The 133,921-nt window shown below is 48.2% G+C and overlaps 1 protein-coding gene, 4 long non-coding RNA genes and 2 pseudogenes across 5 annotated transcripts; 5 read left to right on the plus strand and 2 right to left on the minus strand.

The window, feature by feature from the left end:
- The first annotated feature begins 1,914 nt into the window (after positions 1–1,914).
- On the plus strand, positions 1,915–21,890 carry LOC111933795 (septin-2). Its single transcript, XM_086859241.1, has 13 exons — positions 1,915–2,157; positions 3,030–3,062; positions 4,206–4,326; positions 8,374–8,460; positions 9,619–9,742; positions 12,979–13,113; positions 13,352–13,469; positions 14,745–14,846; positions 15,140–15,285; positions 15,946–16,029; positions 17,730–17,787; positions 18,787–18,899; positions 19,303–21,890. The coding sequence occupies exons 3-12, from the start codon at positions 4,317–4,319 to the stop codon at positions 18,889–18,891; spliced, it is 969 nt and encodes a 322-aa protein (XP_086715367.1). The 5' UTR covers positions 1,915–2,157; positions 3,030–3,062; positions 4,206–4,316; the 3' UTR covers positions 18,892–18,899; positions 19,303–21,890.
- A 21,604-nt stretch (positions 21,891–43,494) lies between these two features.
- LOC147649657 (uncharacterized) lies at positions 43,495–45,074 on the minus strand (annotated as a pseudogene).
- A 3,670-nt stretch (positions 45,075–48,744) lies between these two features.
- Positions 48,745–50,242, minus strand: LOC147649658 (uncharacterized; annotated as a pseudogene).
- Positions 50,243–58,761: 8,519 nt separating this feature from the next.
- Positions 58,762–63,113, plus strand: LOC147649659 (uncharacterized). Its single transcript, XR_015278525.1, has 5 exons — positions 58,762–59,097; positions 59,192–59,425; positions 59,718–62,237; positions 62,332–62,565; positions 62,858–63,113. It is a non-coding gene; the product is annotated as an uncharacterized LOC147649659 (long non-coding RNA).
- Positions 63,114–77,764: 14,651 nt separating this feature from the next.
- LOC147649660 (uncharacterized) lies at positions 77,765–88,236 on the plus strand. Its single transcript, XR_015278485.1, has 9 exons — positions 77,765–77,937; positions 78,032–78,265; positions 78,558–81,077; positions 81,172–81,405; positions 81,698–84,217; positions 84,312–84,545; positions 84,838–87,357; positions 87,452–87,685; positions 87,978–88,236. It is a non-coding gene; the product is annotated as an uncharacterized LOC147649660 (long non-coding RNA).
- Positions 88,237–95,459: 7,223 nt separating this feature from the next.
- LOC147649661 (uncharacterized) lies at positions 95,460–100,793 on the plus strand. Its single transcript, XR_015278470.1, has 5 exons — positions 95,460–96,777; positions 96,872–97,105; positions 97,398–99,917; positions 100,012–100,245; positions 100,538–100,793. It is a non-coding gene; the product is annotated as an uncharacterized LOC147649661 (long non-coding RNA).
- A 5,056-nt stretch (positions 100,794–105,849) lies between these two features.
- Positions 105,850–119,085, plus strand: LOC147649662 (uncharacterized). Its single transcript, XR_015278469.1, has 9 exons — positions 105,850–106,197; positions 106,292–106,525; positions 106,818–109,337; positions 109,432–112,477; positions 112,572–112,805; positions 113,098–115,617; positions 115,712–115,945; positions 116,238–118,757; positions 118,852–119,085. It is a non-coding gene; the product is annotated as an uncharacterized LOC147649662 (long non-coding RNA).
- The last annotated feature ends 14,836 nt before the right edge of the window (positions 119,086–133,921 follow it).

Here is a 133,921-nt window from a genome sequence, read left to right on the forward strand (position 1 = left end):
CCTCGACTCTCCTGGGCACACCTGGGCCACCCTGGGCACACCTAAGCACACCTGGGCAGACATGGGCACTCCTCAGACCACCTTGGCTCCCGTGGGAGCATCTGGGCACACCTGGGCTCCCATGGGCCAATTTGGGCACATCTGGGCACTGCTGGGCACACCTGGGACCACCTTGACACCCCTGGGCATATCTGGGCACATCCTGGCACTGCTGGGCGCAACTGGGACCACCTTGGCCCCCCTGGCCAAATCCCAGCACATCTAGGCCCACATGAGCTCACCTGAGCACAACCAAACACACATGGGCATACCTGGGCACACATGCGTGCACCTCAGACCACCTTGGCACCCTTGGGCATATCTGGGCACATCTGCGCACTGCTGAGCACACCTTGGACCACCTTAGCACCCCTGGCCACAGCTCAGCACATCTGGGCCCACATGATCTCACCTGAGCACACCCAAACAAACGTGGGCATACCTGGGCACACATGGCTGCACCTCAGACCACCTTGGCACCCCTGGCCATATCTGGGAACATCTTGGCTCACATGGGCATATCTGGGCACTCCTGGACACACCTGGGCTCTCCTCGGCACTCCTTAGCACACCTGGGAATTCCTCAGCACACTTGGGTCTCCCTTGGCACCCCTCGGCCTGTCTGGGCACATCTTGGCTTACATGGGATCATCTGGGTATACCCAGGCACACCTGAGCACACCTAGGCTTTCCTGGGCACACCTGGGCCACCCTGGGCACACCTGGGCTCACATGGGCTCATCTGGGCACGCTTGGGCTCAGCTGGACTCACCTGGTCTCCACTGGGCACTCCTAGCTGTGCCTGTGCATACCAGGGCACACATGGGCACACCTCATACCACATTGACACACCTGGGCATATCTGGGCACATCTTGGCTCACATGGGCCCATCTGGGAACATCTGACTACACCTGGGCGCACCGAAGCACACATGGGCATACCAGGGCATATCTGGGCACACATGGGCACACCTCATACCACATTGACACACCTGGCAATATCTGGGCACATCTGGATTTGCATGGGGACATCTGGGCACACCCAAGCACACCTGGGCACACCTGGCCTCTCCTGCACACACCTGGGTCACTCTGGGCACACCTAAGCACACCTGGGCAGACATGGGCACTCCTCAGACCACCATGGCACCCCTGGGCATATCTGGGCACATCTGGGCACTGCTGGTCACACCTGGGACTACCTTGGCACCCCTGGGCATCTCTGGGCACATCTTGGCTCACTTGGGCATATCTGGATGCACTTGGACACACCTCGGCACACATGAGGCTTCATGGGCACACCTGGGCATAGCTGGGCACACATGAGAACACACGGGTAAATCTCGACACACCTGAGCATATCTTCTACATCTGGGCATGCCTAGGCACACATGGGCACTCCTCAGACCACCTTGGGTCTCCTGGCCATATCTGGGCACTCCTGGGCACATCTGGTCTCACATGGGCACTGCTGGGCACCACTGGGCACTGCTGGTCACACCTGGGACCACCTTGGCACCCATGCGCCTATCTGGGCACATCTTGGCTCACATGGAGTCATCTGGATACACTTGGGCATACTTGGGCACAGCTGGGCTCACTCGGGCACTGCTGGGCATGACTGGGCACTGCTGGGCACAACTGGGACCACCTTGTCAGCCATGCGCCTATCTGGGCACATCTTGGCTCACATGAGCTCATCTGGATACACTTGGGCATACCTGGGCACAGCTGGGCTCACATGGGCCAATCTGGGCACACCTGGAAACTGCACGGCACCACTGGCACCGTCTTGGCACCCCTGCACCTATCTGGGCATAACTTGGCTCTCGTCAGCTCATCTGGATACACTTGGGCATACCTGGGCACAGCATTGTGCCCACACCCACATTGAAACAACTTTATCTTGTGCCTGACACAGGAAGTTTGGCTTCTGCTGTCTAACGCTGGGACAATTTGTTTTGACTCCAAGATGTCTCTGCTGGGAGGAACAGACTGAGGGGTGCTGCTCACTGAAGCAGTTTGGTGTAATTTCACACAAAGCTGAACTTGCTGACAAAATCTGCATGGAAGATGGAAAGAATTGAGTCATGATAATTTCAAATCTGTAGAATTAAGGTACGAGTGAGCTAGGTAAGAGGTGACTGTGAGCTTTGGGAGTGGGAACAGGTTCCTTGTGCTAAGAGGGTGAGCCAGGGGAGGGACTAGAAAGGGGAATTGAGCTCTTATCACTTGCAGATACAGCATACGCTGTCATTTTTATGTTGCCACAGTAAATCACAATCTTTTGAAATCATGCATGTTAGTGGTTGGTGAGTCTTTGTTACGAGACATTTTTGCATAGAAATGTTAGATAAGAAATATTTTAAAAAATTTTTTTTTGTGCCTGACTTTTATATTTCACATGCAGCTAGCTACATATGGAAATTTTATATTGGTAAACAGAAGGTAGAATAGCTGAGTTTGCAAGCATCTCGATAAAAGAAGAAGGGAAAAAGTTTCATTTTGAAGCTCTTAGCTCTTTACAAAACACTTGAGCATGGGTGGAAATGTTGAGGAGAAAGAGGCTTGAAAAAAAATAATACATGAGTTAAGGGGTTTTTTTGGCTTTGAAGAAACTGTTTCCTCTAAAGGGCAAAGTGTTTTTTAGCAAGGTGTTTGGTTTGGTTAGTTTCTGGAAAGGATGTGAACTTTCAAGGCTTCAGAAAGGTTTGTCATGTATCTGGTGTCTTCAGCTCCCCACATTCATATTGCTTGAATTTATTGTCTGACTGTGTTTATAGGAGCAACAGTAGCTGAAAATTCTGCCCCTTGTTAGTACAGAGGAATCAAATACTCTGTGAAGAAGTTGACACTGTTTCAGAATGTGGCATCCAATCAGGGATGCTCCTTTTTCAGTTTAGTGTGCAGCAGCAGATATTACAGTGGTTTGTGGGTGACTTTTCCTCATACAATGTTTAATAAGCTGAAAAACATTACTATTTTTTCAGATTTTTTCCTGTCCTTACCTGAAAATGTCCAAGGTAAGAATAACGTTTCTGTCTTTCAATGTAACAATGTGGAACACATTTTTTGTTTTTAAATATTAATCTTCAATGACAAATTGTGCAACTTGCTTCTGTTTGATGGTGAAGGGTATTCTAAATTTACTGTCTATAGGAGACATGATATTGAAAGATGAGTGATGTAAAACATAGATTAAAGTAGTTTCATGCAAGTATAAATCTCTGCAGTTAACTAACACTTTTGGAAGGATTAAATTTTGGTCAGAGTTGTGTAAAATCTCCCTGGTGCATCTTCATTGAAACTTCTTTTCTGCGATTCTGTTTAGAGCAGGCATCATTTAAGAAAATGGTTTAGATTTCTTTTCTTTCTTTACTAATAGAATCAACTGGCTTTCCAATAAAATCCTTCATTTTCATTTCCAATAAAATCATTCATTTCATTTAAAATATTGTAACCTAAAACATTATTGTCATGCCGGGATTCATTTAATTCTCGGTCCCGAGCATTGGATATGATGGGTAAAACATCCATTTTGGCTTATTGGAGTGAAATGAATGCTAAAGGGGGCTTGAGTAATGTGTTTGAAGAGGGAAGTAAGACATGTAAAGATTTCTCTGCTATATCTGTAGCAATGAGCGTTCTAAACCTTATTGAAAATGTAAATTCCCCTTCCCCACACTTGAAGACAGCTCTCTGAAGAGTACTTCCAGCAGCTGGCTGTCACTTCACAAGTTGCTCAGGGATTTTCTTTGGATGTGCTAAAAATGGATTGGAAATGGTAATCTCTTTATTCAAGTCCATAGAATACGATGTTATTTTAACTGTTTGTGAAAACTGTTCAAAAAGTGATTAGTACCCACAATTCATACTTTGTCATACTTTGATAAATAATTATTTGGGATTTTATTTCTGTTTTACTTAAGGTGATCTTGTCTGGATAACTGAACAAGCGAAGCTTTGTTTTTTAAGCTCTAGGTCAATGTACTTGTTCTGCATTTCTTTGTGAAACTGTTGAGTAGTGGGAACCTCTGAGTAGTTTCCTCTCTGTCACATAGCTTCAAACCTTTCGAGCTAAGTGAGGAAATCAGTTATACAAACTAGTAAGTCTTGAGTGGTTGCTTACTATGTCTTATTTTATTTTTATTTTATTTCATTTTTAGCAACAGCCTGCTCAGTTTACCAATCCAGAAACTCCCGGCTATGTTGGATTTGCAAACCTTCCCAATCAGGTTCACTGAAAGTCTGTGAAAAAGGGGTTTGAATTTACTCTTATGGTGGTTGGTAAGGAAGTTTTATAAAGGAAGTTTTATAGTTTTTCTCATAATTAGTACTTGCTTACAGGGAATTTGAAGTTAAAATGAATGTTACTTGTGCTATTCTTAGGCTTCAGCTTGCAGCAGAAATTTTCCTGTACTGTTGCATTTGACTTTCTTTTATATTTCGTTCATTCTTCCAGCAGTTGTTTACCAGATTACAAACCATACTTGAATATATTAATAAGTTTGTGGGTGAAGAAATTTTATTGTGCACTTCAGCAGTCTTTCCTTCCTTCCTTTCTTCTCCCCTGTCTTACAGGATTCCAGCACTCCATTTAAAATGTAGTTTAAAATTGGTTTTGCATTTGAATGCAGTCTTAGTTCAGTTGTGTGTTTTGATTAAGAGACCAGTATTAAGGAGACCATTCTATTTAAAATGTTGCTTACACTTCTTTAGTTCAAAAGAATCTGAACTCCAGTCTTTTCAACCCTTCCAAAGACTCTTGTAAAAGAGTGAGAATTGGACCAGTTGGTTTTGATGTGAGGTATTACTTCTTTCTTTGATTATATGTTAGCAGGTGTAATCTAAAGTGTTATTCTATTTGATAATTCATGGGGAGTCTGTGTAGGTGTCTGGAATGGAAAGAAAAGTCTAGTGTCTGCAGAGGAAATACCTTGATCCTTTGAGAAATCTTTTAAGTGGACTCCCAAATCAGGCTTGGGTGTCTTCTCTGTCTCTCTGTGAGCAATAAATTGTGAGTTTTGGAGTTTGTAATTCTTGCTTTTAAAGAGGCTTTCTCAAAAAGTGAATGATAGAATAAGGCTCTTCATTACCTGGCACCACAAGACATAAATCCCATTTGTGTGCTAGATTTGCCTAAGAGAAATCTTAGGATTTCTCTTAGGCAAATAAAGAAGAGAGATCACAGTGAGAACAAGCAGGAGAGGTGAGATAGTGCATAATAGGAGGTGTTTAACTTCCTAATTGTTTTGGATTTCAGTAGTTACAGGGAGAGTCTATCCTCAAAGCTTTCATTAGTTTTGCCAAATGACAGCCCTAGCACTGATTATGTCCTACTTCTGTATTTTGTTCTTCAGTGTTGTACAGTTTGCCCTTATTTTTGTCTTCCTAGAATTTTATTATGGTTTTTTACTGTATCTTTCATTGGATTTGATTTGGATGATACCATAAAGGATATCTCATAAAATCTAAGAGGAAAACCAAACTATAAGTAGCTGCTTCAAATTACGCTGTCAACTTTAACTCCTCAGAATTTACTATTCAGTGATTATTGGTGTAAATAAACACACTCATGGTGAGAGACTTCTCCAGGGTCAGGCTGTTCAGGTATAAGCAGTTTATCATTTAGGTAGAGGGTGGAAGAGATCTGTTTATGCTGCCAGCCACAGCGTAAACATGCTCAGAGAGGGAGAGAGAGAGTGGAGAGACGGGTTGGAGAGCATGAGGGCTGAAGGTAATTAAGGGGGTAGAGAGAGAGGGGCAAGGGGGGGTGTAAGAGCAGGGAGTAAGAGAGGAAGTTAATAGAGGGGAAGAGAGCAAGTTAAGAGAGCAGAGGAAGTTAAGAGAGGAGTGGGTAAGAGCAGAGTGGAGAAGTTAAGAGACGAGCTTAAGAGAGAGTAAGAGATGAGTGAGTCAGAGGGTAGGAGCAGGTAAAAGACAGTAAGTTAAGAGAGCGAAGTTCTTTTTAGAATACATTGTATCTTCTTCTATAGTGAATATTCTAATTCCTAGTGACTAATCAGTATACTACACACATCCTATAGAATTTACATGTAGCCTTTAAGAACTACCACATTACCATACAGTGTTACATTTTAAACTCTAAAAGCTACTTTTCAAATTCTTCTCTTGCTGCTTGACCTTTGCATTCGCTATCTGCAGAAGGGTATTGTTTCATCAACAGGGATTCTCTTTCAGCTGGCTAGTCTATTGTTCTTTGCTTATATAGTAACTAACACTCAGTATCCTATAGCTTAAAGCTAGTTTTCAATTTTATTTTGATCCTAGGTTTCATATTTTCAGAATCTTTTGCTAAATAATCATATTCATAAGATTTCCTTGTTTCATCTTCCCCAACAAGTGATCCCAAAAGTGTGAACAGTTTTGAGAAATAAAAGGTGTGCTTTCTTTTCTTTTTTTTTTTCTTTTTAGCTGTAGCTAAACTTAACTTCCAGATCTCTTTGAATTTTAATTGTAAATAGTGCCACATAAAACAATTCTGGAAGAAAGCAATGCAAAATTATATAGACCAACAGTTGTTTCTAGCCTCGTGTAAAATAGAAATAGAGGGGAAATGACATGGTGTAAGAGTAACAGAAAGGCAATTAATCCACCCATGTTGGAGTAAAGTGGAACTTTATGGTTGCTGCCTGCCAGTATTTTAAGAGATAAATGAAAACTACTGGAAGAGGACACGGAAAAAAATAATTTCATTGAAAATTTGGAGTAGTATTTTAAGATACACTAGCAGGGGGAAGCAGCTGATGTAAGATAAAATAAACTGTGCTTTAAATTGTTGATTATTTCAACAGTTTGTAATGTGAATTCATTCTCTTCAAATATGCACAGAGTTTATGTTCTCTCATGGGCTGTGTCACAGTGCCTGTTTTGAACTATCATTCTTCATTAAGTTGCCATCCTTCTTCATTTCTGAGCAGGATAATACTTTAAAAGCTGCCTGTGCTGACAGAATCCTAATCAATGATTTTGCTTTTTCACACAGCTTTTGGTTATGGGTTTTTTTCCTGCTATTGTTTACTGTGGTATCTGAAAATATGAGCTGGAGTTTATAAGAATTTGGTTGCTTGGCTGTGTTGCTCCCAAATAAATCTCAGTCACTTATATTTATTTTTATGTTCATTCTCATTATTAAGTTATGACTTAATCTAAATTGTTGTTTCAGTTGAGTCATTAAACTGCTGTAGCCAATATAATCATTGACAGTGACTATGGAAGCTGATTTGGTTTATGTGTAATATTTACTCATACTGAAACCGTGGAATGTGGTACTGGATGAAATCAAACTTTTTTGGTTTTGCTGAAATGATTCCATGTGACTGTTGAGTTATTCTGGGTGCATGCCATCTTCACTGGTGAAGGCTGCACTGGCACAATCTGATATTGAAAGCTGCATTTTATAGGGCATTAAAAACTGGCAGCTCCTAATCAAATCTTCATTTTAAAACAATTTCCATCCTTTTATTTTCTTTTGTTCAGATGTTTTTGTCATATTTGTATTGCAGAATAGTCTGTGTTGCTCAGAGATTCTGTGGTCCATCATTTTTTGACATCTAATTTTTTAATTTAATTCTATCAACACCTGAAATAAAACTAAAATTCTAGAAAAAGATCTCTTCAGTGAACTTAACTACTGAGCATTTCAAGTTGCAGCTCTTTTTTATGCTATGAACATTTGTTCTGATTAAAATCTTGATCTTTAAGTGATTAGCTGACCTCTGAATTTTCCTCATGGCCATCAGTATCTCTGGAACAAAAATATATTTACAGTACAATTTGGTGATCTCCAAGTTCATCAGTATAAAATAATTGCTCAGTGACCATACTACTCTTGCTTTGAGTTCTTGTTTGCCATATTGGCATAAAAACCAGAAATGAATCCCACTTGATGCCTGCCTGTACAGAAGGTCAGTAATGCGTTTTTCATTGTTTAAATCGATGATAAAGCCTTGACTGGATCAAGGATTTCTCACTGGATATATTTCACATTCTGGAGCCATAACAGAAAACCATGTCTTAAAAAAAAAGGAGACATGAAATGGGAAATCTTAAGTATAAATGGGTCACAACTCCACTTGACTAGAAGCATTAATTACACATCATCTGTGAAAGCTCTGGGAAAGTGCATTACAAAGCCAAGATCTAAAAAATTTTTTCAACCTTTTTGTGCAAACTTAGCTAATCCAAAATAAAAATTTGTAGATTTTTAATTTGAAAGAAATATGAAAAAAATATGTAGTCACATAATACCATCAGGTACTCTTGAAATTATTTATGTAAATATGTTGAATTTATCTTTATATTGAATCACAGGTGAATCTGGATTAGGAAAATCTACATTAATAAACAGCCTCTTCCTGACAGATCTCTACCCAGAAAGGATAATCCCAGGAGCTGCTGGTAAATACATCTTTATTCAATGGTTTTTGGACTAGAATGCTTTTATCTTTGAATTTTAGTAACAGCCAGCAGTGATTTCTAGCTGTAATAGTTTCTAAGGTATTTCTTGACACTTGAGCTGTTTGATAAAACCATTTTCCCCCTCACCCAGGATGTCTCTTGGGTCTTTGTTGTTTAGTCCTTGGCTGTATTCATATTAACACCTAGAAGTTTGTTCCCTTCTTTTGCTTAAAAACAGTCATTGTGTCACAGTGAAATAAACAATCGACTAAAACAATCAGAGAATTTATTCAGTTTTTAATTTGTTGCAATTATAAACATATGAATTGTTTATACCTGCTTGCACCTTGATTCATTTGCTTTGGATTGATATTTAGTGGATGAGAATTTCACTTCCTGTTCTTCTTCATTTCCTTGTCCTATTTTTAATCTGTTAACCAAGGTATGCAATAATCCAACAAAAGAGAATATTGTAATAAAATAAAAGATGCATTTTTTCTCTTTTTGCTACCAGTTGAATGACTTGCTTTAATGGTTTTATCATGTTTGCGGATGATTACTTATAACTTCTAACCCTAGGAAAAAAATCCATTACATATAATTTTGTACTGTTCTCCAGTTACCTATGGTTTTGTCTTGTCACCCTGAAAAACTAAACCTTCTGATCTTGTTTTCATAGTTTTAGTTACTTTCCCAGGAAAGTAACTATAAACATAAGTTGTTTACACTTTCCTTCTAAGAAACGTTCCTTGATGGATGTTTCACATGACCAGTGTGATTGGGAAGGTGGCAATTTAGTTATCCAATCCTTGGTCATAGTCAAGAATCTATAAATACTGGAGTCAGAAAATTACTTCTTTTTCCTGTCACACCACTGAGACGTGTTTGTGTGAATCATTCTGTGTCCGTTAGCGATGTTGTCTTGGTCCCTTTTGCCATAATTTCTACATTATTTTTAAGAAAAGTATGAAATCTCATACAATCCTCTAATAACAGCTAAAGAATTTATTTCTGAGTCTTTTTGTTATCAGGCCTTAGAATGTAATCGACAGAATAATATTTATGATGTTCTATCTGCCAATTCATCTTTGGAGCTTATCTCAGAATGACATGGTCTTGCAAATTGGATTCTGAAAGATGGAGTTTGTTGTCTTTCAGATAAGATTGAACGCACTGTGCAGATTGAAGCCTCAACAGTTGAAATTGAAGAGAGGGGCGTGAAACTGCGCCTGACAGTTGTGGATACTCCAGGATATGGAGATGCCATCAATTGTCGAGACTGGTATGTGCACAGAGAATACCTCTTGATTTATCTGTGGAGACTGACATAGATTTCTTATCTGTCCTGTGGGGGTGGAAATACGGTGTGTGTCTGTGAAACGCTGAATTTGAGGTGGGATTTTTTGTTTTCTAATTCTGAGGAAGTTTAATTTTAGTGTTATGAATTAATTCCAGTACATGTGAAGAGGCATCAATAACTTTGACACAACTTGAAATAAATTTTGTGGCACTTTTTTTTTTCTTCTTTAACTTCCATTTTGCTTGAAAGAGCTTTAAGTGAACAGTGACCTTGACTCTTAATAATACTCTGAGAAAGTAAATCACCTACTCTTCAGTGCAAAAATCCACCCCTAGATCTTGTCCACATTCACTTGAGCATTCTCAGATTCTGTGGCTAATTTTTAAGTGCTTTTCATCATCTTAGATTTTGTTTGTTTGCTTGGGTTTGTTTTGGTTTTTTTAAAATTTACATTGTAGTAAATACTGAGAAGTAATCAGTGGCAATCAGTTTTCAGTGGTATTCCCTTTTCCCACATCTCTCAAGCCCCTGAACCTCAAGGTAACCTCTGGCTTTCCCCAGAGCTTTGGAAATCAATGCCTCCTGATAAAGTGAAAATCATGTTCAAGACCAAGTGTCCTGTCCTGGTGAGCCCAAGAGCTACTACATGAACAATCTCCTGTTTCATTTGTTCAAAACTTTGTTGTTGCTCAGAACTTCACCTGAAATAATTGTTCTTCTGGGTCACGATAGGCCTTACAATCTGAATGTACTCTGGAATATGCACGTTACAAAAACCCACAGCACTGGGAAAACCTGAGCTTCATTGCTTCTGGTCACTGGGGACAGAGCTGATGTTTTGTTGACCACATCCACTGGAGTCTGACAATGCCTATTTTGCTATTTTACTCCTAAAACCAGAATTTCCCAGGCAGGTCCCTTGACCTTACTTTGTTTTATGGCAAAACCAGCCTTCAGGAAGATCTGGATTTTCTCTCCTTGCTCAAAAACTTCCTCTGCCATGTTTCCCCACACGTTGATGTCATAAATGTACTGCAAGTGTTCTGAAGCCTTACACTTCAGAAGTAACATTGGCCCTTCTGCTCTGAGTACTTGCCCACTGGAAACTGGAGCTGTGTTTATGCTTGAAGAATTTCCTGTGGTGGTTGCACTTCCTTCTCAACTCCTGTACCCATGCTGCTGAGGCAGTGGTGGGTTTTCCATCCCACTTCCTTATGTCTTTTCTCTGGTCATGCAGGTAAAACCACAGGTTATGTCGTGTATATCCTGTCTCTTGAGGATGCTGGTGTTTGCTCACAATAGCAGAGTCTGGCCCGTACTGGTGGAGTATAGAATATTTCCTCTCTAGTTTGCTCAAGTTTTTCAAATCTGTTCTTAATCTTGGACAGTCTTTTCACAGCTGAGGTGCAGGTTAGTAAGGAAAAACCCCTGATATTCATGTTGCCAGAGATGGGTCACCTGAAACTCTGTTTGCTCTCCTTCTTTCATTGGCAACAAAGCCAATGAGTTGATGTACAGAAGTGGTGCACTCTGTACAAACTTCTGCCACGTGGATTGTGTACAGTGGACCTCATTTGGATCTACAGGGGACTGATGGTTATTTGGACCCCTATAGATTGCCTCCAGTACAGCTACTTCTGTCGGTACTGGATACCTTCTTCCATGGCCTTCCACCTGCCTGGTCACCATTAGATGATCCTTGAGAGAATACCTTTCCCTCACTTTTGACAGAAGTTGCCACCAGAGCTGAGGGTTTCTGTCTTCTTCCCAATCCCCTTGTCAATGCCTATATCCCAGGACAGGGATCCCAGTTGCTTGGCTTCCCTATGGTCTGGTTCTATATGGGTGGGCCACAATATCCTGGTACCAGAGCAGCCAGGTTGCCAGGATCTCCCCCAAACGGCAGCTGAAATCCATTCACATAGCTTGCAGCTCACCAGCAACTCTGGTTGAAGATTATCTCTGGTCCTGCCTCTTTCTCCTGCTGTGAGGGCCCTGCTTCCCCTTCATCCTTTGCTAAGCAAACTGATTTGGTCTTGGGTTTCTTCCATGTAGGGGCAGCTGTTCATGGCACAGGTTGTGGCAGTGGTTCAGCTGCAGTTGGAATGGCCATGGTGCCTGTTTCTCTGCTTTCCTCCTCCTTGCCTGAGGGTGCTGTCTAGTGATGAGCAGTGTCGAGTAAATAAAAGCCAGGGCTCAGCACACTGCAATAAGTTGCTCCTCTTTGGAGTTTCCCCCTCCTGTTAATCTGGGCCAGAACCAGGACACTAGAGGACAAAAAGTTGGGTATGAGCAGGCAGTCTCTGGAAGCCATTAGTATCCCAAGCTGCATCAAAAGCAGTGTGGGGGAGAGAGTTCTGCCCTACTCCTGTTCTCCTGTGAGACCTACATCCAGTTCTGGGGGTCTAGGACAAGACAGACATGGAACTATTGGAGCAGGTGCAGAAGAGGATCATGGAAATGATCCAAGGGCTAGAACAGCAGTAAGGAGAGGCTAGGAGAGTTAGGATTCCATCTGAAAAAGGGAAGAGAAGACTCCAAGGAGACCTGACTGAGGCCTTCAAATAGGCTCGCAGGAAACATGGAAAGACACTTAATACCAGGCCCTGTAGTAGCAGAGCAAGGGGCAATGGTTTGAAACTGAGAGTAGATGTAGGTGTAGCAGAGACTTTTTTACAGTGATGGTGTTGAGGCCCCTGGCATAGGTTGCCCAGAGAAGCTGTGGCTGCCCCATACCTGAAAGTGTTCTAGGCCAGACTGACGAGCTTAGAGCATCTTAGACTAATGGAAGGTGTCCCTGCCCAGTATCTTGGAAATAGGTGATCGTTAAAGGTCTCTTCCAATGCAAATCATTTATGATTTTAGATCATTTTGGAACAAGAACCTTAAAATGTCTTGCAAATGTGTGGTTAATGTTAATCACTATATAAACATTAACCCAAGAGAAATTTGTTGTAGAATTGAGGTTGAGTTATGTATATTTTATCTTACTATATATATGCATAAAATATGCATAGTAGTTTGTTATTCTAGAATTCAGTTAAATTTTTAAGATATGTGCTCTTCTATTTTCCCCGTTCTATAGAATCAGTAAATAAATTTTTGTCCGTCATAAGACTGGACCATCAACAGGGTATCTTAGTGGTTTAATATTACCTTTGAGAGTCCTAAAATAGTGGAACATTTGGTGATTCCTCAAATCCATGTTTATTTTACAGTTTTAAGACCATAATCTCTTACATTGATGAGCAGTTTGAGCGATACCTGCATGATGAGAGTGGATTGAACAGAAGGCATATCATAGATAATCGAGTTCATTGCTGTTTCTATTTCATTTCACCATTTGGTCATGGGTAGGTGTTTCTGTCTTTTTTTTTTTTTCTTTTTTTTCCCCCGTTATTTTATTTTAGAGAATTGGTTTGTGCCTGTTGACTTAAATTTTCAGAATCAGGTTGCCACTACTTGAGCAACTGCTATAACTGCTGACATTAATTGGCTGTGTTCTTTCTCTCTGTGTAAAGATAGATATTTATGTTGGAGTGAAAATAAATTGGTAATTTAGAGTAAAAATTTTCTGTATCTTAATTTTAGCCTTAAGCCTCTGGATGTTGAGTTTATGAAGGCCATACAAAACAAAGTAAATATTGTACCAGTGATTGCAAAAGCTGATACACTTTCTCTGAAAGAGCGAGAGAGACTAAAGAAAAGGGTGAGTGATTTCCTGGCTTGCAGAAATGTGTTGTGCTTTGGCTATGGCAATATGGTGGCTGTAGAGAGGCATTCTCATTAACCTTACTCTGTCCTAGCTGAGAAAAATGTAATCTCATGCACAGTGTAGCATCACTTAATATGTAGTTTGATGTCTTGTAAATTATTTTATGATGTATTTAACTGAGAAATTATCCTTAGAGTGTTGTTTGCAAAATAGCAATCTGGCTACATTTACAATTAGATTATGAGTGAATTTTGAAACTTTGGAAAAATATTTAAATACATTTTCTGATGATAATTGCTCTGTTACTTGTTTCATCAGTCCCAAAGCAGATACAGTATCTGCATATAGAATGTGTATATGTGTATTTGGTTTTTTTACCTGGACAGAATTCTAATGGTTAAAAAATGGGATTTTCAGAGATGTTTCTGATTTTGAAGTTGTTTTAATTCCCCTATGTCACTCCTTCTAAAGCATTCCACTTCTGTCTTCCAAAGGCAAGACTTTTTAACACATTCAGTTGTGCATTTGCTGGGAGGAGGTGGGATTCAACAAACCGTCATGAGCTAATATCAGCTATGAAGTTTAGAAAGAAGTGTTAGAATTAACTTGTCAGAGGCATGCTCCAGTCTTAGCTCTTGCATTGAAAACTTTATGATTTTTGTCAGTTATTCTGAAAATGCTTGTAACTCTCTTACCTGATCAGGGATAAAAATAGAGACTTTATATATAGAGTACTCTAATAGGTATGTTTAGAGTGCTAGAATTCTGCAGAAATAAAGATTTTTCTTTTTTAAAGAGCAAAATTTGGGGTCTGTAGCAAATGGATTCCTGCTGCAGATACCATTACTGTCATGAAGAAAAAAGTATTTCTTGTGTCTATATCTCAGTTTTCCAAACACTCCCACCTCTACCCCCAAGTAGTAATTCAGAGATAAGAGCAAGGAGATCCAGCTGTAGAAAATAAGTATGACTTGTGAGTCAATGCTTTTATTATTACAAAAAAAACCTGCAAAGATTTATCAAAACACAGTTTCCACAAAGGACAAAGTTTTTGTGAACACTGTTGTTTGTTTGTAAGTCTGTGCCAAGTAGCTTTTGTCTATCATGAAGAAATACGGCATTTAAAACCAAATGCTGATTGAGTGATTTGGATCAGTAAGATAAATCCAGATTTCTTTATAGTCTGTGTATTAAGTAATTTTATGCTAGGATTTAAAAGTACTGATTCTACATGTACATTATATTGATTTCTTTTATTGCATATCTCAGATTCTGGATGAAATAGAAGAGCATGGCATCAAGATTTATCACCTGCCTGATGCTGAATCAGATGAGGATGAAGATTTTAAAGAGCAGACCAGACTCCTGAAGGTGTGACTGGTTTAATAGGTTATATACATGGATAATATATTGTATTTTTTCAGATCACTCAGATGGCTTTAGAACAAAGCCTACAATGCAACCTAGAGTGAGTCACTGTCTCTGTCCAGGCTTCCCTAGCCTGGAAGATGGTTGCAGCAATTACTTTTATTTATTTTACACCTTTAATTTAAAAGAGTTATGAACTTATTACCATAATATGCATTGCTGAGCAGAAAAAGAGTTGTTCTTGGAGTTGTTTGTCCTGGCTCATTATAAGTAACTTTTGCACTTTTGGCTTTCAGGCCAGCATTGTATTTTGCGTAGTGGGGTCCAATCAGCTCATTGAAGCAAAAGGTAAAAAAGTTAGAGGTCGTCTCTACCCTTGGGGTGTAGTTGAAGTGGAGAATCCAGAGCATAATGACTTCCTGAAGCTGAGGACCATGCTAATGTAAGTTAGAAAATTCCAATTAAATAGTTGTTTAGAAAACAATCACCAAGATAATCAAGCACTACACTGGGGGCTTGCAGCAGTTGTGTAATCCCTGGGCACATTCAGAATTTGTGTGGGGAAGGCCATGAGCAGTCTTGACCTAGCTGAGCTAGGCCTAGTCAGGGGTTGGACCACACAGGAGTTGGACTATGCAGGACCCATAGGTTCTCTCCGATCTGAATTACTCAGTGAAAATAATGATTTGTCTGATTCTTTTGTCCAATATAGTGTTGCATTGTTTCTCATATCCCCTGGAATATAAAACAGGTTGTTCTTATTTCAGTGTATCTATAAGTAGATACACTTGCAAGGGAGCAGACTTGAAAAGCTGGTTGTTTTGGTTGGTTTTTTTCCTGGTCTTTGTTACTCTGTTTTGCCTCCTCAGCTTCATCAAAGGCCTCGCCCAGGACTAGAGTTTCTGCCAGGGCAGTCTCAGGGCTGGGTCATCTGTGTCCTTTATTGCACCAATTTAACTGAAATTAGATTTTAAATTATGTATGCTAAGTGGGCATGCATGCTGAGGACATTGATCCAAGACAGTGCCGAATGTGAGAGTTGCTTAAGCAAACTGATGTGACACAAAGATGTTTTATTTTTAAATTACTTTTCTTACTCCAGCACCCATATGCAAGACCTTCAGGAGGTAACCCAGGATCTTCACTATGCGAACTTCCGCTCTGAGAGGCTCAAACGAGGCAACAGGTTGTCATCTCATGGTTACAAGCTGCTTCTCCCTCTTCTGAATTTGTATTTTGCTCTCTCTGTGTCTACCATTTCATTGCTAGGATTTGGTAGACCAAGGGCAGCTCTGTAACTCCAGTCAATAGGATTCTACTGACCAGTTTACAAAGAGTGTAACAAAAAATATTTGGTAAATCTGAAGAGACAGTTGTGGAGTCAGGGAGTTGTGGGAATAGATCTGTGCTTTTGTCTGAGGCTTCAACAAAGTTGGATTGGAATGTTGAAGGTATTAAAGTAGGACAGATGCCTGTGATAAATGTCTTAAAAATATGAAAATTAGATCAGAGCGGATATCTTAAAAAGAGTGTGGGGTTTTTTTTCAGAATTAACAGCTGGAATATTTGGATTGGGCCTTTAAAAAGAGATGATTGGATTTTTTTGCAATGCTTTATTAAACATGACATGCATAAATAGTAGCAGTCAAAGGGTAATGGCTGTTAGCCCTGTTTTGAGCTGGGCTGGAGAGGGCATAGCTTTTCTGAAAAGAGAACTGGGCAAAACACCCCATTTTTAAGTACAATAGCAAGGTCTGTAAAGATGAGTTGCTGAGTTGTTGTGGGAAACTCTGTTCCCTGGTTTAGTGTTCCAGCTGCATCTCTTCTTATAGCCACTAGAGGGTTCCAAATTGCACATTTTGGGGGCTTTAGGGCATTTTGCAAGTTTCCCCATCTTGCTGTTAACAGAGATTTTGTCACATGTCTAGTCAGTTTTCAGCAAAAGGTGTTTTCCTTTTGCAGTTTCATGCCTGTAGCATTGACCTACAGGCAAGATAAAATGCTCTTCTCTCCTGACTTTAAATCCTGCTTTCTGAAATTCAAGGTAAAAGTCCCCAAACTTCCCAAGTTCTGGAACCTCTTATCCAACAGGTGTGTACAAAGGCCTTAGACGTAATGTGACTTAAGGTCATCCAATTCTTAGAGGATTTCAAGTTGCTGTTAAATTTGGTATGTGAAACTAAAACATCTTTTTGTATCTTTTCTAGTTCAGTGGCCCATATATCTTTGCTTTCACATTTCTGAAGTGGTGCTAGAATGTAGTTAGGTTTACTGTAAGGGAGGGTAGATTTTATATGAATTTATTTCAAGAAGCTTGCACTTCTGCTACCAGGAGTGCTTGACAATAGATGCTTGTTGACTGTACTCACTAAGGATCTCAGAGGTTTTAAAGCGCAGCAGATTTTTTTACAATGTATTTCTCTGTTAACTTTTAAACAAACACCAGTTTGTTTGCTTTGCATGTTTGATGGCACTTGCTTGATTAGATCCATTTGTAGATCTTCCCTGTTGTGACATGGAGTAGGAGAAAGGCATTAGCAAAGTGGTAGGAAATCTTGAATAAAGCCAGGTGGGAGGCAGTGGCTTCTCCCAAGTAACAAGTGATGTGATAACAGGAAATGGTCTCAAGTTGCACCAGGGAGGTTTAGATTGAATATTAGGAGAAATTTCTTCACAGAAAGAGTGTTTGAGCACTGACATGGGCTGCCCAAGGGCAGTGCTGGGGCTGCCATCCCTAGAAGTGTTCAAACTGCTTGTGGATGTGGCACTGGAGGACATGGTTTAGTGGTGAACACAATGCTTAATCAATGCTTGGACTCAGCAATCTTAGGCGGTTTTTCCAACCTTAATGATTTTATCTTTCTAAAAAAATTAATATTATTTTAGGAAAATAGAAGATGAAGAAGTAAATAAAGACAAGATTTTGCTTGAGAAGGAAGCAGAAGTAAGATGACAGAACTTTATATTCTTGGGGGAGTTTTTGTTCTTTTGTTGCTACTTTAGAGCAAATATGTATATGATCTTGGTAATTCAAGGTAAATTTCCTTGGGAAAGGAAATCCAGTTATATGCCAATATAAAGTTACTTAAGAAAATAAGAAAACAGAATGAGAAGAGGTGAGAGGAGACTCAGGATAGGATAGGGATTTTTTGGAACAAGTGGAGTCTCGTAAAACATGACTCCACTGTAGTGATCAGCAATGGATGTAAAACACACTGTGTGGGCAAGGAGAACCATCCTTATGGGAGTAAGGGTTCTGCAGTTAATAACTGCAGATTGGGACAAAGTCAGTTCAACTCTGCAGCAAAAGTGGGAATGAGGTAGAAATGGTCAGAAATAAATTAAATGGAAATTCTCATTCAGCCACTATGACAAATTCATAATGCGTGGCTCTAATGCTGCTTTTGTTCCTCAGACCTATAAAGGTTATAGATAGGCAAGACTAGAAAAAGTGCAATGAAATTATGCTTGTGTCTCAGTGGATGGTTTGCCTGTAATACTTTTTTCCACCTAGTCATACCTAGCAAGGGAGTTGGGGAATAATCCTGACAATTTTTTTTATGACAGATACAGGAGTAGTTTGGAGGGACATTATCAGGCTGCTTTTTTTCTGATAAACTTTAGTAAGTGTAAATGCTTGTTCAGTACTTCAGAACCATAATTTTTATACATTTAACATCAGAGAATTCCATTTAGGGACCCTCAGAAGTCCCATCCCACAGTACAATAGTAAAGCCTATTTATTTCATTCAGTAAATGCCAGCCTCTTCAGTGATGAAATGCAATAAAAGAAGATGCCATAACCTGAGATCATTATCTGTCAGATAAAGAAAATGCAGATATGTGATCCCTCTAATAAAAATAAATATTAGAGTAGTGACAGTGAAGAATTATATTCTGAAGTGAGATTAAGCTACAGAATTCATCTGTGCTGCTTTTCCAGCTCCGTCGCATGCAGGAGATGATTGCAAGAATGCAGGCCCAGATGCAGATGCAGATGCAAAGTGGAGAAGGTGACAGCACTGCAGTTCATGGGCACCATGTGTAAAGTCTTGGGTAAGATGCTTAAATAGACACTTAAAGGGCTTCTCCTTTAGCTGCTCTCTAATGTGCTTGGTATTAAGGAGTTTTGGAAAAAGGTTTACACATGGTGTTCCATAGGTTTCAGTTTTAATTTTAATTTATGAGGATTAACTGCTGTTTGCAAAGTTAAATGGCTTGCAGTCAAATTAAACAATGTGGTGGTGTGTGTGTGTATATATGAAAAATTTTCAGAAAGGTGATACAATATATACTGCTAAGAATGATGGAAGAAGTCTTTGAAATAATTTCAACAGGTATCTTAATCTCATGATGAAGTCATTGCTTCCTTGTGACTCATAAAATGTCTGCAGTTCTTTCAGGTTTCTTAATGTGGGAAGTGCTGATCTGAAATGGTATTTTCCTGTCTTGTTTTTAGATTATTTTATCCCCTGACTCGCAGGAGACCTTCTGGAGCTGGATTGCAGTGGTGGAGGCAGAAAGGATGCCTCCATGTGGTCTGGAGCTTGCTGTAGAGTTTAATGTGGGACTGTTTTGTGGTAACATCTTGTGAGATGTATTTCATAACATGTAGTGAGTTGGTGTTTTTATATATTATACACATTTGACTTTTGTTTTCTTTAGTCCTTCTTATCTTTTAAATTTCCTATTAGGGATACAAAATAGTCATTGAAAATTTTCTAGCCTGATAAGCATTAGATAATAATATTTTTTTAATATACCTTATTAGCTCACTGCTTTTAACTTTGTATTCTATTAAGAAATAAAAAGCTGTCAGTGATTCCTTGTTCAGTGCCAGTCACCTCATTAAGCTTGCACCCCTGCAAGGTTAATTTTATAAATATAGCAGTGTTTACATGTGTGTGGAGACCAGCAGCCCTTTCTGCTCACAGCAGAGGATTTCCTTGGCCTCTGCAAAATATCAAATGAAAATTAAAGCATGCCTTGTGTCTTAGTGAAAGAAAGAAGAGGAAATGCCTCTGTGAGAGGCACACTGTACATGGCAGGCATTGTTTATTTTAGATTTAACCTTGAGGGATCTTTTACTCTATTGCAGCTAATTTTGAATAGTTTCTTGTAGGCCATCACAAATTACTCCTGCTATTTTCTGGCATTATTGTAGCCAAATAAACTTGAATAAGGCTGATTTTATTGAATGAGGTAAACTCCAAAGAGTAGTTTTCTATGCATAGATGTTTCCTATATTCAAATTATAAGAAATTCTATAATTTCTAGTAAGTATTTCCATACTATTCTTAGGGCATTGAAAAGTGTTACATGTAGTAAATATATATATATGTATTGACACACTTCTCTTTTAAAAAGTGACCTGTTCCTGACAGGATCAATGTGAACTGTGTTTTAAGTTCTTTCTCCAGAACAGAGTCAGCAGTATTACTTCAGGAATGACTGGTTTATTTTATTAGGACAAGGTCACTTTCTTAATCCTGGTAGCAAAGGAGACTGTTTTTTGCTTGGCTGGACTGGTCCTGCAGATCATGCCTCATGTTGTGTTTGTATCAAATAATAAATGCAGCACACAGCTGCCCAAGTGGTGTCTGACAGGGCAAGCAGTGACACACCCTGGGTTGTCTGCTGCTCCTGATAAAGCCAGCAATCAGATTTCTTCATCTGATCTATCACAAAACATCCTTATCTGAGCAGCTAATAAACAGATAGGTAGAATTGCAACTTCTTTTGGCTCTTTGAGCTCAGGTGCTGCTGTGACTTTTATAATTTTGTTAATATTTCTTTGAAAAAAACAATAGAATTTCTACAGCTAATGTATAATTCCAGTGGTACTTCACTAGCTAAATTAAATATTAACCTGTTAATCAACTGAAATTTTTACCTGCCTGAAACTACTGTCTTATTTGAATTTTTTTCAAAATGTGAAGTAAAACCCTGCATTGTAGCCTTTGCTGAGGAGCTCCAGCTCTTTCCAAAAGCATGTACAATCAAAGTTTGCCACGACTCATTTGACCTTCCCTAACTTTGACAAAAGTAAAAATGAGAACCTTTTTGTATGCACAGAAGAGTTAAATCCCGTTTTGTCAAATCTCTACATATAAAACTTGGATGGAAGAACATGTGCTTCTAAATCCTTGAGATGCTTTTTCAAAAGAAAGTATAGGACCAAAGTAATGTAGCAGAGCTGTGAGAGAACATCCCCCAACACCTTATTTATTTCTATTACCATGAGCCTGTACTTGAAGAAAAACTGTGAAATGTAAAATGTCTACACAGGGGCCTGGTTGTACTTGTCACTCATGCTGTGTATATTGGGTTGATAGGGTTTTTTCCTGTATTTTTAGCATGGGAACAAGAACAGATTGTCCATTTGATTAGTGCTGTTGATCACCATCTGTGAAATTATTTCAGGCAATGTGTGATTCTTTGGAATATTTACATATCTATTAAAATATTTGATTAAGATAAAGCATTTCATGTGATTCTTAAGCAAAAATTAGTTGATCTAAAAATTCAGCAGGAGAAACATTTTTGTATGCTGTTTTGGTATTTAATGGAAAAAAACAAGTTTATGGCACTGGCCATTTTTGCTGCAATACTCACGACAGGTAATTAATTACTGATTCTTTCCCAAGCCTTTGGGGCAACTCTTCATAGTGTGCCTGATGTCTCTGAAGGTCTATTTCCCCTTCACTTTTCTTGGTATGGTCTTGAAATTTATGGTTTTGTGCTAAGGCATGAAAAGCCAAGACTGCTTTTCTCAAAAAAGCTGCTGGTAAAAGGAAGACATGAGTAACCAGAAAGACCTGGGGACAAAAGGTAGATTCTGTTTGGTGGCTTGCTGAACTGGCCACAGGTTTGTTTTTTTTTTTCTGTTACTGTGTTGTGAAGGTTTTAATTTTAGGGGTAAAAGTACTTTTGAATTTTCAGAGCTTTATAGTTGATAGCAAAAATTTCTTGTTCTTGGTACAAAAACCTATTATAATCTATGTACTACAATTAGCCAAAACTGTAATAAAAATTGCTAAAAAGCTATTTTGTGTTTATTATGCTTCATTATTATATTCAATATTAATTTGTGGTAATATGTTTGAAAATTTGGTAATATGTTCCAGCCAGGACAGGATTAATTTTTGCAGCAGCCAAAAGGACAGGGTTGGTGTGGCAGTGAATGGGATTAGGCTCCATGGGTAAGCATTTTTCCATGTGAAGAACTCTCTTTTGTATAATTTCTGTTATTTAACATGGTTGCTGTTTACCGGTCCTTTTCATATCTCATTGCTGTTTCCAGTAAATTGTTCTTACAACATTTTGTGCTTCCAGTTCTCCTCTCCATCCTGATGCAGAAAAGAGAGAGAGGAAGAGGGAGTGAGTGATTGGCAGCCTGGTTTGAAGTTTCCGTGGGAACAGCTAAATTGGGGAATACCATTCCTAAACCAGGACTGCCTTAATTCAGCCCCAGTGTGGGGGCACAAAGGGGTGAGATAAGCACAGATCTGCCCAGAGCAGGTTAGAAACAGGTTTGAGCCAAGCATTTTCTATATTTGGTCACAATGTTACTTGGTCTGTTCATGTGGGTGTGGACCCTAGCTGTATATATTGCCATACATGCTCCTTATGGGGAGTTTTTTCAGAGCAAGGAGAGCAATCAGGATTGTTGCTGTTTTGTGGGACACCAGTTTATGACATGATAACACTGAGGGCAGTGAGGGCCTCTTGATGAGTATTCAGTATTGCTATCCAGGGAGAACAGGAAAGGATGATTTTCCCCAGCTTTTCACCCCTTCTTCCTCCCTCAGGCCTGTTACAAGAGCTTTTGAGAGTTTTGAATTCCCTTTGTAAGTGAAGGAAAGCGTGTTCTTGTTGCTGTCTGCCAGGCCTACTCAGTGGGCTCCATACCATGTTGAGAGTTGGGACAGATTTCTAGGGAGGTCATTCAGAGATTTGCTCCCAAGGGTGAATAGACATGCAAAACACAGGAGAAAATGGGCCAAGTTTTGGGGAAATTCTCTGATGTTTAGAAGTTCACCTCTAAAGTACAGGACCCTGTGTCATGATCCACAAGGTGGGATTCGTGATGTGGTTCTTTTAGCCGGTCTTAGAGTACAAAAGATTATCAGCAAACCAAGGACTTAAACAAGAAAACACACTTTATTGAGTGCTCATCAGCACTAATATGCGATAGAGGGAAAAGAGGAGAAAGCAAAGCATAAGGAAAAGAGAGTAAGGGGATTATAGCTACCAACGTCGAAGTCCACTCAGCCGTCCAACGACGCAGAGTCTTCTGTCCGTTGGGGAGATCTGAAAGGAAGGTAAGTTTGGGGTATAATTTTATAGTCTTTTGCAAAGCGAGGGGCGCAGGGCCAAAACCAGATGAGATTGATGATCATTGTGATGAATTCCATTGTGCGGGGGGCAGGTGTAGGGTACAGAGAGATCCATGTCTTGCAAGTCATTGCTCACCAGCAGGAACGAGGGCAGTGTTGTGGAAAACCCATTGTGCAGAGTACCACACACAAGCCTCTGCTCACCAGCAGGAACGAGAGCCGTGAATTATGGAAAACTGTGGCGGAGGAGCCCGCCCAGCCAGAGATCCTGGCTGTCCCCTGGGGACAAGATACTTCTCTGTAAGAGAGACACAATGTATCGCTCCCAGGGGTCTTTGAGTTAGATATGTTAAACTGTTGTGGTGTTCCCCCCTGCTGTCCCACCCCGATACATGTAACTCAGGCTCCCCCCGCCCCTCTCCTTTCCTATAAATATCCCAGGTTTTCCCCTGTTCGGCGGATTAGCTGTTGCTGGCTCCCTTCACCAAAGCTCTGCCTGAATAAAGGTTTGTGCTTAGCGGAACGCTAGACCAGCTTTCTCGTCCCTTCTTCCCGTGTCATCTGCCCGCCGCCGCTGAGCTGAGCTGGAATCACTCGCCTGCCTGAAGCCGCTCACACGCGCTTTGGCCCAGCCCTTTTCAGGGCTGCTTCTCTAGAGAAGTCGCGGTGCTCCGGGCTTTCCGTTGCCGCGGCAGAAAGCCTGTTGCGCAGGTTATCACGCACAAGCCTCAGCTCATCAGCAGGAACGGGCAGTGTACCGTGCAACCACCTGCAAACAATCACTTAGCAAACATCCGTCTCAGCTAGGCCCAAATCCCCAAACCAAGTCCCTTGTGATATTCAGGGACTTGGGATAGTTGTGAGACAGCTGAGGGAATCTTCGGACAGTCTCTTACAAAGCCCCATTAATATTGGGGTTCAGGCACCCCAAAACCCCTCCCAGCAGGGCTTGGTTAACCATGTTGTCCTAAGAACTGCGCCAGGAGTAATAGAGGGGTGCAAGTACCGTAATGCCTCTAATAGCTGCGCCTCCCACAATGGCCACCTTGGGCGTTACCCGTTGCTGCTGCTGCCTACCATAACGCTCCTGATAGCGGTGCACTGCCGTCACCCTCCTAGAAGAAGTGCACACCGGCTATGATCAATACCAGCTCAATACCCTAACCCTCGTCACTGCAGCGCACAGCATAACTGAGCACATCTGGGCACACCTCAACACACCTGGGCACAACTGAGGACACACCTCAGCACACCTGGGCACCCTCGGCCCCTCCAGTGACACCCCTCCTCTCGTCCAGAAGCCACAGAGCCAGGGCAAGGAGAAGAAGCCAGGGCTACCCCCAAATCTTCCTGGCATCTGCAACATGAGGATCAAGCCATAGCCCTGCCCCTTTTTGTAAGCTCTGACACCCCGCCCTTAGCCACGCCCTTCCAAAGCAGCTCCTGAGGGCGGCGAGGACAGAGACAAGCTTTGGCTCCGCCCATTGTTGTAAGCCACGCCCACCCACCACTAGCCACGCCCCCCCGGAGCAGCTCCAGAGCCAGGTGAGGAGAGAGACAAGCGCTGGCCCTGCCACTTTTTGTAATCCCCGCTCACTGACCCATAGCCACACACCCCTGCGGAGCAACTCCTGAGGCCCGTGAGGAGAGAGACATGCACTGGTCCTGCCCCTTTCTCTAAGCCTCGCCCCCACACACATAGCCACGCCCCTCCCAAAGCCACTCTTGAGACCGGCAAAGCCCTAATGCCCTTCACTTAAGGGCCCTGCATCGGGGTGCATGTACGGATATGATTCTTACAGCCCTTCCAGAACCGGATATTTGGGTTCAACGCATTCAAGCCCCCATAATATTGGGGTTCAGGCACCTCAAAACCCCTCCCAGCAGGGTTACCCATGTTGTCCTAAGAAGTGTGCCAGGACTAATAGAGGGGTGCAAGTACCGTAATGCCTCTAAGAGCTGCACCTCCCACAATAGCCGCCTTGGGCGTTACCCGTTGCTGCTGCTACCTACCGTAATGCTCCTAATAGCGCTGCACTGCTGTCACCCTCCTAGTAGAAGCGCACTCCGGCTATGATCAATACCAGCTCAATACCGGAACCCTCCTAACAGCAGAGCACAGCATAACTGAGCACATCTGAGCACACCTCAACACACCTGGGCACACCTGGGCACAACCGGGGACACACCTCAGCACACCTGGGCACCCTCGGCCCCTCCAGTGACACCTCTCCTCTCGTCCAGAAGCCACAGAGCCAGGGCAAGGAGAAGAAGAAGCTGGGGTGATCCCCAAAGCTCCCCAGCACCTGCAAGGGGAGAGACAAGATTTGGCTCCGCCCCTTTTTGTAAGCCCCGCCCACCCACTCATAGCCATGCCCCTCCCAAAACAGCTCCACAGGCAGGTGAGGAGAGAGACAAGCCCTGGCCCCACCCCTTTTTGTAAGTCCCGCCCCTCCACTCATAGCCACGCCCCTCCTAAAGTCGCTCTTGAGATTGGGAAAGCCCTAATGCCCATCACTTAAAGGCCCTGAATCGGGGTGCAGGTACAGAAATTATTCTTCCAACCCTTCCAGAACCGGATATTGGGGTTCAACGCATTAAAGCCCCACTAATATTGGGGTTCAGGCACCCCAAAACCCCTCCCAGCAGGGCTCAGTTACCATTGCTCTCCTAAGAACTGCGCCAGGAGTAATAGAGGGGTGCAAGTACCATAATGTCTCTAAGAGCTGCGCCTCCCATAATAGCTGCCTTGGGCATAACCTGTTGCTGCTGCTGCCTACCGTAATGCTCCTAATAGCAGTGCACTGCCGTCACCCTCCTAGTAGAAGCGCACTTCAGTTATGATCAATACCAGCTCAATACCCTAACCCTCATCACTGCAGTGCACAGCATAACTGAGCATATCTGGGCACACCTCAACACACCTGGGCACAACTGGGGACACACCTCAGCACACCTGGGCACCCTCGGCCCCTCCAGTGACACCCCTCCTCTCGTCCAGAAGCCACAGAGCCAGGGCAAGGAGAAGAAGAAGCCGGGACCTCCCCCCGCATGTGCCGGGTTGGGCTTATTGCCACACTGGAGTTTGCGGCCGGCTGGTGGGACCCCGGTAGAGGCGTCGATTCCAATTCCTGCCGTCGCAGGCGTGTCCGCCGCCCAGCTATGGAGCCGCGGAGCCCCGCCGTCTTTGTCCTCGCCCTGGGAAAGGCGGTGGAAAATCGGGTGGAGTGCGCGGAATCAGTCGGCGTCGTGCGTTTTTTTGTTCAGGCAAGTAAGTTAGACAGACGCGCTGAGAGCGGCAGGGGCCTTCATGGTGCCACAACAAAGATGGCCACTTGACCGGAAGTGGCTTCAGCCACAAAAAAGATGGCAGCCAGGAAGGGCAGAAGTCACGTGATGCCACGCACAAGATGGCTGTCAGGTCCTGGCTGGTTTGACCTTCCAAGGATGGCGGCCAAAAAGGCAGGAAAATGCAAGGACCCCGGGCGGTGGGTGTCTTCGCTTGACTGCCTGACAAACACCCCGACGCTGACGCCGCTCCGGCGCAATTTTCCGCGGCTTTTCCAGCTGTGCGGACACGGGCTGTGCGCTCAGCAGGGCCGGGACCAGACACCGGCCGGCTGGCGTGCCGACAGGCAGCGGTGCCGACGCCTCCCTCTGCAGGGGTCCTTGCCACAGCCGCATTCTTGGGGTATGGCACTTGCGCCGACCTGTAGCATGCCGCCGCTCCTCTTGCTCGGCTCTCTCCCCCCCAGCCCAGGGAAATGGAGGAAAACCCAATTGCATTGGGCCGGAACGGTCGCTCCCCGGCGCTGGGACCAAAGCGGCCCGAGGAGGTGGATGCTCTGTGTACCGGAACGGTGATAGGTGTGGGCAGGGCTGGGGGGGTTTATCAACCGAGTATATAACTCTAAGTATAAAGATGATAAAAATAAATATTAAAAAATATTGAAGATAAAGGGGCTGCTTGGTTTTTATTTAGTTAGAGGCAAGGTTTTTAAATAAATAAGAAAAATAAAAATAAATAAAATATGGTAAGAATGAATATATAAAGGGATAGGGAAATATATATATATGTAGGCATAAAAATAAGTAAAAATAAGTAATAGAAATATATACATATATATTAATTTATAATATATAATATGATTTATATACATATAGATGGTAATATAATATATTTTAGGATATGTTATGTGTTATGTATATCAACAAGGTATATAAATACGATAAAAAATATATTAAAATATATTTAAAAGATTAAAAGATTTTTTAATACTGTTTAAGATAAAGGGACTGTTTGGTTTTTATTAGGTTAGCGGCGGGGCTTTTAAATAAATACTACAAAAATAAAAAGATAGAAATGTATATTAAATATATAAAGATATAGACGTATGCGCACCCAGAAAAGGAAAGAAATATAAGTAATGCCAATATATACAAACAGATTTATATTAAAAATATATATTATATATATTTATTTAATATATATGTTATATATAATAAATATATGTAATTAAAATGTATATAATATATTTAACATATAATAATATATATGTATGCATGTTGAAATAATATATTTTGATACTTTATATATTGTGTGTTATATATAAATGAATATAGTATATAAATTTAAACATGTGTGGTGGAAATAGACGTTAAATTTTTTTTTTTAATTTTCGTTGTTTTGGTATGTTTCTTGGAGGCAATCCTACTGTTGCAGCACTGAAAACCTGTGTGCTTCGTGGTGTCTATTGCCCAGCTGGCAATGATTCCCTTGCATTTGGTGCATTAAGTCACACCGAGCTGTGTGGGATGGCAGGTGGCCACATTGCCTGACCCTTTTAGCTTTTCTTTCTCACACACAACTTCCTTTCCTTTTTTATATGGAAAACAGGGAAGAGAGGGTAGTGTGATATTAGCATTTCTAGCAGATTTTCAACTGCCACTGATGCTCGTTCATCTTTGCAGTGTGGGTTTTCATGCTGACAAATCCTCTGCTTTTCCTTCTGCTCAGAGTCAGGTGGGCCTTTTATTGAACAGACTTATCTGCTATAAGGCTACGCAGAAGGATAGAAAGGAGGAACACAGGGGGAAAAAAAATAGATTCAAGGCCATGCATTGATCACCTGATGTACTCCAGAGACAAACGTGGCTATTACAGGTAACATGGAGCAGCCCTTCTGGCCTTTTCAGTTGTATTCAGAGAGATGTTTGCCTGCTGTGAATATCTGGGTGCTTGGAGTTCACTCTGATTTTAACAAGCCCATCAATAATAAAACATTGTATTGATAGAACAAGATCTACTTCTGTAAAGTTGTTGCTCCACAGAAAAGCGGCATAAAGAAGCTTTATTTGTATGGTATGTAGCTTTTTTAGGATGTTTTGTTCTTTATATGGCATTAATTTCACATACAAGTCTGTGAACTTTGTGTTCCCCTTTAGGGGCTTGTTCTGGGGTAACGAGGAAACACGAGGCCTAAACACCTCTGGCTTGTCTGTCCAAGGATCTACCTCAATTGTGGCTCCCATCCTTCTGAAGAACTCTTCAGCACAGTGAGTTACCTTCTATAACTGTTTATTGTTGTATTGTTGTTGTGAGACCTCATTGCTGGGTGAGAAGACCAGGGGAAATTAAAGGCTGTATGCCACTGTTACTTCATCACTGAATTCTTGTACTCTGTTAAAATCATAACAAAAGGGATTTACACTGTAAGAAACACTTAACTGTAAGTTGAGGTAAAGGTCACAGTGCTAAAACCTAAGAGCAGATAGCCTTGAGCTCCTTTATATTCCCTCTCTGGCAGCTTTTGTGACTCCTACCTCTAAGGTATCATCAGATATCCCCTAGATCTTGCAGTGGAAGGGATGCTGAACCATCAGCTGTTCCGTATTCTACACCACGTGCCTTTTTACCATGCTCCTCTGAGAAGCATCTCTCCCTTCTCTGTTTCTTTGCAGACAAGAAGAGAGAAAATGGGATTGCCTTTGTTCTTTTGCCTATTAATAAAAAGGCCGCTTGTGGCTATGTGCAGTGGCAACTGCATCACAGAATCTTAGAGGTGATTATTCACAGGTTAAGGAAATAATTCCTTTTTTTGTCACTGATGCACTGAATTTCATATGCGTGTGTGTGTCTCGATGCCTAAGATATTTAAAGCAGGTTTTATTCTTACAGGTGTTTTGCACACTGAAGTGTCTGCCCAGGTTTTGTTTCCAAAAGTGAGGTATAGTGCTGGGTGTTTAATTTGGTATGTTACTTGTTCTGTTGTGTAAATAACTGCAGTGTCCTCCCTGTGCCTGTGTATTGCAGGGGCAGGGGAGTGCTGGTTATAAAGGTGGTGATAATTAGGAATAAACTGTTTAACCTTGGATGAATGTTTAGAAATCATTGCTTAGATATTGCTGTGCAAAACGCTCGCTCGCGGTGACTTCTCCAGGGTCAAGCTGTTCAGGTATAAGAAATTTATTATATGGGTAAAGAGAGGGGAGACCTGTGTCCACCACCAGCCTCGACGTCCACGTGGTCCAGGGGAGGGGAGAGAGAGTGGGGAGAGCTGGGGAGGAGAGGTTGGAAAAGGGGAGGGAGGGCGTAAGAGCAACAGAGGGAGAGAGGGGGAAACCAGGGAGGCTTAGGAGAGAGGGGGAAGACAAGAGAGGGATAAGAGGGGAAAAACCAAGAGGGTAAGAGAAGGAAAGACTGGAAGAGGTAAGAGAGGGGTAGAGGGGAGCTGAGAGAGGGGTAAAGGGGTAAGAGAGAAGAGCCAAGAGGTACGAGAGAGGTCAAGAGGTAAGAGAGAAAAGCTAAGAGAGAGGTTAAGAGAGAGAGGTTTAAGAGCGAAAAGCTAAGAGAGCGAAGTTCTTCTTACAATCCAATATATCTTTTTCAATAGTGGATATTCTAATTCCCAGTAACCAATCTCTACGAGATACACCCACTAAAGATTTTACATACAGTGTTGCATTTGAGGCTCTACAAGCTTTAAAAGTTCTTCCCTTGCTTCTTGGCCTTTGGGCTTTCTAGCAGCAGAAGGGCATTGTTTTATCAGCAGGGATTCTCCTTTAGCTGGCTAGGCTATTGTTCTTTGGTTATATAGTAACCAGTACTCTGTATCTTATGACTCAAAGCAGACTTTCATTTCTACTTTGATTCTAGCCTTCTTTTTTCAGAATCTTCTGCCAAACAATCACATTCATAAGGTTTCCCTGTTTCACCCTCCCCAACAGGCAGCGAGTTGTGCTTCGCTCTGATAATTCCATACTCAACCTGTTCCTCATTTCTTAAAGGTTCACTTCAGCCTTGAATCAGCAGGTCTCTAGATCCCTAGGTTTGATTTTTTAGGATGCCATTCCTGTAAGATCTTCCCCTGTGAAGACCTGAGTATGTCCAGTCTGACCTCCAGATTAATGAAGGGAGAGGAGCTCCCGTTGATTCAAGAGTGAAGCAAGGCCTCCATTCTTGGCCTCAGGCTGTTTCAAATGGGGAGGGATCAGTGTCCTGACTTCTCTCCTATGGATGCTAAATCTGAACCACAGTGCCTGTACAAATTACAGGCCGCATAGCTCCTCAGGCTGCCTGAGAAAGTAGCCTGGGAAAAATATGAGAAGGAATTAAAACAATCCTCAGAGACAGAAAACAACTGCCAGGTGCTGTTTGTCTGTCCTCTTGTTTTCCCTTGCAGGAGAAACTCAGGGGGGTAGTGTGCCCCTGACCAATGATGGTGATGTAGCACTTTGCTAACCAATAAGAGTTTTCTTTCTGTACTTTTCCACGTATCTGTCTATAAGACAAGCCTAGAGCAATAAACTAAAGAATTCTCGTGTTGTGACTCCCTTGAGAGTTTATGTCGTTTTTTATAGCCGTTCCCAATCGGAAAGACATCTGGTGACCCCGACGTGATGTGCAGCCGACCCTCCGAGGTCTGGTAACCGACGTGACTTCTGCTAATCCCCTGAGGGTAAGCAGCGAGCGGGGAAAAAGCCAGCCCTTCCCCCTAGAGGGGTAAGTGGAATTCTCCCGGGCTTTCCTAGAGAAAGCTGGTTCTGGAAACCAATGGGATAGTACAGCCTGCCTGTGAGTGGGCTTGGAACGGCTGTCTTGGCGAAGCAGAGCTCAAAATCCCGGGTCTGAGCCGATAGCGTGTGCATAATTGCATTCGCGAAGCCGCCAAGATCAAGTCCTCGTAATGGGGAGCTGTACTTCAGCTGATGAACAGCTTGCCTACCTTGCATGGCAGGATGCCCTGCCCCGCATGGGACTTAGTGTTTCTGAAGATGCCATGCGCGCTTTATTTCAGTGGGTGAAAGAGCAAAGTTTTGTTGTAACTATGGACAATGCCTTTGATCTTGAGATTTGGCTGTCGATAGGAGATTATTTATGGTCGAAATTGACTAACGGAGATACCAGCGTGTGTGGCCTGGCAGCCACCTGGGGAGCGCTTTTTAAGGTGCTAGAACGGAGCCAGTCTGAAAATAGTGAGGCCAGGATAGAAGACTTAGAAGGCTTAGAGTGCCTCTTTTGTGCGAGATGAGAGACCGAGAGATGAAACCGTAGATGAACTGCGTGGTGCTCTTTCGGCTCTGCCCGGACCCTCGGAGGACTTTGGCGGCGAGCGAGAGCAATCTGCGGACTGAAGATCTCCCTCTCCAAAACAGTTTGAGCGCCTGCCATCCGCGGAGCTCGGCACGCGGACTTTGCCAGCAAAGGGGCCTCTCTTCGCCCCCTCCTGTGCCCGGCGCGCGGGGCGCCGCCGAAGGGTCCGAGCGCGGGTCCAGAACACCGCTGGCCGCCGCTGCCGGGGGGCCCGGGTGAACCAATTCCCCCCTGTACCAATGCGGCGGGGCACGCGGCTCCCCCCAGCAGAGAAGCAGTGGGGGGAGGGGAAACAGCAACCTCGCGCTCCCCCTGTGCCTGCCTGCTGCCACCAGCCGCGGCCCGGGCGGCTGCCAGCCAGCCGCGAAAACCCCGAAAAAGCCGAGCCCAAGCCCAGATCTAGGGCCGGGGCCAGGCCCGTGGCGGGCATCGCCCCCCCACCACGTCCGAAGTGCCAGCGAAAAAGCGGCGAGGGGGGGGCCGGCGGCCTCGCTCGCCCCGCGCATGCGCGAGACGCGCTCACCCTTGCGCTCCCCCCGCGCTCCAGCGGGGAGGTGCGGGGAGAGGAGGGGGGTGAACCTCGCTCCCTCCGCGCTTGCCGTTCTGCAGAGCACCGACAAGCCCTCCAGCGGCCTGAGCCGCGCCAAAGTCCTGCAGTCCCTGCGGGACCCACCTTTGAAGTCTTGTGTTTACAGAGCTGACAACCAGCCGTGAAGAGATAGTAACTTCGAGTTCCCTGAACCTCCCAGAATTCATGAACTACTGTTTTAACAGCCAAGAATCATCCCAAAAAAAGTCTACATCCTATCCATCCTTAGTGAAACCTCCATAAACTTCCTCATTCAGCACAATCCAGTCAAAAAACCTGACAAACAACAACAGCAGCCATGTAAACTTTATAAATCCCTCAAAAAACCCTTCAATTATAATTGAAGAGAAAATCCAATTGAAAAAAAAAAAAAAAAAGGGATAAAAAGGGGGGATCAAAGCATCATAAATTGCATTGTGCATTGTTTTTATCACTTTGGTGTTTTTTCAAACTACTCTATTGACAAGTTAGACTGTCAATTCGAACAGACTAACAGTGTTGTATATCGTGTGTGTATTAATTCACTGAATTAGAAATATTAGACTCAACCATCAAGTCCTTGCAAGGAGAACAATTCTTAAACATCAAAATGTAAACCAAAATTCTAGATCAGCATCCATTCAAAGTTCTAGCAAAGAAACCTCTTGTGCTGTGTTTGTTCTCTCTCCTGCAAGGGCCCAGCAGGACGTGACAAACACTGCCTTTTTAATTTTTCTAACAGAAAGGGTAAATTATGGATGCTAAATCTGAGCCACAGTGCCTGTACAAATTACAGGCCGCATAGCTCCTCAGGCTGCCTGAGAAAGTAGCCTGGGAAAAATATGAGAAGGAATTAAAACAATCCTCAGAGACAGAAAACAACTGCCAGGTGCTGTTTGTCTGTCCTCTTGTTTTCCCTTGCAGGAGAAACTCAGGGGGGTAGTGTGCCCCTGACCAATGATGGTGATGTAGCACTTTGCTAACCAATAAGAGTTTTCTTTCTGTACTTTTCCACGTATCTGTCTATAAGACAAGCCTAGAGCAATAAACTAAAGAATTCTCGTGTTGTGACTCCCTTGAGAGTTTATGTCGTTCTTTATAGCCATTCCCAATCGGAACGACACTCTCCCTCAGAGACAGGGTTCCTGGACGAGGTGACCCAGGACAGCTTTGTGCTGGGCCTGGGCTACGACCGCCCTTACCAGCTGGAGCCTGCGGTGAGGGAGCCCATGAGCATCCAGATGTACCAGCCCCTCAACCTCAAGAGCTGCATCTGGACCTTTGACACTTATTATGACATGACCGAGTTAACTGATGTGTGTGGGGGCTCTGTCACCGCTGAGTTCCAGGTGACAGGCCCATCCAGAGTTCTCCAGGTATCCCAGATCTGTCACAGTTCTCAGGCACAGCTCTGCGTTGTGTGGAGCTGCTGCTCTGCCCTGCACAGGTGGAGCGTGGCTTCCCCCCCCGCCCCCTCACCTGGAAGAAAACAGTGCTGTGTGCATTTATTTAATTTATTTTCCATTTCATTCATTTCCCATTTATTTTATTCTCTAAATCTTCAGAGTGCCAGGAAAATACTGGTTTTTTTCATGTAGGGCCATATTGGAAATACAAAACGTTCTCAGCTCGGCTCTATTTTACAATTTTGACTGTGTTCTCGGCCAAGAGAAATGAGCAGAGGACAGAGCAGAGGCAGCTCAGTCCATGCTCCACAACATGGGATATTTTAGCTCATTTCCTAATTAAGAGACCTAAAGCCAAAAATATTCCTCTAGAAATGAGTGGCTTTCCTTATTTGGGGTGTCTCACTTCCCTCTCCTGGCTGCATTATCCATTTGCAGCCCACTCCATTTCCCCCAAGTTCTTCCATTAAATTCCCAGCCACATTGCTTGGACCAGCATCATCTCTGTTAATTCCTGCCAGCCTGGAACTAGTTCATGAAGTTTCCTTTTATAGCTCCTATTGTTTGCACAAACCCAGAGGAGCCGCCTGGCCAGAGAAACTGCCCAGTGGAGCATGTGGAGCCTGGCCCCAGCCAGACTGGAACATCTCCCCGAATTCTCCAGGGCCTGCAAAGTACAGCTGCACTCTGCAGATAATAAATGGAGAGCTCTGGGAGGCCTGATCAAGCAGAATTGCTCATTTTTAATTCACAGCCTTGGAAATCAGGGGGGTTTTGAGGTGAAATTGTGCCCAGAGTTCCTTTGTCCCATGGTCCCAGGGAGCCTTAGCACTGCCCCTGGATTACAACGCAGGTTTGTCTGAGGTACCTGCACGTAAAGAACATCCAGAGTCACCTCTGACTTCACTGGAAGGTGCACAACCCCCTTTTTGGGGTTTTATTGCCAGGTAAGGGACTCTGCCCAGTCCTTCCTGACAGTCCACGTCCCTCTTTACATGTCCTACATCTATGTGACAGCACCGAGGGGCTGGGCTTCCCTGGAGCACCACACCGAGATGGAGTTCTCCTTCTTCTAAGACACCGTTCTCTGGAGGACAGGTGAGCCTGAGGCACTCCAAGGGCTATGGAAGAAGTGGTTCCTTCATGTTTTCCCCTTAGCTCCTGCACTGCCCCCAGAGTCCTGAGGGAGCGGGGAACTCGGAATATTGCCTTCCTCTGTGCTTGCGGGGGGTTTAGGCAGCCGATGGCTGACGGAGGGAGCGTGCAGCTGGCTCACTGGAGGCTGATCCCAGCTGAACCCTGCCTTGTGGAGGTGTCCCAAACACTTCTGGGGCTGGCAGAGCCCAGCAGAGGAGAGCGAGGGTGCTGTGTGGGCTCCCATTGGCACTGTCCTTGCAGGGATCCAGACGGACAGCATGCTCTCGGCTCGCCTGCAGATAATCCGCATCTACATCCGCAAGGACGACCGGCCGGTCATCGAGTTCAAGACGCAGGCCAAGTTCAGAGGTGAGGGCAGTGATCCTGGCAGGGACACAGAGCAGGGTCACACAGAGCTCTGCTCTGACGGCACAGGCAGCGGAACGAGTCCCCGTCCCCGCCGGGAGCCCCTCTGCCCCTGCGAGGTGGGGCCTCTCCGCGCTCTGCCTCCCATCACCTCCTTCTCCTCCCCCAGGGCTGTTTGTCATGGAGCACCACAGCCTGCCAGATGTCAGGTCCTCTTTGGTAACTCCAGAGCACCTGGGAGGCATCGAATTTGCCCTGCAGCTGCTGTGGAGCGCTCAGACTTTTGATTCTCCCTACCAGCTCTGGAGAGCAACCAGCTCCTACAACTGAGGTGAGGGTTGGGGGTGCAGTCCCCTCCGGCAGATTCCCCCACAGCACCACGTTCTCCCTGGCACCCCTTCAGCAGCCACGCCAGCAATAGCACGGAATGCTCAGGAGCTTGGCCAGAGCTGGAGCACTGTTGTACTGAGAGAAAAATCAGCTCAGCCTCTTGGAAAGGAATTTTTCCAGCAATGAAGCCTGTGGATAGACAGATCCCAGAGTCACACTTGTCCCTCGGGGACTGCTGGATGACATTGCTGGGGCAAGGGAGAGGTGCTGCCCTGGGTGAAGAGCTTTGAGCTCTGCTTGGTGACTGCAGGGTCTCCTGTCTGTTCCCAGGAAGATTTACTCTGGAGAATACACCATCTTCCTGATCCTCTGCACGGTGCAGCCCACGCAGCCGTGGGCAGAGCTTGGGGCCAAGCCCCTGCCCTGCACGGCTCACGCTCCCGAGCGGTAAGAGGGCAGGAAGGCAGGCTCGGCCCCTTTGGGGTGCACACCTGTCCAAACCTCATCTCCCCTTTGTGTTCTTCCTTGTCCCAATTGCAGGTTTTGATCCCGATCTCCTTCCAGCAGACAAACCGCCCAATTCCAGTTGTTTACTCCCTGAACACAGAGTTTCAGCTCTGTAACAACGAGAAGGTTTTTCTAATGGACCCCACCAAATCAGAAAGGTCTCTGGCAGAAATGGATTACAAGGGGGCTTTTCCAAGGGTAGGATTTACCTCTCCTCTTCTGCTTGTGCCCAGTGTTCCTGCTTTCACAGCTTCCATTCCCTGGAGAGGAAAGGGCAAAACCCACATGTAGCTTTGCCTCTTCTACAGCAGTAATTGACATCTTACAGCCCTGTGAAAGAACAGCGTGCTCTGGCACCACGTTTTGTCAGTCCCACACACCGAGCCCTTCCCAAACAACTCAAACCCTTCTGAACACGGACACTTGGCTCTAGCAGCGTTTTCCTGCTTGGGAAATTTCACCTGCCCCTCTTTGTCCCGACCTCCCCAGGGCAGATCCTGTACGGGCGTGTGCTCTGACACCCCGAACAAAACCTCAACGCCGCTTACAAGCTGCAGCTGGAGAAGGTCCACCTGTGCACAGGCAGGGCTGGCCACGTGCCCCTCTTCGACCCCACGGGCACCGTCTACAACCAGGGTCCCCAGTACAGCTGCATCCAGCCCCACAAGTACCTGAAACACCGATTCCTCCTCCTGGTGAGTGCTCTGCTCCTGCTTCTTCCTGTTTGGGATTTGCTCTGGCAACCAGCAGGTGGTGGCTGCAAAGGGATGAGGAAGGGAGCCTGTGGGGGATGTTTTGTGCTGCTGCTGCTGCAAGCTGTGAACACCAGATCAGTTTTTTCCCACGCTTTGAGAGTGTTCCTGAATCGGTGCCCACGTGTAGGTGTGGAGATGGGGCATTCGGACTAGATCCCTGGCACAGGTGTTTGGTGGGGCTCTGGCTTCCAGTCTCCCTTGGGAAAGCAGACAGCATCCCTCACGACACTTCTCTGACTTTCCAGGACCAAAACCAGCCAGAAGTGACGGATAAGTATTTCCACGATGTGCCTTTTGACGCCCACTTTGCTTCCAAGCTGTCCGAGTTCCACTCGGTGAGCAGCATGCCCGGAGTTGATGGATTTACTCTCAAGGTGGATGCTGTCTACAAGGTATGTAGTACCCAGTGCTTTTAGTAGCCCGAAATGGACTTCTCTGTCCAGGACCTCCCAAACACTTGGTGAATTGTAGACTCTGGGCCTTCAGAATTCACCTCTGATACAAGAAATGAAGATTAGGATGTTAGTCCCATAATTTCATTTTTTTTTTCCCTGAGGCACTGTCACGATCCGCAAGGTGGGATTCGTGATGTGGTTCTTTTAGCCGGTCTTAGAGTACAAAAGATTATCAGCAAACCAAGGACTTAAACAAGAAAACACAGTTTATTGAGTGCTCATCAGCACTAATATGTGATAGAGGGAAAGAAAAGAGAAAGCAAAGCATAAGGAAAAGAGAGTAAGGGGATTATAGCTACCAACATTGAAGTCCACTCAGCCGTCCAACGACGCAGAGTCTTCTGTCCGTTGGGGAGATCTCAAAGGAAGGTAAGTTTGGGGTATAATTTTATAGTCTTTTGCAAAGCGAGGGGCGCAGGGCCAAAACCAGATGAGATTGATGATCATTGTGATGAAATTCCATTGCGCAGGGAGCAGGTGTAGGGTACAGAGAGATCCATGTCTTGCAAGTCTTTGCTCACCAGCAGGAACAAGGACAAGGTGTTGTGGAAAACCCATTGCACCGGGTACCAGGCACAAACCTCTGCTCACCAGCAGGAATGAGAGCCATGAGTCGTGGAAAACCCGTTGCGCAGGTTACCAAGCCTCTGCTCACCAGCAGGAACGAGAGCAGTGTACCGTGCAACCACCTGCAAACAATCACTGAGCAAACATCCATCTCAGCTAGGCCCAAACCCCCAAACCAAGTCCCTTGTGATATTCAGGGTCTCAGTCTCTGTCCTTGAGACGGTTGTGAGACAGATGAGGGAATCTTCGGACCGTCTCTTACAAGCCCTGAGGAGGAAGATGACATACTGACTTTTATGCAAACGAGAGAGACCAGAGACTCATGGGATGCACCCAGACTGGAAAAAACCCCAGAACAACGAGCCACGCAAAAGGGAAGGAATAGAACCAGCACCATCTAACAAGGAAGACCCAGAGGAGTCCCCTGACTTCTTTCCAGAGGCCAACATAACCTCGAGGAGACTCAACTGGGATGACAGCCTAGACTATGAGCCCAAAAGAACGAGTCTTCCTGGGGACTCCCGTGAGGAAGGAAGGCCCAGCTCTGCCCTAGTGACACAGCTGCACAGATCCTTCTCTTCTGCGGTGTCCAGTGGGAGCAGTGGCGGTGTGCGCAACCCCTCGGGCCCCCACCCCAGAGCTGTCCTGCTTAATAAAGGCCTTTTTAAAACGAGCTGGTCTCCTGGCCCATTTATCACAGATATCATGTCACAGAGAGGAGAAAACTGGCACTATCACCGCTGTAAATGTTACAGATAGGGGCTTGTTCAAGTTAGGCTTGTTCAAACTGTGGGGTGACAGAAAGGGTGAAATTTGGCCTGTCAGTGCTGTGATGTCATAATGGGTGGAAAGTGCATCTTTGACTGCTGTGCTGTCACAGGCAGGCATAAATTGGGGTTCCCACAGTTGTGATGTCACAGAGAGGGGAAAACTGGGGCTATCACACTGTGGAGTCTCAGAGAAAGTATCACAGGTGTTATGACTTGTCTGTTGCCACAAAGGAGATGGAATTGGGGTTGTCATGGCTATGATATCAAAGGGAGGTTTTAATCGGTTCTGTCTGTTCTGTGATGTCACAGAGCGGGGAATAATGAGTCTGTCAGTGCTGTGGTGTTACATCAGAGCTGAAATTCAGGCTGCCGTGGCTGTGATGTCACAGTGTCCTGGGGTGACTTTATGATACTGGTATCCCCAATCGTCTGGTTTATATTATATATTAAGTCCTGCACCTTTAAGACTGTCTTTGAAAGCAAGAGAGGGGGAAGAAGAAGTGCGCAGTGTGTTAAGGCAAACATCACTCCCACACACCCCGCTCCTGGACTGTGTTGTCTGCAGCACGGACAGACAGCGGGACAGAGTTTCTCTCTGGCTTTTAGTTAGTTTTAGCTAGCTGAGACAGAGGAGTTCCCTGGACCTTTGTTTTTTTCCCAATTTTCTTGGATCTGTGCAAGCCTGCTCTGGACTGAACACCCAGCCAAACCCCGGGAGCTCACGCCTGTGGCCCACCAGGGCCTGGGCCTCGGCACTTTTCCAGCGCTGGAGCCGAGCTGGACCACATGAAAAAAGATTTTTCTTCCTAGACTTACCATCCCATTGAACAGCAAGAGGTTTTATTATTTAATATTACTCAATTTCTGTTAAATAAACAGCTTTTTCCACTTCTCTCCACAGAATTTTTTTTTTCCCTTTTCCCGGACCCGTTGGTGGGGAGGGGCATTTCCCTGTGGAGATCCCCATTTGGAGTTTTCCTTCCTGATTTGCCCTAAACTAAGACAAATACAGTTTTTGGCGCCCAACTTGGGGCAAAAGAAAGTGGAAAAACCTGTACTGATTGTTGGTTGTATTTATTCTGTATTGGGATAAAGCAGTCAGTAGTCATGTTGTTTGGATACATAATATCTCTTGAGGTGGAGGTCTTCATGTGGACCTGGTCCCTAAAAGTTTTTGAGGTTTTAATACCTGTCTTTGCCCTCTTTCACAGTAGAGGGGCACGGATTAGAATGGTTATTGTGCTGGGCTCGGTGATAATGATTTATAGGAAGTTTATAGAACTACTGAAGTTTCTGTCAGGTATGTTTGGCTCATGGTTTCTTCGCCCGACCCTGCCTCCCAGTCCTAGTAGCACATTTTGGGAGTTTATTGGTAATTGCACCCAGTTTGTTAGAGGAAGACCAGAGGATGAGGCTTTTCAGCCTTTTCTTTCTTTCTTCTCCTTTAAATCTGTTATGTCCCTCTTTGAGAATACCCAGTTTCCCCTGAGTGTTAAGGATACCACTTTCCTGGTAGTACAGCTGGCTCAGCTGTTAAGCTTCCTCTATATAGTCTGCAGCTTCTATAGGATGAGGGCTGAGATATCCAGAAGAGCCAACGAGACCCCTGCCCCAGAAGTAGACTCAGGTGTGGGAAATCCTGAGTGGTGTAGAGAGTGGGAGAGAATTGGCCGAACTCTGAAGGAATTTTCTGATCCCCCAGCCTGGGAATTTTCACGTGAACAAATTCAGAACCCAGATGAAGTAGGGAAATATCTGGAAGAGAATTGCTGTGATGATTCTAAAAAGAAAAATATCATTGCAATAAGCTGGGCCCTAGCGTATGCTTATCGCACGGTGCTAGATACTGTTGGGCAGGCAGATAAATCAGCAGCTACCCCAGTGACTCAGGCTAAACCAGAGAGTGAGCCTAAGCCAGCAGTCAAACCAGACAGTGAGCCTAATCCAGTGTCTGTTGCTCCTGCCACGAGAGGCATGAAATTCAAAACCAAAACCGATCGGCCAGTAGATGATGATAATGGTGATGTGGGGGAAGGACCCTCAAGACCAGCAACTGACACAAAATCAGAAGGCACTGGTGAACCTTTCTCCCTGAAGGACCTTCGTGGCCTGAGAAAAGATTACACTCAACGACCTGATGAATCTATAATTAGTTGGTTAGTCCGTCTGTGGGATGCTGCAGGTGAGGCTACCGTTCTGGATGGCACTGAAGCGAGGCATCTGGGATCCCTGTCACACGACCCGGTTATTGACCAGGAGATGATGAGTGGGGCTGACCCTTATAGTCTCTGGGAACGGGTCCTAAGAAGTGTGGCACAATGATATCTGTGTGCAGACGATCTCTATATACAGCAAACTCGTTGGAAAACCATAGAACAAGGGATTCAGCGCTTGAGAGAAATGGCAATAGTAGAGATTGTCTTTGTGAGTGACTTAGGTACTAGAAATCCAGACTTGGTGCCATGCACATCTGTGATGTGGCGAAAACTTGTTCGACTTGGGCCACAAGAATACGCTTCTGCTTTAGCAACAATGAAGCAGGATGACCGGGAAGAGACTGTGTTGGATATGGCAAAGAAGCTTTGAGCATATGCAGATACCGTGCATGGCCCCATGAAGGCAACAATTGCAGCTATGGAAACACGTATGCAAAACTTCCACGACAAAATGGAGGAGAATTTCAAGAAACTCAAGGAAGACCTTCTTCCAGTTTCAGCAGTACAAACCAGGAGCCCTGGTACTCAACGCAGAAGTTACCCAGATAGAGAGAAAAAGCTACGAGCTGAGCTGTGGTTTTTCCTACGTGAGCTCTGTGGAGATGGCTGGAAAGGTGGAAAAGGGCCGACTGGCAACGCAGAGGAAAGCCAATCTGGGCTGCTGATGAGTGGAAAGACATCGCCACCAGGGTAGAGAAACTGTCTGTGAGCGTCCGTCATGTAGATGCCTATGTCCCCAAGAATAGGGCTAATGAAGAGCACCTAAACAATGAGCAGGTGGATCAGGCTGCAAAGATAGAGGTGTCAAAGATAGACTTAGATTGGCAACACAAGGGAGAGTTGTTCCTAGCTCGATGGGCCCATGACGCCTCAGGCCATCAGGGTAGAGATGCCACCTATAAGTGGGCACGAGACCGAGAGGTGGACCTAACCATGGACAGTATTTCCCAAGTTATCCATGACTGTGAGACGTGTGCCACGATCAAGCAGGCCAAGCGGTTGAAGCCGCTATGGTATGGTGGGCGTTGGTCCAAATATAGATATGGGGAAGCCTGGCAGATTGACTACATCACACTGCCCCAAACCCGCCAAGGCAAGCGCTACGTGCTCACAATGGTAGAAGCCACCACTGGATGGTTGGAAACCTACCCTGTGCCTCATGCTACAGCCCGTAACACCATCCTGGGACTTGAAAAGCAGGTCCTTTGGAGGCATGGTACCCCTGAGAGGATTGAGTCAGACAATGGGACTCATTTCAAGAACAGCCTTATAAACAGCTGGGCTAGGGAACATGGCATTGAGTGGGTGTACCATATCCCTTACCATGCACCTGCTGCGGGAAAAGTGGAGAGGTACAATGGACTGTTAAAGACTACCTTGAAAGCGTTGGGTGGGGGATCTTTCAAAAATTGGGAGCAGCATCTAGCAAAGGCCACCTGGATAGTTAACACCCGAGGTTCCACCAATCGAGCAGGCCCAGCCCAATCCGAGCCCCTGCATAAAGTAGACGGAGACAAGGTCCCAGCAGTACATCTCAGAGGTTTGTTAGGAAAGACAGTTTGGATCAATTCTACTTCGAGTACAGACAAACCCATTTGTGGAGCTGTTTTTGCTCAAGGACCGGGTTGCACATGGTGGATAATGAGGAAAGATAGAACAACACAATGTGTACCTCAGGGAGATCTGATGGTTGGGTGAAGATTATGAATAAATGCCCTTGTCTGTATACAATGTATGTGTTGTAGGGTTAAAATATATATATATATTAATTTTGATAATAAGTTGACGATATGGGGATAAGGGGTGGAATGTCCTGGGGTGACTTTATGATACTGGTATCCCCAATCGTCTGGTTTATATTATATATTAAGTCCTGCACCTTTAAGACTGTCTTTGAAAGCAAGAGAGGGGGAAGAAGAAGTGCGCAGTGTGTTAAGGCAAACATCACTCCCACACACCCCGCTCCTGGACTGTGTTGTCTGCAGCACGGACAGACAGCGGGACAGAGTTTCTCTCTGGCTTTTAGTTAGTTTTAGCTAGCTGAGACAGAGGAGTTCCCTGGACCTTTGTTTTTTTCCCAATTTTCTTGGATCTGTGCAAGCCTGCTCTGGACTGAACACCCAGCCAAACCCCGGGAGCTCACGCCTGTGGCCCACCAGGGCCTGGGCCTCGGCACTTTTCCAGCGCTGGAGGGACTGATAAGAACCTGAGCGAGCCGAGCTGCACCACATGAAAAAAGATTTTTCTTCCTAGACTTACCATCCCATTGAACAGCAAGAGGTTTTATTATTTAATATTACTCAATTTCTGTTAAATAAACAGCTTTTTCCACTTCTCTCCACGGAATTTTTTTTTTTTCCCTTTTCCCGGACCCGTTGGTGGGGAGGGGCATTTCCCTGTGGAGATCCCCATTTGGAGTTGTCGCCAGAGGTTGGGGATTACTGGAGCCGCGGAAGACAAGCCTCATGCTATCATGGTCAGCAAGTCTCAGTTTATTGAAATCTTATGCACAACTTATAATGCTTTTAATTAGTTTATACATATTGCAAAAACTCAGCTCATTATTGGTCTGCTACCATTGACGCCTATTGTTCTTTGTGGTTGGCCTTGCAGTTACCAGTTCCTTATCTTCAGTTTGCAGTTCTGCATATTTTGGCAGTTTCGACATCTTGTAATCTATGTAACTCTCTCTTCAGGGACATACTGACCCTGAGGCTTCATACTTTAACTAATCTTACAGTATCATGTCCTTTTTCTCTTAGCCATTCTTCTGTCAGGCTCTCTACACTTCCCCCATTTTCTTTAATGGTCAGCATAGACAATCGGTGGTTTTCAAACATCGTCATTACCGTACGCTGCAAACATTGCATTAAACAGGGTAAGATAATCATGATGGCCAGAATTACAAGAAGAATGACTAACCCCATCTGTACTAAATTTTTCAACCACCCCGTTATGCCTAGGGACTGCAACCATCCATCTATTCCCAATCCTTCTTGTACCCTCAAATGTGTAGTCAAATCTTGCAACTTCTTAATTTGTGGATGTATAGAAACAGAATGATCAGATATATTCATACAACACATCCCTTCAAATTCATCGCAACCGTGTCCTTGCGCTAACAACAAAAAATCAATAGCAGCTCTATTTTGAAGCGTAGCATGCCTAATTGAATCTACATCAAGCAAAAGATTGGACAAAGCTTGCGATGTGGCATTAGTTTGTCTTGCAAGCCAACATCTCATTTTCCTCAATGTGCTCAAGGCTTGTGCAGTCCCAATACCATGGACAAGGGACCCGAAAACTGTCTGCACTGGGCTCCAAAAGTCTGCATTACCATCACAATCCTTGGCAAAGGCATGAACAAACCTTCTCTCTCTATGCTTTCGATATTGGTGCAGGATCATTGATGTATTGGGTGTTAAGAGAGTCAATCGGCCTAGCGTGCAAGGACCGCCTTCCATTCGTGAAGGGATCCCTGCCCAAGCTCGATCTCCACATATTAGAAACACACCGTCTGGCAGCCTGATAGGCGTGTTAGAGGATCTTGAGATGTTCTGCGTGGTGTAATTACACCATGCTGAGTTATTTCTATATATCGACAGAGATGAGTTAACATTAATGGGCAATGACTTATTAGGTCCTACTCCTCGAGAAACACTTGTCCAATTAAACCTTAAACAAACCTTAAACATCTGCTAATATGGATCCTAAAATCTCAAGCTCTTGTGGCTCAATTGCTAATGTAGGAAAATGGGGCATAATTTGGTCCCACTGATCTACATTGCCCTGGGGATTAGTGGAGTTACAGTTGTGTGCTGATGATGGACAAGGCCAATTATCTAGAGGAATGCCTACAAGACAAGTGGAAAAAGGATTGCCTGGGGAGCTTAGGGCTAAACATATTGCTTCTTGGCCAGTTTTGTTAGCCAGCGTAACCCAAATATTTTCTTTGGGTTGTGCTGGTACATAAACACAATTAATCAATGGTAGCGTCGCAAGCACAAGCAAAAGCCATATCATAATGTTCTGTCGTTTAAAGGATCGCAACATTTGATCAGTGGCTTTTTTGATGGGGCCTGCAACGTCGATCAAAACGACGGCAAGTATGGTCCCAACGATCTGGAGAAACTTGCCAATTTGTCGGGATCCGAACATCTTTTCCACAAACAGTATCAAGAATTGCAGAGTTGCTATCTGCGATGACACGGTCTACTGTGTGTTTCACTCTCCAAACCAGCTCCCTGAGATGTAAATGCTCCCTGTTCTCAATCTTTTGGACCACGGTTCCAAATGGTTCTCCCACTAAGTCAACTAATGCTCTCTGGGGGGAGGCCCTCTGCCACTCAAAAGAGCAAACAAGGCACCAATACCCTCGTCCAAGCGCACGCTGTGACAACCAAAGAGTCTTTTCACACCCGCCACACCTCAGTTTAACCCACGCAATGTGTTCAACTGAGTAACAATGAAGGCAATGCCTGGGGAGATAGCATAGATAATGATTATTCAGAGCTGGGAGCACAGAGTCTTCTATCTCCCGTTCCGACTCAAACAGAATCCGGGTGCCGAATCTTTCCTCAATCCGCAGCAGGAGAGGTGCAATCGCCTTCTGAAGCCGGAGTTGCCTTCTCCTGTCCAGGCTGCTCACCGGGCTGTTCATCGGGTATGGCAGCACGCGTCCACCTCCCGGGTATCCACTGTGGACCTGTAGGGGTGGAAACACACACATAGCTCCGCCCCCAGTAAAGGACTTGGGCAGGATTCTGCCAAATGCCAGTTTTGGGGTCCTTATACTTGACAAATATAGGGGGCGAGGGCAAGGGATCTCTCTGAAAATGTACAATAACGGGGGCGTGTCTCTGTCTCCAAACAGACATAAGTGATTTAAAACAAACAGGCTTCTTAGCAGTCTCTCTGTGGGGCTCTTGATATCTGTGTATTTTTCTAAATAACTCTTCAAGGTCCCATTGGCTCTTTCTACAATTGCTTGCCCTGTAGAGACATGTGGAATACCCCTGGTGTGTTTGATATTCCAAAAGTCCATCAATTTTCTGAATTTCTGACTGCAATATGCTGACCCATTATCTGTCTTTATGTTCCTGGGAACGCCCATTATAGCAATACAACTGTTTAGATGTTTCTCAACATGCTTAGCTTGCTCTCCAGGCTGAGCTGTAGCCCAAATATAATGACTATATGTGTCAATAGTTACATGAACATATTTCAGCCTGCCGAATGATGGCACATGAGTAACACCCATTTGCCACAGTTCATTGGGCAACAATCCCTTTGGATTAACTCCCATGCTAAGTCCTATGCCCCCATTACGGTGACTGCAGACAGGGCAAGTTTTCACAATGGCTCGTGCCTCGCTGAGTGGTAACTGGAACTCGCGGGCCAGTCCTTTTGCATTCTGATGGAAGATGTTATGACTTTCTTTCGCTGCTACAGTGCGTGGAAGGATGTTTTGCTGCTGCGCCATTACCAATTTATCGGCTCTGGCATTTCCTTCTCCAAGACCCTCTTCCCATTTATGGCTACGAACGTGGATGATGGAGTAGGGGTACTTTCGGGCTTGTAAAGTTCGATGCAGTTGCATAAACAGTTCGGCCAATCGAGGGTTGGTTACTTCTTTGACACTTGCATCTTCAATTCTCGATGCTACTCCAACGACATACATTGAATCAGAGACTACATTGACAGGCTCTTGAAATTTCTGGAATGCCCATATGACAGCCAGAAGTTCTAGGGTTTGCAGATTATCATGCAAGGTTGCTAAAATAATGTGATGATACCATTGGCCACCTCTATTCCAAGTGACTGCGGCTTTTCTGGAACGCTTTCCTGCATCGGTAAAAACTGTAATTGCGTCTTGAATGGGTTGATTTTCTCTTAATGGCCTGGTGATCCATTGCCACTCCCCAAGCCAATGCAGGACTTTAGGAGCTAATGGTCCTGTGGTGATGCAACTAGGAGCTTGTAAAAGTGCTTCCGTAAGGTCTGGCGAATTGAGGAGAAACCAATCAAGAGTTGCTTTTTCCATAGGTAACTGAATAATTGCAGGTTCTCTTCCAGTCAGTTCGATCGTGCGCAACCTGCCTTTAATGATTAAGGCCGCAAGCCGTTCGATTTTTTGAGTTATTGTTTTTCTTTGTTGCAACTGAGGGCTAAGCCATTCTAAAACCCTTGTCTCCCCCGCTTTCTTTAGCTGGGTTATAGCTCCCATGAGGTGATCTCTGCTATTCCAAATAGTGAGGCTGACCGGGTAGGCTGGATGGTAACGGCTGACAAATCCGGTAGAGATACACCATGAGATGTCTTGCAGAGCGGCAAGCTGGGGTGGCGTTAGCGTCACTGGAGCGCAAGGATCTGTGCCCTTTAACAGTGGTCGCAAGGTGTCTAACAGCGTGTTAGGGATACCAACGATTGGTTTGAGCCACTGGAGATCACCTAGTAATTTTTGTGCTTCATGAAGAGTGGTTGGTACATCTTGAATAGTGAGCTTTTGCGGCCTTACTTGCCTTTCGGTAATAGTCCATCATAGGTATTTCCACGGCGGCTGCACTTGAAGTTTTTCTTCGGAAACTTTGAGACCATATTTCTGCAACAGAGTGATAACAGCACGCACTTGTTCTGTAGTAAATGGAGATTTCTGAGCAAATAGTATATCATCCATGTAATGATAAATGATAGTGTCTGGCATTGATTGCCTAATAGGCTGCAATGCTGTATCAATGTACAGCTGACACAAAGTGGGTGAATTTCGCATGCCTTGGGGTAATGTTGTCCATTCAAATCGCTTGTCTAGTTCTTCTCTATTTAAGGAAGGCAGGGTAAATGCAAACCTTTTTGTGTCTTGGGGGTGCAGGGGTATTGTGAAAAAACAGTCTTTCAGGTCTACAATAAGAATAAGCCAATCTTGGGGTATCATGGCTGGGTTAGGGAGACCAGGTTGTAAGGCTCCCATGGGCTCCATCTGCTGATTAACTGCACGCAAGTCCTGTAATAAACGGTAGTTGCCTGACTTTTTCTTAATGACAAAAACAGTCGTGTTCCAGGGACTTGTAGAAGGTTTGAGATGTTGTAGTTGCAGTTGTTCTGCCACTAAGCGATGCGCTTGTTCAAGATTTTCTCTTTTTAAGGGCCATTGCTTAACTACCACAGGTGTATCAGAGATCCATGTTAATGGTAGAGGGAATGTCCAAGCAATGGCTGCCATGATAAAGGGGAATCTGTGAGTACATACCCTAATTGCGACAAAACGTCTCTTCCAGTAATGCAATCGACCTCCGGTGGGAGCGGGGTCAGTGAAAAAATTGTTGTTGCCTGTTTTCCTTCAATTCCTGCAGTGATCAATGGGGCACGTTTAGCAAGTTGGATTCCTCCTATACCGGAGACTGTAGTATTGGCTGATAAAAGGGGCCACATTTTAGGATATTTATTAGTGTCAATAATACAAGTATCTGCCCCAGTATCTAGCAGGGCCTTTTCAAGGGTAATGGTCTGCCCTTGATAACGGAGATGGCAGGCTTTCTTTGGTCGTGTGGCGAGGTCAATGACAGGCAGAGCAATGCTCCCTGAAGAACCAAGACATTTTGTCCGACGTGGTTCAGTGGACCGAGGCGGTATGTTAACAGTCAAGTGTGGAAAAGGCACAAACTGCGCAATTCTTTGCCCTTTTGGAATGGTAAGCGGAGGAAACTGGGTACTAACAATGATGAAAAGTTCTCCTTCAGTATCAGCATCAACTACTCCTGGTTCGATGGAAAGGCCTAGAACGGACCCTGAGGAGCAGCCTAAAATCAGTCCCCCAGTTGGCTGTCCATTAATAATCAGTGGTCCATGAATGCCGGTAGGAATAGTATGTGGAGCATTATTGTAGAGTGTGGTGTCTACTGCTGCTGCCAGGTCCAATCCGAGGCTGCCGGAGGTTGCTGGCAGAAGTTGATCGCTCGGCTGTCGGAGGCAGGGGCTACTTGTGTCTCTGCGCGGCCCGGTTTCGTGCTGGCTCTCGAGTTTCCCGACCCACGACGACAGGCAGTGTTATTGTGAGTGCTGTATTGACATTTTCCGCACCAGACTCCCGACGCATTGCATTCACAGCAGATGTGTCCCATTCGTCCACATCTGAAGCACTTCATTCTTCCCCCCGCAGCGGGGCGCCGTTGCACTATCGTCGCTTGGAGGGGTGCAAGGGCAGCTAAAACCTGACTCTGGGCTGCTAAAGTTTGCTCCTTAAAAGCTTGTGCCTGGTGCTGCAGTCCTTCTCCTATCTTCTGCAGAGCTTCTACCATAAACACCTGAGTGCCACTTGGCATGGCTGCAGCCTTATCTAACAAGTCTTGGACATTCCAATGTCCTGGTGCTGTGGCTATTAAGGATCGAGTTGTAGCATTTCCATTTTGTAATATGCACTGCTTTACTAACACATCTTGCATATGCTCAGCTATACCTGCTTTGGCCAGAGCTTCAATAATTTTGTCCACAAAGGAGCCTAAGGCTTCATCTCTACCTTGCTTAATCCCCATATACATGGGAATACCCCCAGGTGCCCTGATCTTATCCATAGCTCTTTTTGCAACTGCCATAGCCTCTCTCAGCTTTTCCCCCCCAAGGCCGCCTGTTGTTCTAAACGAATGTGGGCTCCATTGCCCATAAGTTCATCCACAGTGATGCCTGCGAGAGGGTCACCGGCAGGCCGAGGAAGTGCAGCGCTTGCGGCCGCTTCCTCCCTCCACCGGGTTTCAAACATAAGACTTTGATGAGGGGTATAAATGAGGCGAGACATGCCTCTAATGTCAGTGGGCAGCAGGACAGCTGAATTAAAGAGGTACTCGATCATTTGTTTCGCGGGCTCACTAGTGACTCCAAATTGTGCCACCGTTAATTTTAATTGAGACAAAAGTTTCCAATCAAGCTGTGTAACTTCAGCTCGTTGCCCCCCCCCTGCAAAGGGTGAAATATCACGGGAAAAGCAAGTGGGCAGGCTATTTGCTCTTGAGCTGCTGCCGCCAGTTCCGTGTCTCCCTCTTGCAGACCCTGCCTTGCTAGCGCCGCCCATGCTTCACGCCGACCCTGTGCCAAAGCCTCCGCGAGATCTGATAAGGCTCCGGGGAACGGCTCCGTGGCTGCAGCGTTAGATAATGTACTTGAAGAGGGGGGCGGCGGAAGCGGCGAGTGATCCGAGGGGACAGGGGGTGCAGATGGAGTGGTAGACTCCCTAGGATCTGGCGGGGGCAGATCAACAGAAGCAAATATTGGTGGATTTGGAGCTGAGGGATCGATATAAGCCTTATTGTGATCCTGCGCAGCACGGGCATTATCGGCAGCTCGCTTTTCTGCCTGAAACATTAACAACTCATTCTGCACCACCTTCCATAACTTACTCATCTTTTTTGCTACTTTGTCATCTTCTAAAACTAACTCCCATAAGCGATCACCATACCTGCACCACTCATGCAGCTCGTGGACTGAGTGAGGGTTAGTAAAAAACTCATAAGAAACAGCAGGGGTTAACAGGAGAGGTAAATCCTTCTCTAAATCTAAACCCTTGATGCCCCGCTTTCTCAAGAAGGCGGCAAAAAGATCATACGCCGCTTGCCTGTCCATACTCACCCGTACCGTTGCAACCCCCCAGGCGTCGGCAGCGCGTAGTGGCAGAGCCCACCGATGTGGCACTCAGGGCGAGCTATCGCCGTTCAAGGGACCCTTCCCCAACGCAGCTCTAAGGAGGAAAGGGAAAGTGTGTTCGCACTCCAGATGTCGCCAGAGTTCGGGGATTACCGGAGCCGCGGAAGACAAGTCTCATGCTATCATGGTCAGCAAGTCTCAGTTTATTGAAATCTTATGCACAACTTATAATGCTTTTAATTAGCTTATACATATTGCAAAAACTCAGCTCATTATTGGTCTGCTACCATTGACGCCTATTGTTCTTTGTGGTTTGCCTTGCAGTCATCAGCTCTTTATCTTCAGCTTGCAGTTCTGCATATTTTGGCAGTTTCGACATCTTGTTATCTATGTAAATCTCTCTTCAGGGACATACTGACCCTGAGGCCTCATACTTTAACTAATCTTACAGTATCATGTCCTTTCTCTCTTAGCCATTCTTCTGTCAGGCTCTCTACGGACCTGTCACACGTTCTCCTCGCCAGAAACAGTGCAAAAGCCTTCTTCTTGCACTACGAAAGGCAGAATTCGCGACTCCACAGTTCAGTGAAAGTAACCGCAAGAGGCGAGCCTCCTTCGGCAGAAGCTGCTTTCCAGAGCTCTTGGTCACAGGACAAAGTACCATGTGTGTCAGAGGGAGAGTGCCGGTCAGCGCGCGGGCGGTGGAAAGCGTGAGCGCTGTGGGCAGGTGAATAAGAAAGCTGTTTAACAAGCATCTGGCGCGGGAAACTTTCAGACTGCAAGTGGAACGTAGCTGCCACTCGCACGCTTCCTGATTAGTCGATAGTTGTCGTGTGGAAGAAGTACGACCACGACTTCCTTCTGCTGCTCCCTACTGCTGTTGCTGCTCTCTCCGACAACAATTGTGCTTTCCCTTTTACTTCGAGATGCTGAGAAATGCCCTGCGCAGCACAGAAACCTGTCACACCATGGGTGGCATAGGGTGCTGCAAATCCATTCTTGCGACAGTGGCAGGGGTAAGCTGCACAAACATGTGCTGTCCTGTCACACGTTCTCTTCACCAGACGCAGTGCAAAAGCTTTCCGCTTGCATTAAGAGCAAGAAAGGCAGAAGCCACGACTCCGAAGTTTCGATTAAGTAACCGCAAGAGGCGAGCCTCCTTCGGCAGAAGTTGCTTTCCGGATCTGATACCAACCGGCTAAATTACCATGTGTAACTTGGTACGTACTAACGGCCTTTTGAGGTTACCTACTACGAACTCTGAAGAAGAAAGTTTCAGAAAGTTTCTGCAGTACATCTGGCGAGGTGAACGTGTGACAGGACAGCACATATTTGTGCAGCTTACCCCTGCCACTTACCCAAGCACGGATTTGCAGCACCCTATGCCACCCATGGTGTGACAGGTTTCTGTGCTGCGAGGGGCATTTCTCTGCATCTGGGAGTAAAAGTGAAAGCACAATTGTTGTCGCAGAGAGCAGCAACAGCAGTAGGGAGCAGCAGAAGGAAGTCGTGGTCAAACTTCTTCCACAAGACAACTAGCTAATAATCAGCGAGCGTGTGAGTGGCAACTACGTTCCACTTGCAGTCTGAATGTTTCCCGCGCCAAATGCCTGTTGAACATTTTTCTTTTTCTCCTGCCCACAGCTCTCGCGCTTTCCACCGCCCGCGCGCTGACCGGCACTCTCCCTCTGACACACATGGTACTTTGGCCGGTTGCCAAGAGCTCCGGAAAGCAGCTTCTGCCGAAGGATGCTCGCATCTTGCGGTTACCTAATCCAAACTGCGGAGTCGCGGCTTCTGCCTTTCTTGCTCTTAATGCAAGTGGAAAGCTTTTGCACAGCGTCTGGCGAGGAGAACGTGTGACAGGACAGCACATGTTTGTGCAGCTTACCCCTGCCACTGATGTAAGCACGAATTTGCAGCACCCTATTCCACCTATGGTGTGACAGGTTTCTGTGCTGCGCAGGGCATTTCTCTGCATCTAGGAGTAAAAGGGAAAGCGCAATTGTTGTCGCAGGGAGCAGCAACAGCAGTAGGGAGCAGCAGGAAGAAGCCATGGTCGTACTTCTTCCAATAGACCACTAGCAACTAATCAGCAAGCATGCGAGTGGCAGCTACGTTCCTATTGCAGTCTGAAAGTTTCCCGCGCCAAATGCCTGTTAAACACCTTTCTTATTCAACTGCTTGCAGAGTTCGCGCTTTCCACCGCCCGCGCGCTGACCGGCACTCTACCTCAGACACACATGGTATTTTGGCCGGTTGCCAAGAGCTCCGGAAAGCAGCTTCTGCCGAAGGAGGCTCGCCTCTTGCGGTTACCTTCTCCAAAATCTGGAGTCGGGGCTTCTGCCTTTCTTGCTCTTAATGCAAGTGGAAAGCTTTTGCACTGCGTCTGGCGAAGAGAACGTGTGACATGACAGCACATGTTTGTGCAACTTACCCCTGCCACTGACGCAAGCACGGATTTGAAGCACCCTATTCCACCCATGGTGTGACAGGTTTCTGTGCTGCGTAGGGCATTTCTCTGCATCTAGGAGTAAAAGGGAAAGTGCAATTGTTTTCGGAGAGAGCAGCAACAGCAGTAGGGAGCAGCAGAAGGAAGTCGTGGTCGTTCTTCTTCCACACGACAACTATCGACTAATCAGGAAGCGTGCGAGTGGCAGCTACGTACCTCTTGCAGTCTGAAAGTTTCACGCGACAGATGCCTGTTAAACACCTTCCTTATTGGCCTGCCCACAGCGCTCGCGCTTTCCACCGCCCGCGCTGTGAAAAGCACTCTCCCTCAGACACACATGATACTTTTGCTGGTTGCCAAGAGCTCCGGAAAGCAGCTTCTGCCGAAGGAGGCTCGCCTCTTGCGGTTACCTTCTCCAAACTTTGGAGTCGTGGCTTCTGCCATTCCTGCTCTTAGTGCAAACGGAAAGTTTCTGCACTGCGTCTGGCGAGGAGAACGTGCGACAGGACAGCACATGTTTGTGCAGCTGACCCCTGCCACTGACAAAACCACGAATTTGCAGCACCCTATTCCACCTATGGTGTGACAGGTTTCTGTGCTGCGCAGGGCATTTCTCTGCATCTGGGAGTAAAAGGGAAAGCACAATTGTTATCGCAGAGAGCAGCAACAGCAGTAGGGAGCAGCAGAAGGAAGTCGTGGTCGTACTTCTTCCAATAGACAACTATCGACTAATCAGGAAGCATGTGAGTGGCAGCTACGTTCCACTTGCAGTCTGAATGTTTCCCGCGCCAGATGCATGCTAAACACCTTCCTTATTTGACTGCCGCAGCGCTCGCGCTTTCCACCGCCCGCGCTGTGAAAAGCACTCTCCCTCAGACACACATGGTACTTTGGCCGGTTGCCAAGAGCTCCGGAAAGCAGCTTCTGCCGAAGGAGGCTCGCCTCTTGCGGTTACCTTCTCCAAACTTTGGAATCGTGGCTTCTGCCATTCCTGCTCTTAGTGCAAACGTAAAGTTTCTGCACGTCGTCTGGCGAGAAGAACGTGCGACAGGACAGCACATGTTTGTGCAGCTTACCCGCAGGCCAGCTGAACCTGGCATCTCTGAATGGGTCTTTACATTCTTCCCAGGAAGATGAATGGCAATCACTATTTTGGCAGGGAGGAAAGTGCATCAGCTAGCAATTTGCTGTAGAAAATGTGCTTTCTGCTCCTCTCACAGCCAAAACTCCTACCCATTTCTTGGAAGTCCTTCTTAGATAAGGACCGTGTTCAACTGAGTGACAGTGAAGCCAAATGGCAATGCCGCAATCAATTGTCCTGTACACAATCTCCTTCATCCACGTGGAAGGTTACTCACGGGCACACAAGAGGACGGAAGCAACCCAAATGCATCGTTGGACATAATAAAGTCAGACGTGTTGAGGGATGAAGAAATCTTGCAGAGATATGGAAAGCTGCCCTGAAAACCCAGTTCGGGGAGAGCCTGAGCTCTTTTGTGCTTCTAGGCCTGAAGATGCTCAGCACCTTTCCCAGATGCTCAGTAGGCAGTAGGATTGTGCCTGAATCTGGCTCTGGAAATGCCAGTGCCTCAACTGAGAGCTGTGGCAATGATTTCCATTGCATGGAGAGGGGCCACAGTCCTGCAAGAGTCTTTCAGCAGACCAAACAGCAGCCTGGAGGGTGGGCAATGCTGCATCGGGACCACTGCATGCTCATCCTTCACCACAATGCAGAGCTGCCATGGATCACTTTTTCCATTTCTCCTGTTGGATATGTTTTGGAGAAGTTGTTCTAGGTGGCTTTGGATGGTGATCCAAGTAGGAAGCAGCCATTCGCCTGCTGTGATATCCTTACAACTAGTCCTAACTTCTCATTGCCTTTGGTTTGATTGGGGGTGTTTTATCTGTTTGTTTGATTGGTTTCTTTGGGTTGGTTTCTTTGTGTTTTTCTCTGTTTTGCTTGGAGTTTCTTTTCCTTTTTTAGAAATGACTGGTGAAGTTGGCACAACCAAACTCCAGAAAACGTAAAGCAGGCTTGACTTTCCAGAAATTGCTTTTGGCTGGCTTTAGCTGCATTCCCCAGGATCACGATCAGCAGTAGATATTTGCAGGTTTTGCTCTGCATCCTCAGCCTGCCCAGATGTTGTTCAGTGTTTCAGCAGTGGAGAAGACGATGGATATTTTGCTAAACCTCCTTTCAAACAACAAAACTTGGGTTAGCACGACAGAAAAGAAGAAAAGAAAATCTTCGCCAGTTAGAACAGAGCCAGAGTCCCACCATTTCCCCCTCCACTTTTCTTTCTTTTCTACATTTAGAGGTAAAGCTTCCATCTCCAAAAGCTTCCATCTCTCACTTCCCGATGTAGCCATTTGCTACCCTTTAGCCTTGACTGCCACGCATCGGACTGCTGTCCGTGTGGGGCTGGGGATGCTCAGCCTGGAAAGAGAAGGGGGCTGGCGAGGCCTCCCTGCAGCTCTAGGAAAGATGGGCACAGAGAGGAGAAGCCTTTCAACTGCAGGAGTGAGCTTGAAGTTGGATCTAATGAAGCTGCTCTTTTCCACTCCGGCTGCTGGGCCACTGGCCCAGGCTGTGCACAGAGGCTGGGGATGCTCCATCCTTGGCAACATCCAAGGCCAGCTGGGAGCGGGGCTCTGAGCAACCTATTCTAGGGGAAGATTGCTCCGCTTGGAGCAAGATGGTCCTTAGGGTCCCTTCCAAGCCCAAGCACCCAGGGATTCCATCATTCATTCTACGGTCTCCGTTGTCCACTTCAGCCTGGGCCTGAACTCCTGGCGGTGATGTCACAGTGCACGCTCCAGCTAGAACTTCCAGCATCCAGCAACGGCCACAACACAACCCTTGGCTCCTTGTGCCAGCACGCTCTTCATTCACCCTGCTCCAAGCCTACCCCTGTCACCTTGTTGCCACCTGCTCCCTGATTCCCCCAGCAGTCCCCAAGGCTCCCCATCGCTTGGATTTTGCTCTCCATCCCTGCAGGATGTCTGCATTTGTTCCAAAAGAGGTATGGTACTATTCCACGGAGGCGGACACCCCGCAGCTGCCTGGCTGGGCTGGAGCTCTGTGGGACAGGGTGGGAAATTTTGCTACCTCTGCAGGCTGGCACAGACAGAGAGGAGGAGACGGACGTCGATACACAGACTGATAGAGAAGAAGCCATGGAAGTGGACGGAGAGGATACTGGAGAGCAAGAGATGGATGTGGATATGTACGAGACAGAGGAAGAGATGGAGGTGGAAACGAAAGATTCTATTGAAGAGATGGATATTGATCTAAAAGACAAGGAGGAAGACATGGTCTTGGGATGAAGACCGATGCCAGCAGCAGAACAGGCAGGTGCTCCCCACAGGCAGAGTGGGTCCCCTGCTGCCAGCCTGGGGCCGGGCTGGGCACTTCCTGCTCAGGGACACGCTAGCCCATGCACTGGATTCTGCTGGCCATCCCTGGCCTGGCCTGGGCTTGCTGTGGGCCACACAAGCCCTGTTCCAGTGCCTGGGCCACAGCCTCCAGCCAGGCTCCCTTCTGGCAGCAGAGTCCCACTGGGCCAGTGTCCCAGCCCGGCAGCACATGGAACACCCTTCCGTGCCTGACTGCACTGACCGTGCTACTTGTTTTTCCTTCCAGGACTTAGGGACATCACAGACACAGATGCCACCCTGCTGTACATACGTTTTACAGTTGTTGTGTTCAGGATAGAGGTTTTAGAGTTTGTTTAAGTTGTCTGTAATTACGTTTCATAGAGTTTTGTTAGAGCTGTTCTCAGGTAAATAGGTTCTATAGTTTGTTGTTGTTGTTGTTGTTACCAATATTCTTACAGTGTAAATATGTGGTGTAGTTCATTCTTGTTCCTTTTCTTCTACAGATAAACAGTCTTTGATTTTCACACCCCAGTTCTCTTTGCATTTTCTTCGGGCACATTTGCAAAGCTGTGGGTTGTTTCGGGAACAATGTTTGCAGGACTCTAAAAAGAGTATCAAAACCGCTCTGCCACACTCTCCGCTGCTGCTGCTGCCCCAAAAAGCACTGGCTGGCTTTGCTCACACAATCACAGTTGTGGTGGCATTTCTACCACACCACAGGACAGCGATGTTTTCCCTCTTCTCCTGGAAATACCTACAGCACTTGTGGGTAGCAAGGCAAACATGAGCCTCTTTTAGTGGCCCTTGAAATTGGACATGTGAAATGAGGTACACAAAGCCACAGGCCAGCTGAACCTGGCATCTCTGAATGGGTCTTTACATTCTTCCCAGGAAGATGAATGGCAATCACTATTTTGGCAGGGAGGAAAGTGCATCAGCTAGCAATTTGCTGTAGAAAATGTGCTTTCTGCTCCTCTCACAGCCAAAACTCCTACCCATTTCTTGGAAGTCCTTCTTAGATAAGGACCGTGTTCAACTGAGTGACAGTGAAGCCAAATGGCAATGCCGCAATCAATTGTCCTGTACACAATCTCCTTCATCCACGTGGAAGGTTACTCACGGGCACACAAGAGGACGGAAGCAACCCAAATGCATCGTTGGACATAATAAAGTCAGACGTGTTGAGGGATGAAGAAATCTTGCAGAGATATGGAAAGCTGCCCTGAAAACCCAGTTCGGGGAGAGCCTGAGCTCTTTTGTGCTTCTAGGCCTGAAGATGCTCAGCACCTTTCCCAGATGCTCAGTAGGCAGTAGGATTGTGCCTGAATCTGGCTCTGGAAATGCCAGTGCCTCAACTGAGAGCTGTGGCAATGATTTCCATTGCATGGAGAGGGGCCACAGTCCTGCAAGAGTCTTTCAGCAGACCAAACAGCAGCCTGGAGGGTGGGCAATGCTGCATCGGGACCACTGCATGCTCATCCTTCACCACAATGCAGAGCTGCCATGGATCACTTTTTCCATTTCTCCTGTTGGATATGTTTTGGAGAAGTTGTTCTAGGTGGCTTTGGATGGTGATCCAAGTAGGAAGCAGCCATTCGCCTGCTGTGATATCCTTACAACTAGTCCTAACTTCTCATTGCCTTTGGTTTGATTGGGGGTGTTTTATCTGTTTGTTTGATTGGTTTCTTTGGGTTGGTTTCTTTGTGTTTTTCTCTGTTTTGCTTGGAGTTTCTTTTCCTTTTTTAGAAATGACTGGTGAAGTTGGCACAACCAAACTCCAGAAAACGTAAAGCAGGCTTGACTTTCCAGAAATTGCTTTTGGCTGGCTTTAGCTGCATTCCCCAGGATCACGATCAGCAGTAGATATTTGCAGGTTTTGCTCTGCATCCTCAGCCTGCCCAGATGTTGTTCAGTGTTTCAGCAGTGGAGAAGACGATGGATATTTTGCTAAACCTCCTTTCAAACAACAAAACTTGGGTTAGCACGACAGAAAAGAAGAAAAGAAAATCTTCGCCAGTTAGAACAGAGCCAGAGTCCCACCATTTCCCCCTCCACTTTTCTTTCTTTTCTACATTTAGAGGTAAAGCTTCCATCTCCAAAAGCTTCCATCTCTCACTTCCCGATGTAGCCATTTGCTACCCTTTAGCCTTGACTGCCACGCATCGGACTGCTGTCCGTGTGGGGCTGGGGATGCTCAGCCTGGAAAGAGAAGGGGGCTGGCGAGGCCTCCCTGCAGCTCTAGGAAAGATGGGCACAGAGAGGAGAAGCCTTTCAACTGCAGGAGTGAGCTTGAAGTTGGATCTAATGAAGCTGCTCTTTTCCACTCCGGCTGCTGGGCCACTGGCCCAGGCTGTGCACAGAGGCTGGGGATGCTCCATCCTTGGCAACATCCAAGGCCAGCTGGGAGCGGGGCTCTGAGCAACCTATTCTAGGGGAAGATTGCTCCGCTTGGAGCAAGATGGTCCTTAGGGTCCCTTCCAAGCCCAAGCACCCAGGGATTCCATCATTCATTCTACGGTCTCCGTTGTCCACTTCAGCCTGGGCCTGAACTCCTGGCGGTGATGTCACAGTGCACGCTCCAGCTAGAACTTCCAGCATCCAGCAACGGCCACAACACAACCCTTGGCTCCTTGTGCCAGCACGCTCTTCATTCACCCTGCTCCAAGCCTACCCCTGTCACCTTGTTGCCACCTGCTCCCTGATTCCCCCAGCAGTCCCCAAGGCTCCCCATCGCTTGGATTTTGCTCTCCATCCCTGCAGGATGTCTGCATTTGTTCCAAAAGAGGTATGGTACTATTCCACGGAGGCGGACACCCCGCAGCTGCCTGGCTGGGCTGGAGCTCTGTGGGACAGGGTGGGAAATTTTGCTACCTCTGCAGGCTGGCACAGACAGAGAGGAGGAGACGGACGTCGATACACAGACTGATAGAGAAGAAGCCATGGAAGTGGACGGAGAGGATACTGGAGAGCAAGAGATGGATGTGGATATGTACGAGACAGAGGAAGAGATGGAGGTGGAAACGAAAGATTCTATTGAAGAGATGGATATTGATCTAAAAGACAAGGAGGAAGACATGGTCTTGGGATGAAGACCGATGCCAGCAGCAGAACAGGCAGGTGCTCCCCACAGGCAGAGTGGGTCCCCTGCTGCCAGCCTGGGGCCGGGCTGGGCACTTCCTGCTCAGGGACACGCTAGCCCATGCACTGGATTCTGCTGGCCATCCCTGGCCTGGCCTGGGCTTGCTGTGGGCCACACAAGCCCTGTTCCAGTGCCTGGGCCACAGCCTCCAGCCAGGCTCCCTTCTGGCAGCAGAGTCCCACTGGGCCAGTGTCCCAGCCCGGCAGCACATGGAACACCCTTCCGTGCCTGACTGCACTGACCGTGCTACTTGTTTTTCCTTCCAGGACTTAGGGACATCACAGACACAGATGCCACCCTGCTGTACATACGTTTTACAGTTGTTGTGTTCAGGATAGAGGTTTTAGAGTTTGTTTAAGTTGTCTGTAATTACGTTTCATAGAGTTTTGTTAGAGCTGTTCTCAGGTAAATAGGTTCTATAGTTTGTTGTTGTTGTTGTTGTTACCAATATTCTTACAGTGTAAATATGTGGTGTAGTTCATTCTTGTTCCTTTTCTTCTACAGATAAACAGTGTTTGATTTTCACACCCCAGTTCTCTTTGCATTTTCTTCGGGCACATTTGCAAAGCTGTGGGTTGTTTCGGGAACAATGTTTGCAGGACTCTAAAAAGAGTATCAAAACCGCTCTGCCACACTCTCCGCTGCTGCTGCTGCCCCAAAAAGCACTGGCTGGCTTTGCTCACACAATCACAGTTGTGGTGGCATTTCTACCACACCACAGGACAGCGATGTTTTCCCTCTTCTCCTGGAAATACCTACAGCACTTGTGGGTAGCAAGGCAAACATGAGCCTCTTTTAGTGGCCCTTGAAATTGGACATGTGAAATGAGGTACACAAAGCCACAGGCCAGCTGAACCTGGCATCTCTGAATGGGTCTTTACATTCTTCCCAGGAAGATGAATGGCAATCACTATTTTGGCAGGGAGGAAAGTGCATCAGCTAGCAATTTGCTGTAGAAAATGTGCTTTCTGCTCCTCTCACAGCCAAAACTCCTACCCATTTCTTGGAAGTCCTTCTTAGATAAGGACCGTGTTCAACTGAGTGACAGTGAAGCCAAATGGCAATGCCGCAATCAATTGTCCTGTACACAATCTCCTTCATCCACGTGGAAGGTTACTCACGGGCACACAAGAGGACGGAAGCAACCCAAATGCATCGTTGGACATAATAAAGTCAGACGTGTTGAGGGATGAAGAAATCTTGCAGAGATATGGAAAGCTGCCCTGAAAACCCAGTTCGGGGAGAGCCTGAGCTCTTTTGTGCTTCTAGGCCTGAAGATGCTCAGCACCTTTCCCAGATGCTCAGTAGGCAGTAGGATTGTGCCTGAATCTGGCTCTGGAAATGCCAGTGCCTCAACTGAGAGCTGTGGCAATGATTTCCATTGCATGGAGAGGGGCCACAGTCCTGCAAGAGTCTTTCAGCAGACCAAACAGCAGCCTGGAGGGTGGGCAATGCTGCATCGGGACCACTGCATGCTCATCCTTCACCACAATGCAGAGCTGCCATGGATCACTTTTTCCATTTCTCCTGTTGGATATGTTTTGGAGAAGTTGTTCTAGGTGGCTTTGGATGGTGATCCAAGTAGGAAGCAGCCATTCGCCTGCTGTGATATCCTTACAACTAGTCCTAACTTCTCATTGCCTTTGGTTTGATTGGGGGTGTTTTATCTGTTTGTTTGATTGGTTTCTTTGGGTTGGTTTCTTTGTGTTTTTCTCTGTTTTGCTTGGAGTTTCTTTTCCTTTTTTAGAAATGACTGGTGAAGTTGGCACAACCAAACTCCAGAAAACGTAAAGCAGGCTTGACTTTCCAGAAATTGCTTTTGGCTGGCTTTAGCTGCATTCCCCAGGATCACGATCAGCAGTAGATATTTGCAGGTTTTGCTCTGCATCCTCAGCCTGCCCAGATGTTGTTCAGTGTTTCAGCAGTGGAGAAGACGATGGATATTTTGCTAAACCTCCTTTCAAACAACAAAACTTGGGTTAGCACGACAGAAAAGAAGAAAAGAAAATCTTCGCCAGTTAGAACAGAGCCAGAGTCCCACCATTTCCCCCTCCACTTTTCTTTCTTTTCTACATTTAGAGGTAAAGCTTCCATCTCCAAAAGCTTCCATCTCTCACTTCCCGATGTAGCCATTTGCTACCCTTTAGCCTTGACTGCCACGCATCGGACTGCTGTCCGTGTGGGGCTGGGGATGCTCAGCCTGGAAAGAGAAGGGGGCTGGCGAGGCCTCCCTGCAGCTCTAGGAAAGATGGGCACAGAGAGGAGAAGCCTTTCAACTGCAGGAGTGAGCTTGAAGTTGGATCTAATGAAGCTGCTCTTTTCCACTCCGGCTGCTGGGCCACTGGCCCAGGCTGTGCACAGAGGCTGGGGATGCTCCATCCTTGGCAACATCCAAGGCCAGCTGGGAGCGGGGCTCTGAGCAACCTATTCTAGGGGAAGATTGCTCCGCTTGGAGCAAGATGGTCCTTAGGGTCCCTTCCAAGCCCAAGCACCCAGGGATTCCATCATTCATTCTACGGTCTCCGTTGTCCACTTCAGCCTGGGCCTGAACTCCTGGCGGTGATGTCACAGTGCACGCTCCAGCTAGAACTTCCAGCATCCAGCAACGGCCACAACACAACCCTTGGCTCCTTGTGCCAGCACGCTCTTCATTCACCCTGCTCCAAGCCTACCCCTGTCACCTTGTTGCCACCTGCTCCCTGATTCCCCCAGCAGTCCCCAAGGCTCCCCATCGCTTGGATTTTGCTCTCCATCCCTGCAGGATGTCTGCATTTGTTCCAAAAGAGGTATGGTACTATTCCACGGAGGCGGACACCCCGCAGCTGCCTGGCTGGGCTGGAGCTCTGTGGGACAGGGTGGGAAATTTTGCTACCTCTGCAGGCTGGCACAGACAGAGAGGAGGAGACGGACGTCGATACACAGACTGATAGAGAAGAAGCCATGGAAGTGGACGGAGAGGATACTGGAGAGCAAGAGATGGATGTGGATATGTACGAGACAGAGGAAGAGATGGAGGTGGAAACGAAAGATTCTATTGAAGAGATGGATATTGATCTAAAAGACAAGGAGGAAGACATGGTCTTGGGATGAAGACCGATGCCAGCAGCAGAACAGGCAGGTGCTCCCCACAGGCAGAGTGGGTCCCCTGCTGCCAGCCTGGGGCCGGGCTGGGCACTTCCTGCTCAGGGACACGCTAGCCCATGCACTGGATTCTGCTGGCCATCCCTGGCCTGGCCTGGGCTTGCTGTGGGCCACACAAGCCCTGTTCCAGTGCCTGGGCCACAGCCTCCAGCCAGGCTCCCTTCTGGCAGCAGAGTCCCACTGGGCCAGTGTCCCAGCCCGGCAGCACATGGAACACCCTTCCGTGCCTGACTGCACTGACCGTGCTACTTGTTTTTCCTTCCAGGACTTAGGGACATCACAGACACAGATGCCACCCTGCTGTACATACGTTTTACAGTTGTTGTGTTCAGGATAGAGGTTTTAGAGTTTGTTTAAGTTGTCTGTAATTACGTTTCATAGAGTTTTGTTAGAGCTGTTCTCAGGTAAATAGGTTCTATAGTTTGTTGTTGTTGTTGTTGTTACCAATATTCTTACAGTGTAAATATGTGGTGTAGTTCATTCTTGTTCCTTTTCTTCTACAGATAAACAGTGTTTGATTTTCACACCCCAGTTCTCTTTGCATTTTCTTCGGGCACATTTGCAAAGCTGTGGGTTGTTTCGGGAACAATGTTTGCAGGACTCTAAAAAGAGTATCAAAACCGCTCTGCCACACTCTCCGCTGCTGCTGCTGCCCCAAAAAGCACTGGCTGGCTTTGCTCACACAATCACAGTTGTGGTGGCATTTCTACCACACCACAGGACAGCGATGTTTTCCCTCTTCTCCTGGAAATACCTACAGCACTTGTGGGTAGCAAGGCAAACATGAGCCTCTTTTAGTGGCCCTTGAAATTGGACATGTGAAATGAGGTACACAAAGCCACAGGCCAGCTGAACCTGGCATCTCTGAATGGGTCTTTACATTCTTCCCAGGAAGATGAATGGCAATCACTATTTTGGCAGGGAGGAAAGTGCATCAGCTAGCAATTTGCTGTAGAAAATGTGCTTTCTGCTCCTCTCACAGCCAAAACTCCTACCCATTTCTTGGAAGTCCTTCTTAGATAAGGACCGTGTTCAACTGAGTGACAGTGAAGCCAAATGGCAATGCCGCAATCAATTGTCCTGTACACAATCTCCTTCATCCACGTGGAAGGTTACTCACGGGCACACAAGAGGACGGAAGCAACCCAAATGCATCGTTGGACATAATAAAGTCAGACGTGTTGAGGGATGAAGAAATCTTGCAGAGATATGGAAAGCTGCCCTGAAAACCCAGTTCGGGGAGAGCCTGAGCTCTTTTGTGCTTCTAGGCCTGAAGATGCTCAGCACCTTTCCCAGATGCTCAGTAGGCAGTAGGATTGTGCCTGAATCTGGCTCTGGAAATGCCAGTGCCTCAACTGAGAGCTGTGGCAATGATTTCCATTGCATGGAGAGGGGCCACAGTCCTGCAAGAGTCTTTCAGCAGACCAAACAGCAGCCTGGAGGGTGGGCAATGCTGCATCGGGACCACTGCATGCTCATCCTTCACCACAATGCAGAGCTGCCATGGATCACTTTTTCCATTTCTCCTGTTGGATATGTTTTGGAGAAGTTGTTCTAGGTGGCTTTGGATGGTGATCCAAGTAGGAAGCAGCCATTCGCCTGCTGTGATATCCTTACAACTAGTCCTAACTTCTCATTGCCTTTGGTTTGATTGGGGGTGTTTTATCTGTTTGTTTGATTGGTTTCTTTGGGTTGGTTTCTTTGTGTTTTTCTCTGTTTTGCTTGGAGTTTCTTTTCCTTTTTTAGAAATGACTGGTGAAGTTGGCACAACCAAACTCCAGAAAACGTAAAGCAGGCTTGACTTTCCAGAAATTGCTTTTGGCTGGCTTTAGCTGCATTCCCCAGGATCACGATCAGCAGTAGATATTTGCAGGTTTTGCTCTGCATCCTCAGCCTGCCCAGATGTTGTTCAGTGTTTCAGCAGTGGAGAAGACGATGGATATTTTGCTAAACCTCCTTTCAAACAACAAAACTTGGGTTAGCACGACAGAAAAGAAGAAAAGAAAATCTTCGCCAGTTAGAACAGAGCCAGAGTCCCACCATTTCCCCCTCCACTTTTCTTTCTTTTCTACATTTAGAGGTAAAGCTTCCATCTCCAAAAGCTTCCATCTCTCACTTCCCGATGTAGCCATTTGCTACCCTTTAGCCTTGACTGCCACGCATCGGACTGCTGTCCGTGTGGGGCTGGGGATGCTCAGCCTGGAAAGAGAAGGGGGCTGGCGAGGCCTCCCTGCAGCTCTAGGAAAGATGGGCACAGAGAGGAGAAGCCTTTCAACTGCAGGAGTGAGCTTGAAGTTGGATCTAATGAAGCTGCTCTTTTCCACTCCGGCTGCTGGGCCACTGGCCCAGGCTGTGCACAGAGGCTGGGGATGCTCCATCCTTGGCAACATCCAAGGCCAGCTGGGAGCGGGGCTCTGAGCAACCTATTCTAGGGGAAGATTGCTCCGCTTGGAGCAAGATGGTCCTTAGGGTCCCTTCCAAGCCCAAGCACCCAGGGATTCCATCATTCATTCTACGGTCTCCGTTGTCCACTTCAGCCTGGGCCTGAACTCCTGGCGGTGATGTCACAGTGCACGCTCCAGCTAGAACTTCCAGCATCCAGCAACGGCCACAACACAACCCTTGGCTCCTTGTGCCAGCACGCTCTTCATTCACCCTGCTCCAAGCCTACCCCTGTCACCTTGTTGCCACCTGCTCCCTGATTCCCCCAGCAGTCCCCAACGCTCCCCATCGCTTGGATTTTGCTCTCCATCCCTGCAGGATGTCTGCATTTGTTCCAAAAGAGGTATGGTACTATTCCACGGAGGCGGACACCCCGCAGCTGCCTGGCTGGGCTGGAGCTCTGTGGGACAGGGTGGGAAATTTTGCTACCTCTGCAGGCTGGCACAGACAGAGAGGAGGAGACGGACGTCGATACACAGACTGATAGAGAAGAAGCCATGGAAGTGGACGGAGAGGATACTGGAGAGCAAGAGATGGATGTGGATATGTACGAGACAGAGGAAGAGATGGAGGTGGAAACGAAAGATTCTATTGAAGAGATGGATATTGATCTAAAAGACAAGGAGGAAGACATGGTCTTGGGATGAAGACCGATGCCAGCAGCAGAACAGGCAGGTGCTCCCCACAGGCAGAGTGGGTCCCCTGCTGCCAGCCTGGGGCCGGGCTGGGCACTTCCTGCTCAGGGACACGCTAGCCCATGCACTGGATTCTGCTGGCCATCCCTGGCCTGGCCTGGGCTTGCTGTGGGCCACACAAGCCCTGTTCCAGTGCCTGGGCCACAGCCTCCAGCCAGGCTCCCTTCTGGCAGCAGAGTCCCACTGGGCCAGTGTCCCAGCCCGGCAGCACATGGAACACCCTTCCGTGCCTGACTGCACTGACCGTGCTACTTGTTTTTCCTTCCAGGACTTAGGGACATCACAGACACAGATGCCACCCTGCTGTACATACGTTTTACAGTTGTTGTGTTCAGGATAGAGGTTTTAGAGTTTGTTTAAGTTGTCTGTAATTACGTTTCATAGAGTTTTGTTAGAGCTGTTCTCAGGTAAATAGGTTCTATAGTTTGTTGTTGTTGTTGTTGTTACCAATATTCTTACAGTGTAAATATGTGGTGTAGTTCATTCTTGTTCCTTTTCTTCTACAGATAAACAGTCTTTGATTTTCACACCCCAGTTCTCTTTGCATTTTCTTCGGGCACATTTGCAAAGCTGTGGGTTGTTTCGGGAACAATGTTTGCAGGACTCTAAAAAGAGTATCAAAACCGCTCTGCCACACTCTCCGCTGCTGCTGCTGCCCCAAAAAGCACTGGCTGGCTTTGCTCACACAATCACAGTTGTGGTGGCATTTCTACCACACCACAGGACAGCGATGTTTTCCCTCTTCTCCTGGAAATACCTACAGCACTTGTGGGTAGCAAGGCAAACATGAGCCTCTTTTAGTGGCCCTTGAAATTGGACATGTGAAATGAGGTACACAAAGCCACAGGCCAGCTGAACCTGGCATCTCTGAATGGGTCTTTACATTCTTCCCAGGAAGATGAATGGCAATCACTATTTTGGCAGGGAGGAAAGTGCATCAGCTAGCAATTTGCTGTAGAAAATGTGCTTTCTGCTCCTCTCACAGCCAAAACTCCTACCCATTTCTTGGAAGTCCTTCTTAGATAAGGACCGTGTTCAACTGAGTGACAGTGAAGCCAAATGGCAATGCCGCAATCAATTGTCCTGTACACAATCTCCTTCATCCACGTGGAAGGTTACTCACGGGCACACAAGAGGACGGAAGCAACCCAAATGCATCGTTGGACATAATAAAGTCAGACGTGTTGAGGGATGAAGAAATCTTGCAGAGATATGGAAAGCTGCCCTGAAAACCCAGTTCGGGGAGAGCCTGAGCTCTTTTGTGCTTCTAGGCCTGAAGATGCTCAGCACCTTTCCCAGATGCTCAGTAGGCAGTAGGATTGTGCCTGAATCTGGCTCTGGAAATGCCAGTGCCTCAACTGAGAGCTGTGGCAATGATTTCCATTGCATGGAGAGGGGCCACAGTCCTGCAAGAGTCTTTCAGCAGACCAAACAGCAGCCTGGAGGGTGGGCAATGCTGCATCGGGACCACTGCATGCTCATCCTTCACCACAATGCAGAGCTGCCATGGATCACTTTTTCCATTTCTCCTGTTGGATATGTTTTGGAGAAGTTGTTCTAGGTGGCTTTGGATGGTGATCCAAGTAGGAAGCAGCCATTCGCCTGCTGTGATATCCTTACAACTAGTCCTAACTTCTCATTGCCTTTGGTTTGATTGGGGGTGTTTTATCTGTTTGTTTGATTGGTTTCTTTGGGTTGGTTTCTTTGTGTTTTTCTCTGTTTTGCTTGGAGTTTCTTTTCCTTTTTTAGAAATGACTGGTGAAGTTGGCACAACCAAACTCCAGAAAACGTAAAGCAGGCTTGACTTTCCAGAAATTGCTTTTGGCTGGCTTTAGCTGCATTCCCCAGGATCACGATCAGCAGTAGATATTTGCAGGTTTTGCTCTGCATCCTCAGCCTGCCCAGATGTTGTTCAGTGTTTCAGCAGTGGAGAAGACGATGGATATTTTGCTAAACCTCCTTTCAAACAACAAAACTTGGGTTAGCACGACAGAAAAGAAGAAAAGAAAATCTTCGCCAGTTAGAACAGAGCCAGAGTCCCACCATTTCCCCCTCCACTTTTCTTTCTTTTCTACATTTAGAGGTAAAGCTTCCATCTCCAAAAGCTTCCATCTCTCACTTCCCGATGTAGCCATTTGCTACCCTTTAGCCTTGACTGCCACGCATCGGACTGCTGTCCGTGTGGGGCTGGGGATGCTCAGCCTGGAAAGAGAAGGGGGCTGGCGAGGCCTCCCTGCAGCTCTAGGAAAGATGGGCACAGAGAGGAGAAGCCTTTCAACTGCAGGAGTGAGCTTGAAGTTGGATCTAATGAAGCTGCTCTTTTCCACTCCGGCTGCTGGGCCACTGGCCCAGGCTGTGCACAGAGGCTGGGGATGCTCCATCCTTGGCAACATCCAAGGCCAGCTGGGAGCGGGGCTCTGAGCAACCTATTCTAGGGGAAGATTGCTCCGCTTGGAGCAAGATGGTCCTTAGGGTCCCTTCCAAGCCCAAGCACCCAGGGATTCCATCATTCATTCTACGGTCTCCGTTGTCCACTTCAGCCTGGGCCTGAACTCCTGGCGGTGATGTCACAGTGCACGCTCCAGCTAGAACTTCCAGCATCCAGCAACGGCCACAACACAACCCTTGGCTCCTTGTGCCAGCACGCTCTTCATTCACCCTGCTCCAAGCCTACCCCTGTCACCTTGTTGCCACCTGCTCCCTGATTCCCCCAGCAGTCCCCAAGGCTCCCCATCGCTTGGATTTTGCTCTCCATCCCTGCAGGATGTCTGCATTTGTTCCAAAAGAGGTATGGTACTATTCCACGGAGGCGGACACCCCGCAGCTGCCTGGCTGGGCTGGAGCTCTGTGGGACAGGGTGGGAAATTTTGCTACCTCTGCAGGCTGGCACAGACAGAGAGGAGGAGACGGACGTCGATACACAGACTGATAGAGAAGAAGCCATGGAAGTGGACGGAGAGGATACTGGAGAGCAAGAGATGGATGTGGATATGTACGAGACAGAGGAAGAGATGGAGGTGGAAACGAAAGATTCTATTGAAGAGATGGATATTGATCTAAAAGACAAGGAGGAAGACATGGTCTTGGGATGAAGACCGATGCCAGCAGCAGAACAGGCAGGTGCTCCCCACAGGCAGAGTGGGTCCCCTGCTGCCAGCCTGGGGCCGGGCTGGGCACTTCCTGCTCAGGGACACGCTAGCCCATGCACTGGATTCTGCTGGCCATCCCTGGCCTGGCCTGGGCTTGCTGTGGGCCACACAAGCCCTGTTCCAGTGCCTGGGCCACAGCCTCCAGCCAGGCTCCCTTCTGGCAGCAGAGTCCCACTGGGCCAGTGTCCCAGCCCGGCAGCACATGGAACACCCTTCCGTGCCTGACTGCACTGACCGTGCTACTTGTTTTTCCTTCCAGGACTTAGGGACATCACAGACACAGATGCCACCCTGCTGTACATACGTTTTACAGTTGTTGTGTTCAGGATAGAGGTTTTAGAGTTTGTTTAAGTTGTCTGTAATTACGTTTCATAGAGTTTTGTTAGAGCTGTTCTCAGGTAAATAGGTTCTATAGTTTGTTGTTGTTGTTGTTGTTACCAATATTCTTACAGTGTAAATATGTGGTGTAGTTCATTCTTGTTCCTTTTCTTCTACAGATAAACAGTCTTTGATTTTCACACCCCAGTTCTCTTTGCATTTTCTTCGGGCACATTTGCAAAGCTGTGGGTTGTTTCGGGAACAATGTTTGCAGGACTCTAAAAAGAGTATCAAAACCGCTCTGCCACACTCTCCGCTGCTGCTGCTGCCCCAAAAAGCACTGGCTGGCTTTGCTCACACAATCACAGTTGTGGTGGCATTTCTACCACACCACAGGACAGCGATGTTTTCCCTCTTCTCCTGGAAATACCTACAGCACTTGTGGGTAGCAAGGCAAACATGAGCCTCTTTTAGTGGCCCTTGAAATTGGACATGTGAAATGAGGTACACAAAGCCACAGGCCAGCTGAACCTGGCATCTCTGAATGGGTCTTTACATTCTTCCCAGGAAGATGAATGGCAATCACTATTTTGGCAGGGAGGAAAGTGCATCAGCTAGCAATTTGCTGTAGAAAATGTGCTTTCTGCTCCTCTCACAGCCAAAACTCCTACCCATTTCTTGGAAGTCCTTCTTAGATAAGGACCGTGTTCAACTGAGTGACAGTGAAGCCAAATGGCAATGCCGCAATCAATTGTCCTGTACACAATCTCCTTCATCCACGTGGAAGGTTACTCACGGGCACACAAGAGGACGGAAGCAACCCAAATGCATCGTTGGACATAATAAAGTCAGACGTGTTGAGGGATGAAGAAATCTTGCAGAGATATGGAAAGCTGCCCTGAAAACCCAGTTCGGGGAGAGCCTGAGCTCTTTTGTGCTTCTAGGCCTGAAGATGCTCAGCACCTTTCCCAGATGCTCAGTAGGCAGTAGGATTGTGCCTGAATCTGGCTCTGGAAATGCCAGTGCCTCAACTGAGAGCTGTGGCAATGATTTCCATTGCATGGAGAGGGGCCACAGTCCTGCAAGAGTCTTTCAGCAGACCAAACAGCAGCCTGGAGGGTGGGCAATGCTGCATCGGGACCACTGCATGCTCATCCTTCACCACAATGCAGAGCTGCCATGGATCACTTTTTCCATTTCTCCTGTTGGATATGTTTTGGAGAAGTTGTTCTAGGTGGCTTTGGATGGTGATCCAAGTAGGAAGCAGCCATTCGCCTGCTGTGATATCCTTACAACTAGTCCTAACTTCTCATTGCCTTTGGTTTGATTGGGGGTGTTTTATCTGTTTGTTTGATTGGTTTCTTTGGGTTGGTTTCTTTGTGTTTTTCTCTGTTTTGCTTGGAGTTTCTTTTCCTTTTTTAGAAATGACTGGTGAAGTTGGCACAACCAAACTCCAGAAAACGTAAAGCAGGCTTGACTTTCCAGAAATTGCTTTTGGCTGGCTTTAGCTGCATTCCCCAGGATCACGATCAGCAGTAGATATTTGCAGGTTTTGCTCTGCATCCTCAGCCTGCCCAGATGTTGTTCAGTGTTTCAGCAGTGGAGAAGACGATGGATATTTTGCTAAACCTCCTTTCAAACAACAAAACTTGGGTTAGCACGACAGAAAAGAAGAAAAGAAAATCTTCGCCAGTTAGAACAGAGCCAGAGTCCCACCATTTCCCCCTCCACTTTTCTTTCTTTTCTACATTTAGAGGTAAAGCTTCCATCTCCAAAAGCTTCCATCTCTCACTTCCCGATGTAGCCATTTGCTACCCTTTAGCCTTGACTGCCACGCATCGGACTGCTGTCCGTGTGGGGCTGGGGATGCTCAGCCTGGAAAGAGAAGGGGGCTGGCGAGGCCTCCCTGCAGCTCTAGGAAAGATGGGCACAGAGAGGAGAAGCCTTTCAACTGCAGGAGTGAGCTTGAAGTTGGATCTAATGAAGCTGCTCTTTTCCACTCCGGCTGCTGGGCCACTGGCCCAGGCTGTGCACAGAGGCTGGGGATGCTCCATCCTTGGCAACATCCAAGGCCAGCTGGGAGCGGGGCTCTGAGCAACCTATTCTAGGGGAAGATTGCTCCGCTTGGAGCAAGATGGTCCTTAGGGTCCCTTCCAAGCCCAAGCGCCCAGGGATTCCATCATTCATTCTACGGTCTCCGTTGTCCACTTCAGCCTGGGCCTGAACTCCTGGCGGTGATGTCACAGTGCACGCTCCAGCTAGAACTTCCAGCATCCAGCAACGGCCACAACACAACCCTTGGCTCCTTGTGCCAGCACGCTCTTCATTCACCCTGCTCCAAGCCTACCCCTGTCACCTTGTTGCCACCTGCTCCCTGATTCCCCCAGCAGTCCCCAAGGCTCCCCATCGCTTGGATTTTGCTCTCCATCCCTGCAGGATGTCTGCATTTGTTCCAAAAGAGGTATGGTACTATTCCACGGAGGCGGACACCCCGCAGCTGCCTGGCTGGGCTGGAGCTCTGTGGGACAGGGTGGGAAATTTTGCTACCTCTGCAGGCTGGCACAGACAGAGAGGAGGAGACGGACGTCGATACACAGACTGATAGAGAAGAAGCCATGGAAGTGGACGGAGAGGATACTGGAGAGCAAGAGATGGATGTGGATATGTACGAGACAGAGGAAGAGATGGAGGTGGAAACGAAAGATTCTATTGAAGAGATGGATATTGATCTAAAAGACAAGGAGGAAGACATGGTCTTGGGATGAAGACCGATGCCAGCAGCAGAACAGGCAGGTGCTCCCCACAGGCAGAGTGGGTCCCCTGCTGCCAGCCTGGGGCCGGGCTGGGCACTTCCTGCTCAGGGACACGCTAGCCCATGCACTGGATTCTGCTGGCCATCCCTGGCCTGGCCTGGGCTTGCTGTGGGCCACACAAGCCCTGTTCCAGTGCCTGGGCCACAGCCTCCAGCCAGGCTCCCTTCTGGCAGCAGAGTCCCACTGGGCCAGTGTCCCAGCCCGGCAGCACATGGAACACCCTTCCGTGCCTGACTGCACTGACCGTGCTACTTGTTTTTCCTTCCAGGACTTAGGGACATCACAGACACAGATGCCACCCTGCTGTACATACGTTTTACAGTTGTTGTGTTCAGGATAGAGGTTTTAGAGTTTGTTTAAGTTGTCTGTAATTACGTTTCATAGAGTTTTGTTAGAGCTGTTCTCAGGTAAATAGGTTCTATAGTTTGTTGTTGTTGTTGTTGTTACCAATATTCTTACAGTGTAAATATGTGGTGTAGTTCATTCTTGTTCCTTTTCTTCTACAGATAAACAGTGTTTGATTTTCACACCCCAGTTCTCTTTGCATTTTCTTCGGGCACATTTGCAAAGCTGTGGGTTGTTTCGGGAACAATGTTTGCAGGACTCTAAAAAGAGTATCAAAACCGCTCTGCCACACTCTCCGCTGCTGCTGCTGCCCCAAAAAGCACTGGCTGGCTTTGCTCACACAATCACAGTTGTGGTGGCATTTCTACCACACCACAGGACAGCGATGTTTTCCCTCTTCTCCTGGAAATACCTACAGCACTTGTGGGTAGCAAGGCAAACATGAGCCTCTTTTAGTGGCCCTTGAAATTGGACATGTGAAATGAGGTACACAAAGCCACAGGCCAGCTGAACCTGGCATCTCTGAATGGGTCTTTACATTCTTCCCAGGAAGATGAATGGCAATCACTATTTTGGCAGGGAGGAAAGTGCATCAGCTAGCAATTTGCTGTAGAAAATGTGCTTTCTGCTCCTCTCACAGCCAAAACTCCTACCCATTTCTTGGAAGTCCTTCTTAGATAAGGACCGTGTTCAACTGAGTGACAGTGAAGCCAAATGGCAATGCCGCAATCAATTGTCCTGTACACAATCTCCTTCATCCACGTGGAAGGTTACTCACGGGCACACAAGAGGACGGAAGCAACCCAAATGCATCGTTGGACATAATAAAGTCAGACGTGTTGAGGGATGAAGAAATCTTGCAGAGATATGGAAAGCTGCCCTGAAAACCCAGTTCGGGGAGAGCCTGAGCTCTTTTGTGCTTCTAGGCCTGAAGATGCTCAGCACCTTTCCCAGATGCTCAGTAGGCAGTAGGATTGTGCCTGAATCTGGCTCTGGAAATGCCAGTGCCTCAACTGAGAGCTGTGGCAATGATTTCCATTGCATGGAGAGGGGCCACAGTCCTGCAAGAGTCTTTCAGCAGACCAAACAGCAGCCTGGAGGGTGGGCAATGCTGCATCGGGACCACTGCATGCTCATCCTTCACCACAATGCAGAGCTGCCATGGATCACTTTTTCCATTTCTCCTGTTGGATATGTTTTGGAGAAGTTGTTCTAGGTGGCTTTGGATGGTGATCCAAGTAGGAAGCAGCCATTCGCCTGCTGTGATATCCTTACAACTAGTCCTAACTTCTCATTGCCTTTGGTTTGATTGGGGGTGTTTTATCTGTTTGTTTGATTGGTTTCTTTGGGTTGGTTTCTTTGTGTTTTTCTCTGTTTTGCTTGGAGTTTCTTTTCCTTTTTTAGAAATGACTGGTGAAGTTGGCACAACCAAACTCCAGAAAACGTAAAGCAGGCTTGACTTTCCAGAAATTGCTTTTGGCTGGCTTTAGCTGCATTCCCCAGGATCACGATCAGCAGTAGATATTTGCAGGTTTTGCTCTGCATCCTCAGCCTGCCCAGATGTTGTTCAGTGTTTCAGCAGTGGAGAAGACGATGGATATTTTGCTAAACCTCCTTTCAAACAACAAAACTTGGGTTAGCACGACAGAAAAGAAGAAAAGAAAATCTTCGCCAGTTAGAACAGAGCCAGAGTCCCACCATTTCCCCCTCCACTTTTCTTTCTTTTCTACATTTAGAGGTAAAGCTTCCATCTCCAAAAGCTTCCATCTCTCACTTCCCGATGTAGCCATTTGCTACCCTTTAGCCTTGACTGCCACGCATCGGACTGCTGTCCGTGTGGGGCTGGGGATGCTCAGCCTGGAAAGAGAAGGGGGCTGGCGAGGCCTCCCTGCAGCTCTAGGAAAGATGGGCACAGAGAGGAGAAGCCTTTCAACTGCAGGAGTGAGCTTGAAGTTGGATCTAATGAAGCTGCTCTTTTCCACTCCGGCTGCTGGGCCACTGGCCCAGGCTGTGCACAGAGGCTGGGGATGCTCCATCCTTGGCAACATCCAAGGCCAGCTGGGAGCGGGGCTCTGAGCAACCTATTCTAGGGGAAGATTGCTCCGCTTGGAGCAAGATGGTCCTTAGGGTCCCTTCCAAGCCCAAGCACCCAGGGATTCCATCATTCATTCTACGGTCTCCGTTGTCCACTTCAGCCTGGGCCTGAACTCCTGGCGGTGATGTCACAGTGCACGCTCCAGCTAGAACTTCCAGCATCCAGCAACGGCCACAACACAACCCTTGGCTCCTTGTGCCAGCACGCTCTTCATTCACCCTGCTCCAAGCCTACCCCTGTCACCTTGTTGCCACCTGCTCCCTGATTCCCCCAGCAGTCCCCAACGCTCCCCATCGCTTGGATTTTGCTCTCCATCCCTGCAGGATGTCTGCATTTGTTCCAAAAGAGGTATGGTACTATTCCACGGAGGCGGACACCCCGCAGCTGCCTGGCTGGGCTGGAGCTCTGTGGGACAGGGTGGGAAATTTTGCTACCTCTGCAGGCTGGCACAGACAGAGAGGAGGAGACGGACGTCGATACACAGACTGATAGAGAAGAAGCCATGGAAGTGGACGGAGAGGATACTGGAGAGCAAGAGATGGATGTGGATATGTACGAGACAGAGGAAGAGATGGAGGTGGAAACGAAAGATTCTATTGAAGAGATGGATATTGATCTAAAAGACAAGGAGGAAGACATGGTCTTGGGATGAAGACCGATGCCAGCAGCAGAACAGGCAGGTGCTCCCCACAGGCAGAGTGGGTCCCCTGCTGCCAGCCTGGGGCCGGGCTGGGCACTTCCTGCTCAGGGACACGCTAGCCCATGCACTGGATTCTGCTGGCCATCCCTGGCCTGGCCTGGGCTTGCTGTGGGCCACACAAGCCCTGTTCCAGTGCCTGGGCCACAGCCTCCAGCCAGGCTCCCTTCTGGCAGCAGAGTCCCACTGGGCCAGTGTCCCAGCCCGGCAGCACATGGAACACCCTTCCGTGCCTGACTGCACTGACCGTGCTACTTGTTTTTCCTTCCAGGACTTAGGGACATCACAGACACAGATGCCACCCTGCTGTACATACGTTTTACAGTTGTTGTGTTCAGGATAGAGGTTTTAGAGTTTGTTTAAGTTGTCTGTAATTACGTTTCATAGAGTTTTGTTAGAGCTGTTCTCAGGTAAATAGGTTCTATAGTTTGTTGTTGTTGTTGTTGTTACCAATATTCTTACAGTGTAAATATGTGGTGTAGTTCATTCTTGTTCCTTTTCTTCTACAGATAAACAGTCTTTGATTTTCACACCCCAGTTCTCCTTGCATTTTCTTCGGGCACATTTGCAAAGCTGTGGGTTGTTTCGGGAACAATGTTTGCAGGACTCTAAAAAGAGTATCAAAACCGCTCTGCCACACTCTCCGCTGCTGCTGCTGCCCCAAAAAGCACTGGCTGGCTTTGCTCACACAATCACAGTTGTGGTGGCATTTCTACCACACCACAGGACAGCGATGTTTTCCCTCTTCTCCTGGAAATACCTACAGCACTTGTGGGTAGCAAGGCAAACATGAGCCTCTTTTAGTGGCCCTTGAAATTGGACATGTGAAATGAGGTACACAAAGCCACAGGCCAGCTGAACCTGGCATCTCTGAATGGGTCTTTACATTCTTCCCAGGAAGATGAATGGCAATCACTATTTTGGCAGGGAGGAAAGTGCATCAGCTAGCAATTTGCTGTAGAAAATGTGCTTTCTGCTCCTCTCACAGCCAAAACTCCTACCCATTTCTTGGAAGTCCTTCTTAGATAAGGACCGTGTTCAACTGAGTGACAGTGAAGCCAAATGGCAATGCCGCAATCAATTGTCCTGTACACAATCTCCTTCATCCACGTGGAAGGTTACTCACGGGCACACAAGAGGACGGAAGCAACCCAAATGCATCGTTGGACATAATAAAGTCAGACGTGTTGAGGGATGAAGAAATCTTGCAGAGATATGGAAAGCTGCCCTGAAAACCCAGTTCGGGGAGAGCCTGAGCTCTTTTGTGCTTCTAGGCCTGAAGATGCTCAGCACCTTTCCCAGATGCTCAGTAGGCAGTAGGATTGTGCCTGAATCTGGCTCTGGAAATGCCAGTGCCTCAACTGAGAGCTGTGGCAATGATTTCCATTGCATGGAGAGGGGCCACAGTCCTGCAAGAGTCTTTCAGCAGACCAAACAGCAGCCTGGAGGGTGGGCAATGCTGCATCGGGACCACTGCATGCTCATCCTTCACCACAATGCAGAGCTGCCATGGATCACTTTTTCCATTTCTCCTGTTGGATATGTTTTGGAGAAGTTGTTCTAGGTGGCTTTGGATGGTGATCCAAGTAGGAAGCAGCCATTCGCCTGCTGTGATATCCTTACAACTAGTCCTAACTTCTCATTGCCTTTGGTTTGATTGGGGGTGTTTTATCTGTTTGTTTGATTGGTTTCTTTGGGTTGGTTTCTTTGTGTTTTTCTCTGTTTTGCTTGGAGTTTCTTTTCCTTTTTTAGAAATGACTGGTGAAGTTGGCACAACCAAACTCCAGAAAACGTAAAGCAGGCTTGACTTTCCAGAAATTGCTTTTGGCTGGCTTTAGCTGCATTCCCCAGGATCACGATCAGCAGTAGATATTTGCAGGTTTTGCTCTGCATCCTCAGCCTGCCCAGATGTTGTTCAGTGTTTCAGCAGTGGAGAAGACGATGGATATTTTGCTAAACCTCCTTTCAAACAACAAAACTTGGGTTAGCACGACAGAAAAGAAGAAAAGAAAATCTTCGCCAGTTAGAACAGAGCCAGAGTCCCACCATTTCCCCCTCCACTTTTCTTTCTTTTCTACATTTAGAGGTAAAGCTTCCATCTCCAAAAGCTTCCATCTCTCACTTCCCGATGTAGCCATTTGCTACCCTTTAGCCTTGACTGCCACGCATCGGACTGCTGTCCGTGTGGGGCTGGGGATGCTCAGCCTGGAAAGAGAAGGGGGCTGGCGAGGCCTCCCTGCAGCTCTAGGAAAGATGGGCACAGAGAGGAGAAGCCTTTCAACTGCAGGAGTGAGCTTGAAGTTGGATCTAATGAAGCTGCTCTTTTCCACTCCGGCTGCTGGGCCACTGGCCCAGGCTGTGCACAGAGGCTGGGGATGCTCCATCCTTGGCAACATCCAAGGCCAGCTGGGAGCGGGGCTCTGAGCAACCTATTCTAGGGGAAGATTGCTCCGCTTGGAGCAAGATGGTCCTTAGGGTCCCTTCCAAGCCCAAGCGCCCAGGGATTCCATCATTCATTCTACGGTCTCCGTTGTCCACTTCAGCCTGGGCCTGAACTCCTGGCGGTGATGTCACAGTGCACGCTCCAGCTAGAACTTCCAGCATCCAGCAACGGCCACAACACAACCCTTGGCTCCTTGTGCCAGCACGCTCTTCATTCACCCTGCTCCAAGCCTACCCCTGTCACCTTGTTGCCACCTGCTCCCTGATTCCCCCAGCAGTCCCCAAGGCTCCCCATCGCTTGGATTTTGCTCTCCATCCCTGCAGGATGTCTGCATTTGTTCCAAAAGAGGTATGGTACTATTCCACGGAGGCGGACACCCCGCAGCTGCCTGGCTGGGCTGGAGCTCTGTGGGACAGGGTGGGAAATTTTGCTACCTCTGCAGGCTGGCACAGACAGAGAGGAGGAGACGGACGTCGATACACAGACTGATAGAGAAGAAGCCATGGAAGTGGACGGAGAGGATACTGGAGAGCAAGAGATGGATGTGGATATGTACGAGACAGAGGAAGAGATGGAGGTGGAAACGAAAGATTCTATTGAAGAGATGGATATTGATCTAAAAGACAAGGAGGAAGACATGGTCTTGGGATGAAGACCGATGCCAGCAGCAGAACAGGCAGGTGCTCCCCACAGGCAGAGTGGGTCCCCTGCTGCCAGCCTGGGGCCGGGCTGGGCACTTCCTGCTCAGGGACACGCTAGCCCATGCACTGGATTCTGCTGGCCATCCCTGGCCTGGCCTGGGCTTGCTGTGGGCCACACAAGCCCTGTTCCAGTGCCTGGGCCACAGCCTCCAGCCAGGCTCCCTTCTGGCAGCAGAGTCCCACTGGGCCAGTGTCCCAGCCCGGCAGCACATGGAACACCCTTCCGTGCCTGACTGCACTGACCGTGCTACTTGTTTTTCCTTCCAGGACTTAGGGACATCACAGACACAGATGCCACCCTGCTGTACATACGTTTTACAGTTGTTGTGTTCAGGATAGAGGTTTTAGAGTTTGTTTAAGTTGTCTGTAATTACGTTTCATAGAGTTTTGTTAGAGCTGTTCTCAGGTAAATAGGTTCTATAGTTTGTTGTTGTTGTTGTTGTTACCAATATTCTTACAGTGTAAATATGTGGTGTAGTTCATTCTTGTTCCTTTTCTTCTACAGATAAACAGTGTTTGATTTTCACACCCCAGTTCTCTTTGCATTTTCTTCGGGCACATTTGCAAAGCTGTGGGTTGTTTCGGGAACAATGTTTGCAGGACTCTAAAAAGAGTATCAAAACCGCTCTGCCACACTCTCCGCTGCTGCTGCTGCCCCAAAAAGCACTGGCTGGCTTTGCTCACACAATCACAGTTGTGGTGGCATTTCTACCACACCACAGGACAGCGATGTTTTCCCTCTTCTCCTGGAAATACCTACAGCACTTGTGGGTAGCAAGGCAAACATGAGCCTCTTTTAGTGGCCCTTGAAATTGGACATGTGAAATGAGGTACACAAAGCCACAGGCCAGCTGAACCTGGCATCTCTGAATGGGTCTTTACATTCTTCCCAGGAAGATGAATGGCAATCACTATTTTGGCAGGGAGGAAAGTGCATCAGCTAGCAATTTGCTGTAGAAAATGTGCTTTCTGCTCCTCTCACAGCCAAAACTCCTACCCATTTCTTGGAAGTCCTTCTTAGATAAGGACCGTGTTCAACTGAGTGACAGTGAAGCCAAATGGCAATGCCGCAATCAATTGTCCTGTACACAATCTCCTTCATCCACGTGGAAGGTTACTCACGGGCACACAAGAGGACGGAAGCAACCCAAATGCATCGTTGGACATAATAAAGTCAGACGTGTTGAGGGATGAAGAAATCTTGCAGAGATATGGAAAGCTGCCCTGAAAACCCAGTTCGGGGAGAGCCTGAGCTCTTTTGTGCTTCTAGGCCTGAAGATGCTCAGCACCTTTCCCAGATGCTCAGTAGGCAGTAGGATTGTGCCTGAATCTGGCTCTGGAAATGCCAGTGCCTCAACTGAGAGCTGTGGCAATGATTTCCATTGCATGGAGAGGGGCCACAGTCCTGCAAGAGTCTTTCAGCAGACCAAACAGCAGCCTGGAGGGTGGGCAATGCTGCATCGGGACCACTGCATGCTCATCCTTCACCACAATGCAGAGCTGCCATGGATCACTTTTTCCATTTCTCCTGTTGGATATGTTTTGGAGAAGTTGTTCTAGGTGGCTTTGGATGGTGATCCAAGTAGGAAGCAGCCATTCGCCTGCTGTGATATCCTTACAACTAGTCCTAACTTCTCATTGCCTTTGGTTTGATTGGGGGTGTTTTATCTGTTTGTTTGATTGGTTTCTTTGGGTTGGTTTCTTTGTGTTTTTCTCTGTTTTGCTTGGAGTTTCTTTTCCTTTTTTAGAAATGACTGGTGAAGTTGGCACAACCAAACTCCAGAAAACGTAAAGCAGGCTTGACTTTCCAGAAATTGCTTTTGGCTGGCTTTAGCTGCATTCCCCAGGATCACGATCAGCAGTAGATATTTGCAGGTTTTGCTCTGCATCCTCAGCCTGCCCAGATGTTGTTCAGTGTTTCAGCAGTGGAGAAGACGATGGATATTTTGCTAAACCTCCTTTCAAACAACAAAACTTGGGTTAGCACGACAGAAAAGAAGAAAAGAAAATCTTCGCCAGTTAGAACAGAGCCAGAGTCCCACCATTTCCCCCTCCACTTTTCTTTCTTTTCTACATTTAGAGGTAAAGCTTCCATCTCCAAAAGCTTCCATCTCTCACTTCCCGATGTAGCCATTTGCTACCCTTTAGCCTTGACTGCCACGCATCGGACTGCTGTCCGTGTGGGGCTGGGGATGCTCAGCCTGGAAAGAGAAGGGGGCTGGCGAGGCCTCCCTGCAGCTCTAGGAAAGATGGGCACAGAGAGGAGAAGCCTTTCAACTGCAGGAGTGAGCTTGAAGTTGGATCTAATGAAGCTGCTCTTTTCCACTCCGGCTGCTGGGCCACTGGCCCAGGCTGTGCACAGAGGCTGGGGATGCTCCATCCTTGGCAACATCCAAGGCCAGCTGGGAGCGGGGCTCTGAGCAACCTATTCTAGGGGAAGATTGCTCCGCTTGGAGCAAGATGGTCCTTAGGGTCCCTTCCAAGCCCAAGCACCCAGGGATTCCATCATTCATTCTACGGTCTCCGTTGTCCACTTCAGCCTGGGCCTGAACTCCTGGCGGTGATGTCACAGTGCACGCTCCAGCTAGAACTTCCAGCATCCAGCAACGGCCACAACACAACCCTTGGCTCCTTGTGCCAGCACGCTCTTCATTCACCCTGCTCCAAGCCTACCCCTGTCACCTTGTTGCCACCTGCTCCCTGATTCCCCCAGCAGTCCCCAAGGCTCCCCATCGCTTGGATTTTGCTCTCCATCCCTGCAGGATGTCTGCATTTGTTCCAAAAGAGGTATGGTACTATTCCACGGAGGCGGACACCCCGCAGCTGCCTGGCTGGGCTGGAGCTCTGTGGGACAGGGTGGGAAATTTTGCTACCTCTGCAGGCTGGCACAGACAGAGAGGAGGAGACGGACGTCGATACACAGACTGATAGAGAAGAAGCCATGGAAGTGGACGGAGAGGATACTGGAGAGCAAGAGATGGATGTGGATATGTACGAGACAGAGGAAGAGATGGAGGTGGAAACGAAAGATTCTATTGAAGAGATGGATATTGATCTAAAAGACAAGGAGGAAGACATGGTCTTGGGATGAAGACCGATGCCAGCAGCAGAACAGGCAGGTGCTCCCCACAGGCAGAGTGGGTCCCCTGCTGCCAGCCTGGGGCCGGGCTGGGCACTTCCTGCTCAGGGACACGCTAGCCCATGCACTGGATTCTGCTGGCCATCCCTGGCCTGGCCTGGGCTTGCTGTGGGCCACACAAGCCCTGTTCCAGTGCCTGGGCCACAGCCTCCAGCCAGGCTCCCTTCTGGCAGCAGAGTCCCACTGGGCCAGTGTCCCAGCCCGGCAGCACATGGAACACCCTTCCGTGCCTGACTGCACTGACCGTGCTACTTGTTTTTCCTTCCAGGACTTAGGGACATCACAGACACAGATGCCACCCTGCTGTACATACGTTTTACAGTTGTTGTGTTCAGGATAGAGGTTTTAGAGTTTGTTTAAGTTGTCTGTAATTACGTTTCATAGAGTTTTGTTAGAGCTGTTCTCAGGTAAATAGGTTCTATAGTTTGTTGTTGTTGTTGTTGTTACCAATATTCTTACAGTGTAAATATGTGGTGTAGTTCATTCTTGTTCCTTTTCTTCTACAGATAAACAGTCTTTGATTTTCACACCCCAGTTCTCTTTGCATTTTCTTCGGGCACATTTGCAAAGCTGTGGGTTGTTTCGGGAACAATGTTTGCAGGACTCTAAAAAGAGTATCAAAACCGCTCTGCCACACTCTCCGCTGCTGCTGCTGCCCCAAAAAGCACTGGCTGGCTTTGCTCACACAATCACAGTTGTGGTGGCATTTCTACCACACCACAGGACAGCGATGTTTTCCCTCTTCTCCTGGAAATACCTACAGCACTTGTGGGTAGCAAGGCAAACATGAGCCTCTTTTAGTGGCCCTTGAAATTGGACATGTGAAATGAGGTACACAAAGCCACAGGCCAGCTGAACCTGGCATCTCTGAATGGGTCTTTACATTCTTCCCAGGAAGATGAATGGCAATCACTATTTTGGCAGGGAGGAAAGTGCATCAGCTAGCAATTTGCTGTAGAAAATGTGCTTTCTGCTCCTCTCACAGCCAAAACTCCTACCCATTTCTTGGAAGTCCTTCTTAGATAAGGACCGTGTTCAACTGAGTGACAGTGAAGCCAAATGGCAATGCCGCAATCAATTGTCCTGTACACAATCTCCTTCATCCACGTGGAAGGTTACTCACGGGCACACAAGAGGACGGAAGAAACCCAAATGCATCGTTGGACATAATAAAGTCAGACGTGTTGAGGGATGAAGAAATCTTGCAGAGATATGGAAAGCTGCCCTGAAAACCCAGTTCGGGGAGAGCCTGAGCTCTTTTGTGCTTCTAGGCCTGAAGATGCTCAGCACCTTTCCCAGATGCTCAGTAGGCAGTAGGATTGTGCCTGAATCTGGCTCTGGAAATGCCAGTGCCTCAACTGAGAGCTGTGGCAATGATTTCCATTGCATGGAGAGGGGCCACAGTCCTGCAAGAGTCTTTCAGCAGACCAAACAGCAGCCTGGAGGGTGGGCAATGCTGCATCGGGACCACTGCATGCTCATCCTTCACCACAATGCAGAGCTGCCATGGATCACTTTTTCCATTTCTCCTGTTGGATATGTTTTGGAGAAGTTGTTCTAGGTGGCTTTGGATGGTGATCCAAGTAGGAAGCAGCCATTCGCCTGCTGTGATATCCTTACAACTAGTCCTAACTTCTCATTGCCTTTGGTTTGATTGGGGGTGTTTTATCTGTTTGTTTGATTGGTTTCTTTGGGTTGGTTTCTTTGTGTTTTTCTCTGTTTTGCTTGGAGTTTCTTTTCCTTTTTTAGAAATGACTGGTGAAGTTGGCACAACCAAACTCCAGAAAACGTAAAGCAGGCTTGACTTTCCAGAAATTGCTTTTGGCTGGCTTTAGCTGCATTCCCCAGGATCACGATCAGCAGTAGATATTTGCAGGTTTTGCTCTGCATCCTCAGCCTGCCCAGATGTTGTTCAGTGTTTCAGCAGTGGAGAAGACGATGGATATTTTGCTAAACCTCCTTTCAAACAACAAAACTTGGGTTAGCACGACAGAAAAGAAGAAAAGAAAATCTTCGCCAGTTAGAACAGAGCCAGAGTCCCACCATTTCCCCCTCCACTTTTCTTTCTTTTCTACATTTAGAGGTAAAGCTTCCATCTCCAAAAGCTTCCATCTCTCACTTCCCGATGTAGCCATTTGCTACCCTTTAGCCTTGACTGCCACGCATCGGACTGCTGTCCGTGTGGGGCTGGGGATGCTCAGCCTGGAAAGAGAAGGGGGCTGGCGAGGCCTCCCTGCAGCTCTAGGAAAGATGGGCACAGAGAGGAGAAGCCTTTCAACTGCAGGAGTGAGCTTGAAGTTGGATCTAATGAAGCTGCTCTTTTCCACTCCGGCTGCTGGGCCACTGGCCCAGGCTGTGCACAGAGGCTGGGGATGCTCCATCCTTGGCAACATCCAAGGCCAGCTGGGAGCGGGGCTCTGAGCAACCTATTCTAGGGGAAGATTGCTCCGCTTGGAGCAAGATGGTCCTTAGGGTCCCTTCCAAGCCCAAGCACCCAGGGATTCCATCATTCATTCTACGGTCTCCGTTGTCCACTTCAGCCTGGGCCTGAACTCCTGGCGGTGATGTCACAGTGCACGCTCCAGCTAGAACTTCCAGCATCCAGCAACGGCCACAACACAACCCTTGGCTCCTTGTGCCAGCACGCTCTTCATTCACCCTGCTCCAAGCCTACCCCTGTCACCTTGTTGCCACCTGCTCCCTGATTCCCCCAGCAGTCCCCAACGCTCCCCATCGCTTGGATTTTGCTCTCCATCCCTGCAGGATGTCTGCATTTGTTCCAAAAGAGGTATGGTACTATTCCACGGAGGCGGACACCCCGCAGCTGCCTGGCTGGGCTGGAGCTCTGTGGGACAGGGTGGGAAATTTTGCTACCTCTGCAGGCTGGCACAGACAGAGAGGAGGAGACGGACGTCGATACACAGACTGATAGAGAAGAAGCCATGGAAGTGGACGGAGAGGATACTGGAGAGCAAGAGATGGATGTGGATATGTACGAGACAGAGGAAGAGATGGAGGTGGAAACGAAAGATTCTATTGAAGAGATGGATATTGATCTAAAAGACAAGGAGGAAGACATGGTCTTGGGATGAAGACCGATGCCAGCAGCAGAACAGGCAGGTGCTCCCCACAGGCAGAGTGGGTCCCCTGCTGCCAGCCTGGGGCCGGGCTGGGCACTTCCTGCTCAGGGACACGCTAGCCCATGCACTGGATTCTGCTGGCCATCCCTGGCCTGGCCTGGGCTTGCTGTGGGCCACACAAGCCCTGTTCCAGTGCCTGGGCCACAGCCTCCAGCCAGGCTCCCTTCTGGCAGCAGAGTCCCACTGGGCCAGTGTCCCAGCCCGGCAGCACATGGAACACCCTTCCGTGCCTGACTGCACTGACCGTGCTACTTGTTTTTCCTTCCAGGACTTAGGGACATCACAGACACAGATGCCACCCTGCTGTACATACGTTTTACAGTTGTTGTGTTCAGGATAGAGGTTTTAGAGTTTGTTTAAGTTGTCTGTAATTACGTTTCATAGAGTTTTGTTAGAGCTGTTCTCAGGTAAATAGGTTCTATAGTTTGTTGTTGTTGTTGTTGTTACCAATATTCTTACAGTGTAAATATGTGGTGTAGTTCATTCTTGTTCCTTTTCTTCTACAGATAAACAGTGTTTGATTTTCACACCCCAGTTCTCTTTGCATTTTCTTCGGGCACATTTGCAAAGCTGTGGGTTGTTTCGGGAACAATGTTTGCAGGACTCTAAAAAGAGTATCAAAACCGCTCTGCCACACTCTCCGCTGCTGCTGCTGCCCCAAAAAGCACTGGCTGGCTTTGCTCACACAATCACAGTTGTGGTGGCATTTCTACCACACCACAGGACAGCGATGTTTTCCCTCTTCTCCTGGAAATACCTACAGCACTTGTGGGTAGCAAGGCAAACATGAGCCTCTTTTAGTGGCCCTTGAAATTGGACATGTGAAATGAGGTACACAAAGCCACAGGCCAGCTGAACCTGGCATCTCTGAATGGGTCTTTACATTCTTCCCAGGAAGATGAATGGCAATCACTATTTTGGCAGGGAGGAAAGTGCATCAGCTAGCAATTTGCTGTAGAAAATGTGCTTTCTGCTCCTCTCACAGCCAAAACTCCTACCCATTTCTTGGAAGTCCTTCTTAGATAAGGACCGTGTTCAACTGAGTGACAGTGAAGCCAAATGGCAATGCCGCAATCAATTGTCCTGTACACAATCTCCTTCATCCACGTGGAAGGTTACTCACGGGCACACAAGAGGACGGAAGCAACCCAAATGCATCGTTGGACATAATAAAGTCAGACGTGTTGAGGGATGAAGAAATCTTGCAGAGATATGGAAAGCTGCCCTGAAAACCCAGTTCGGGGAGAGCCTGAGCTCTTTTGTGCTTCTAGGCCTGAAGATGCTCAGCACCTTTCCCAGATGCTCAGTAGGCAGTAGGATTGTGCCTGAATCTGGCTCTGGAAATGCCAGTGCCTCAACTGAGAGCTGTGGCAATGATTTCCATTGCATGGAGAGGGGCCACAGTCCTGCAAGAGTCTTTCAGCAGACCAAACAGCAGCCTGGAGGGTGGGCAATGCTGCATCGGGACCACTGCATGCTCATCCTTCACCACAATGCAGAGCTGCCATGGATCACTTTTTCCATTTCTCCTGTTGGATATGTTTTGGAGAAGTTGTTCTAGGTGGCTTTGGATGGTGATCCAAGTAGGAAGCAGCCATTCGCCTGCTGTGATATCCTTACAACTAGTCCTAACTTCTCATTGCCTTTGGTTTGATTGGGGGTGTTTTATCTGTTTGTTTGATTGGTTTCTTTGGGTTGGTTTCTTTGTGTTTTTCTCTGTTTTGCTTGGAGTTTCTTTTCCTTTTTTAGAAATGACTGGTGAAGTTGGCACAACCAAACTCCAGAAAACGTAAAGCAGGCTTGACTTTCCAGAAATTGCTTTTGGCTGGCTTTAGCTGCATTCCCCAGGATCACGATCAGCAGTAGATATTTGCAGGTTTTGCTCTGCATCCTCAGCCTGCCCAGATGTTGTTCAGTGTTTCAGCAGTGGAGAAGACGATGGATATTTTGCTAAACCTCCTTTCAAACAACAAAACTTGGGTTAGCACGACAGAAAAGAAGAAAAGAAAATCTTCGCCAGTTAGAACAGAGCCAGAGTCCCACCATTTCCCCCTCCACTTTTCTTTCTTTTCTACATTTAGAGGTAAAGCTTCCATCTCCAAAAGCTTCCATCTCTCACTTCCCGATGTAGCCATTTGCTACCCTTTAGCCTTGACTGCCACGCATCGGACTGCTGTCCGTGTGGGGCTGGGGATGCTCAGCCTGGAAAGAGAAGGGGGCTGGCGAGGCCTCCCTGCAGCTCTAGGAAAGATGGGCACAGAGAGGAGAAGCCTTTCAACTGCAGGAGTGAGCTTGAAGTTGGATCTAATGAAGCTGCTCTTTTCCACTCCGGCTGCTGGGCCACTGGCCCAGGCTGTGCACAGAGGCTGGGGATGCTCCATCCTTGGCAACATCCAAGGCCAGCTGGGAGCGGGGCTCTGAGCAACCTATTCTAGGGGAAGATTGCTCCGCTTGGAGCAAGATGGTCCTTAGGGTCCCTTCCAAGCCCAAGCACCCAGGGATTCCATCATTCATTCTACGGTCTCCGTTGTCCACTTCAGCCTGGGCCTGAACTCCTGGCGGTGATGTCACAGTGCACGCTCCAGCTAGAACTTCCAGCATCCAGCAACGGCCACAACACAACCCTTGGCTCCTTGTGCCAGCACGCTCTTCATTCACCCTGCTCCAAGCCTACCCCTGTCACCTTGTTGCCACCTGCTCCCTGATTCCCCCAGCAGTCCCCAACGCTCCCCATCGCTTGGATTTTGCTCTCCATCCCTGCAGGATGTCTGCATTTGTTCCAAAAGAGGTATGGTACTATTCCACGGAGGCGGACACCCCGCAGCTGCCTGGCTGGGCTGGAGCTCTGTGGGACAGGGTGGGAAATTTTGCTACCTCTGCAGGCTGGCACAGACAGAGAGGAGGAGACGGACGTCGATACACAGACTGATAGAGAAGAAGCCATGGAAGTGGACGGAGAGGATACTGGAGAGCAAGAGATGGATGTGGATATGTACGAGACAGAGGAAGAGATGGAGGTGGAAACGAAAGATTCTATTGAAGAGATGGATATTGATCTAAAAGACAAGGAGGAAGACATGGTCTTGGGATGAAGACCGATGCCAGCAGCAGAACAGGCAGGTGCTCCCCACAGGCAGAGTGGGTCCCCTGCTGCCAGCCTGGGGCCGGGCTGGGCACTTCCTGCTCAGGGACACGCTAGCCCATGCACTGGATTCTGCTGGCCATCCCTGGCCTGGCCTGGGCTTGCTGTGGGCCACACAAGCCCTGTTCCAGTGCCTGGGCCACAGCCTCCAGCCAGGCTCCCTTCTGGCAGCAGAGTCCCACTGGGCCAGTGTCCCAGCCCGGCAGCACATGGAACACCCTTCCGTGCCTGACTGCACTGACCGTGCTACTTGTTTTTCCTTCCAGGACTTAGGGACATCACAGACACAGATGCCACCCTGCTGTACATACGTTTTACAGTTGTTGTGTTCAGGATAGAGGTTTTAGAGTTTGTTTAAGTTGTCTGTAATTACGTTTCATAGAGTTTTGTTAGAGCTGTTCTCAGGTAAATAGGTTCTATAGTTTGTTGTTGTTGTTGTTGTTACCAATATTCTTACAGTGTAAATATGTGGTGTAGTTCATTCTTGTTCCTTTTCTTCTACAGATAAACAGTGTTTGATTTTCACACCCCAGTTCTCTTTGCATTTTCTTCGGGCACATTTGCAAAGCTGTGGGTTGTTTCGGGAACAATGTTTGCAGGACTCTAAAAAGAGTATCAAAACCGCTCTGCCACACTCTCCGCTGCTGCTGCTGCCCCAAAAAGCACTGGCTGGCTTTGCTCACACAATCACAGTTGTGGTGGCATTTCTACCACACCACAGGACAGCGATGTTTTCCCTCTTCTCCTGGAAATACCTACAGCACTTGTGGGTAGCAAGGCAAACATGAGCCTCTTTTAGTGGCCCTTGAAATTGGACATGTGAAATGAGGTACACAAAGCCACAGGCCAGCTGAACCTGGCATCTCTGAATGGGTCTTTACATTCTTCCCAGGAAGATGAATGGCAATCACTATTTTGGCAGGGAGGAAAGTGCATCAGCTAGCAATTTGCTGTAGAAAATGTGCTTTCTGCTCCTCTCACAGCCAAAACTCCTACCCATTTCTTGGAAGTCCTTCTTAGATAAGGACCGTGTTCAACTGAGTGACAGTGAAGCCAAATGGCAATGCCGCAATCAATTGTCCTGTACACAATCTCCTTCATCCACGTGGAAGGTTACTCACGGGCACACAAGAGGACGGAAGCAACCCAAATGCATCGTTGGACATAATAAAGTCAGACGTGTTGAGGGATGAAGAAATCTTGCAGAGATATGGAAAGCTGCCCTGAAAACCCAGTTCGGGGAGAGCCTGAGCTCTTTTGTGCTTCTAGGCCTGAAGATGCTCAGCACCTTTCCCAGATGCTCAGTAGGCAGTAGGATTGTGCCTGAATCTGGCTCTGGAAATGCCAGTGCCTCAACTGAGAGCTGTGGCAATGATTTCCATTGCATGGAGAGGGGCCACAGTCCTGCAAGAGTCTTTCAGCAGACCAAACAGCAGCCTGGAGGGTGGGCAATGCTGCATCGGGACCACTGCATGCTCATCCTTCACCACAATGCAGAGCTGCCATGGATCACTTTTTCCATTTCTCCTGTTGGATATGTTTTGGAGAAGTTGTTCTAGGTGGCTTTGGATGGTGATCCAAGTAGGAAGCAGCCATTCGCCTGCTGTGATATCCTTACAACTAGTCCTAACTTCTCATTGCCTTTGGTTTGATTGGGGGTGTTTTATCTGTTTGTTTGATTGGTTTCTTTGGGTTGGTTTCTTTGTGTTTTTCTCTGTTTTGCTTGGAGTTTCTTTTCCTTTTTTAGAAATGACTGGTGAAGTTGGCACAACCAAACTCCAGAAAACGTAAAGCAGGCTTGACTTTCCAGAAATTGCTTTTGGCTGGCTTTAGCTGCATTCCCCAGGATCACGATCAGCAGTAGATATTTGCAGGTTTTGCTCTGCATCCTCAGCCTGCCCAGATGTTGTTCAGTGTTTCAGCAGTGGAGAAGACGATGGATATTTTGCTAAACCTCCTTTCAAACAACAAAACTTGGGTTAGCACGACAGAAAAGAAGAAAAGAAAATCTTCGCCAGTTAGAACAGAGCCAGAGTCCCACCATTTCCCCCTCCACTTTTCTTTCTTTTCTACATTTAGAGGTAAAGCTTCCATCTCCAAAAGCTTCCATCTCTCACTTCCCGATGTAGCCATTTGCTACCCTTTAGCCTTGACTGCCACGCATCGGACTGCTGTCCGTGTGGGGCTGGGGATGCTCAGCCTGGAAAGAGAAGGGGGCTGGCGAGGCCTCCCTGCAGCTCTAGGAAAGATGGGCACAGAGAGGAGAAGCCTTTCAACTGCAGGAGTGAGCTTGAAGTTGGATCTAATGAAGCTGCTCTTTTCCACTCCGGCTGCTGGGCCACTGGCCCAGGCTGTGCACAGAGGCTGGGGATGCTCCATCCTTGGCAACATCCAAGGCCAGCTGGGAGCGGGGCTCTGAGCAACCTATTCTAGGGGAAGATTGCTCCGCTTGGAGCAAGATGGTCCTTAGGGTCCCTTCCAAGCCCAAGCACCCAGGGATTCCATCATTCATTCTACGGTCTCCGTTGTCCACTTCAGCCTGGGCCTGAACTCCTGGCGGTGATGTCACAGTGCACGCTCCAGCTAGAACTTCCAGCATCCAGCAACGGCCACAACACAACCCTTGGCTCCTTGTGCCAGCACGCTCTTCATTCACCCTGCTCCAAGCCTACCCCTGTCACCTTGTTGCCACCTGCTCCCTGATTCCCCCAGCAGTCCCCAAGGCTCCCCATCGCTTGGATTTTGCTCTCCATCCCTGCAGGATGTCTGCATTTGTTCCAAAAGAGGTATGGTACTATTCCACGGAGGCGGACACCCCGCAGCTGCCTGGCTGGGCTGGAGCTCTGTGGGACAGGGTGGGAAATTTTGCTACCTCTGCAGGCTGGCACAGACAGAGAGGAGGAGACGGACGTCGATACACAGACTGATAGAGAAGAAGCCATGGAAGTGGACGGAGAGGATACTGGAGAGCAAGAGATGGATGTGGATATGTATGAGACAGAGGAAGAGATGGAGGTGGAAACGAAAGATTCTATTGAAGAGATGGATATTGATCTAAAAGACAAGGAGGAAGACATGGTCTTGGGATGAAGACCGATGCCAGCAGCAGAACAGGCAGGTGCTCCCCACAGGCAGAGTGGGTCCCCTGCTGCCAGCCTGGGGCCGGGCTGGGCACTTCCTGCTCAGGGACACGCTAGCCCATGCACTGGATTCTGCTGGCCATCCCTGGCCTGGCCTGGGCTTGCTGTGGGCCACACAAGCCCTGTTCCAGTGCCTGGGCCACAGCCTCCAGCCAGGCTCCCTTCTGGCAGCAGAGTCCCACTGGGCCAGTGTCCCAGCCCGGCAGCACATGGAACACCCTTCCGTGCCTGACTGCACTGACCGTGCTACTTGTTTTTCCTTCCAGGACTTAGGGACATCACAGACACAGATGCCACCCTGCTGTACATACGTTTTACAGTTGTTGTGTTCAGGATAGAGGTTTTAGAGTTTGTTTAAGTTGTCTGTAATTACGTTTCATAGAGTTTTGTTAGAGCTGTTCTCAGGTAAATAGGTTCTATAGTTTGTTGTTGTTGTTGTTGTTACCAATATTCTTACAGTGTAAATATGTGGTGTAGTTCATTCTTGTTCCTTTTCTTCTACAGATAAACAGTGTTTGATTTTCACACCCCAGTTCTCTTTGCATTTTCTTCGGGCACATTTGCAAAGCTGTGGGTTGTTTCGGGAACAATGTTTGCAGGACTCTAAAAAGAGTATCAAAACCGCTCTGCCACACTCTCCGCTGCTGCTGCTGCCCCAAAAAGCACTGGCTGGCTTTGCTCACACAATCACAGTTGTGGTGGCATTTCTACCACACCACAGGACAGCGATGTTTTCCCTCTTCTCCTGGAAATACCTACAGCACTTGTGGGTAGCAAGGCAAACATGAGCCTCTTTTAGTGGCCCTTGAAATTGGACATGTGAAATGAGGTACACAAAGCCACAGGCCAGCTGAACCTGGCATCTCTGAATGGGTCTTTACATTCTTCCCAGGAAGATGAATGGCAATCACTATTTTGGCAGGGAGGAAAGTGCATCAGCTAGCAATTTGCTGTAGAAAATGTGCTTTCTGCTCCTCTCACAGCCAAAACTCCTACCCATTTCTTGGAAGTCCTTCTTAGATAAGGACCGTGTTCAACTGAGTGACAGTGAAGCCAAATGGCAATGCCGCAATCAATTGTCCTGTACACAATCTCCTTCATCCACGTGGAAGGTTACTCACGGGCACACAAGAGGACGGAAGCAACCCAAATGCATCGTTGGACATAATAAAGTCAGACGTGTTGAGGGATGAAGAAATCTTGCAGAGATATGGAAAGCTGCCCTGAAAACCCAGTTCGGGGAGAGCCTGAGCTCTTTTGTGCTTCTAGGCCTGAAGATGCTCAGCACCTTTCCCAGATGCTCAGTAGGCAGTAGGATTGTGCCTGAATCTGGCTCTGGAAATGCCAGTGCCTCAACTGAGAGCTGTGGCAATGATTTCCATTGCATGGAGAGGGGCCACAGTCCTGCAAGAGTCTTTCAGCAGACCAAACAGCAGCCTGGAAGGTGGGCAATGCTGCATCGGGACAACTGCATGCTCATCCTTCACCACAATGCAGAGCTGCCATGGATCACTTTTTCCATTTCTCCTGTTGGATATGTTTTGGAGAAGTTGTTCTAGGTGGCTTTGGATGGTGATCCAAGTAGGAAGCAGCCATTCGCCTGCTGTGATATCCTTACAACTAGTCCTAACTTCTCATTGCCTTTGGTTTGATTGGGGGTGTTTTATCTGTTTGTTTGATTGGTTTCTTTGGGTTGGTTTCTTTGTGTTTTTCTCTGTTTTGCTTGGAGTTTCTTTTCCTTTTTTAGAAATGACTGGTGAAGTTGGCACAACCAAACTCCAGAAAACGTAAAGCAGGCTTGACTTTCCAGAAATTGCTTTTGGCTGGCTTTAGCTGCATTCCCCAGGATCACGATCAGCAGTAGATATTTGCAGGTTTTGCTCTGCATCCTCAGCCTGCCCAGATGTTGTTCAGTGTTTCAGCAGTGGAGAAGACGATGGATATTTTGCTAAACCTCCTTTCAAACAACAAAACTTGGGTTAGCACGACAGAAAAGAAGAAAAGAAAATCTTCGCCAGTTAGAACAGAGCCAGAGTCCCACCATTTCCCCCTCCACTTTTCTTTCTTTTCTACATTTAGAGGTAAAGCTTCCATCTCCAAAAGCTTCCATCTCTCACTTCCCGATGTAGCCATTTGCTACCCTTTAGCCTTGACTGCCACGCATCGGACTGCTGTCCGTGTGGGGCTGGGGATGCTCAGCCTGGAAAGAGAAGGGGGCTGGCGAGGCCTCCCTGCAGCTCTAGGAAAGATGGGCACAGAGAGGAGAAGCCTTTCAACTGCAGGAGTGAGCTTGAAGTTGGATCTAATGAAGCTGCTCTTTTCCACTCCGGCTGCTGGGCCACTGGCCCAGGCTGTGCACAGAGGCTGGGGATGCTCCATCCTTGGCAACATCCAAGGCCAGCTGGGAGCGGGGCTCTGAGCAACCTATTCTAGGGGAAGATTGCTCCGCTTGGAGCAAGATGGTCCTTAGGGTCCCTTCCAAGCCCAAGCACCCAGGGATTCCATCATTCATTCTACGGTCTCCGTTGTCCACTTCAGCCTGGGCCTGAACTCCTGGCGGTGATGTCACAGTGCACGCTCCAGCTAGAACTTCCAGCATCCAGCAACGGCCACAACACAACCCTTGGCTCCTTGTGCCAGCACGCTCTTCATTCACCCTGCTCCAAGCCTACCCCTGTCACCTTGTTGCCACCTGCTCCCTGATTCCCCCAGCAGTCCCCAAGGCTCCCCATCGCTTGGATTTTGCTCTCCATCCCTGCAGGATGTCTGCATTTGTTCCAAAAGAGGTATGGTACTATTCCACGGAGGCGGACACCCCGCAGCTGCCTGGCTGGGCTGGAGCTCTGTGGGACAGGGTGGGAAATTTTGCTACCTCTGCAGGCTGGCACAGACAGAGAGGAGGAGACGGACGTCGATACACAGACTGATAGAGAAGAAGCCATGGAAGTGGACGGAGAGGATACTGGAGAGCAAGAGATGGATGTGGATATGTATGAGACAGAGGAAGAGATGGAGGTGGAAACGAAAGATTCTATTGAAGAGATGGATATTGATCTAAAAGACAAGGAGGAAGACATGGTCTTGGGATGAAGACCGATGCCAGCAGCAGAACAGGCAGGTGCTCCCCACAGGCAGAGTGGGTCCCCTGCTGCCAGCCTGGGGCCGGGCTGGGCACTTCCTGCTCAGGGACACGCTAGCCCATGCACTGGATTCTGCTGGCCATCCCTGGCCTGGCCTGGGCTTGCTGTGGGCCACACAAGCCCTGTTCCAGTGCCTGGGCCACAGCCTCCAGCCAGGCTCCCTTCTGGCAGCAGAGTCCCACTGGGCCAGTGTCCCAGCCCGGCAGCACATGGAACACCCTTCCGTGCCTGACTGCACTGACCGTGCTACTTGTTTTTCCTTCCAGGACTTAGGGACATCACAGACACAGATGCCACCCTGCTGTACATACGTTTTACAGTTGTTGTGTTCAGGATAGAGGTTTTAGAGTTTGTTTAAGTTGTCTGTAATTACGTTTCATAGAGTTTTGTTAGAGCTGTTCTCAGGTAAATAGGTTCTATAGTTTGTTGTTGTTGTTGTTGTTACCAATATTCTTACAGTGTAAATATGTGGTGTAGTTCATTCTTGTTCCTTTTCTTCTACAGATAAACAGTGTTTGATTTTCACACCCCAGTTCTCTTTGCATTTTCTTCGGGCACATTTGCAAAGCTGTGGGTTGTTTCGGGAACAATGTTTGCAGGACTCTAAAAAGAGTATCAAAACCGCTCTGCCACACTCTCCGCTGCTGCTGCTGCCCCAAAAAGCACTGGCTGGCTTTGCTCACACAATCACAGTTGTGGTGGCATTTCTACCACACCACAGGACAGCGATGTTTTCCCTCTTCTCCTGGAAATACCTACAGCACTTGTGGGTAGCAAGGCAAACATGAGCCTCTTTTAGTGGCCCTTGAAATTGGACATGTGAAATGAGGTACACAAAGCCACAGGCCAGCTGAACCTGGCATCTCTGAATGGGTCTTTACATTCTTCCCAGGAAGATGAATGGCAATCACTATTTTGGCAGGGAGGAAAGTGCATCAGCTAGCAATTTGCTGTAGAAAATGTGCTTTCTGCTCCTCTCACAGCCAAAACTCCTACCCATTTCTTGGAAGTCCTTCTTAGATAAGGACCGTGTTCAACTGAGTGACAGTGAAGCCAAATGGCAATGCCGCAATCAATTGTCCTGTACACAATCTCCTTCATCCACGTGGAAGGTTACTCACGGGCACACAAGAGGACGGAAGAAACCCAAATGCATCGTTGGACATAATAAAGTCAGACGTGTTGAGGGATGAAGAAATCTTGCAGAGATATGGAAAGCTGCCCTGAAAACCCAGTTCGGGGAGAGCCTGAGCTCTTTTGTGCTTCTAGGCCTGAAGATGCTCAGCACCTTTCCCAGATGCTCAGTAGGCAGTAGGATTGTGCCTGAATCTGGCTCTGGAAATGCCAGTGCCTCAACTGAGAGCTGTGGCAATGATTTCCATTGCATGGAGAGGGGCCACAGTCCTGCAAGAGTCTTTCAGCAGACCAAACAGCAGCCTGGAGGGTGGGCAATGCTGCATCGGGACCACTGCATGCTCATCCTTCACCACAATGCAGAGCTGCCATGGATCACTTTTTCCATTTCTCCTGTTGGATATGTTTTGGAGAAGTTGTTCTAGGTGGCTTTGGATGGTGATCCAAGTAGGAAGCAGCCATTCGCCTGCTGTGATATCCTTACAACTAGTCCTAACTTCTCATTGCCTTTGGTTTGATTGGGGGTGTTTTATCTGTTTGTTTGATTGGTTTCTTTGGGTTGGTTTCTTTGTGTTTTTCTCTGTTTTGCTTGGAGTTTCTTTTCCTTTTTTAGAAATGACTGGTGAAGTTGGCACAACCAAACTCCAGAAAACGTAAAGCAGGCTTGACTTTCCAGAAATTGCTTTTGGCTGGCTTTAGCTGCATTCCCCAGGATCACGATCAGCAGTAGATATTTGCAGGTTTTGCTCTGCATCCTCAGCCTGCCCAGATGTTGTTCAGTGTTTCAGCAGTGGAGAAGACGATGGATATTTTGCTAAACCTCCTTTCAAACAACAAAACTTGGGTTAGCACGACAGAAAAGAAGAAAAGAAAATCTTCGCCAGTTAGAACAGAGCCAGAGTCCCACCATTTCCCCCTCCACTTTTCTTTCTTTTCTACATTTAGAGGTAAAGCTTCCATCTCCAAAAGCTTCCATCTCTCACTTCCCGATGTAGCCATTTGCTACCCTTTAGCCTTGACTGCCACGCATCGGACTGCTGTCCGTGTGGGGCTGGGGATGCTCAGCCTGGAAAGAGAAGGGGGCTGGCGAGGCCTCCCTGCAGCTCTAGGAAAGATGGGCACAGAGAGGAGAAGCCTTTCAACTGCAGGAGTGAGCTTGAAGTTGGATCTAATGAAGCTGCTCTTTTCCACTCCGGCTGCTGGGCCACTGGCCCAGGCTGTGCACAGAGGCTGGGGATGCTCCATCCTTGGCAACATCCAAGGCCAGCTGGGAGCGGGGCTCTGAGCAACCTATTCTAGGGGAAGATTGCTCCGCTTGGAGCAAGATGGTCCTTAGGGTCCCTTCCAAGCCCAAGCACCCAGGGATTCCATCATTCATTCTACGGTCTCCGTTGTCCACTTCAGCCTGGGCCTGAACTCCTGGCGGTGATGTCACAGTGCACGCTCCAGCTAGAACTTCCAGCATCCAGCAACGGCCACAACACAACCCTTGGCTCCTTGTGCCAGCACGCTCTTCATTCACCCTGCTCCAAGCCTACCCCTGTCACCTTGTTGCCACCTGCTCCCTGATTCCCCCAGCAGTCCCCAAGGCTCCCCATCGCTTGGATTTTGCTCTCCATCCCTGCAGGATGTCTGCATTTGTTCCAAAAGAGGTATGGTACTATTCCACGGAGGCGGACACCCCGCAGCTGCCTGGCTGGGCTGGAGCTCTGTGGGACAGGGTGGGAAATTTTGCTACCTCTGCAGGCTGGCACAGACAGAGAGGAGGAGACGGACGTCGATACACAGACTGATAGAGAAGAAGCCATGGAAGTGGACGGAGAGGATACTGGAGAGCAAGAGATGGATGTGGATATGTACGAGACAGAGGAAGAGATGGAGGTGGAAACGAAAGATTCTATTGAAGAGATGGATATTGATCTAAAAGACAAGGAGGAAGACATGGTCTTGGGATGAAGACCGATGCCAGCAGCAGAACAGGCAGGTGCTCCCCACAGGCAGAGTGGGTCCCCTGCTGCCAGCCTGGGGCCGGGCTGGGCACTTCCTGCTCAGGGACACGCTAGCCCATGCACTGGATTCTGCTGGCCATCCCTGGCCTGGCCTGGGCTTGCTGTGGGCCACACAAGCCCTGTTCCAGTGCCTGGGCCACAGCCTCCAGCCAGGCTCCCTTCTGGCAGCAGAGTCCCACTGGGCCAGTGTCCCAGCCCGGCAGCACATGGAACACCCTTCCGTGCCTGACTGCACTGACCGTGCTACTTGTTTTTCCTTCCAGGACTTAGGGACATCACAGACACAGATGCCACCCTGCTGTACATACGTTTTACAGTTGTTGTGTTCAGGATAGAGGTTTTAGAGTTTGTTTAAGTTGTCTGTAATTACGTTTCATAGAGTTTTGTTAGAGCTGTTCTCAGGTAAATAGGTTCTATAGTTTGTTGTTGTTGTTGTTGTTACCAATATTCTTACAGTGTAAATATGTGGTGTAGTTCATTCTTGTTCCTTTTCTTCTACAGATAAACAGTGTTTGATTTTCACACCCCAGTTCTCTTTGCATTTTCTTCGGGCACATTTGCAAAGCTGTGGGTTGTTTCGGGAACAATGTTTGCAGGACTCTAAAAAGAGTATCAAAACCGCTCTGCCACACTCTCCGCTGCTGCTGCTGCCCCAAAAAGCACTGGCTGGCTTTGCTCACACAATCACAGTTGTGGTGGCATTTCTACCACACCACAGGACAGCGATGTTTTCCCTCTTCTCCTGGAAATACCTACAGCACTTGTGGGTAGCAAGGCAAACATGAGCCTCTTTTAGTGGCCCTTGAAATTGGACATGTGAAATGAGGTACACAAAGCCACAGGCCAGCTGAACCTGGCATCTCTGAATGGGTCTTTACATTCTTCCCAGGAAGATGAATGGCAATCACTATTTTGGCAGGGAGGAAAGTGCATCAGCTAGCAATTTGCTGTAGAAAATGTGCTTTCTGCTCCTCTCACAGCCAAAACTCCTACCCATTTCTTGGAAGTCCTTCTTAGATAAGGACCGTGTTCAACTGAGTGACAGTGAAGCCAAATGGCAATGCCGCAATCAATTGTCCTGTACACAATCTCCTTCATCCACGTGGAAGGTTACTCACGGGCACACAAGAGGACGGAAGCAACCCAAATGCATCGTTGGACATAATAAAGTCAGACGTGTTGAGGGATGAAGAAATCTTGCAGAGATATGGAAAGCTGCCCTGAAAACCCAGTTCGGGGAGAGCCTGAGCTCTTTTGTGCTTCTAGGCCTGAAGATGCTCAGCACCTTTCCCAGATGCTCAGTAGGCAGTAGGATTGTGCCTGAATCTGGCTCTGGAAATGCCAGTGCCTCAACTGAGAGCTGTGGCAATGATTTCCATTGCATGGAGAGGGGCCACAGTCCTGCAAGAGTCTTTCAGCAGACCAAACAGCAGCCTGGAGGGTGGGCAATGCTGCATCGGGACCACTGCATGCTCATCCTTCACCACAATGCAGAGCTGCCATGGATCACTTTTTCCATTTCTCCTGTTGGATATGTTTTGGAGAAGTTGTTCTAGGTGGCTTTGGATGGTGATCCAAGTAGGAAGCAGCCATTCGCCTGCTGTGATATCCTTACAACTAGTCCTAACTTCTCATTGCCTTTGGTTTGATTGGGGGTGTTTTATCTGTTTGTTTGATTGGTTTCTTTGGGTTGGTTTCTTTGTGTTTTTCTCTGTTTTGCTTGGAGTTTCTTTTCCTTTTTTAGAAATGACTGGTGAAGTTGGCACAACCAAACTCCAGAAAACGTAAAGCAGGCTTGACTTTCCAGAAATTGCTTTTGGCTGGCTTTAGCTGCATTCCCCAGGATCACGATCAGCAGTAGATATTTGCAGGTTTTGCTCTGCATCCTCAGCCTGCCCAGATGTTGTTCAGTGTTTCAGCAGTGGAGAAGACGATGGATATTTTGCTAAACCTCCTTTCAAACAACAAAACTTGGGTTAGCACGACAGAAAAGAAGAAAAGAAAATCTTCGCCAGTTAGAACAGAGCCAGAGTCCCACCATTTCCCCCTCCACTTTTCTTTCTTTTCTACATTTAGAGGTAAAGCTTCCATCTCCAAAAGCTTCCATCTCTCACTTCCCGATGTAGCCATTTGCTACCCTTTAGCCTTGACTGCCACGCATCGGACTGCTGTCCGTGTGGGGCTGGGGATGCTCAGCCTGGAAAGAGAAGGGGGCTGGCGAGGCCTCCCTGCAGCTCTAGGAAAGATGGGCACAGAGAGGAGAAGCCTTTCAACTGCAGGAGTGAGCTTGAAGTTGGATCTAATGAAGCTGCTCTTTTCCACTCCGGCTGCTGGGCCACTGGCCCAGGCTGTGCACAGAGGCTGGGGATGCTCCATCCTTGGCAACATCCAAGGCCAGCTGGGAGCGGGGCTCTGAGCAACCTATTCTAGGGGAAGATTGCTCCGCTTGGAGCAAGATGGTCCTTAGGGTCCCTTCCAAGCCCAAGCACCCAGGGATTCCATCATTCATTCTACGGTCTCCGTTGTCCACTTCAGCCTGGGCCTGAACTCCTGGCGGTGATGTCACAGTGCACGCTCCAGCTAGAACTTCCAGCATCCAGCAACGGCCACAACACAACCCTTGGCTCCTTGTGCCAGCACGCTCTTCATTCACCCTGCTCCAAGCCTACCCCTGTCACCTTGTTGCCACCTGCTCCCTGATTCCCCCAGCAGTCCCCAAGGCTCCCCATCGCTTGGATTTTGCTCTCCATCCCTGCAGGATGTCTGCATTTGTTCCAAAAGAGGTATGGTACTATTCCACGGAGGCGGACACCCCGCAGCTGCCTGGCTGGGCTGGAGCTCTGTGGGACAGGGTGGGAAATTTTGCTACCTCTGCAGGCTGGCACAGACAGAGAGGAGGAGACGGACGTCGATACACAGACTGATAGAGAAGAAGCCATGGAAGTGGACGGAGAGGATACTGGAGAGCAAGAGATGGATGTGGATATGTACGAGACAGAGGAAGAGATGGAGGTGGAAACGAAAGATTCTATTGAAGAGATGGATATTGATCTAAAAGACAAGGAGGAAGACATGGTCTTGGGATGAAGACCGATGCCAGCAGCAGAACAGGCAGGTGCTCCCCACAGGCAGAGTGGGTCCCCTGCTGCCAGCCTGGGGCCGGGCTGGGCACTTCCTGCTCAGGGACACGCTAGCCCATGCACTGGATTCTGCTGGCCATCCCTGGCCTGGCCTGGGCTTGCTGTGGGCCACACAAGCCCTGTTCCAGTGCCTGGGCCACAGCCTCCAGCCAGGCTCCCTTCTGGCAGCAGAGTCCCACTGGGCCAGTGTCCCAGCCCGGCAGCACATGGAACACCCTTCCGTGCCTGACTGCACTGACCGTGCTACTTGTTTTTCCTTCCAGGACTTAGGGACATCACAGACACAGATGCCACCCTGCTGTACATACGTTTTACAGTTGTTGTGTTCAGGATAGAGGTTTTAGAGTTTGTTTAAGTTGTCTGTAATTACGTTTCATAGAGTTTTGTTAGAGCTGTTCTCAGGTAAATAGGTTCTATAGTTTGTTGTTGTTGTTGTTGTTACCAATATTCTTACAGTGTAAATATGTGGTGTAGTTCATTCTTGTTCCTTTTCTTCTACAGATAAACAGTGTTTGATTTTCACACCCCAGTTCTCTTTGCATTTTCTTCGGGCACATTTGCAAAGCTGTGGGTTGTTTCGGGAACAATGTTTGCAGGACTCTAAAAAGAGTATCAAAACCGCTCTGCCACACTCTCCGCTGCTGCTGCTGCCCCAAAAAGCACTGGCTGGCTTTGCTCACACAATCACAGTTGTGGTGGCATTTCTACCACACCACAGGACAGCGATGTTTTCCCTCTTCTCCTGGAAATACCTACAGCACTTGTGGGTAGCAAGGCAAACATGAGCCTCTTTTAGTGGCCCTTGAAATTGGACATGTGAAATGAGGTACACAAAGCCACAGGCCAGCTGAACCTGGCATCTCTGAATGGGTCTTTACATTCTTCCCAGGAAGATGAATGGCAATCACTATTTTGGCAGGGAGGAAAGTGCATCAGCTAGCAATTTGCTGTAGAAAATGTGCTTTCTGCTCCTCTCACAGCCAAAACTCCTACCCATTTCTTGGAAGTCCTTCTTAGATAAGGACCGTGTTCAACTGAGTGACAGTGAAGCCAAATGGCAATGCCGCAATCAATTGTCCTGTACACAATCTCCTTCATCCACGTGGAAGGTTACTCACGGGCACACAAGAGGACGGAAGCAACCCAAATGCATCGTTGGACATAATAAAGTCAGACGTGTTGAGGGATGAAGAAATCTTGCAGAGATATGGAAAGCTGCCCTGAAAACCCAGTTCGGGGAGAGCCTGAGCTCTTTTGTGCTTCTAGGCCTGAAGATGCTCAGCACCTTTCCCAGATGCTCAGTAGGCAGTAGGATTGTGCCTGAATCTGGCTCTGGAAATGCCAGTGCCTCAACTGAGAGCTGTGGCAATGATTTCCATTGCATGGAGAGGGGCCACAGTCCTGCAAGAGTCTTTCAGCAGACCAAACAGCAGCCTGGAGGGTGGGCAATGCTGCATCGGGACCACTGCATGCTCATCCTTCACCACAATGCAGAGCTGCCATGGATCACTTTTTCCATTTCTCCTGTTGGATATGTTTTGGAGAAGTTGTTCTAGGTGGCTTTGGATGGTGATCCAAGTAGGAAGCAGCCATTCGCCTGCTGTGATATCCTTACAACTAGTCCTAACTTCTCATTGCCTTTGGTTTGATTGGGGGTGTTTTATCTGTTTGTTTGATTGGTTTCTTTGGGTTGGTTTCTTTGTGTTTTTCTCTGTTTTGCTTGGAGTTTCTTTTCCTTTTTTAGAAATGACTGGTGAAGTTGGCACAACCAAACTCCAGAAAACGTAAAGCAGGCTTGACTTTCCAGAAATTGCTTTTGGCTGGCTTTAGCTGCATTCCCCAGGATCACGATCAGCAGTAGATATTTGCAGGTTTTGCTCTGCATCCTCAGCCTGCCCAGATGTTGTTCAGTGTTTCAGCAGTGGAGAAGACGATGGATATTTTGCTAAACCTCCTTTCAAACAACAAAACTTGGGTTAGCACGACAGAAAAGAAGAAAAGAAAATCTTCGCCAGTTAGAACAGAGCCAGAGTCCCACCATTTCCCCCTCCACTTTTCTTTCTTTTCTACATTTAGAGGTAAAGCTTCCATCTCCAAAAGCTTCCATCTCTCACTTCCCGATGTAGCCATTTGCTACCCTTTAGCCTTGACTGCCACGCATCGGACTGCTGTCCGTGTGGGGCTGGGGATGCTCAGCCTGGAAAGAGAAGGGGGCTGGCGAGGCCTCCCTGCAGCTCTAGGAAAGATGGGCACAGAGAGGAGAAGCCTTTCAACTGCAGGAGTGAGCTTGAAGTTGGATCTAATGAAGCTGCTCTTTTCCACTCCGGCTGCTGGGCCACTGGCCCAGGCTGTGCACAGAGGCTGGGGATGCTCCATCCTTGGCAACATCCAAGGCCAGCTGGGAGCGGGGCTCTGAGCAACCTATTCTAGGGGAAGATTGCTCCGCTTGGAGCAAGATGGTCCTTAGGGTCCCTTCCAAGCCCAAGCACCCAGGGATTCCATCATTCATTCTACGGTCTCCGTTGTCCACTTCAGCCTGGGCCTGAACTCCTGGCGGTGATGTCACAGTGCACGCTCCAGCTAGAACTTCCAGCATCCAGCAACGGCCACAACACAACCCTTGGCTCCTTGTGCCAGCACGCTCTTCATTCACCCTGCTCCAAGCCTACCCCTGTCACCTTGTTGCCACCTGCTCCCTGATTCCCCCAGCAGTCCCCAACGCTCCCCATCGCTTGGATTTTGCTCTCCATCCCTGCAGGATGTCTGCATTTGTTCCAAAAGAGGTATGGTACTATTCCACGGAGGCGGACACCCCGCAGCTGCCTGGCTGGGCTGGAGCTCTGTGGGACAGGGTGGGAAATTTTGCTACCTCTGCAGGCTGGCACAGACAGAGAGGAGGAGACGGACGTCGATACACAGACTGATAGAGAAGAAGCCATGGAAGTGGACGGAGAGGATACTGGAGAGCAAGAGATGGATGTGGATATGTACGAGACAGAGGAAGAGATGGAGGTGGAAACGAAAGATTCTATTGAAGAGATGGATATTGATCTAAAAGACAAGGAGGAAGACATGGTCTTGGGATGAAGACCGATGCCAGCAGCAGAACAGGCAGGTGCTCCCCACAGGCAGAGTGGGTCCCCTGCTGCCAGCCTGGGGCCGGGCTGGGCACTTCCTGCTCAGGGACACGCTAGCCCATGCACTGGATTCTGCTGGCCATCCCTGGCCTGGCCTGGGCTTGCTGTGGGCCACACAAGCCCTGTTCCAGTGCCTGGGCCACAGCCTCCAGCCAGGCTCCCTTCTGGCAGCAGAGTCCCACTGGGCCAGTGTCCCAGCCCGGCAGCACATGGAACACCCTTCCGTGCCTGACTGCACTGACCGTGCTACTTGTTTTTCCTTCCAGGACTTAGGGACATCACAGACACAGATGCCACCCTGCTGTACATACGTTTTACAGTTGTTGTGTTCAGGATAGAGGTTTTAGAGTTTGTTTAAGTTGTCTGTAATTACGTTTCATAGAGTTTTGTTAGAGCTGTTCTCAGGTAAATAGGTTCTATAGTTTGTTGTTGTTGTTGTTGTTACCAATATTCTTACAGTGTAAATATGTGGTGTAGTTCATTCTTGTTCCTTTTCTTCTACAGATAAACAGTCTTTGATTTTCACACCCCAGTTCTCTTTGCATTTTCTTCGGGCACATTTGCAAAGCTGTGGGTTGTTTCGGGAACAATGTTTGCAGGACTCTAAAAAGAGTATCAAAACCGCTCTGCCACACTCTCCGCTGCTGCTGCTGCCCCAAAAAGCACTGGCTGGCTTTGCTCACACAATCACAGTTGTGGTGGCATTTCTACCACACCACAGGACAGCGATGTTTTCCCTCTTCTCCTGGAAATACCTACAGCACTTGTGGGTAGCAAGGCAAACATGAGCCTCTTTTAGTGGCCCTTGAAATTGGACATGTGAAATGAGGTACACAAAGCCACAGGCCAGCTGAACCTGGCATCTCTGAATGGGTCTTTACATTCTTCCCAGGAAGATGAATGGCAATCACTATTTTGGCAGGGAGGAAAGTGCATCAGCTAGCAATTTGCTGTAGAAAATGTGCTTTCTGCTCCTCTCACAGCCAAAACTCCTACCCATTTCTTGGAAGTCCTTCTTAGATAAGGACCGTGTTCAACTGAGTGACAGTGAAGCCAAATGGCAATGCCGCAATCAATTGTCCTGTACACAATCTCCTTCATCCACGTGGAAGGTTACTCACGGGCACACAAGAGGACGGAAGCAACCCAAATGCATCGTTGGACATAATAAAGTCAGACGTGTTGAGGGATGAAGAAATCTTGCAGAGATATGGAAAGCTGCCCTGAAAACCCAGTTCGGGGAGAGCCTGAGCTCTTTTGTGCTTCTAGGCCTGAAGATGCTCAGCACCTTTCCCAGATGCTCAGTAGGCAGTAGGATTGTGCCTGAATCTGGCTCTGGAAATGCCAGTGCCTCAACTGAGAGCTGTGGCAATGATTTCCATTGCATGGAGAGGGGCCACAGTCCTGCAAGAGTCTTTCAGCAGACCAAACAGCAGCCTGGAGGGTGGGCAATGCTGCATCGGGACCACTGCATGCTCATCCTTCACCACAATGCAGAGCTGCCATGGATCACTTTTTCCATTTCTCCTGTTGGATATGTTTTGGAGAAGTTGTTCTAGGTGGCTTTGGATGGTGATCCAAGTAGGAAGCAGCCATTCGCCTGCTGTGATATCCTTACAACTAGTCCTAACTTCTCATTGCCTTTGGTTTGATTGGGGGTGTTTTATCTGTTTGTTTGATTGGTTTCTTTGGGTTGGTTTCTTTGTGTTTTTCTCTGTTTTGCTTGGAGTTTCTTTTCCTTTTTTAGAAATGACTGGTGAAGTTGGCACAACCAAACTCCAGAAAACGTAAAGCAGGCTTGACTTTCCAGAAATTGCTTTTGGCTGGCTTTAGCTGCATTCCCCAGGATCACGATCAGCAGTAGATATTTGCAGGTTTTGCTCTGCATCCTCAGCCTGCCCAGATGTTGTTCAGTGTTTCAGCAGTGGAGAAGACGATGGATATTTTGCTAAACCTCCTTTCAAACAACAAAACTTGGGTTAGCACGACAGAAAAGAAGAAAAGAAAATCTTCGCCAGTTAGAACAGAGCCAGAGTCCCACCATTTCCCCCTCCACTTTTCTTTCTTTTCTACATTTAGAGGTAAAGCTTCCATCTCCAAAAGCTTCCATCTCTCACTTCCCGATGTAGCCATTTGCTACCCTTTAGCCTTGACTGCCACGCATCGGACTGCTGTCCGTGTGGGGCTGGGGATGCTCAGCCTGGAAAGAGAAGGGGGCTGGCGAGGCCTCCCTGCAGCTCTAGGAAAGATGGGCACAGAGAGGAGAAGCCTTTCAACTGCAGGAGTGAGCTTGAAGTTGGATCTAATGAAGCTGCTCTTTTCCACTCCGGCTGCTGGGCCACTGGCCCAGGCTGTGCACAGAGGCTGGGGATGCTCCATCCTTGGCAACATCCAAGGCCAGCTGGGAGCGGGGCTCTGAGCAACCTATTCTAGGGGAAGATTGCTCCGCTTGGAGCAAGATGGTCCTTAGGGTCCCTTCCAAGCCCAAGCGCCCAGGGATTCCATCATTCATTCTACGGTCTCCGTTGTCCACTTCAGCCTGGGCCTGAACTCCTGGCGGTGATGTCACAGTGCACGCTCCAGCTAGAACTTCCAGCATCCAGCAACGGCCACAACACAACCCTTGGCTCCTTGTGCCAGCACGCTCTTCATTCACCCTGCTCCAAGCCTACCCCTGTCACCTTGTTGCCACCTGCTCCCTGATTCCCCCAGCAGTCCCCAAGGCTCCCCATCGCTTGGATTTTGCTCTCCATCCCTGCAGGATGTCTGCATTTGTTCCAAAAGAGGTATGGTACTATTCCACGGAGGCGGACACCCCGCAGCTGCCTGGCTGGGCTGGAGCTCTGTGGGACAGGGTGGGAAATTTTGCTACCTCTGCAGGCTGGCACAGACAGAGAGGAGGAGACGGACGTCGATACACAGACTGATAGAGAAGAAGCCATGGAAGTGGACGGAGAGGATACTGGAGAGCAAGAGATGGATGTGGATATGTACGAGACAGAGGAAGAGATGGAGGTGGAAACGAAAGATTCTATTGAAGAGATGGATATTGATCTAAAAGACAAGGAGGAAGACATGGTCTTGGGATGAAGACCGATGCCAGCAGCAGAACAGGCAGGTGCTCCCCACAGGCAGAGTGGGTCCCCTGCTGCCAGCCTGGGGCCGGGCTGGGCACTTCCTGCTCAGGGACACGCTAGCCCATGCACTGGATTCTGCTGGCCATCCCTGGCCTGGCCTGGGCTTGCTGTGGGCCACACAAGCCCTGTTCCAGTGCCTGGGCCACAGCCTCCAGCCAGGCTCCCTTCTGGCAGCAGAGTCCCACTGGGCCAGTGTCCCAGCCCGGCAGCACATGGAACACCCTTCCGTGCCTGACTGCACTGACCGTGCTACTTGTTTTTCCTTCCAGGACTTAGGGACATCACAGACACAGATGCCACCCTGCTGTACATACGTTTTACAGTTGTTGTGTTCAGGATAGAGGTTTTAGAGTTTGTTTAAGTTGTCTGTAATTACGTTTCATAGAGTTTTGTTAGAGCTGTTCTCAGGTAAATAGGTTCTATAGTTTGTTGTTGTTGTTGTTGTTACCAATATTCTTACAGTGTAAATATGTGGTGTAGTTCATTCTTGTTCCTTTTCTTCTACAGATAAACAGTCTTTGATTTTCACACCCCAGTTCTCTTTGCATTTTCTTCGGGCACATTTGCAAAGCTGTGGGTTGTTTCGGGAACAATGTTTGCAGGACTCTAAAAAGAGTATCAAAACCGCTCTGCCACACTCTCCGCTGCTGCTGCTGCCCCAAAAAGCACTGGCTGGCTTTGCTCACACAATCACAGTTGTGGTGGCATTTCTACCACACCACAGGACAGCGATGTTTTCCCTCTTCTCCTGGAAATACCTACAGCACTTGTGGGTAGCAAGGCAAACATGAGCCTCTTTTAGTGGCCCTTGAAATTGGACATGTGAAATGAGGTACACAAAGCCACAGGCCAGCTGAACCTGGCATCTCTGAATGGGTCTTTACATTCTTCCCAGGAAGATGAATGGCAATCACTATTTTGGCAGGGAGGAAAGTGCATCAGCTAGCAATTTGCTGTAGAAAATGTGCTTTCTGCTCCTCTCACAGCCAAAACTCCTACCCATTTCTTGGAAGTCCTTCTTAGATAAGGACCGTGTTCAACTGAGTGACAGTGAAGCCAAATGGCAATGCCGCAATCAATTGTCCTGTACACAATCTCCTTCATCCACGTGGAAGGTTACTCACGGGCACACAAGAGGACGGAAGCAACCCAAATGCATCGTTGGACATAATAAAGTCAGACGTGTTGAGGGATGAAGAAATCTTGCAGAGATATGGAAAGCTGCCCTGAAAACCCAGTTCGGGGAGAGCCTGAGCTCTTTTGTGCTTCTAGGCCTGAAGATGCTCAGCACCTTTCCCAGATGCTCAGTAGGCAGTAGGATTGTGCCTGAATCTGGCTCTGGAAATGCCAGTGCCTCAACTGAGAGCTGTGGCAATGATTTCCATTGCATGGAGAGGGGCCACAGTCCTGCAAGAGTCTTTCAGCAGACCAAACAGCAGCCTGGAGGGTGGGCAATGCTGCATCGGGACCACTGCATGCTCATCCTTCACCACAATGCAGAGCTGCCATGGATCACTTTTTCCATTTCTCCTGTTGGATATGTTTTGGAGAAGTTGTTCTAGGTGGCTTTGGATGGTGATCCAAGTAGGAAGCAGCCATTCGCCTGCTGTGATATCCTTACAACTAGTCCTAACTTCTCATTGCCTTTGGTTTGATTGGGGGTGTTTTATCTGTTTGTTTGATTGGTTTCTTTGGGTTGGTTTCTTTGTGTTTTTCTCTGTTTTGCTTGGAGTTTCTTTTCCTTTTTTAGAAATGACTGGTGAAGTTGGCACAACCAAACTCCAGAAAACGTAAAGCAGGCTTGACTTTCCAGAAATTGCTTTTGGCTGGCTTTAGCTGCATTCCCCAGGATCACGATCAGCAGTAGATATTTGCAGGTTTTGCTCTGCATCCTCAGCCTGCCCAGATGTTGTTCAGTGTTTCAGCAGTGGAGAAGACGATGGATATTTTGCTAAACCTCCTTTCAAACAACAAAACTTGGGTTAGCACGACAGAAAAGAAGAAAAGAAAATCTTCGCCAGTTAGAACAGAGCCAGAGTCCCACCATTTCCCCCTCCACTTTTCTTTCTTTTCTACATTTAGAGGTAAAGCTTCCATCTCCAAAAGCTTCCATCTCTCACTTCCCGATGTAGCCATTTGCTACCCTTTAGCCTTGACTGCCACGCATCGGACTGCTGTCCGTGTGGGGCTGGGGATGCTCAGCCTGGAAAGAGAAGGGGGCTGGCGAGGCCTCCCTGCAGCTCTAGGAAAGATGGGCACAGAGAGGAGAAGCCTTTCAACTGCAGGAGTGAGCTTGAAGTTGGATCTAATGAAGCTGCTCTTTTCCACTCCGGCTGCTGGGCCACTGGCCCAGGCTGTGCACAGAGGCTGGGGATGCTCCATCCTTGGCAACATCCAAGGCCAGCTGGGAGCGGGGCTCTGAGCAACCTATTCTAGGGGAAGATTGCTCCGCTTGGAGCAAGATGGTCCTTAGGGTCCCTTCCAAGCCCAAGCGCCCAGGGATTCCATCATTCATTCTACGGTCTCCGTTGTCCACTTCAGCCTGGGCCTGAACTCCTGGCGGTGATGTCACAGTGCACGCTCCAGCTAGAACTTCCAGCATCCAGCAACGGCCACAACACAACCCTTGGCTCCTTGTGCCAGCACGCTCTTCATTCACCCTGCTCCAAGCCTACCCCTGTCACCTTGTTGCCACCTGCTCCCTGATTCCCCCAGCAGTCCCCAAGGCTCCCCATCGCTTGGATTTTGCTCTCCATCCCTGCAGGATGTCTGCATTTGTTCCAAAAGAGGTATGGTACTATTCCACGGAGGCGGACACCCCGCAGCTGCCTGGCTGGGCTGGAGCTCTGTGGGACAGGGTGGGAAATTTTGCTACCTCTGCAGGCTGGCACAGACAGAGAGGAGGAGACGGACGTCGATACACAGACTGATAGAGAAGAAGCCATGGAAGTGGACGGAGAGGATACTGGAGAGCAAGAGATGGATGTGGATATGTACGAGACAGAGGAAGAGATGGAGGTGGAAACGAAAGATTCTATTGAAGAGATGGATATTGATCTAAAAGACAAGGAGGAAGACATGGTCTTGGGATGAAGACCGATGCCAGCAGCAGAACAGGCAGGTGCTCCCCACAGGCAGAGTGGGTCCCCTGCTGCCAGCCTGGGGCCGGGCTGGGCACTTCCTGCTCAGGGACACGCTAGCCCATGCACTGGATTCTGCTGGCCATCCCTGGCCTGGCCTGGGCTTGCTGTGGGCCACACAAGCCCTGTTCCAGTGCCTGGGCCACAGCCTCCAGCCAGGCTCCCTTCTGGCAGCAGAGTCCCACTGGGCCAGTGTCCCAGCCCGGCAGCACATGGAACACCCTTCCGTGCCTGACTGCACTGACCGTGCTACTTGTTTTTCCTTCCAGGACTTAGGGACATCACAGACACAGATGCCACCCTGCTGTACATACGTTTTACAGTTGTTGTGTTCAGGATAGAGGTTTTAGAGTTTGTTTAAGTTGTCTGTAATTACGTTTCATAGAGTTTTGTTAGAGCTGTTCTCAGGTAAATAGGTTCTATAGTTTGTTGTTGTTGTTGTTGTTACCAATATTCTTACAGTGTAAATATGTGGTGTAGTTCATTCTTGTTCCTTTTCTTCTACAGATAAACAGTCTTTGATTTTCACACCCCAGTTCTCTTTGCATTTTCTTCGGGCACATTTGCAAAGCTGTGGGTTGTTTCGGGAACAATGTTTGCAGGACTCTAAAAAGAGTATCAAAACCGCTCTGCCACACTCTCCGCTGCTGCTGCTGCCCCAAAAAGCACTGGCTGGCTTTGCTCACACAATCACAGTTGTGGTGGCATTTCTACCACACCACAGGACAGCGATGTTTTCCCTCTTCTCCTGGAAATACCTACAGCACTTGTGGGTAGCAAGGCAAACATGAGCCTCTTTTAGTGGCCCTTGAAATTGGACATGTGAAATGAGGTACACAAAGCCACAGGCCAGCTGAACCTGGCATCTCTGAATGGGTCTTTACATTCTTCCCAGGAAGATGAATGGCAATCACTATTTTGGCAGGGAGGAAAGTGCATCAGCTAGCAATTTGCTGTAGAAAATGTGCTTTCTGCTCCTCTCACAGCCAAAACTCCTACCCATTTCTTGGAAGTCCTTCTTAGATAAGGACCGTGTTCAACTGAGTGACAGTGAAGCCAAATGGCAATGCCGCAATCAATTGTCCTGTACACAATCTCCTTCATCCACGTGGAAGGTTACTCACGGGCACACAAGAGGACGGAAGAAACCCAAATGCATCGTTGGACATAATAAAGTCAGACGTGTTGAGGGATGAAGAAATCTTGCAGAGATATGGAAAGCTGCCCTGAAAACCCAGTTCGGGGAGAGCCTGAGCTCTTTTGTGCTTCTAGGCCTGAAGATGCTCAGCACCTTTCCCAGATGCTCAGTAGGCAGTAGGATTGTGCCTGAATCTGGCTCTGGAAATGCCAGTGCCTCAACTGAGAGCTGTGGCAATGATTTCCATTGCATGGAGAGGGGCCACAGTCCTGCAAGAGTCTTTCAGCAGACCAAACAGCAGCCTGGAGGGTGGGCAATGCTGCATCGGGACCACTGCATGCTCATCCTTCACCACAATGCAGAGCTGCCATGGATCACTTTTTCCATTTCTCCTGTTGGATATGTTTTGGAGAAGTTGTTCTAGGTGGCTTTGGATGGTGATCCAAGTAGGAAGCAGCCATTCGCCTGCTGTGATATCCTTACAACTAGTCCTAACTTCTCATTGCCTTTGGTTTGATTGGGGGTGTTTTATCTGTTTGTTTGATTGGTTTCTTTGGGTTGGTTTCTTTGTGTTTTTCTCTGTTTTGCTTGGAGTTTCTTTTCCTTTTTTAGAAATGACTGGTGAAGTTGGCACAACCAAACTCCAGAAAACGTAAAGCAGGCTTGACTTTCCAGAAATTGCTTTTGGCTGGCTTTAGCTGCATTCCCCAGGATCACGATCAGCAGTAGATATTTGCAGGTTTTGCTCTGCATCCTCAGCCTGCCCAGATGTTGTTCAGTGTTTCAGCAGTGGAGAAGACGATGGATATTTTGCTAAACCTCCTTTCAAACAACAAAACTTGGGTTAGCACGACAGAAAAGAAGAAAAGAAAATCTTCGCCAGTTAGAACAGAGCCAGAGTCCCACCATTTCCCCCTCCACTTTTCTTTCTTTTCTACATTTAGAGGTAAAGCTTCCATCTCCAAAAGCTTCCATCTCTCACTTCCCGATGTAGCCATTTGCTACCCTTTAGCCTTGACTGCCACGCATCGGACTGCTGTCCGTGTGGGGCTGGGGATGCTCAGCCTGGAAAGAGAAGGGGGCTGGCGAGGCCTCCCTGCAGCTCTAGGAAAGATGGGCACAGAGAGGAGAAGCCTTTCAACTGCAGGAGTGAGCTTGAAGTTGGATCTAATGAAGCTGCTCTTTTCCACTCCGGCTGCTGGGCCACTGGCCCAGGCTGTGCACAGAGGCTGGGGATGCTCCATCCTTGGCAACATCCAAGGCCAGCTGGGAGCGGGGCTCTGAGCAACCTATTCTAGGGGAAGATTGCTCCGCTTGGAGCAAGATGGTCCTTAGGGTCCCTTCCAAGCCCAAGCACCCAGGGATTCCATCATTCATTCTACGGTCTCCGTTGTCCACTTCAGCCTGGGCCTGAACTCCTGGCGGTGATGTCACAGTGCACGCTCCAGCTAGAACTTCCAGCATCCAGCAACGGCCACAACACAACCCTTGGCTCCTTGTGCCAGCACGCTCTTCATTCACCCTGCTCCAAGCCTACCCCTGTCACCTTGTTGCCACCTGCTCCCTGATTCCCCCAGCAGTCCCCAACGCTCCCCATCGCTTGGATTTTGCTCTCCATCCCTGCAGGATGTCTGCATTTGTTCCAAAAGAGGTATGGTACTATTCCACGGAGGCGGACACCCCGCAGCTGCCTGGCTGGGCTGGAGCTCTGTGGGACAGGGTGGGAAATTTTGCTACCTCTGCAGGCTGGCACAGACAGAGAGGAGGAGACGGACGTCGATACACAGACTGATAGAGAAGAAGCCATGGAAGTGGACGGAGAGGATACTGGAGAGCAAGAGATGGATGTGGATATGTACGAGACAGAGGAAGAGATGGAGGTGGAAACGAAAGATTCTATTGAAGAGATGGATATTGATCTAAAAGACAAGGAGGAAGACATGGTCTTGGGATGAAGACCGATGCCAGCAGCAGAACAGGCAGGTGCTCCCCACAGGCAGAGTGGGTCCCCTGCTGCCAGCCTGGGGCCGGGCTGGGCACTTCCTGCTCAGGGACACGCTAGCCCATGCACTGGATTCTGCTGGCCATCCCTGGCCTGGCCTGGGCTTGCTGTGGGCCACACAAGCCCTGTTCCAGTGCCTGGGCCACAGCCTCCAGCCAGGCTCCCTTCTGGCAGCAGAGTCCCACTGGGCCAGTGTCCCAGCCCGGCAGCACATGGAACACCCTTCCGTGCCTGACTGCACTGACCGTGCTACTTGTTTTTCCTTCCAGGACTTAGGGACATCACAGACACAGATGCCACCCTGCTGTACATACGTTTTACAGTTGTTGTGTTCAGGATAGAGGTTTTAGAGTTTGTTTAAGTTGTCTGTAATTACGTTTCATAGAGTTTTGTTAGAGCTGTTCTCAGGTAAATAGGTTCTATAGTTTGTTGTTGTTGTTGTTGTTACCAATATTCTTACAGTGTAAATATGTGGTGTAGTTCATTCTTGTTCCTTTTCTTCTACAGATAAACAGTGTTTGATTTTCACACCCCAGTTCTCTTTGCATTTTCTTCGGGCACATTTGCAAAGCTGTGGGTTGTTTCGGGAACAATGTTTGCAGGACTCTAAAAAGAGTATCAAAACCGCTCTGCCACACTCTCCGCTGCTGCTGCTGCCCCAAAAAGCACTGGCTGGCTTTGCTCACACAATCACAGTTGTGGTGGCATTTCTACCACACCACAGGACAGCGATGTTTTCCCTCTTCTCCTGGAAATACCTACAGCACTTGTGGGTAGCAAGGCAAACATGAGCCTCTTTTAGTGGCCCTTGAAATTGGACATGTGAAATGAGGTACACAAAGCCACAGGCCAGCTGAACCTGGCATCTCTGAATGGGTCTTTACATTCTTCCCAGGAAGATGAATGGCAATCACTATTTTGGCAGGGAGGAAAGTGCATCAGCTAGCAATTTGCTGTAGAAAATGTGCTTTCTGCTCCTCTCACAGCCAAAACTCCTACCCATTTCTTGGAAGTCCTTCTTAGATAAGGACCGTGTTCAACTGAGTGACAGTGAAGCCAAATGGCAATGCCGCAATCAATTGTCCTGTACACAATCTCCTTCATCCACGTGGAAGGTTACTCACGGGCACACAAGAGGACGGAAGCAACCCAAATGCATCGTTGGACATAATAAAGTCAGACGTGTTGAGGGATGAAGAAATCTTGCAGAGATATGGAAAGCTGCCCTGAAAACCCAGTTCGGGGAGAGCCTGAGCTCTTTTGTGCTTCTAGGCCTGAAGATGCTCAGCACCTTTCCCAGATGCTCAGTAGGCAGTAGGATTGTGCCTGAATCTGGCTCTGGAAATGCCAGTGCCTCAACTGAGAGCTGTGGCAATGATTTCCATTGCATGGAGAGGGGCCACAGTCCTGCAAGAGTCTTTCAGCAGACCAAACAGCAGCCTGGAGGGTGGGCAATGCTGCATCGGGACCACTGCATGCTCATCCTTCACCACAATGCAGAGCTGCCATGGATCACTTTTTCCATTTCTCCTGTTGGATATGTTTTGGAGAAGTTGTTCTAGGTGGCTTTGGATGGTGATCCAAGTAGGAAGCAGCCATTCGCCTGCTGTGATATCCTTACAACTAGTCCTAACTTCTCATTGCCTTTGGTTTGATTGGGGGTGTTTTATCTGTTTGTTTGATTGGTTTCTTTGGGTTGGTTTCTTTGTGTTTTTCTCTGTTTTGCTTGGAGTTTCTTTTCCTTTTTTAGAAATGACTGGTGAAGTTGGCACAACCAAACTCCAGAAAACGTAAAGCAGGCTTGACTTTCCAGAAATTGCTTTTGGCTGGCTTTAGCTGCATTCCCCAGGATCACGATCAGCAGTAGATATTTGCAGGTTTTGCTCTGCATCCTCAGCCTGCCCAGATGTTGTTCAGTGTTTCAGCAGTGGAGAAGACGATGGATATTTTGCTAAACCTCCTTTCAAACAACAAAACTTGGGTTAGCACGACAGAAAAGAAGAAAAGAAAATCTTCGCCAGTTAGAACAGAGCCAGAGTCCCACCATTTCCCCCTCCACTTTTCTTTCTTTTCTACATTTAGAGGTAAAGCTTCCATCTCCAAAAGCTTCCATCTCTCACTTCCCGATGTAGCCATTTGCTACCCTTTAGCCTTGACTGCCACGCATCGGACTGCTGTCCGTGTGGGGCTGGGGATGCTCAGCCTGGAAAGAGAAGGGGGCTGGCGAGGCCTCCCTGCAGCTCTAGGAAAGATGGGCACAGAGAGGAGAAGCCTTTCAACTGCAGGAGTGAGCTTGAAGTTGGATCTAATGAAGCTGCTCTTTTCCACTCCGGCTGCTGGGCCACTGGCCCAGGCTGTGCACAGAGGCTGGGGATGCTCCATCCTTGGCAACATCCAAGGCCAGCTGGGAGCGGGGCTCTGAGCAACCTATTCTAGGGGAAGATTGCTCCGCTTGGAGCAAGATGGTCCTTAGGGTCCCTTCCAAGCCCAAGCACCCAGGGATTCCATCATTCATTCTACGGTCTCCGTTGTCCACTTCAGCCTGGGCCTGAACTCCTGGCGGTGATGTCACAGTGCACGCTCCAGCTAGAACTTCCAGCATCCAGCAACGGCCACAACACAACCCTTGGCTCCTTGTGCCAGCACGCTCTTCATTCACCCTGCTCCAAGCCTACCCCTGTCACCTTGTTGCCACCTGCTCCCTGATTCCCCCAGCAGTCCCCAACGCTCCCCATCGCTTGGATTTTGCTCTCCATCCCTGCAGGATGTCTGCATTTGTTCCAAAAGAGGTATGGTACTATTCCACGGAGGCGGACACCCCGCAGCTGCCTGGCTGGGCTGGAGCTCTGTGGGACAGGGTGGGAAATTTTGCTACCTCTGCAGGCTGGCACAGACAGAGAGGAGGAGACGGACGTCGATACACAGACTGATAGAGAAGAAGCCATGGAAGTGGACGGAGAGGATACTGGAGAGCAAGAGATGGATGTGGATATGTACGAGACAGAGGAAGAGATGGAGGTGGAAACGAAAGATTCTATTGAAGAGATGGATATTGATCTAAAAGACAAGGAGGAAGACATGGTCTTGGGATGAAGACCGATGCCAGCAGCAGAACAGGCAGGTGCTCCCCACAGGCAGAGTGGGTCCCCTGCTGCCAGCCTGGGGCCGGGCTGGGCACTTCCTGCTCAGGGACACGCTAGCCCATGCACTGGATTCTGCTGGCCATCCCTGGCCTGGCCTGGGCTTGCTGTGGGCCACACAAGCCCTGTTCCAGTGCCTGGGCCACAGCCTCCAGCCAGGCTCCCTTCTGGCAGCAGAGTCCCACTGGGCCAGTGTCCCAGCCCGGCAGCACATGGAACACCCTTCCGTGCCTGACTGCACTGACCGTGCTACTTGTTTTTCCTTCCAGGACTTAGGGACATCACAGACACAGATGCCACCCTGCTGTACATACGTTTTACAGTTGTTGTGTTCAGGATAGAGGTTTTAGAGTTTGTTTAAGTTGTCTGTAATTACGTTTCATAGAGTTTTGTTAGAGCTGTTCTCAGGTAAATAGGTTCTATAGTTTGTTGTTGTTGTTGTTGTTACCAATATTCTTACAGTGTAAATATGTGGTGTAGTTCATTCTTGTTCCTTTTCTTCTACAGATAAACAGTGTTTGATTTTCACACCCCAGTTCTCTTTGCATTTTCTTCGGGCACATTTGCAAAGCTGTGGGTTGTTTCGGGAACAATGTTTGCAGGACTCTAAAAAGAGTATCAAAACCGCTCTGCCACACTCTCCGCTGCTGCTGCTGCCCCAAAAAGCACTGGCTGGCTTTGCTCACACAATCACAGTTGTGGTGGCATTTCTACCACACCACAGGACAGCGATGTTTTCCCTCTTCTCCTGGAAATACCTACAGCACTTGTGGGTAGCAAGGCAAACATGAGCCTCTTTTAGTGGCCCTTGAAATTGGACATGTGAAATGAGGTACACAAAGCCACAGGCCAGCTGAACCTGGCATCTCTGAATGGGTCTTTACATTCTTCCCAGGAAGATGAATGGCAATCACTATTTTGGCAGGGAGGAAAGTGCATCAGCTAGCAATTTGCTGTAGAAAATGTGCTTTCTGCTCCTCTCACAGCCAAAACTCCTACCCATTTCTTGGAAGTCCTTCTTAGATAAGGACCGTGTTCAACTGAGTGACAGTGAAGCCAAATGGCAATGCCGCAATCAATTGTCCTGTACACAATCTCCTTCATCCACGTGGAAGGTTACTCACGGGCACACAAGAGGACGGAAGCAACCCAAATGCATCGTTGGACATAATAAAGTCAGACGTGTTGAGGGATGAAGAAATCTTGCAGAGATATGGAAAGCTGCCCTGAAAACCCAGTTCGGGGAGAGCCTGAGCTCTTTTGTGCTTCTAGGCCTGAAGATGCTCAGCACCTTTCCCAGATGCTCAGTAGGCAGTAGGATTGTGCCTGAATCTGGCTCTGGAAATGCCAGTGCCTCAACTGAGAGCTGTGGCAATGATTTCCATTGCATGGAGAGGGGCCACAGTCCTGCAAGAGTCTTTCAGCAGACCAAACAGCAGCCTGGAGGGTGGGCAATGCTGCATCGGGACCACTGCATGCTCATCCTTCACCACAATGCAGAGCTGCCATGGATCACTTTTTCCATTTCTCCTGTTGGATATGTTTTGGAGAAGTTGTTCTAGGTGGCTTTGGATGGTGATCCAAGTAGGAAGCAGCCATTCGCCTGCTGTGATATCCTTACAACTAGTCCTAACTTCTCATTGCCTTTGGTTTGATTGGGGGTGTTTTATCTGTTTGTTTGATTGGTTTCTTTGGGTTGGTTTCTTTGTGTTTTTCTCTGTTTTGCTTGGAGTTTCTTTTCCTTTTTTAGAAATGACTGGTGAAGTTGGCACAACCAAACTCCAGAAAACGTAAAGCAGGCTTGACTTTCCAGAAATTGCTTTTGGCTGGCTTTAGCTGCATTCCCCAGGATCACGATCAGCAGTAGATATTTGCAGGTTTTGCTCTGCATCCTCAGCCTGCCCAGATGTTGTTCAGTGTTTCAGCAGTGGAGAAGACGATGGATATTTTGCTAAACCTCCTTTCAAACAACAAAACTTGGGTTAGCACGACAGAAAAGAAGAAAAGAAAATCTTCGCCAGTTAGAACAGAGCCAGAGTCCCACCATTTCCCCCTCCACTTTTCTTTCTTTTCTACATTTAGAGGTAAAGCTTCCATCTCCAAAAGCTTCCATCTCTCACTTCCCGATGTAGCCATTTGCTACCCTTTAGCCTTGACTGCCACGCATCGGACTGCTGTCCGTGTGGGGCTGGGGATGCTCAGCCTGGAAAGAGAAGGGGGCTGGCGAGGCCTCCCTGCAGCTCTAGGAAAGATGGGCACAGAGAGGAGAAGCCTTTCAACTGCAGGAGTGAGCTTGAAGTTGGATCTAATGAAGCTGCTCTTTTCCACTCCGGCTGCTGGGCCACTGGCCCAGGCTGTGCACAGAGGCTGGGGATGCTCCATCCTTGGCAACATCCAAGGCCAGCTGGGAGCGGGGCTCTGAGCAACCTATTCTAGGGGAAGATTGCTCCGCTTGGAGCAAGATGGTCCTTAGGGTCCCTTCCAAGCCCAAGCACCCAGGGATTCCATCATTCATTCTACGGTCTCCGTTGTCCACTTCAGCCTGGGCCTGAACTCCTGGCGGTGATGTCACAGTGCACGCTCCAGCTAGAACTTCCAGCATCCAGCAACGGCCACAACACAACCCTTGGCTCCTTGTGCCAGCACGCTCTTCATTCACCCTGCTCCAAGCCTACCCCTGTCACCTTGTTGCCACCTGCTCCCTGATTCCCCCAGCAGTCCCCAAGGCTCCCCATCGCTTGGATTTTGCTCTCCATCCCTGCAGGATGTCTGCATTTGTTCCAAAAGAGGTATGGTACTATTCCACGGAGGCGGACACCCCGCAGCTGCCTGGCTGGGCTGGAGCTCTGTGGGACAGGGTGGGAAATTTTGCTACCTCTGCAGGCTGGCACAGACAGAGAGGAGGAGACGGACGTCGATACACAGACTGATAGAGAAGAAGCCATGGAAGTGGACGGAGAGGATACTGGAGAGCAAGAGATGGATGTGGATATGTATGAGACAGAGGAAGAGATGGAGGTGGAAACGAAAGATTCTATTGAAGAGATGGATATTGATCTAAAAGACAAGGAGGAAGACATGGTCTTGGGATGAAGACCGATGCCAGCAGCAGAACAGGCAGGTGCTCCCCACAGGCAGAGTGGGTCCCCTGCTGCCAGCCTGGGGCCGGGCTGGGCACTTCCTGCTCAGGGACACGCTAGCCCATGCACTGGATTCTGCTGGCCATCCCTGGCCTGGCCTGGGCTTGCTGTGGGCCACACAAGCCCTGTTCCAGTGCCTGGGCCACAGCCTCCAGCCAGGCTCCCTTCTGGCAGCAGAGTCCCACTGGGCCAGTGTCCCAGCCCGGCAGCACATGGAACACCCTTCCGTGCCTGACTGCACTGACCGTGCTACTTGTTTTTCCTTCCAGGACTTAGGGACATCACAGACACAGATGCCACCCTGCTGTACATACGTTTTACAGTTGTTGTGTTCAGGATAGAGGTTTTAGAGTTTGTTTAAGTTGTCTGTAATTACGTTTCATAGAGTTTTGTTAGAGCTGTTCTCAGGTAAATAGGTTCTATAGTTTGTTGTTGTTGTTGTTGTTACCAATATTCTTACAGTGTAAATATGTGGTGTAGTTCATTCTTGTTCCTTTTCTTCTACAGATAAACAGTGTTTGATTTTCACACCCCAGTTCTCTTTGCATTTTCTTCGGGCACATTTGCAAAGCTGTGGGTTGTTTCGGGAACAATGTTTGCAGGACTCTAAAAAGAGTATCAAAACCGCTCTGCCACACTCTCCGCTGCTGCTGCTGCCCCAAAAAGCACTGGCTGGCTTTGCTCACACAATCACAGTTGTGGTGGCATTTCTACCACACCACAGGACAGCGATGTTTTCCCTCTTCTCCTGGAAATACCTACAGCACTTGTGGGTAGCAAGGCAAACATGAGCCTCTTTTAGTGGCCCTTGAAATTGGACATGTGAAATGAGGTACACAAAGCCACAGGCCAGCTGAACCTGGCATCTCTGAATGGGTCTTTACATTCTTCCCAGGAAGATGAATGGCAATCACTATTTTGGCAGGGAGGAAAGTGCATCAGCTAGCAATTTGCTGTAGAAAATGTGCTTTCTGCTCCTCTCACAGCCAAAACTCCTACCCATTTCTTGGAAGTCCTTCTTAGATAAGGACCGTGTTCAACTGAGTGACAGTGAAGCCAAATGGCAATGCCGCAATCAATTGTCCTGTACACAATCTCCTTCATCCACGTGGAAGGTTACTCACGGGCACACAAGAGGACGGAAGCAACCCAAATGCATCGTTGGACATAATAAAGTCAGACGTGTTGAGGGATGAAGAAATCTTGCAGAGATATGGAAAGCTGCCCTGAAAACCCAGTTCGGGGAGAGCCTGAGCTCTTTTGTGCTTCTAGGCCTGAAGATGCTCAGCACCTTTCCCAGATGCTCAGTAGGCAGTAGGATTGTGCCTGAATCTGGCTCTGGAAATGCCAGTGCCTCAACTGAGAGCTGTGGCAATGATTTCCATTGCATGGAGAGGGGCCACAGTCCTGCAAGAGTCTTTCAGCAGACCAAACAGCAGCCTGGAAGGTGGGCAATGCTGCATCGGGACAACTGCATGCTCATCCTTCACCACAATGCAGAGCTGCCATGGATCACTTTTTCCATTTCTCCTGTTGGATATGTTTTGGAGAAGTTGTTCTAGGTGGCTTTGGATGGTGATCCAAGTAGGAAGCAGCCATTCGCCTGCTGTGATATCCTTACAACTAGTCCTAACTTCTCATTGCCTTTGGTTTGATTGGGGGTGTTTTATCTGTTTGTTTGATTGGTTTCTTTGGGTTGGTTTCTTTGTGTTTTTCTCTGTTTTGCTTGGAGTTTCTTTTCCTTTTTTAGAAATGACTGGTGAAGTTGGCACAACCAAACTCCAGAAAACGTAAAGCAGGCTTGACTTTCCAGAAATTGCTTTTGGCTGGCTTTAGCTGCATTCCCCAGGATCACGATCAGCAGTAGATATTTGCAGGTTTTGCTCTGCATCCTCAGCCTGCCCAGATGTTGTTCAGTGTTTCAGCAGTGGAGAAGACGATGGATATTTTGCTAAACCTCCTTTCAAACAACAAAACTTGGGTTAGCACGACAGAAAAGAAGAAAAGAAAATCTTCGCCAGTTAGAACAGAGCCAGAGTCCCACCATTTCCCCCTCCACTTTTCTTTCTTTTCTACATTTAGAGGTAAAGCTTCCATCTCCAAAAGCTTCCATCTCTCACTTCCCGATGTAGCCATTTGCTACCCTTTAGCCTTGACTGCCACGCATCGGACTGCTGTCCGTGTGGGGCTGGGGATGCTCAGCCTGGAAAGAGAAGGGGGCTGGCGAGGCCTCCCTGCAGCTCTAGGAAAGATGGGCACAGAGAGGAGAAGCCTTTCAACTGCAGGAGTGAGCTTGAAGTTGGATCTAATGAAGCTGCTCTTTTCCACTCCGGCTGCTGGGCCACTGGCCCAGGCTGTGCACAGAGGCTGGGGATGCTCCATCCTTGGCAACATCCAAGGCCAGCTGGGAGCGGGGCTCTGAGCAACCTATTCTAGGGGAAGATTGCTCCGCTTGGAGCAAGATGGTCCTTAGGGTCCCTTCCAAGCCCAAGCACCCAGGGATTCCATCATTCATTCTACGGTCTCCGTTGTCCACTTCAGCCTGGGCCTGAACTCCTGGCGGTGATGTCACAGTGCACGCTCCAGCTAGAACTTCCAGCATCCAGCAACGGCCACAACACAACCCTTGGCTCCTTGTGCCAGCACGCTCTTCATTCACCCTGCTCCAAGCCTACCCCTGTCACCTTGTTGCCACCTGCTCCCTGATTCCCCCAGCAGTCCCCAAGGCTCCCCATCGCTTGGATTTTGCTCTCCATCCCTGCAGGATGTCTGCATTTGTTCCAAAAGAGGTATGGTACTATTCCACGGAGGCGGACACCCCGCAGCTGCCTGGCTGGGCTGGAGCTCTGTGGGACAGGGTGGGAAATTTTGCTACCTCTGCAGGCTGGCACAGACAGAGAGGAGGAGACGGACGTCGATACACAGACTGATAGAGAAGAAGCCATGGAAGTGGACGGAGAGGATACTGGAGAGCAAGAGATGGATGTGGATATGTATGAGACAGAGGAAGAGATGGAGGTGGAAACGAAAGATTCTATTGAAGAGATGGATATTGATCTAAAAGACAAGGAGGAAGACATGGTCTTGGGATGAAGACCGATGCCAGCAGCAGAACAGGCAGGTGCTCCCCACAGGCAGAGTGGGTCCCCTGCTGCCAGCCTGGGGCCGGGCTGGGCACTTCCTGCTCAGGGACACGCTAGCCCATGCACTGGATTCTGCTGGCCATCCCTGGCCTGGCCTGGGCTTGCTGTGGGCCACACAAGCCCTGTTCCAGTGCCTGGGCCACAGCCTCCAGCCAGGCTCCCTTCTGGCAGCAGAGTCCCACTGGGCCAGTGTCCCAGCCCGGCAGCACATGGAACACCCTTCCGTGCCTGACTGCACTGACCGTGCTACTTGTTTTTCCTTCCAGGACTTAGGGACATCACAGACACAGATGCCACCCTGCTGTACATACGTTTTACAGTTGTTGTGTTCAGGATAGAGGTTTTAGAGTTTGTTTAAGTTGTCTGTAATTACGTTTCATAGAGTTTTGTTAGAGCTGTTCTCAGGTAAATAGGTTCTATAGTTTGTTGTTGTTGTTGTTGTTACCAATATTCTTACAGTGTAAATATGTGGTGTAGTTCATTCTTGTTCCTTTTCTTCTACAGATAAACAGTGTTTGATTTTCACACCCCAGTTCTCTTTGCATTTTCTTCGGGCACATTTGCAAAGCTGTGGGTTGTTTCGGGAACAATGTTTGCAGGACTCTAAAAAGAGTATCAAAACCGCTCTGCCACACTCTCCGCTGCTGCTGCTGCCCCAAAAAGCACTGGCTGGCTTTGCTCACACAATCACAGTTGTGGTGGCATTTCTACCACACCACAGGACAGCGATGTTTTCCCTCTTCTCCTGGAAATACCTACAGCACTTGTGGGTAGCAAGGCAAACATGAGCCTCTTTTAGTGGCCCTTGAAATTGGACATGTGAAATGAGGTACACAAAGCCACAGGCCAGCTGAACCTGGCATCTCTGAATGGGTCTTTACATTCTTCCCAGGAAGATGAATGGCAATCACTATTTTGGCAGGGAGGAAAGTGCATCAGCTAGCAATTTGCTGTAGAAAATGTGCTTTCTGCTCCTCTCACAGCCAAAACTCCTACCCATTTCTTGGAAGTCCTTCTTAGATAAGGACCGTGTTCAACTGAGTGACAGTGAAGCCAAATGGCAATGCCGCAATCAATTGTCCTGTACACAATCTCCTTCATCCACGTGGAAGGTTACTCACGGGCACACAAGAGGACGGAAGCAACCCAAATGCATCGTTGGACATAATAAAGTCAGACGTGTTGAGGGATGAAGAAATCTTGCAGAGATATGGAAAGCTGCCCTGAAAACCCAGTTCGGGGAGAGCCTGAGCTCTTTTGTGCTTCTAGGCCTGAAGATGCTCAGCACCTTTCCCAGATGCTCAGTAGGCAGTAGGATTGTGCCTGAATCTGGCTCTGGAAATGCCAGTGCCTCAACTGAGAGCTGTGGCAATGATTTCCATTGCATGGAGAGGGGCCACAGTCCTGCAAGAGTCTTTCAGCAGACCAAACAGCAGCCTGGAAGGTGGGCAATGCTGCATCGGGACAACTGCATGCTCATCCTTCACCACAATGCAGAGCTGCCATGGATCACTTTTTCCATTTCTCCTGTTGGATATGTTTTGGAGAAGTTGTTCTAGGTGGCTTTGGATGGTGATCCAAGTAGGAAGCAGCCATTCGCCTGCTGTGATATCCTTACAACTAGTCCTAACTTCTCATTGCCTTTGGTTTGATTGGGGGTGTTTTATCTGTTTGTTTGATTGGTTTCTTTGGGTTGGTTTCTTTGTGTTTTTCTCTGTTTTGCTTGGAGTTTCTTTTCCTTTTTTAGAAATGACTGGTGAAGTTGGCACAACCAAACTCCAGAAAACGTAAAGCAGGCTTGACTTTCCAGAAATTGCTTTTGGCTGGCTTTAGCTGCATTCCCCAGGATCACGATCAGCAGTAGATATTTGCAGGTTTTGCTCTGCATCCTCAGCCTGCCCAGATGTTGTTCAGTGTTTCAGCAGTGGAGAAGACGATGGATATTTTGCTAAACCTCCTTTCAAACAACAAAACTTGGGTTAGCACGACAGAAAAGAAGAAAAGAAAATCTTCGCCAGTTAGAACAGAGCCAGAGTCCCACCATTTCCCCCTCCACTTTTCTTTCTTTTCTACATTTAGAGGTAAAGCTTCCATCTCCAAAAGCTTCCATCTCTCACTTCCCGATGTAGCCATTTGCTACCCTTTAGCCTTGACTGCCACGCATCGGACTGCTGTCCGTGTGGGGCTGGGGATGCTCAGCCTGGAAAGAGAAGGGGGCTGGCGAGGCCTCCCTGCAGCTCTAGGAAAGATGGGCACAGAGAGGAGAAGCCTTTCAACTGCAGGAGTGAGCTTGAAGTTGGATCTAATGAAGCTGCTCTTTTCCACTCCGGCTGCTGGGCCACTGGCCCAGGCTGTGCACAGAGGCTGGGGATGCTCCATCCTTGGCAACATCCAAGGCCAGCTGGGAGCGGGGCTCTGAGCAACCTATTCTAGGGGAAGATTGCTCCGCTTGGAGCAAGATGGTCCTTAGGGTCCCTTCCAAGCCCAAGCACCCAGGGATTCCATCATTCATTCTACGGTCTCCGTTGTCCACTTCAGCCTGGGCCTGAACTCCTGGCGGTGATGTCACAGTGCACGCTCCAGCTAGAACTTCCAGCATCCAGCAACGGCCACAACACAACCCTTGGCTCCTTGTGCCAGCACGCTCTTCATTCACCCTGCTCCAAGCCTACCCCTGTCACCTTGTTGCCACCTGCTCCCTGATTCCCCCAGCAGTCCCCAAGGCTCCCCATCGCTTGGATTTTGCTCTCCATCCCTGCAGGATGTCTGCATTTGTTCCAAAAGAGGTATGGTACTATTCCACGGAGGCGGACACCCCGCAGCTGCCTGGCTGGGCTGGAGCTCTGTGGGACAGGGTGGGAAATTTTGCTACCTCTGCAGGCTGGCACAGACAGAGAGGAGGAGACGGACGTCGATACACAGACTGATAGAGAAGAAGCCATGGAAGTGGACGGAGAGGATACTGGAGAGCAAGAGATGGATGTGGATATGTATGAGACAGAGGAAGAGATGGAGGTGGAAACGAAAGATTCTATTGAAGAGATGGATATTGATCTAAAAGACAAGGAGGAAGACATGGTCTTGGGATGAAGACCGATGCCAGCAGCAGAACAGGCAGGTGCTCCCCACAGGCAGAGTGGGTCCCCTGCTGCCAGCCTGGGGCCGGGCTGGGCACTTCCTGCTCAGGGACACGCTAGCCCATGCACTGGATTCTGCTGGCCATCCCTGGCCTGGCCTGGGCTTGCTGTGGGCCACACAAGCCCTGTTCCAGTGCCTGGGCCACAGCCTCCAGCCAGGCTCCCTTCTGGCAGCAGAGTCCCACTGGGCCAGTGTCCCAGCCCGGCAGCACATGGAACACCCTTCCGTGCCTGACTGCACTGACCGTGCTACTTGTTTTTCCTTCCAGGACTTAGGGACATCACAGACACAGATGCCACCCTGCTGTACATACGTTTTACAGTTGTTGTGTTCAGGATAGAGGTTTTAGAGTTTGTTTAAGTTGTCTGTAATTACGTTTCATAGAGTTTTGTTAGAGCTGTTCTCAGGTAAATAGGTTCTATAGTTTGTTGTTGTTGTTGTTGTTACCAATATTCTTACAGTGTAAATATGTGGTGTAGTTCATTCTTGTTCCTTTTCTTCTACAGATAAACAGTGTTTGATTTTCACACCCCAGTTCTCTTTGCATTTTCTTCGGGCACATTTGCAAAGCTGTGGGTTGTTTCGGGAACAATGTTTGCAGGACTCTAAAAAGAGTATCAAAACCGCTCTGCCACACTCTCCGCTGCTGCTGCTGCCCCAAAAAGCACTGGCTGGCTTTGCTCACACAATCACAGTTGTGGTGGCATTTCTACCACACCACAGGACAGCGATGTTTTCCCTCTTCTCCTGGAAATACCTACAGCACTTGTGGGTAGCAAGGCAAACATGAGCCTCTTTTAGTGGCCCTTGAAATTGGACATGTGAAATGAGGTACACAAAGCCACAGGCCAGCTGAACCTGGCATCTCTGAATGGGTCTTTACATTCTTCCCAGGAAGATGAATGGCAATCACTATTTTGGCAGGGAGGAAAGTGCATCAGCTAGCAATTTGCTGTAGAAAATGTGCTTTCTGCTCCTCTCACAGCCAAAACTCCTACCCATTTCTTGGAAGTCCTTCTTAGATAAGGACCGTGTTCAACTGAGTGACAGTGAAGCCAAATGGCAATGCCGCAATCAATTGTCCTGTACACAATCTCCTTCATCCACGTGGAAGGTTACTCACGGGCACACAAGAGGACGGAAGCAACCCAAATGCATCGTTGGACATAATAAAGTCAGACGTGTTGAGGGATGAAGAAATCTTGCAGAGATATGGAAAGCTGCCCTGAAAACCCAGTTCGGGGAGAGCCTGAGCTCTTTTGTGCTTCTAGGCCTGAAGATGCTCAGCACCTTTCCCAGATGCTCAGTAGGCAGTAGGATTGTGCCTGAATCTGGCTCTGGAAATGCCAGTGCCTCAACTGAGAGCTGTGGCAATGATTTCCATTGCATGGAGAGGGGCCACAGTCCTGCAAGAGTCTTTCAGCAGACCAAACAGCAGCCTGGAAGGTGGGCAATGCTGCATCGGGACAACTGCATGCTCATCCTTCACCACAATGCAGAGCTGCCATGGATCACTTTTTCCATTTCTCCTGTTGGATATGTTTTGGAGAAGTTGTTCTAGGTGGCTTTGGATGGTGATCCAAGTAGGAAGCAGCCATTCGCCTGCTGTGATATCCTTACAACTAGTCCTAACTTCTCATTGCCTTTGGTTTGATTGGGGGTGTTTTATCTGTTTGTTTGATTGGTTTCTTTGGGTTGGTTTCTTTGTGTTTTTCTCTGTTTTGCTTGGAGTTTCTTTTCCTTTTTTAGAAATGACTGGTGAAGTTGGCACAACCAAACTCCAGAAAACGTAAAGCAGGCTTGACTTTCCAGAAATTGCTTTTGGCTGGCTTTAGCTGCATTCCCCAGGATCACGATCAGCAGTAGATATTTGCAGGTTTTGCTCTGCATCCTCAGCCTGCCCAGATGTTGTTCAGTGTTTCAGCAGTGGAGAAGACGATGGATATTTTGCTAAACCTCCTTTCAAACAACAAAACTTGGGTTAGCACGACAGAAAAGAAGAAAAGAAAATCTTCGCCAGTTAGAACAGAGCCAGAGTCCCACCATTTCCCCCTCCACTTTTCTTTCTTTTCTACATTTAGAGGTAAAGCTTCCATCTCCAAAAGCTTCCATCTCTCACTTCCCGATGTAGCCATTTGCTACCCTTTAGCCTTGACTGCCACGCATCGGACTGCTGTCCGTGTGGGGCTGGGGATGCTCAGCCTGGAAAGAGAAGGGGGCTGGCGAGGCCTCCCTGCAGCTCTAGGAAAGATGGGCACAGAGAGGAGAAGCCTTTCAACTGCAGGAGTGAGCTTGAAGTTGGATCTAATGAAGCTGCTCTTTTCCACTCCGGCTGCTGGGCCACTGGCCCAGGCTGTGCACAGAGGCTGGGGATGCTCCATCCTTGGCAACATCCAAGGCCAGCTGGGAGCGGGGCTCTGAGCAACCTATTCTAGGGGAAGATTGCTCCGCTTGGAGCAAGATGGTCCTTAGGGTCCCTTCCAAGCCCAAGCACCCAGGGATTCCATCATTCATTCTACGGTCTCCGTTGTCCACTTCAGCCTGGGCCTGAACTCCTGGCGGTGATGTCACAGTGCACGCTCCAGCTAGAACTTCCAGCATCCAGCAACGGCCACAACACAACCCTTGGCTCCTTGTGCCAGCACGCTCTTCATTCACCCTGCTCCAAGCCTACCCCTGTCACCTTGTTGCCACCTGCTCCCTGATTCCCCCAGCAGTCCCCAAGGCTCCCCATCGCTTGGATTTTGCTCTCCATCCCTGCAGGATGTCTGCATTTGTTCCAAAAGAGGTATGGTACTATTCCACGGAGGCGGACACCCCGCAGCTGCCTGGCTGGGCTGGAGCTCTGTGGGACAGGGTGGGAAATTTTGCTACCTCTGCAGGCTGGCACAGACAGAGAGGAGGAGACGGACGTCGATACACAGACTGATAGAGAAGAAGCCATGGAAGTGGACGGAGAGGATACTGGAGAGCAAGAGATGGATGTGGATATGTACGAGACAGAGGAAGAGATGGAGGTGGAAACGAAAGATTCTATTGAAGAGATGGATATTGATCTAAAAGACAAGGAGGAAGACATGGTCTTGGGATGAAGACCGATGCCAGCAGCAGAACAGGCAGGTGCTCCCCACAGGCAGAGTGGGTCCCCTGCTGCCAGCCTGGGGCCGGGCTGGGCACTTCCTGCTCAGGGACACGCTAGCCCATGCACTGGATTCTGCTGGCCATCCCTGGCCTGGCCTGGGCTTGCTGTGGGCCACACAAGCCCTGTTCCAGTGCCTGGGCCACAGCCTCCAGCCAGGCTCCCTTCTGGCAGCAGAGTCCCACTGGGCCAGTGTCCCAGCCCGGCAGCACATGGAACACCCTTCCGTGCCTGACTGCACTGACCGTGCTACTTGTTTTTCCTTCCAGGACTTAGGGACATCACAGACACAGATGCCACCCTGCTGTACATACGTTTTACAGTTGTTGTGTTCAGGATAGAGGTTTTAGAGTTTGTTTAAGTTGTCTGTAATTACGTTTCATAGAGTTTTGTTAGAGCTGTTCTCAGGTAAATAGGTTCTATAGTTTGTTGTTGTTGTTGTTGTTACCAATATTCTTACAGTGTAAATATGTGGTGTAGTTCATTCTTGTTCCTTTTCTTCTACAGATAAACAGTGTTTGATTTTCACACCCCAGTTCTCTTTGCATTTTCTTCGGGCACATTTGCAAAGCTGTGGGTTGTTTCGGGAACAATGTTTGCAGGACTCTAAAAAGAGTATCAAAACCGCTCTGCCACACTCTCCGCTGCTGCTGCTGCCCCAAAAAGCACTGGCTGGCTTTGCTCACACAATCACAGTTGTGGTGGCATTTCTACCACACCACAGGACAGCGATGTTTTCCCTCTTCTCCTGGAAATACCTACAGCACTTGTGGGTAGCAAGGCAAACATGAGCCTCTTTTAGTGGCCCTTGAAATTGGACATGTGAAATGAGGTACACAAAGCCACAGGCCAGCTGAAGCTGGCATCTCTGAATGGGTCTTTACATTCTTCCCAGGAAGATGAATGGCAATCACTATTTTGGCAGGGAGGAAAGTGCATCAGCTAGCAATTTGCTGTAGAAAATGTGCTTTCTGCTCCTCTCACAGCCAAAACTCCTACCCATTTCTTGGAAGTCCTTCTTAGATAAGGACCGTGTTCAACTGAGTGACAGTGAAGCCAAATGGCAATGCCGCAATCAATTGTCCTGTACACAATCTCCTTCATCCACGTGGAAGGTTACTCACGGGCACACAAGAGGACGGAAGCAACCCAAATGCATCGTTGGACATAATAAAGTCAGACGTGTTGAGGGATGAAGAAATCTTGCAGAGATATGGAAAGCTGCCCTGAAAACCCAGTTCGGGGAGAGCCTGAGCTCTTTTGTGCTTCTAGGCCTGAAGATGCTCAGCACCTTTCCCAGATGCTCAGTAGGCAGTAGGATTGTGCCTGAATCTGGCTCTGGAAATGCCAGTGCCTCAACTGAGAGCTGTGGCAATGATTTCCATTGCATGGAGAGGGGCCACAGTCCTGCAAGAGTCTTTCAGCAGACCAAACAGCAGCCTGGAGGGTGGGCAATGCTGCATCGGGACCACTGCATGCTCATCCTTCACCACAATGCAGAGCTGCCATGGATCACTTTTTCCATTTCTCCTGTTGGATATGTTTTGGAGAAGTTGTTCTAGGTGGCTTTGGATGGTGATCCAAGTAGGAAGCAGCCATTCGCCTGCTGTGATATCCTTACAACTAGTCCTAACTTCTCATTGCCTTTGGTTTGATTGGGGGTGTTTTATCTGTTTGTTTGATTGGTTTCTTTGGGTTGGTTTCTTTGTGTTTTTCTCTGTTTTGCTTGGAGTTTCTTTTCCTTTTTTAGAAATGACTGGTGAAGTTGGCACAACCAAACTCCAGAAAACGTAAAGCAGGCTTGACTTTCCAGAAATTGCTTTTGGCTGGCTTTAGCTGCATTCCCCAGGATCACGATCAGCAGTAGATATTTGCAGGTTTTGCTCTGCATCCTCAGCCTGCCCAGATGTTGTTCAGTGTTTCAGCAGTGGAGAAGACGATGGATATTTTGCTAAACCTCCTTTCAAACAACAAAACTTGGGTTAGCACGACAGAAAAGAAGAAAAGAAAATCTTCGCCAGTTAGAACAGAGCCAGAGTCCCACCATTTCCCCCTCCACTTTTCTTTCTTTTCTACATTTAGAGGTAAAGCTTCCATCTCCAAAAGCTTCCATCTCTCACTTCCCGATGTAGCCATTTGCTACCCTTTAGCCTTGACTGCCACGCATCGGACTGCTGTCCGTGTGGGGCTGGGGATGCTCAGCCTGGAAAGAGAAGGGGGCTGGCGAGGCCTCCCTGCAGCTCTAGGAAAGATGGGCACAGAGAGGAGAAGCCTTTCAACTGCAGGAGTGAGCTTGAAGTTGGATCTAATGAAGCTGCTCTTTTCCACTCCGGCTGCTGGGCCACTGGCCCAGGCTGTGCACAGAGGCTGGGGATGCTCCATCCTTGGCAACATCCAAGGCCAGCTGGGAGCGGGGCTCTGAGCAACCTATTCTAGGGGAAGATTGCTCCGCTTGGAGCAAGATGGTCCTTAGGGTCCCTTCCAAGCCCAAGCACCCAGGGATTCCATCATTCATTCTACGGTCTCCGTTGTCCACTTCAGCCTGGGCCTGAACTCCTGGCGGTGATGTCACAGTGCACGCTCCAGCTAGAACTTCCAGCATCCAGCAACGGCCACAACACAACCCTTGGCTCCTTGTGCCAGCACGCTCTTCATTCACCCTGCTCCAAGCCTACCCCTGTCACCTTGTTGCCACCTGCTCCCTGATTCCCCCAGCAGTCCCCAAGGCTCCCCATCGCTTGGATTTTGCTCTCCATCCCTGCAGGATGTCTGCATTTGTTCCAAAAGAGGTATGGTACTATTCCACGGAGGCGGACACCCCGCAGCTGCCTGGCTGGGCTGGAGCTCTGTGGGACAGGGTGGGAAATTTTGCTACCTCTGCAGGCTGGCACAGACAGAGAGGAGGAGACGGACGTCGATACACAGACTGATAGAGAAGAAGCCATGGAAGTGGACGGAGAGGATACTGGAGAGCAAGAGATGGATGTGGATATGTACGAGACAGAGGAAGAGATGGAGGTGGAAACGAAAGATTCTATTGAAGAGATGGATATTGATCTAAAAGACAAGGAGGAAGACATGGTCTTGGGATGAAGACCGATGCCAGCAGCAGAACAGGCAGGTGCTCCCCACAGGCAGAGTGGGTCCCCTGCTGCCAGCCTGGGGCCGGGCTGGGCACTTCCTGCTCAGGGACACGCTAGCCCATGCACTGGATTCTGCTGGCCATCCCTGGCCTGGCCTGGGCTTGCTGTGGGCCACACAAGCCCTGTTCCAGTGCCTGGGCCACAGCCTCCAGCCAGGCTCCCTTCTGGCAGCAGAGTCCCACTGGGCCAGTGTCCCAGCCCGGCAGCACATGGAACACCCTTCCGTGCCTGACTGCACTGACCGTGCTACTTGTTTTTCCTTCCAGGACTTAGGGACATCACAGACACAGATGCCACCCTGCTGTACATACGTTTTACAGTTGTTGTGTTCAGGATAGAGGTTTTAGAGTTTGTTTAAGTTGTCTGTAATTACGTTTCATAGAGTTTTGTTAGAGCTGTTCTCAGGTAAATAGGTTCTATAGTTTGTTGTTGTTGTTGTTGTTACTAATATTCTTACAGTGTAAATATGTGGTGTAGTTCATTCTTGTTCCTTTTCTTCTACAGATAAACAGTGTTTGATTTTCACACCCCAGTTCTCTTTGCATTTTCTTCGGGCACATTTGCAAAGCTGTGGGTTGTTTCGGGAACAATGTTTGCAGGACTCTAAAAAGAGTATCAAAACCGCTCTGCCACACTCTCCGCTGCTGCTGCTGCCCCAAAAAGCACTGGCTGGCTTTGCTCACACAATCACAGTTGTGGTGGCATTTCTACCACACCACAGGACAGCGATGTTTTCCCTCTTCTCCTGGAAATACCTACAGCACTTGTGGGTAGCAAGGCAAACATGAGCCTCTTTTAGTGGCCCTTGAAATTGGACATGTGAAATGAGGTACACAAAGCCACAGGCCAGCTGAACCTGGCATCTCTGAATGGGTCTTTACATTCTTCCCAGGAAGATGAATGGCAATCACTATTTTGGCAGGGAGGAAAGTGCATCAGCTAGCAATTTGCTGTAGAAAATGTGCTTTCTGCTCCTCTCACAGCCAAAACTCCTACCCATTTCTTGGAAGTCCTTCTTAGATAAGGACCGTGTTCAACTGAGTGACAGTGAAGCCAAATGGCAATGCCGCAATCAATTGTCCTGTACACAATCTCCTTCATCCACGTGGAAGGTTACTCACGGGCACACAAGAGGACGGAAGCAACCCAAATGCATCGTTGGACATAATAAAGTCAGACGTGTTGAGGGATGAAGAAATCTTGCAGAGATATGGAAAGCTGCCCTGAAAACCCAGTTCGGGGAGAGCCTGAGCTCTTTTGTGCTTCTAGGCCTGAAGATGCTCAGCACCTTTCCCAGATGCTCAGTAGGCAGTAGGATTGTGCCTGAATCTGGCTCTGGAAATGCCAGTGCCTCAACTGAGAGCTGTGGCAATGATTTCCATTGCATGGAGAGGGGCCACAGTCCTGCAAGAGTCTTTCAGCAGACCAAACAGCAGCCTGGAGGGTGGGCAATGCTGCATCGGGACCACTGCATGCTCATCCTTCACCACAATGCAGAGCTGCCATGGATCACTTTTTCCATTTCTCCTGTTGGATATGTTTTGGAGAAGTTGTTCTAGGTGGCTTTGGATGGTGATCCAAGTAGGAAGCAGCCATTCGCCTGCTGTGATATCCTTACAACTAGTCCTAACTTCTCATTGCCTTTGGTTTGATTGGGGGTGTTTTATCTGTTTGTTTGATTGGTTTCTTTGGGTTGGTTTCTTTGTGTTTTTCTCTGTTTTGCTTGGAGTTTCTTTTCCTTTTTTAGAAATGACTGGTGAAGTTGGCACAACCAAACTCCAGAAAACGTAAAGCAGGCTTGACTTTCCAGAAATTGCTTTTGGCTGGCTTTAGCTGCATTCCCCAGGATCACGATCAGCAGTAGATATTTGCAGGTTTTGCTCTGCATCCTCAGCCTGCCCAGATGTTGTTCAGTGTTTCAGCAGTGGAGAAGACGATGGATATTTTGCTAAACCTCCTTTCAAACAACAAAACTTGGGTTAGCACGACAGAAAAGAAGAAAAGAAAATCTTCGCCAGTTAGAACAGAGCCAGAGTCCCACCATTTCCCCCTCCACTTTTCTTTCTTTTCTACATTTAGAGGTAAAGCTTCCATCTCCAAAAGCTTCCATCTCTCACTTCCCGATGTAGCCATTTGCTACCCTTTAGCCTTGACTGCCACGCATCGGACTGCTGTCCGTGTGGGGCTGGGGATGCTCAGCCTGGAAAGAGAAGGGGGCTGGCGAGGCCTCCCTGCAGCTCTAGGAAAGAT

Source organism: Cyanistes caeruleus, chromosome 21 (genome assembly GCF_971803275.1).
Source record: "Cyanistes caeruleus chromosome 21, bCyaCae1.hap1.1, whole genome shotgun sequence".
Lineage (NCBI taxonomy): Eukaryota > Metazoa > Chordata > Aves > Passeriformes > Paridae > Cyanistes > Cyanistes caeruleus.

Coding starts and splice junctions, on each gene's coding strand:
- LOC111933795 (XM_086859241.1), top strand. Junction 8,461..9,618: donor GATAATCCCAGGAGCTGCTG/GTAAATACATCT, acceptor GTTGTCTTTCAG/ATAAGATTGAACGCACTGTG. Junction 13,114..13,351: donor ATTTCACCATTTGGTCATGG/GTAGGTGTTTCT, acceptor TCTTAATTTTAG/CCTTAAGCCTCTGGATGTTG.